At 42.7% G+C, this 144179-nt stretch overlaps 3 protein-coding genes and 1 long non-coding RNA gene across 11 annotated transcripts in view; 3 read left to right on the plus strand and 1 right to left on the minus strand.

Moving 5' to 3' along the window:
- The first annotated feature begins 5408 nt into the window (after positions 1-5408).
- On the plus strand, positions 5409-9289 carry LOC111250875 (uncharacterized). 3 transcript variants are annotated; one of them, XM_022806789.2, is made up of 5 exons: positions 5409-5817; positions 6262-6510; positions 7371-7561; positions 7685-7875; positions 8449-9289. In XM_022806789.2, the coding sequence occupies exons 3-5, from the start codon at positions 7401-7403 to the stop codon at positions 8679-8681; spliced, it is 585 nt and encodes a 194-aa protein (XP_022662524.1). In that variant the 5' UTR covers positions 5409-5817; positions 6262-6510; positions 7371-7400; the 3' UTR covers positions 8682-9289. The 3 variants fall into 3 exon arrangements, with proteins under 3 accessions (XP_022662524.1, XP_022662525.1, XP_022662523.1); XM_022806790.2 differs by lacking the exons at positions 5409-5817; positions 6262-6510 and adding an exon at positions 6517-6909 and having other exon boundaries at positions 8526-9289; XM_022806788.2 differs by lacking the exons at positions 5409-5817; positions 6262-6510 and adding an exon at positions 6518-6909.
- Positions 9290-14200: 4911 nt separating this feature from the next.
- LOC111250861 (uncharacterized) lies at positions 14201-116065 on the minus strand. Of its 5 annotated transcripts, none has more exons than XM_086990043.1 (7): positions 113422-113857; positions 65444-66178; positions 42259-42301; positions 35674-36721; positions 26754-26875; positions 17298-17513; positions 14201-17084 (listed from the first exon to the last, which is right to left on the minus strand). In XM_086990043.1, the coding sequence occupies exons 2-7, from the start codon at positions 65680-65682 to the stop codon at positions 16977-16979; spliced, it is 1776 nt and encodes a 591-aa protein (XP_086846169.1). In that variant the 5' UTR covers positions 65683-66178; positions 113422-113857; the 3' UTR covers positions 14201-16976. The 5 variants fall into 5 exon arrangements, with proteins under 5 accessions (XP_086846169.1, XP_022662498.1, XP_022662500.1 ...); XM_022806763.2 differs by having other exon boundaries at positions 65444-66390; XM_022806765.2 differs by lacking the exons at positions 65444-66178; positions 113422-113857 and adding an exon at positions 115280-116065.
- On the plus strand, positions 25262-26234 carry LOC111250876 (uncharacterized). The gene is made up of 3 exons (XM_022806791.2): positions 25262-25443; positions 25596-25671; positions 25968-26234. Exons 1-3 carry the CDS (start codon positions 25262-25264, stop codon positions 26232-26234), a joined length of 525 nt encoding a protein of 174 aa, XP_022662526.1.
- A 27703-nt stretch (positions 116066-143768) lies between the features above and the next one.
- Positions 143769-144179, plus strand: part of LOC147755521 (uncharacterized) — a 3331-nt gene continuing 2920 nt past the window's right edge. For both annotated transcript variants that reach the window (XR_015329128.1, XR_015329127.1), the window contains exon 1: positions 143769-144179. This exon is cut by the window's right edge and continues 1030 nt beyond it. This is a non-coding gene — a long non-coding RNA (uncharacterized LOC147755521).

Genomic DNA, 144179 nt, shown 5'->3' on the forward strand with positions numbered 1-144179 from the left:
CCTTGATGTGTAACAACACGGATGCGTCGAAACGTCGCGTTGTTTTTTACGTTCACAACCTCTGTGGTGATAGCAATAGATACCCGCTCTCGTTTCGACTACTTAGCTCCAACGTGTTCTTCTACTATAACGCATATTACTACCAGGATATGAACTGCTGTTGGAAGCAACACGTGAATCGAGGAATGCCGTGGTGCTCAACGCTTCTTCTACTGCTTGTTAAACGAGGTTATCTTTTGCGGTTGGCATCGAAACATTAGCTAATGGTGCCCCGACCTCTGTTAACAGGGCATATTTCAGGCTGGCTCACACGCCGTCCTATGACGGCCGACTGGCTTTTCAATGCCTAACGCATCCTCACCTGCGTAGCCAGTTAGGCCGGCACAGTGCACCGTCTTGCGCAGGTTGCGGGCGGCAGAACTTTGTCCGTGAGGTGAATAGCAAGGCAACAAAAGAATAAAAGAACAAGAGGCTGTTAAGAGAAAAGGAATAGCTCGAAACGGACACGCGTATCTAAGATAGTTCTATAATTCTTTCTTGATGCGTTAAAGTTTAATTAAGTTAAGATTAAACCAATTCTGGAAGTGGTAATATTTATGATCAAAGAGTGGGGAAACCGGTAATTTGGCTTGATTTCCATCTTGCAGTTAGTTTGTATTCACCAATAGGGGTAAGTCTGACACTATCGATAATTGCCCTTTCTCTTTATCAAAGTCGTTTAGAGGAAAACGCAAATCTGTATAGAAGCAAGAAATACTTGAAATAATGTCTTAATTTAAGAAAGGAAATAATTCATACAGCAAACAAAAGTAACGCATAACTCTTATCACCGAGGGCCGCACTTAAGCCGGCTATTCGCATTCCAGTACATTTACTACTCATTGTCATTTTTTTTACTACGCATTATTTTATACGCTTTTACAAAAACGATACATCAGGAGCAATGGATAGTTACTCTAAATAACCACTGTGTTTTGATCTATCGATGTACTGCGATCAGAATTGCCAACAGAAAGCACAACAGACCCCCCAGAGTTGGTTGAGCGATATAGCGAGGATATAGTTTTACGATCGTGGACCTGTGGAAAAAATGTTTGTACTTCTTAGCCTCCTTCTAGTTCCCTCTTTCGAGCTTGTTCCATTCCGGCATCGTTTATACTTTAAATACAATCTTTATCTTTTAGAGTTATCAGCCGGTGCTCTAACGCCTAAATGGTAAAGCAAAGGGTAACACGAAACGGAGGAGATCAGCCGAGCACGACAGCTAATCTTTTGGTATAGATCGTCAAATAAAGGGCGTTTAAAGCAATGCGAAAGGCCACAACAGTAGAACGACGTCGCGTTGTGTTATTTTTGTCGGCAGGTTGAAGGCCCAAGAAGAGAAATCCAAATATAGTATGTGTGCCTGTTTGCTACTTTAATTAGTCTACTACAGCATGTAGAATATAATCTAACGTAGGCAATTTAAGTCTATGGTCGCTCAATGCTTTTCGATTTATACCGTAGAGGCCAACGCTGTCTTTCAACGAGCCGTACGGACATTTCTGCGAGCTCGAACTGTTTGATTGATGCGTACCAATTCGTATTCTGTTTATCACGAAAATAATGGACTCAGAAAATGACAATACCTGCGACCTTGTCGATATCCACTCAAGCTCTGGTTTGCTACGAGTTATATTCTGCCAAATCTTAAATGCCGACAGCGGCAGTAGACAAAAAAGGCCAGTGGGAAACGGTTGCGAAATTCACAAATATACTGTCTAGAATCGATTTAATTAGCTATTTGGCCAGTGATTTCAATAGGTCCAAGATGAAATGTAACAACGGCCATTTGGTCGACGATGCTACAGTGGATAAAGCGTAGCTGTCTTAGAGTCTGCTAGGCCGACAAGGTCGCAATCGCTTGATATAATCCTAATGATCGAAAACTAAACTTGTGACAGAGTTGAAAATCAGCTGTACGCCGTTCCGTCTGACCGTTTAATGCTTAATATACGAAGACGAAAATCACTCTAATCTTCGCCGTGGTGACCTTACAGCCATGTCTGGTAGCCTAGCTTCGGTTCATTGCTGCGAATAGTTTTGCTTGTCTGTTTATGATGACAGAGTATTCTCGTTTACAAAACATGTCGCTATCTCGATTTGTCCCTTAGCAACGTATCTGAAAACTGCTCTCGAGTCAATAGCGGTTATATTACGTTCGCACAGGATTATTGATTGGTCTTATGCAAATCACCACTCTCACTTGAGAATATTACGTTTTTTTTTTTTATATGGAATCTGTTAAGAGTGAATCGAAACGTTAGGTTCGTGGAGCATTTTTCAAGCAACGACTTATAAGACACGTTCCTTAATCTCAACATACAACTTCACACGTGACAGGTTATTAAGAACGAGCCCAATTTGTGCACAAGTTATTGGTGCACAAATGCGCAAGTTTCTACCAAGATAGTACCGTTCCCTTCTCCTTTAAAACAACTAAAGTAACGTCCTGTAAATAAGCGCAAAAAAAGCTTTTCTAAAAATATGGACTCGGTATGAATAGACTAAAGGGACACTGAATCGCTGTAATAATAAAAAAAAAAAAAAAAAAAAAAAAATACAGTTTCATTGATGAGAAAAGGCCTCAAGATTTGGCGTTCGTCTGAGTTGGAAATAGGCAAATATTATATGATGCAGAGTTCGTACAGGCAAAAGATTTAAATATATTTACTTTCGATGCTGTTGTTTCCAGCGTCCAATTCGAAGGTGTATTCGTGTGCAGTACATAAAATTGATTGTTTCCATGTATGTGAGGGTTACATTCAAACTAGAGAATAGACTAGCATCAGTAAACATGAACTGGACGTCATTGGCATGATAATAAGGCCAACGGTGGACTCGTTAGTACTCTACTCGGAAAAATGTTCGTGACTCGTAGTATTCTGCAGGTGTAGCCTTTTCATATTTTTCATTAACGTAAACTAATATTACCGCGTCTTCAAACAGCGAAGGCCGGCCTGTTAGTAATTTTTCTTCTCATTCATATTTGTCAGTGCTTCATTCACTAAAAGAGCTATACAGCTTATCTATCCTGCAGTTGATCATCGGTCTTGAACAAAACACTAAACTATGAAACGATATCTATACGTAATCATATTTGTTTAGTAATCTGTTGCTTGCGGATCTAGATATTTCTCGCACTAGTCACTTTAATAAAACTGAGAGTTTTACTCGTATATTTATCTGCACGCATCGATGCCGCGATACCCGTTTTTTTCGCATGCAAAATAAGCTTCACAACATGCATAATATCTCCAATGTTTTCTAACTCTAAAAGCATAGAATCTAATACCGTCTTTTTTCCCACTCAAGCAAAACTTGGAAGTTGTTCTATTGAGCGACCGCAATCTGTAACTGACGGCTCGCTTGAATACAAAAAGCGGTCGACTGTCAGGAAATCGTTTCAGGTGTTGACTATGCGCCATCGTTGCGTTTGTACCCTAATATCAAATCAAGCGGCGCGATGTAGCGCAAGGTTAGATGAAGCTCCATAAATGCTCATTATATCCGTGATGCTGGTTAACTGTATAACAGGCATCTCTAGCTTAGAAGTACAGTTACGGACTTTGGATTACCCAATAAACGACAGGCAACTTTCGTAACGCCAATATTATGGAAGCTTGCGAAAAATAGAAGCTTTCAAATCGTTTGATACCGTACAAAATGGAGACGGTGTTTCAATCGAGATCTTTTTGTGACACGACTTGTAGTATTATTTGATATATTTCTGTTACATAAAACTCAGTATATAAGAGACATTTTTGGGAGATATATCAGAGGCTTTGCCTGAAAGATCTCATAGTAGGTGTTCCTATGGCCATTGTCGCCTTCGCTGTACCTGATGCATACAATTAGCGAAAGCATCATCGTTTCACTAATTCGCATTCAATCGTGCTATATTTAGGTCGTCTCTTAGATGAAGAGCTGCTTTACATATTGGCACTAAAAGGTTTAATCTTATTATTGACCTGTGAAGATAAGCTTACATCAAGTCGAACTTTGATAAACCAAGAAGCAGTATCCGAGCCAAAGCATTAGCCGTTGGTAGCATGTTCAGTAGATTTTACCGTGTTACAATTTTCAAATCAGTGTTTCAAAATCAGTGGTAACCAGCCGCATGGATTGGCCTCAAATTATATTTTATTCGTAAAAAAAAAATGCTTTACTATGACAATCGGTGACAATTACAATGTCGATGCGACAATATTAACGTACGCAACAGGTACTGTTAATTAACGCCGCATAGCTAAATACGTTAGCGTAGTTACTCTGACTGTAGTGACCCACAATACCCCAACCGAGGGTATAACCGAGGCTCGAAAAGCTCTGGAAGGCATTCCATTGTTTCGTACATTCACGCTCCACACCTCCCACGTCTTACTCTGAGCTCCCCCCGATCCGTTCCATTTGTACGCAAACATCGAATGCTGTCACTTTTATTCGCATTTCCCTTCTTATCCCTTAAATCCGCTTAGCTCAGATGACAACCGATAGTCTCCAGCCCTCAAATACCAAAGCTGTCTGTGATTGAGTGATTGGGGCTGGCTAGCCATTTTGTATCGGTTATGTTTGACACTACTGTCATTCATAAACTGGTGTTAATCATTGTAGAATTTTTCGATGGCAGGTGTGGCTCGGGCCTTTAATTTTGCCGATTCTAGTCACTGGAAGTATCTACTTAAAAAATCGTATAATTTAGCTATAAGATGATGTTCGTACCGTAATATTTTACTAGTATAGCTAAAGATAGCTTATGTTCATGCATTTTTTTTTTATTTTCCAGGTTGGAAATAGTCTATTAGCATCTGTGTTTCACATCAACGTACCGATTGTCTTTTCTGTAAAGGTGAAGATGCATTTAGACATAAGTTACTGTGGTGTAAGGGTAGATATCTATTTATTGCTAGCACTTTATCATATGATCGTAATGGACCCGATGCAAGAGTTTAAAGCGGTAAGGGCAGTGGTTTACGGTAGAATTATTAAGCTTGCTGGTTTCGTCGTCACAATTTTCATCGCCACAGACGTCTTTTAATTGTGTTGGTTTTTCTTCGTATAGATTAAACTTCCTTACTTTTTAACAATCAAATACATGCATCCTAGAGTGGCTTGTGGACTTCCTGTTTCAACTGGACAGCGTATGGTTCCGTGACGCTGATTGTGTCCATTCTGACGTTCCACTATTGCGTAAATTACAAAAAGAACGTGTTTGTCATATTTTTCGATAGATTTATTTGAAGAAAAAACGACGTTGAATGTCTTCACTGTGTTCGTTTTCAGTTGTAGCAAATAACCTGGCTTCAACACGATCTTGTATGCTTGCAGAAATCCGATACTTCGTAGTGGGCTTCGGGACCAACCCGTGGAGGCTTTGACAGACGAGAGGGGCAACTTCATGACGTTGTCACTCAGTTATTATACCAACTCGACGAACTATAGACAAACAAAGCTCTTGGACCGACTAGTCAGTTTATTATAAAGGATGACACAATATTGTCGCATTTCGACGAATAGCAATAAGCTTCGTGAGAAGCGTGTCTTAGCTAAATTCAGGTAACTCGTATCGCAAAGCGGTAGCCATTGAACCAATAACGTCAGCTATCTGAATTAGTAGTTATTTTCAGCAATCCGGGTGGTGGCATAGTGGGTAGCGTGTCTGTGCAACTAAGGAACACGTGACGATCTGAATTGGATGACAACCATGGGCACACATCAGCTTACGCTGCTAGCCAGCCAGCCAGCCAGCCATCCGATGAGACAGCTAGCTAACCGGATGTAAGACTCAAAACATTTTTTTCAATTACTCGTATCATTTGCATTGAAAATTAGCATAACGTAAACCAAAAATTAGACTTTGTATTATTTAGCATATTTCAATGAATGCAAAGAAAATAATCTCTATCTGCTATCTACGAAAAAGGAGATTGAACTTTCTATTCTAGAGGATAGCGTCCGAGATACGTTAATCAGTTAATATCTGCACGAAAATGTGACGAAAAATTCGTGACATTAATTAAACATTAATGAATCAGATCCGATATATATTAAAGGAAAGTAATCTATTTTCAAGTGAAAGCTATATCTAGGTTGCCTTAATAAAGGCGTAGTAAACGATTTAGGTGATAGTGCTACTCGTAGCTCTGCCTTGTTATCAGCACGACTGGATTGCGGATGCGTCTCTTATTATTAGTAAATCCTTTCATGATGGCCTGAATCTAGGGACTAGACAATCGGGAAAATCTTCTAGACGGGCTACAAGTAATATCTCGCACGAGGAATGATGTAGAAAGAACCAGAATTACCCGCCCAGCCTGTCTAGCATCGCCCTACTTTTTCGTTCCGAGAAATAATTCCCACACAGAGACACATGCTTATCGCGCGTGTCGAACATCGTTACCGTCGACTATCGTTTCGTCAAATGATCTGTACGAGATTTGCCGGTATCTGCAATCGTCTAGTTTGTCACAGGTACACGCTTGCGCAGCTGCTTTCTTTCTAGTCATCCATACTGTATCAGTTGTCAAATGTCACTAAGTTGCATATCCCGTAAGTACACGTTCTATCAGCGCAAGACGCTAAACATTGAACGTGAGCAGGGTAATGTTCCGGGCACTGCGCGCATAGTCCACCAGCAGACAATCAGCTGGCTCCCTCACTCACAGCCCTTTGCCGTAACCTGTTAGGATGTTCGGCTGTAGCCATGCGACAATCTTAAGCTGTCTTTTTTATATTAACTATGCTGTCTATACTAAAAAAAGAACATCCTAAGACAAACGGGAACTGAGATCAGTTACGGTGTAGTTGTTGAACGCGCGTGTGATTTCTCCCAGTGCCGCTCGTATATGCTAAGCGGTAGCGTTATAAAAAGTAAGTTTGTATAGCTCGCGAGTGTGTCTAAAGTTTCTACTTGATCACATTAACTCTTAGCGGTTCTCGTTGATTCTGTGAAATCGGACATTTTTTTTGTTGTCATTTAAGTACGTTTTTAGAGGATGTTGTCCTATAAATAAGAGCAGTAACTATTATAAACCTATAGAGGTTTTTTCAGATCTATTCGATGTTCCTCTTGCGCCAATTTGAATTAGATGATTAGTAAGTGGCATTTTATCATCCAGCGAATATGGACGTTGACCGTATCTATAGATATCGCATTTCCACTTATGTAGAATCTATGTTTGCTATAACTGTAGTTAATTGTATATCTTCTAATGTCGGAATCCTCTGAAGTGGAACTATGTTCGTTATCATTTCTATTGTTAGTTGATTTATTTAAGTAATTTTCACTACGACAGCGAACTAATCTTTAGAAAATCGTTTATTGCATATAGCATTGTTTCAGGCTTAACGTACAACTGACAATGTTGAAACTGAATCCAGTTCGTTTCTATAACCTCCTGAATATCAAACATCCGACCGCAACTCAGGTGTTAACTACAGCTGCTTTAATGGCGACGGGCGATGTTCTGTCGCAGAAGTTTGTCGAAAAGCGAGAGCATATTAATGTTCAGCGAACAGGAAGGTGAGTAATAAAAAGCGTTGCTTACCGTAGATCATTGATAATATATATATATATATAGTATAATAGTAACATAAACGGTGCTAAGTTATAGTTGTCACACTATTGGTTTATTTTTTTTTTCAGATTTTTCTTTGTCGGCTGCGTCTATGTAGGCCCGGTGCTGCGGACGTGGTATCCTCGTTTAGAACAGTTAATCTCTCATTCGGCAAAGATGCGGGCGCTCAAGATGGCCTCAATTGATCAATTGGTGTTTACCCCAGTCTTCTTGCCTGGTTTTCTTATCACGCTAAGCACATTTCAGGGGAAAAATATTGGTAGGTACCTACTCAATATAATAGATGCTTTTAGTTATTCTATGAAGTAAACACATTCTACGAATTTCGAAATCCATTGTTGGCAAACTCGTAACAAATTATATTATAAAACGATTGTTCTGTTTAGGGAAACGATAGCGACGCTGACCGTATGTATATTATACGGATATTATATGATAACGTATGTCGTCTTGCGAATGCACTGGAATAAGTGTTCATATCAGTGTTAATATACAATTTTGCATTTAGTAGAAGTTATAATACTTCACAAACATACTTCGCAAGTGGTGCTTTTTTAACAATCAAGTATAATCTTTTTCCCATCTTTATCATGTAAATTAAATTTACTCAATTGTTGATTTTACTTACAATTCTAATTATAAAATCTGGCCTTTGAGGACGTATTTTTCGTTAAACCGACGCCAACTTTACGCACACCTATACAACTTGTGATGTTTAGCAAATTGAATTTTTGGTCTCGAAACAAGCTCTTCTAGCAATTGTAGAAATAATATTTAGCCCAATGTAGTAATGAAAATTTCAAACGAAGCTAACAAGTGATGTTATCTTTAGATGGGATTTGTGAAACTGTAAGAACAGATACGGTACCCATCCTGCTAACTAATTGGATGATATGGCCCGCCGCACAGGTCATCAACTTCAACTTCGTTCCTCTTCAATTTCGGGTTCAATTCGCAAGCACTATAGCGCTATTTTGGAATATTTACCTCGCTTGGAAAGCCAACCAAGACCTTACGCCTATTTCGGGTGACTCGGCCGCGAAAGAACCTATTGAATCACAGTGATTTCTAGACATCAGATACTGTACGTTCTATAATTAGGTATTATTTAGTGAATGGGTACTTAAAACGGAAGTTCCGTTGCTACTTAGAACTATCTCGCTGTATTTTGTACGTAAGCGGACGAATGCCTGTGTTAATCGGAACGTGTAAAAGTTACGGCTTGTTCTTCTAACAGGAAAGATAGATGATCATTGTTATAAGTATCATGTGAAATATCTTCGTATGTAACTTTTAAGTATTAGCAGCAGCCTGTTACTATAGCCAATAGAAAAAAAAACACACAGAGAAGTCTGGTTGCCTGCCAAAAGCTGGTCATTTGCTACGCCATTTTCTCCTACCACTCACAGAATACGGTGTAAAAATGCAAGTCACAGTATTACCATAGATAGGGTAGAACTTCGTCTGTTGAACCCGAGAAATATTTTATGCAAGTGACGCTGTACAAAAGACATGTAAGACGCTAAATCCCTATCCGGACTTGTTTAGTGGTTCATAATTGTCCCTTCTCAGCCAACTGAATAAAAATGTGTATACCGAGCTAATTAAGCTGTTTCAATGTACTTTTCTGGCTAAATTAAATACAGCATTCTATCAAATTTGTAATAACATTATCTTCTCGTTTTTATTCAATGATGGAAGCGAATTAAAAATAACGAAATTTTAAACTGCGTTGAATATATATTAAGTAACTGCTAAAAAAATTCAGGAAGGCTAAAAAAGTTTAAGCTCTAATGAAAGCGAACACCGTATTCTTCTAAGCTGATTTTTTTTTCTTAATTTTACTGAAGCGTTCAAGCAAAGTGGTGCTTTATCATCCTGGCATAAATACTTACTACTTACTTACTTAGTGAAGATACGAAATATCTTCACTCACAAACATAAAATTTTATATTTTTGGCTATAGGCTAAACAGTCTGTGGTACAAATTGTCTAACCGATAACGTACTATAAACAGTCATGTAATTTGGACGAGTGGGTATTCGTACAATGATTCTCCATATCGTGACACTGTGAATTAGCCTCCTCTATCGCTTCGTGTATGAAATGGCTCTACATATTTATGATATGAGATTTAGGCACACCGAAATTCATGGCACCTGATGAGTTTTCGCGGCGATCGTCTACCATTCCTCAAGACCTCACTGTACAGGATTAGAACTTCTGTCAGAAATAGTCCCAATACCTCGCGGCTAAGATTTTTATCTTGTAAATTTATTAAATATTGTTTTATCGGAGGCACCTTTCTCGACAAAGGTCTGTTGCAGCGAATGAAAAATTTCAAGCTGCTGTAATATCACGAATGCTTTGTAGCATTCTCGAAAGAGACATCGAATCAGTTCCTCGCTGGCCTAGTTTGGCTTGATGCATACATTTCCTAGGTCCAAGTAGCCTCTCCACGTCATTCCAACGTAATGCGCTGGAACCTGTTTGCTCTCGTAATATAGATCCAAGTAGCCAAACTTCTTGGATGACTAGAAAGGGGCTACCTATTGGAGAAAATACTACGGTGATTAAAGGTGACGTTTCCTGCTGTTCAAGAGAGCCGAAAGAAGCATTTGGAAGCCCAGTCAGCTCACTTATCGTAATGGTGATAGTTTCAATCTGTCCGAATTAAGGGACAAAAATTGGCTTTTTAGGTTGAATTTTTCGCACTTTATTCATTTCACCTAAGTCTCTAGTTGCACAGGCTGAAACACGCTGAGAAGTCACCCGGGTGTGGGGAGTTACGAGATTAGAGAGTGAGCAACTTGTACCATGAGATTTCGTTTGCTTTTTTTCTACCTAGTGAACTACTTCGCGAACTTGAGTCAGGTGCGATTAAGAAGCAGATAACTCGCGGTCATTAAGCATTTACTACGCAACAATTTAAATTGATATTTTTTTGTCTCTTTGCCCATTTAGTAGACAACTTAGATATTTTCTTAAATTTTATAGCTAAGGCAATTTAAGAGCCCGTAAAGGGTGACGTTCCGGCGGTTGATGCTGGGGTCCAGGAAAGTTTGTCTTTTTCTAATTTTATCAAATATCGCATACAGAGTACTGCATTTCTACAGATTTCAGCTCAACTGCCGCCAGCATTATAGATATGCATACAGCAGCCTGCATGCAGCGTTAAGCGTAACTGTAATGATCACTTGACTACAACTGCCTTAGTCAGCGATTTGTCTATAATTCCAGTTTAAATTATTTGCTGGGCGTGAGTCAAACAAAATTGTTACCAGTATCATTCATATTGATCAGTTCTTCGGGGCTGTGGCCACTCCATCGGTCTTATTTTTTTCCTTGATCGTTAGTCCAACTTTTTCGTAGCCGACTGTCATTACTGACATCATAGTAAAATCACCAGCAATGTTGAATATGTCCACTATTTTATGTCGATCCAAGCCAGCCATCTGCTGAGCCATTCAATTCATAGATCTAGCTTAGAGTTCCAAGGCCTAATTTACTGCTCATGCAGCGACTTGCGACTCTTTTTATAATTAACTGTAGTCTGTTGCGTTTATATATCTTAGACGAAATTGGGAATTTCATAAAAGTTTTGAAGCATATATATATATATATATATATATATATATATATATATATATATATATATATATATGCAACGAAAAGTTAGCCTCTAAATTATATTTTCCAAAAATTGTTTTCAATAATACTAACGTAACATTTTACCAGCAACCGGTCGTGGTCTACTTTCGTGTCACTTAGGGTTCCAAGTCCAATTTCGTATCCTTTGCATAGATTTAGATTGAGGGATTGTCAGGTATATATATGTCGCAGATTTTAGCAAGGGTAAAATTGTTTGGAATAATGCATTTTCGTAGAACCACTTTGATTAACGGTTCAATTGCTATGAAATCGCTTTATGTGAATTACTTCATCCCTGTTATAAATACATTACTATATTATTCTATCACTAACAGCCATTAGAATAGGATAGATTGCAGAAGTATTTTTATATGTGTTGTGGTAGTACCGGAGTAAAACTTTTGCGAGTTTTCCACAGCTGACAATCGCAGGCAAGACGCATTGATTTACAAGATGACCACTGATATTGTAGTGTATCCCACTTTATATTAACTATAACTCGTAATAATAAAAATAATTTATCACTGCTTCTATTAATATGATATTAATAACTACCGTGCTATAAAAATCGAATGAACAAAATTTGGTACTAAGAAACGCCAAATTCAGAAATAGATTTTAGGTAGATTGCTTCTATCTTCTCTGGAACTACCTTGAGATAACGCTCTTCCATCCAGGCGTCTGTGAGGATGAATGCCTTAGTGGCTCGTCTTTCGAGCTCGTTTTCCCTCCTCGCGGAGATTAGAATAACCAGGTCGTGCGCAAGGGCAATATACTTAAGGCTCTCTGGGGGTTAGAGGTCTTCGAGACATCGTCGTATCTCAAGCTGCAGAGGCTTAGGCCTAGCACGAACTCTGAAGGACCTCGGCTGTTACCTCCACCCTTTCTTTCCCGGTGTCTAGTGTCATACCATCCAAGTACGACAAAATAATCCTCTGTAGACACGGCGGTATGGCCGTACTTTTCAGGGCTTTCATTTTTATTTCCCAATTCATTGATTTCAAGGCGTCCTTCGAAGCTAAATCATTTTACATGCCTTCAGGTTCAAAAAGCAGATATAACCCTGTTGTATCATCACGAGCTCCCTTTACAACTGCTTCTATTTACTGCTAGTCCTAAAAAGATACGTCCTGCGACAAGGTGCTTCCTGGGTATGTACTTTAAATAGCTGTGTTTAGGGTCTTACCTTGTCTGGTTAGTTAGCAGCTCTATTGCTATGCATTTTGAATTCAAAACATAAGCGTAAGCGTTTTTTACCTTTGACTATCGGTTAAACTTGAATTTTATTTAACCCTATATGTATTAGAAGCTGTACAAAATTCGCAAAGATGTCAAATTTTCCGGTCAATTCAGGCATATACTATATCATCTGCAACATGCTATGTGTAGACAACTGAAAATATACGCACTTTTAAAACTTAGCCTAACACACGGTATAAATAGTTTTCTGTTAATTTGGCCAATAAGGCCACAGCGCAATCTAATACGGTTCGATCTACCTGTGGCACACAGAAAAACAATTAACTTTATCAATGATTTCAAATTAAAGCAGTCTTTTAAAGTACAGATAGCTTTGAGGTTTGTGCACTGCCAGACGTCAGAGTATCGTACACTTCCTTAATATCACGAAAGAAAAAAACATGAATATATATGATGTATTTTATTTACTGTGTTAGTAAATTACTACTATAACTTTTTTTTTTTACTTCACACTTTTGATGTGATTACAATATTCATGTGTATGTGAAAGGTCTACCGCCCATGGAATAGCGGTGGCCTAGTGTTTGCTGCGGGTTCAAATCGGGGTTACGAAGTAATGAATCTATTTTATCAATGTATAGTAACCGTTATATTATTTTAGTTTATAATTTATATTATATATGTAAACATACTTTTAAGAAGACTAGCAGTGAAAAAATTAATCGTCGAAGCCCTATATTATAAATTAAAACAAGAAGACGCAGTGGCTTCTTCGTGACATACCTTATCCTTTCAATGAATAGTCTATTAAAAGTTATATTTGGAAGGAATAATTATACATGTTATATTATTCTAACGGTATCAGAATATCTCAGTACAGAGAGTTAGATAAATACTTCATGCCTGCTTACAAAACAACAATGAACTTACTTTTACTACTGTAAATGTATGTTTTAAAAACTCGACTGATACCAAGCGCTGCTTTCTTCTAATGCCTGAATGGAAATCGTGATTTCTTTACGTATGAATATATTTTGTTGCCAAAAAGATAATGGAAGATGCGTATCCATATGTAGTTAATGATCTACGCGAAGTAATTGTATACACCTATTGTCCTGCGTGTAGAGAAAATAGTTTGCTGAAAAAAAGATTTCTTTTATTAGCGCTCGTTTTTTTCAGAACAGCGTAATGTGTTAACTCCATGCGTTAACTACAAAGACGCTGAATACGTCATGAGTTGGTCTTAGCGAACAGTAGAACTAATGAAAAATTCTCGATAGAATTGGATATATAAACACTGTGTTTTACCTGCGCCCTGAATGCTTCAAGTTCATTTATAACGTATACGACGTGCTCACCTTTGCATTCAATAGTGTCCATCTAATTACATGGAATAAGACAATATACAAGACCGATAAGAAAGAGTAACTTTACTAAAACAGGCCTACGGATGGCATAATTGAACGCGCGCCGATCTAGCGCGGGTCTGAAATGTCATGAGAATTGCAGATTTGTAAGCAGTGCTAAAGTTAGTTGAAGTATTAGCATTTTATGAATTTTTTTATAAGCATTTTTCTAGCAGGTACAATTAGAATCGTGGTTTTAGGCTTAAAGAATATCCTGGAAATGCATAGTCTACTAGGGTTTACGTTATATGGTGGCTGATGACCCTCGAACATTTTACCTATTAGACACTCAGATCCATAATTCGTCTAGAAGAAAAACACGAAATGTCAATTTTTTGATATACTCATTATATTATCTCATACAATTATATGTTTCATAACTCACTTACTCATATTTATTCTATACAGGGACGTGGCGGCCCGCTTTTTACCAATCCCCATCCAAACACCATATCAATAATTCGATAGGCGGGGCCAATCACAATGACAATTCAGCTGTACCCACTCGTTCTTCGCGGTTTTCGAAACGCTGCTCGTTTTTTCCGCTGCTGTTTTTGGACACCATATTTCCAACTGTCCTTCGGTGAACGTATCCGGAATGTTAATTTGAGTTAAAATTATTCTTCAATAACTGGTGTTTGTTTAATTAAATTCATTACTGTTATATCATCATTATCATATTTATGCATATGTTTTGTTTGTATGATACACAGTGGGCTTGGCCTATGCTGATGGTGTGTTCAGTAATAGAGCACCTCGGGCCGCTCTGAGTCTGTTATACAGCGCTCTCGCTGGACGCTCGCGACACTAACAATGACGGCCATTTCGACCAAGGCGTACACGTTTAGTTTAACAGATATTTTCGGCCTTGTTTAATATACGGCTTCTTGCCATTTCTACACTCTAGCATACTGCAAACCATACACTTCAGTCGAGTTTTTTTTTATCGCACAGACAATCAGCTAATCGATTATAAAGATACCGCACATATATCATGCCTATCTATAGGCTATAAACTAAACTAGTTCGTTGAAAAATGCCTATTTCCACATTACGGTGCTTCATGACGTTCCAGGCATTAATTCACTGATTACAGCGGGGGGAACTGATAAGGCAATAGAGTAAATCTTTATTTCGATTATCTCTTCCCAAAGTTGTCGTTTGTTCGCGTTCGGCTTCAGCTTATCGTTTTTCTTGATTCTTCTTTTTATTATTACTGTAGTATGATGCTGTATATGCGGTTTACATACGAATAAAGATGCTGTATATATATATATATAAGCATAAGTTTTCATCGACAGCAGAATCTATAGTAGTATAAATGTATCTTCTGCATATGTGTCTCTCGCGTGAAATAAAACAGCGTAGAAAATCGATTTCTTCAATTTGTCTAGCTTGCCCCTGTTTTGGCAATAATACATTATTTATTAATAACTAATGCTTGGAATGATGTCCTGGGTGCGAGAACGATGCCTTAAAAACCAACAATAGAAATAATAATAATAGTGATATGAAAGTAATGATCGAAGTGATGCTGGAAATGTATTTGCCATTTCCCTTATAAACCTCAGCCACCTTCAAGCGTTCTTAATCAACTCTACCGTCTGGAAAGGTAGGGTGGAAAGAGCAGCGAAATTTAGGTGACGAGATAGATTTTTTTTGTACCGCTAAGAAGGTGAGAGAGTCCGAGATATAATTGGTTCCATCTTTGTGAACGGCCATGCACCACGTCAATTTGAATATAATTTGACGGGGAGATAAACAGTTATACTCTTTTTACAGATGTACTCTTAACAGTCGTTCGATTCTTTTTATCGTTGCTGAAAACACATGAACACACATATAAGTCTTACATCACACACCTTGCTCTTTTCCCCTTTTTGCCAGAGTTGTGGTGAGGAACAAGTGTATTTCATGACAATAATTAATGTGTGGCTTGGTATAATAAATTGGTTCTTTTTCATAACAGATCTTAAGGGTAATACTAATAATAATAATAATAATAATACGAATTTCAGTAAGATGGATGAATGATGATCCCATTGACGCTTATGTTCAATGTAACTCCACTCCCCTGATCCACAGGGTGGGCGAGATCGGAAACGTTTTCTTCGGACACGAGATTCTCGGAAGAGGAAAGGGCGTACTTCGCCCTGTTCTACCATATACACTTTTAATATCTTAATGTTCATCATATTTTTGTATTTTATTTGGTGCTAATTCATAATATACTTCTGTATCTTAATTTTTGCGTACTTTGTCCCATTCTTTTTTGTGTTTCCTGTCTTTCCTCTGATTTGTCCTAGTGACAATGCTGTCGTGACATTGACTACGTTGGCAGGCTGTTCGGTTAGTCTCTCCCTTAAAAAAGCGTACGGCCAAACAAACAATGAGTTGTTTGTCGCCGAATGACTAGCCCCAGCACGCAGCGGCTGGCATTTCCCAACACCGTCGCCCCATATACCCCTCAGACGAGCATAATTGCTTTGTCAATGATTTTTTCCTGCAAAATAAAATGTCTCTTGACAAGCGGCCAAAATGGTAATTGTTGTTTTGTACTAATATAATCTACATATCAGAAAAGTGTACTGATATGCCCCGGCCTGCAATTTTAAACCAGTAGGCTCATTCGTCCCTTGTTGAAGGCGTGCATACAAGGCTTTTTGTCGGTGTAGTGGCCACGCTGTGAGGCAAACAGATTTTAGGGGGACTTAGAAAGTTACGATGCCGTGTGGCCTTACACGCCGAACAAGTATTTTCTTAAATTGTGCCGGACAACTTCTCTCAGAAGAAGTTCTAAGGTACATATCGTTTTGTGTAATATTGTTCTGTTATAATTAATATCGTTTAAATCGATTACAATTTAGAGCGCTCACATTACGTTGCTCTGATTTCGTCTTGCATACGTTGGCCTCCCCTTTTTCTCTTCCATTGATACTCTATCACTCGTTGATTAATCCTAGTAATTCTGTTTTCTCGCTAAATAAATAAATTACAGATCATTATGCGCACTCGCTCATTGGCAGCAGGTCCTCATCATCAGACGAGGACACGGTGAATAAATATACATTATAAAACGGATGCTGTAGGTCTTCTATTTTCATCACGACTGGTCATGATAATTTGTCTTGATTCCCTGATCGGGGTGCGCTTTGTGCAGGATATCCAGCATTTGCTTATCGGTCAGGCCCGACATAGGCGGTTTCCATTGCTGAAACATTGAAAAATGCACTTATTATGTTAGCGAAGCAGCTTTTGAGTTTCAAGAATATGGAAAGTTCTGTAAAGTGCGACATATGTTGCTCATGCTTTCCCAATACAAGTTAATATATCTTGAGTATGATGGAATTATCCTACGGCAAGCCTATGACAAAGCACACGATGTCTCTAGTTTATTTTTGCTTCTGTCGTGTGATATACTTACCACGAATGCGAACTTCGTGCAGTGGCGATGATTTCTGATCGGACGTAGGTCATGTGTGCATTTGCTATACTTCAGCGGGCAGTATGATCTCGGGTTTCCGTCAAAATCGAAGGAAAGACGCCAGGGTTCGATCTTCCGTGACCGATACCTCAGCCGGTGGTCGGAACTTGGCTCCTCTATAAATTGGCACAAAGGAGGAACTTTTGGTCCGAGTCTCTGCAATAAATAGTGACAATATATTAGACATTCGTTCGGCTATTTCGTTCGGACACTACAAAGGAGGTCAAAACAGAGTACGGGCTTAGAATAGGCATAGATATCATTCTTAAAAAGAAAGTAATAGATATATCATCAGCTCAAAACATGCCATAGGCGCAAACATTTTATATCGTCACGTACTGATACTTTCTTCAGTCATACTTCACCTTAAAAGCACTTAAACACGAAAAAAGTTAGTATTGGGTCATCGAAGTAGTATTGATCTCTTTCTAGGCCCAAAATCTAGCGAAGATTTTTTATCTTTAGAGTAACTAAATATGCGCTACTTTGGCCGATAATCTTCTGCCATTGTTCTGATGACACCATAATCCGATCATTGTAGAACTTCTGTAGTTTCCAGGCGAAAAGGTTATGATAAGTGATTTTTGCATCCGTCTATTGAAACTAAATGAATACCGTTACGATAATTACGCAGAGACCGAAGCAGGTAGCAGTATGATAGTCGGACAGTGCAAGATCACGGCATTGATTGTGGATGCCATCCAGTTTTTACCTGACAGCCAACGGTGCATGTGGCCTGTCATTGTCATGGTGGAAGATGACGCTGTTTCCTATTTCCGGACGATTTTTTATTGATACGAAGTAATTGTATCAGGTGGCTATGCACAATTCCCTCCCAATCTCGTGAAAGATGTAGCACCATTTCCTTTGGCGTCAGTCTGGGCCTTGCCGTAGATTAACAATAACATTTTTTAATTTTGCACATGACCGTCGTATGTGATTTACTTTTTATCATCCACAATCAACTGCTTTGAGAAAGGACTCGATATCGATTCATTTCTGTCTATCAGATGGAGATACGATCCAGTAAATTGCTTCGCGCTAATTCTTGTGGTATCCAAATTTCCAGTTTTCTTTGTAGCCAGTTTTCTTCAAATGCTTGTTTAATGGTAGATGTTTAGCTTATTGAAAATATTACGGCTACTCAGATGTTGGCCTTATTTAACTATTGCAATCGTTTCTTTTGCAGCCGGCCCACAAGTACGAGAACCGTCTTTCACGACAAAATTTTCAAGAGAAAAACGCAAAAATCATCATTGAGCTATTTTTGTTTTTCACATTAACCTCACACAGCAGATTTTTTTTTTTTTTTTTTTTTTAGCACTTCTATGCTTTCATTTCTATATAATTGTTAAACGTAGCAAATTTTTGCAGCGAATTTATCTGTCAAGGCGCTCTATCGTAATCTCCAATATTGTAACGTCTACCACTGCCGTACTTATGACACTGTTCATACTACTTGAGATGGATTGAGTAACTCAAGCGGCTAGAAAAATCCTTAACAAAAATACTTATTCGAAAACCCAACATACAAGTCTATGTATGTATGTGGCTTCGTTTTAAGCATTGCAACTTAGGATACCAGCGGCTAAATGCATGTAAGGAATAGTACAGCAGCCTTTTTTTAAGTCTAGCTAAACTACATAATTGCCTCATGACCAGCTTCACGTATCTGACCTGGTCCAGACGTCAGCGTCAAGTAACAACCAGACTTATACGCAGATGTGTTGCTAACAATGCAGACCATACCGTAACTGAGACGAGAATACGTATTTGCAATAAACCACCACAGCGACAAACACAGTTCAGCCATGACTAGTCTATCTGCTGACGTCTTCTACCAGTACAAATGTTGTTACTGCGACAGTTAACTCTCTCGCTCTCTCTCGTTCTCATGAAGTACGTAGAAGGAAAATGAAGGCTATGTCACCACACATCGGTGCTTGTACCGGTGCGGTCGGTAGCTTGGTATCAGGGTGGTCCCGTCAATCGAAGTGACATCTCTCAGCCTCGGCAACTCACCGAAGGAACCTTGTTGTTGTTGTAGTCGTCGTCGTCATCAGTTCAGAGAAGTCATGAGATCTGTAGCTCTGCCGCTGGATCTTCTTCTGTCGGTTAGCAAACGTGGTGTTTTCAGCAACTTTACCGCTGTCATGATGTCGGCCGTGTTCGATAGCCACTCACTAATCACCCCGAAGATACCTCTTGGCTAGGCCACCTTACCGTATAGAGCACGCTTCAGATAGACAGACGTTAGATGAAAGCGTTGTGCTAAAAAGGTATGCTGACATGATGACCCTAACGAATGACTATTGTAACAACTAGTCAAAATGCCAAAATGGCCACCCATCCAGGTATCAGTAAAAAATGTGTACCACGTACGCTATTATGCTTCTGTAACGCGTTTCCCTGTTCCACACGGCCAATAGTTAACCAAATAAAATAAAAAAATAACCGCTCCAGCTCGTTCGAGAACCACAACATTCGCCAGCGTATGTATGTTAGCATTTAGTCTTCTAACCAGCATGGCAGTAACCTCGTCAGGATCAGCAGGCAGCAGGAGATCAATTGGAACTCCTTAAGCGCTCTCTGCCGCTGTCGCTATTAAGCGGGCTATTCTGAAGGGGGTATTCTCGTGAACGAGTGCTGCTGTCTGTATGCGCAAAGTATACATGTATAGCAGTCGCCGAGATGGAGTGTCGTGTTGTTTCAACAATAAAGGCGATCTTTTATGACACCCTAAAATTAAGCTAAAACTCGGCAGTCGGACGTTTGTTGCAGGTAAATACTAAATCTACATTCGAACATTTAAATTGTTGGTTGACAAGCATAACGTGGTCAAAAGATATTGATAAAGACCCCGGATATGCTAAACGTACACGGTCGAAACGATCTACTCTTTGCTACGATTGAGTATATTCTTTACCTACGAAGGCTGACGAGGTACTACTACTCCGTTGAGCCAATGACGGTTTAGACGTCCTCTTACATATATGCATGAACCCCTATTATATTCTGGGTTATAAACATGAACTATGCGGTTTGTACCTATTCGAATAATGTGTGTTTATGCCACGTGTGGGGTCCCGATAGGCAGATGACGGGCCAATCATCAGGTTGGCAATGAGATCCGCTTACAGCTTCGTATAGACCTGCAAAGGTCGTTCTTAATCTTTGTGGCAAGTACTGGGTCGCTTGTTACGAGCGTTAAGCCCGCATATCGCACATCCTTTCACGCTATCTTCCCATTTTTCACCGTCACGTTCGTTTTAAAATTTATGACCTATTCTTGAACAAATAGTCGCTAATTGTGACACGCAAGTAAGTTTGCATGCTGCCACAACGGGCCACCGGCTGGTCGCTGGCGGACCTCGTGTATCCAGACCATTGTCGACGGTCATGTATATATCGCGTGTCGATTATACATACATACATACATACATATATACGTACAAAAGCAAGCAAATGTCACAAAAGCCACGGCCAATTTAATGGCCATTTCTCCAGTTTGCCCGTCTTACGAGAGTAATGCTTGTGTAAATCTAGCCCGTCAATGGAGCTATACTCGAATTATGCTCTCGGCTGCTTTTTGCTTATCTTTTGCTACAAACAGAATGTTACCATACACAGGGATAAGAAAAACAATTAGCGAAGGTTTGCAGAGGAAATCGCTTTGTTAAATTCTGATAAGCAAAATCCAAATCGCGTTTTTTCTGTTTCTTCAGGTCGTCATCCCGTCCCGTTCTTGAGCCTGCTCACAGTAAACCCCGTCATATGCCCCGCGTAATATTTTCGCAGCGGTGGCATTTCGGGTCGATTCGAGTACGCTCCCGACCTTCAGCTTCGCCTCTATTTCAGTCAGGCGTAAGGCAGCGCTTCCATAGTGCAACGGCGACGTCTCTGAACGTTCGCTAATGCTACTGATTGAAAATTTCTAACTTACTCTTATTGAGCCAGTATGCCCTTCAACAGGGTACTCGCATGCGCAGACACAGCTCTTGTGTTTGAGTAACTAAATAAGTATTGCCCGAAGCGATGAAGCATTAAATGACTAGCTTTTAGCTAAAAGTTGAAAGCCCTCGCGTCACCTTCTGTCCACTGCTTCTCCTACAAGATTCTAACCACAAAGCAGCAGAAATGCCGGTAACATACCGTTCGTACTGCTGCCGCTGCTTTCAGCACAGCATTTGTCTGCCGATGCAAAGCTATGCGTAAACGGTAGCAGTGATCCAGCAAACTAGGCCAACGTTGCTGTCTTTTTATGTACGCCGGTATTAGCGCGGGTCTCCTTTACAAAGGCTTCTCCCTATAGATCGTCAGCGCCACCTTTTTTTCACCGCCGGCCGTAGTTTCGAGCTTCACTCTCGGTAATTACTCGACAGATTGAAGAACTCCTCGAAGCGCTCGGTTGCTTGTCCTCAAAACAGATTGCATATAATGTTCGACGATGTATCGATCGTGGAGACCGACACAAACCGTTCAGTCAGAAACTAAGCAAGCGTTGTTACTGATTTACTGCTTATTGGCCGCTGAGAATCACCAAACCTGGGCCATATCCTGTTCTGATACGTGTGTATTTTGGGTCTATTCGCAATCGGCAAGAATAATTTATTTGTTTAATTCAGTATTGTTCAATTACTCTGATACTGATGGGCGTTTAATGTTCCTTTGTCTTTGCGGACCAGTAGCCGGTAAATAAGACCTTTTGCTACTTTCTCAAAGACAGGTATTCCGCCGGCTTCAGCAGCAGTAACCGATAGGGGCTCCCGTTAAGACAACAACGGCTCCTGTATACAGAAAGATGGCGTTTTAGCGATGAAACTCAGAGTTGATACGCATTCGAGGCGTCCGCGTCTCGGCTTTATCACAACAGCGTATTCGATTAATATTCGTTTGGCGCGTCTTTAACGAATGAGCCACCGTTAGGGCTCGTCTTGACATTGATGACTGTTCGATAGATTATGCCAGTCGGCGATTTTTGCTGATTTGACTGCCTCTAGATAATTCGGTCAGCCATTTGGGTGGCTTAGGAGCAGGATCGAAGAAAGTCAACTTGAAAAATTTTGTTCGACATGATCCGACCAACCTTTGTTTTCTCGTACCCCTTCGCCTTTCTTTTTTCTAATTATCGGAAACTGTAGAAAATCGCACTTTCTTACAACTACCACTTATGTCGCCATTATCCACTTACGCTATTCCTTTTCCAACGCGAGCGAGGAATATTGCTCATTAACGGACATGCCTAAATCCAATCAGGCATAAAATGAGCAGTACGAGATCGAGACTCCTGCGTTGTTGCGAAGGTCAGTATTTACCAATATTCGTATCATATAAGCGAGCCAGTATTAAAGAAAGCTATCGTAATCAATCGAAGCGAACGGGCTTTTCTTTTCGTCTCACACTGCATTGTATATCCTAGAAGAATGGAAATAAAGCGATATCACTCTAAATAGTGCCTTTCGGAGCCTATCGGCTCACCCTGACCCGAGTGATGACTAAACGCACCTGTCCTTTAACGGCTCTAAGGAACGTTTACTTTTAGCTTGACTCCTCGATGAGGCCAGCTGGGTAGGCGTTATCGCAAGCTGAACATAGCTAGGAAAGGCTAGTGCAGCTGGAGGGTGAGTTCGTTGGTCAAAGCCTTGGGATAAGACTGAGCGGGCTGGCGTTCAGGCTCGTTCGAATGCTTTCGATTGAGGAGACTGCTTGCAGGAAGAGGAATATATACATAATATCAATGGCCTATACCAAGGCCGGTGAGTCGACAATGTCAGGAAACCTTGCACCCCAGCTCAAAATCCAGACAAAACAAACACGAATACTTAGTCACTGCAGTTATTGAATTTGTGGTTTGACTACCCATAATTGCTGCTAATAGACAAGAAAAAAGTCTTTTTAAAAACAAAACCATCTAGGCCGTAAACAGCGTACTCCAACGCTGAATAGGACTATAAAACTATGTATTTTGTATTGATGCATAACGTCTAAGCAAAAATAAATTGAGGAGGACCAAAAGCATTGCTTCGTCCACATCCAAGCTTCATTTTTATCCACTATGTCGTACGGCTCGTCTACCTTTTCAACTAATGAATGCGATTGTGTTTAGCGCCGCAAGACTATAAGGAAATTAACGAAGGCGCTGTCTTTGTCTCGCAGCTTTGGTGGGTTTAGGTTCTTCCGGCTCGTTACCGTACATATATATCTATATATGTGTATATGTGTATGCCATTCTGAGTAAATAGTGATTGCCGGAACACCCATCAACGCACACAACTAGTTACTTATACCTCTCCTCCCCGATTTAGCTCACATTTCATCTTGTCTGTTTAGGCAAATTGTCTCAGAAAGGTCTATGCATATGCGTATTTGTGTGTCTTTTCTGACCTCCTATATATGTCTCTGTGTGTCTGTGTGAGCCTGGTTGAGTAATTGAGCTGCACGCTTGTCATAAGATGCCCCAAGTTTAGTTGATATTCCTTTGAATTGCGATAGTGCTTGGGGCATCAACAGATCAACTGCCCCAAATGCGAGCGCTACGACCGATCGGCGTGTTCGCTAAGAGCCTCGTCACCTATCTGATAAAGACATAAATCTTTACGCAAGTAGAGCGCGAAGCGTGAAAGTCTATGAGCAAACTGTTCACTATTATTATTATTAGGGCTCCAACAGCGGCATCCACCTCGCTAATTTCTGCAGTTCGCCGCTGGTACTACGTCTTCGACTAGAGCATCCGAAACTCGTCAGCGCCTCGTCAGTGGGGCTCATCTTAGGTCGGACCTTTCAATCGACTAATACCTTATAGCCGTCCTTGGCCATTTGTTATCGTAGTTATTGTTATCCTTACTGTTGCTGTTTTTGCCGTCATCGTTAGCGCTTGCTCAAAGGGCATCTTAGAGTTTTACACCGTGAGATCTCCTGCATGAACCGAATCGGGCAAGCTGCTCGGAACGAGCAATACTACTAGTGACTGGGAGCAGCAGACATTCGAGCCGGCACAAGCACGAGACCTCACACAACGATACGTATAGCCATTCGAAAGACAGATACACAAAGGGGCTACGTAAACTACGAAGCAAATGGTCTACATACGCACGTCGAAGGGACCATTTTTCATAGAAGACCGACAAGCTGACTCACTATACTCCGTTCGTCGTTGTGTGTCTGAGTGATGACAAACAAAATAGGGTAGCATAAATGGGTCCACAGACAGTTAAACAAATGATAGTGGAACAACAAATTTAGTTGACTTCTGTTAAGGTTTTGCCTAGGGATCGATAAGGAAACAGGCTGGCGTCACAGTTCGTACTGTAATTTTGTTTACGGGGTTGATTGGTTGACGGTCGCCGTAGTGCCAAGGCTCTAATTGAGCACAAGCGGTGTGAATAAAGAAAGTTATATGTATTGGCTAGCAAAAGTCGTTGTGGCAGCATTAGTAATGGGGTAACGATGTTCTCGCATTTCCGTAACAATCGAAAAGCGCGATTTACGTAGGGATAGGACAAGACCACCTCTTCGAAACTAAAAAGGCTGAATGGCTTATATCAGTGTGCGAAGTGACAGATGCCTATTTGGCCTACTACTGCTAGTTGATTTAGGCAAAAAGTAAGCAAAAACAACGGCTGTTTCAACCATCAGGCGACTGTTCACTAATATAACCACACTGACAAGGTCATCAAGCCCATTCATATTGTCCTATTTCAACCATACAAAATTTGGGCAGGTTCGGCAGCAGGTTCGACAATAGGTGTCGAGAATGATGATCCGCTTTTGAAGTGGTTTATCCGTGATATTTGACGGTCAGACACTAGCTGGTCTCTAACAACGAAGCACCGCGCTCCATATTATGTGTCGTTATCTAGCGGCAAACCGTACTCATAGGTTTGCACAGTAACAAATTGTACAGCATGCACACTAAGGTAAACTACAATCTGTCGACCCCGGTCAACAACATTCATGAAAACGACTCGCCAGTGGGTTATAGTGCGAGTGACAGAAGTTGTCCAATTATTGATGAACTTTTGGCACGGGATCGTACCACTGCCTTTTCGAGTATTTCGGGAATTGCTATGGAAGACTTCTCCAACAGGTATATAGGTACATAAATTCTCATAAGAACGTCCTGTATTTCACCAGTGATCGAATGGAGACAGGATTAGAAAATGTACAAGACCCGTACTGACCACAACATCCACGTCGAATTTAAAGGTACGCCCTGTGCCCTGTGTGGTTTCATTAAAGGTACCTCTATACCGAAGACCTTGAGTATCTCGAAAGGATCCTATGGGAATCCACAAGACAGCCATATGAACGACGGGTAGGTGGGATGAAAAATTTATGAGCGTTAGCCTTGCTTTGCACCGTGCTCGTTGGTTAGCTTTATAAAACTTCCGATCAGTTCTACTATGTAAAGTCCGTAAGTTTGTATCGTTCGACTAAAACGACGCTTGGCATTAATTATTTTAGATTAGCGAATGCGATTACAAAGGACACTGAAAATCGCATGATCAGGTGCAATAGGACACATTCGTGTCAATATCAACAGCTGGGGGTTTTAGACTCCTGAGGAACATGAGTTGGCCGCTCATGATACACTTTTATCTCTGGCGACAGGGCGACACCAAGCGAGCAGACATCAATCCCTCTGCTGCGCGTCACGAACAACTTCGGGCATACCTTCATTTTCGTGTAAACCCGCCAAGAAAACACGTGATCCAGAAGCCTACAGAGTTCAATCGCCACTTCACTAATCGAACCAGACTTCGATTTGCCATTATCTTCATTGTTTTGTTCTACGTATGTTTTGCGGTTTCGTATGGCACATACGAACACTTTTTTGAGCGTGACCGTGCCAACATAAACGACTCACGAGGATATTAAATCGAAAGGCTCAAATAGTGGCGCATTATCCAATCTGACCAATCATGTTAGAACCAACAAGGTAGTGTGTTAAAGAATATGCCCGAACGCGAGCAAAACGCAAACGAAAGCAACATAATTTCACTCTACCTCACATATGTGCGTCTATATATGCGAAATGGCCTAAAAATGAATGAAAGTACGACTCGACGTGCAAAAACTAAGGCGATCAATAGAGGGTTAGGCGTTGGCCGGTTCAATTCAAGTGATTGAGCCTCGTGTTTTGCAATGCGACACGTAAGTGCCCTTCCAGGTTTCTTCTGGATAAAAAAAAATATGTTGAGGAAACGTGTTTTTGCCAGAAACAGACTCCGCTCTTGTACCATATGTACTTGTCTTTGTATAATTATACTAGGCAAAGCAAATCTTTATACTGTTCGCTATCGTTACTTTAACACATGTAGGATAAACATTTTTTTATTTTGTCGTACCCTGTTGAACTATATACGAGGCCAATAATAAAATAGTTGTGATACTTACCCTTGCAACAAGTGCTCCTTGACGGTTAAAGCACAATGCCCTTTTTGAGTGTAATCCCTGGAGTGACACAATAGTGAATTTTGATTCACTGTCCATAGCCAAGGCCCGTATATTCAGTTGATCTGGAATCAGGCCAAAATAGAGTAAAATACGGTAGAATACTAGCAAATAGCCCACGCTAATGAAGAACCACAACTATTACGTAACAATACAGTAACATCTAACGGCGAGCTACGTCGTCTTTCTCTATATATCTATAATATATATATGTATATATAGTCTGAAAGTGAATTTAAACAAAGTGGATATAGTATGTAACGGAGACAGCCCGCGTTCATTTCCTATAACTTTCGAAGCCTTTTCCCCAAACAAAACCAACCTATACGACTTATAAGACTATGCAATAATGGACGATGCAAATAATAACACTTTGGTATATTATTTCAATGGAACAGAGCAATGATTGGCGATAACTCAGAACCGACAGAACAACTTCCCAGTAGCAGGTGATAAAACCGTGTAATACGGTATTTGGTAACCAACTATATAGCATTTAATCCGACATCTATATGTCACTGTCGTCTCACGTATTTCTGTGACGTTTCATTCTGATGATCGCATTATTCGTATTGCACGACTGCTTCTGCATTTATCTTGTGTGCACGCACAACGTGTACAGTGAGTGTTCGCGGAGGAAAATGCCACCATTTCTGTGGTCCGAAAGGGACGTGCGGGGGTGCGGCGTTTACTCGATTGGTACATAAGCTGTCAATATCTAACTGGAGAGCGGTGCTAGATTTAGTGAAGCAACAGTGAGTACTCTTTGCCATAAAACTTATGGATATTGAATAATCCCGTTTAAACAACCGCAGTGCGATAAAATCAACCCCATTAAGTAACTAATGATTAGTTAATGAGAAGCCACCGGTCGGTGGCTGAGTTTAATAGAACGTATCTCCTAGTAAAGTATCTCGTAAACTAATAATATGCCGGCGAGACGGCAACAGAGTTTAGTGAATGAAAAGTAGGATTTCACTCGTCTGTGCTCCAACTAGAAGAACTGAAGTATATTTACTTTCTATCCCAGTAGGTAGGCGCACATCTAAGGCAATGATAAAGGTTTTTACTAAAAAAAGAAAAATATGCGCGATCATTTAGATAGGAACGCGTTTGCTTACTAACGTCAAGGGCATACATGAAGTGTATGTTCAAAACAGGAACATTTGCAACGAGCTTTTAGGGTCAGGCGTCCTTTTTGATAATGCGTGAAGACACTTTCAGACGTAAGATATGAAAACGCCAAATTTGCTGTTTTGTAAACTGTTGTGGATCGCGCTGAATAATAGGGGTGTGTAGCGGCAGTTCTACAAAGGTCTATCCCAGTTTGGAACTTGACCCCCTTGAGCCCCTTGACCACTGTCTGGAGGCAAGCGTACCTACAATGTCACTACCAGCAGCAGTAGCAATAAGCGCAGGAGTTTATTAGATGAAAGTTCTTCGCTTCGCAGTCTGTTTTTTTTGGATTGATTTGACCGATACTAAGGGCAGGATTAGACGACATCAATGGTTATTTGTCCCTTGAAAATTGTGCTACAGCATGATGATCCTGCTGCAACTCCCAGAACCATCGCCTCAAGGATGTAAACGGCACGTTTGTGTTAACAAAAAATCTATCCTCCTGGTTTACACAACGCGTCTTATACTACAATTGCTGTCTTTTTTCTTCAACGGCGTCGCTGGGGTCGATCAGGCGACAGCCTAAACCTAGTTGTGTCTACGATGTTTTCGCTGTTCATATGTAACCAATAGCATCCGCCATTCTTTTCTGCGCATTGTGTAAAGTAAATCCGTTGAGCAACTACTCTTCATCTTTGGTTGCCGATCCAAAAATGGCGAATGCAGTCACTACGGGACGATCCAGTGACTCACTGCCCATATTGTACCAATCGTCCAGGCGCACCAAAGACCACACCGACGCGGGTGCCGGCGCTTTTGTGTCATCAGTCAGACTTAGATACCGCAAATTCCCGCCTTCTTTACTGAACGTCCGGGCCTGAACGACCCATTTTGATCAGTAGTCTCAAACCAAACCAAAGAAGATAGTGAGCAAAGTCCAGTGGGTCAGTCAACGTCAAAAAAGAGCCTTGAAAATGAAATGCTACCTGAGATAATACTGTCTACCTGTCTGCGCGCGTGTAAAATCAACCGGCAACCTTAGAAGTTACATAAAAGCGTAGGTTAATAGCGTTCCGTCGATGAGCTCCGGCGCGAGAAAGCAGGCTTCGCAAGAATCTTTTCCGCTCCGGAGTAGGTAGGATACTAGAGAGGTAGGGAAGTATATGACCATGTCGTAAATGACTAAAGAAAAAAACGTCATTACTTGGACCAGTCGCATAGAAGCAAATAGCGACCAAAACATGTCGTATAGATCTTTGGTTTTTAAAACAGAAACAAAGATTTAATAATTTATAAGGATGAATACAATCTACTGCGTTTTTGTCTACGCTGGCGTATTACGCGACTCCGCAGTATAAGCTAGGTTTTTGCGTAGTCGAAACCTGTCAAGTTCCTCTGATCGACCGTCAATGCGGAACCTATTGGCTAAAACGGCTCTTTAGTACGTACTGCAACCCGAAAGCTGAGCTAGCGGTCCATTACCGCCAGTGCCAGCCCAGATCAACAACTCAGCACAGGCTCTCGAACAACGACGTACCTCACGTGCAAACACGTGTTATGCTCTGGCTTGTGCTTCAATATATGTACAATCGCGGTAAAACGTACGCGTATATAAGCAAGTCTGCGCGAATAAGTAGATGGTTGAAAAAACCCGCCTATGTTGTTCCTGCTGTTCCAGCAGTCTCCGAGGTCCCACATCAATGTAAATGTCAATAAACAAGAAAATAGACCTATTGTAAAGCCAAATACAAACTGTCGCACTAAATGTGACTCATTTGCTAAATGCTTCAGTTGTCTATATAGACAACCAGAGCGCAGCACTGAAAGCACAATCTGATACGTCAGTGCTGAAAAAGAGACAGGCCGGAGAGCTATTTTGTCATAAATAGTAATAGTATCAACATAAGCAATAGGAAAATCAAAACTGCTTTTATAAGATATACGTGCCAGTACCATATTTTATAGTACATCCATAAGCGGAACTCTCGGGCGAAGAAGATGAGGAGATAGAGGGTAAGGGATTTGTTGCGGCCTTATTTGCCTACTCTTCACAGGCGACAATGACACCGGCATCTATGCCCTAGATCGTCACCGGGACCGTCTCAGTAGCTTTTTAAGTGAGCCCCTACGCCATTGAATGAAGACTTCGTTATTTTTTTCTGTGCCCAGTAATGTGCTGTTGTGACCCACTAAGGTGCGTCGTTTGACTGTCCGCTGGTTCTGAGCTTCCTTACACTGTCTGTAATCCCCTAAGCCTCGGTCTGTTCCTAGTTCAGTTGGCCTGGATTGAGTACTGAGTCGATTCGAATACGTCTGCTATATGTCATCTATAGTTTGAACACAGAGGGCATCAAAAACCCATTCTATATACTACGAATTCGAGAAGAACGGGAAGCAAGGTAAACAGGAACAAATCTTTACCCCTTCTTTGCGCCTTTCATTCAATAGTCCAGATCTTGCTCCTCCCTGTGTCTGATGAAGCTTTCTACTTCCGTACTGTGTTTGTGGGTGAAAGAGCGAAACAGTTGTTTTTATAAACTAGCAAAAGCGGTCCTGGAGACTCGTTTGTGCTACCCACCGCTATCCGCGTGCTACCTCTATCGTGTTTGGTATATCTTACTTGCAGAAAGGTAGGGATTGACCAACTAAAGAAGTAAGAAGGGAACCCACTGACCGACTCGACCAACGAGACGGGACTGGACCCCACCGCGTCTACCATGTCCTATGTGTCCCTTTTTTTTTAGCGTATGGGTGTTACCCCTCATTATTTGACAGTCTGAAGACCTATACCGAAGAAGCCGAAGCTGTAGCTCAAAACACTAAGATGGGACAAAACAAATGCTAGGGCATGGAGACAGGAGGGAAGATAGAGAGACAGGGTAAAGCGCGACGGCGATGAAATGCCCCAGCCACCCACCCACCCACCAGAATCGGTTGCTGACCCTGTTCTCTACTAAGCATCGCGTCGTACCTTTATCATTTTACACGCTGTCTAGCTGCGAGCGAAGAGGAGCTATTGATTGTCACAGCGAGCAGCATACAGACATTTTTCGAACAGATACAGCCGGTAGCCCCGGGGTAAACTATTAGCTGTAATACGTAAGTTATACGAGAATAACTTTTTTCTGTTGCTATAGCTGATGGCTTAGATAATAGTGGTATAGTGAACAAGAGGCGATTCATTCATTGTTAATGATCTGCACAGATGAGATTGATACCGCTAGTTCTGAACTTCTTACATATATGATTATTTCCTTAGCAACTTATGATTGCAAGAAACATCACAAGGATAATCCCGCATGTTCCCAAAATTACAATGCTTTCTGCTTTTTGTCACATAATAACATTATCTTTAAATAAAAAGAGTTATAATTATAGGGTTTAGCACCAGCTGCTGAAAAGTTAATCGTTTCTTCAATCTTGGATTAACAACGCCAGCTTCATAGATCGGATCACACTTTGCTTCATTCCTGGCAAAACCAGCCGCGTCAGCTGCTTTATGATTGATGATATTGACAAGCGGTTCTTTCAGTACAGAGACGGACACAATATTAGACTCATTCGGATAGATAGTTGGTGGGATTGGGTTTCCACATGACACATACAGTCTATCTCGCACATTGGGCGTAATGGCAGTAATAGAAGACCGAAATGTGAAAAGCAGATTGGGCCAACCTTTTGGTCTGACCCGCATGAAATTCAGCTCGCCTTAAACGTCGCCCGCTTGAGTGCCAACAAAAGCGAAATAAGGCCTGGTCCTTCTACATCGAAAGACTTCGGCTAACACGCGTATCGCATAAAGTCGCTAAAGATCTATCCATTACAGCCGTATAAATTAATAGCGCAACCTGCGACTCTTCTCGTAGTCGATAGACATTCGCTTTGATAAACGAAAACTGTTTAGAAAGGTAGAAGGAAGGAGGAAAAGAGGGAAGGAAAAGTGCAGCCATTAGTGGCCAACAAACAAGGCAGATGACAGACGGCCGAATTTCACAATCTTCTGCTATGATTATCCTAAGATAAGACGTCATTATGAGTAATGCCGTCTCAAAATTGAATCGCAACGTTCCGAATGTCAATACCCGTTAAACATAACAGCATTTAGTGCGACTGATTGCTATTAGACTGACTTCCTATGGACCACGAAGTGACAAAGCGAAAACAAGGGCCTCTTGCACAGTTCTTATCCTGTTGCTTTCCAAGAAAAAATGTTGTTGGCAACTGATCAGTCTTCGTTGAACAAGTAAGTATCATTCAGCACCCCAGACATTCAAAGTCTTTGCTGACATGATTGACAGTCGTAAGCTGACGGCATAAAACGATGGTTACCCCAAATGGTGAATAATCACGGGATTGCATCGAGCTTATCATCGGGCTGTCAATAGGAGCTTGTTTTTGTTGAAAATGGCGTGTCGATGTTCATTATCTGGACCAAAAAACCTAACAAATTGTGTGATGTAGGCGCGCAGTCTTCACTTAATGTTAGGCCTAGCAGCGCTCTCCTTTAACTCACCGCTCGTTAATTGAATTAAGTTCTTCTACATTATTGGCTAGCCAGTCAGCAAATAGCTTGAGAACGTAAAGTAGTTAGTCGAAGATCGTTGTCTATCACTCGACCGATCGTCTGTAGAGACGTGTAAACGCTTCGTTCCCTGCATTCTAACGCTATAAACCTTGTGATCTATGCGTACTGATACGCCTTGGTTCTGTCTTTATTTGGCGTTTTTTCGCACTTGCAGAATTTTACACATCGTAGGTTAATAGCCGCCCCGTGAAATCGCCCGGTGTGATGCCGAATCTACAAACGGGCACTTTCACTATGTATCCTTCGTTCTCTTTTTTTGGGTTCGTCCCTCTAGATTCACGTCGAAAGCACCTGCGTGTCATCTGCGAAAAAGATCAACAGCGTTCGCCGACACCCCAGTTAACAGAACCTCGCCAGCCGCGAGTCAGCGTCCGCGCACTGCGCTCACCGCACTACCTTCTCTGCCTGTCAGAGTAGCTCCCTTTTTGCCGCTTCAGGTCGAGGTTTACGCGGCTGATTTACCGCTCACGATTGCGCCAGTCACCAGAAGTGCGAAAGCTTCCACGAATCCCGCGGAGACCCAGAACAAGTGATTGGCGATAACAAGTACGACCAGCAATGAGCATGGTGAGCGTACAGACATTGTTGCTCAACCAACGCTCACTTGTGGGAGTTCTTTAACTCGCTGAACTTACTAGAACGATGGCTCCGCGCCGACCTTCATCGGTCTTTCACTGATCTCCACCAACCTAGTCCATGCGGCATGCGACTCTAGCCCAACAGCAGCGGCGGCGGCGGCGGCTCCCGTAGAAAAGACATGCAGAGGTACTACTTTACATTTTCAAGCATTCGCCTATCTGTTTATCTACTTGTTCTCTAGCGGGCCTGTTGCCGCCCCAGACCTAGCGAAACAAGCCAGACCCGAATGTATCGTCGTGATTTGGTCGCCATCGTTCGTGGCTGGTGCTACGGTCGCGAATCATCATCGTAGTAGTCTTCTCCCTTATCAGTGACGACTGTCTCTCTTCCGTCTATTGCTGTTAAGGGCTACTAGCAGCACCGCGACTGCACAGGTTCCAATGAGGTTTCTCTTGAGGTGACAAGGAGACAGGGAATAACAATACTGCGCGATTATTGAGCAAGCGTCCGCCGAGTGAAAGCTTCGTCTTAGCGCCACGCTCCTCTTCCTTTTCGAATCGCGTTCTGTCCAGTTGCAGACAGGAATAACCGATATGGACGATTACTTTTCGAGGTGTCGCGATTCTGTTCTTTTTTGGCGCAGCAGCATCGCAACCATCGATTGCGACGGTGCCTCTTCCGTGCGTCCAATCTACGTGTTGTGTGCGAGTGGCTATTTCTGCTGGCGAATGGGGCAGCGTAGTTGGGTCTTTGTTTTTTTCTTTTTAAAGAAAAAATTTGCCGCCACCTTTGTCCGGCTTCGGGCTTCGGCGATGCCGGTCGTCGAGAACGGAGTCGGTCGAGCACCATTCCAACTCTCACCGGGTGCCGCTAACATCGCTTAACCTGAGCAGATGCTGTGATTCTGGTATAGCAAAATTCGTAGATCTACCCATCGAACTCTCATCGTGCGAGATTGAGTAATGTCGACACATATTGAGTATCGTCGACGGCTCGCTACCACTGACCATACCGTATGTTAGGCCTACAGCGTTAACATGAGCAATAGAAAAAGCAATACATTTGGCCAGAGGACGGCGACCGTGAGCCAAGAAGGTGCGGCCTTTCTTCTGACGGCGGCCGCTACTTCTTCGCCGACAATGACAACTGTAACAAGAAGGACTAGGCGCGTCACTTTGATGTCTTTATTCGACGGGCTCTCAGGGTTATTACAGGAAAAAAACAAGTTCCTATCAGGATATCTAACTTAGTATTTATTCGTCCTCGCGCACCACTTGTTAAGTGATATGTATGTACTCACTTAACAAAAATGTCTCGCTGTCGCGTAATATTGAACAACTGGTTTAACTCGGAGGCAACAAAGAGGGCCGCAGGGGTGAAAGAAAAGAAATAGATGCTGCACGGGATAGTCATGGAACTGCTAGATTCTTTTCCGTCGTGTGGAAGACGCTTCACGGAGTATTGCAGTAACGCATTTAGTGTACCCCCCAAGTGCGCCGGTTCTTTGAGGTGCGCGCACTTCATCTATTATCTACTCACTGCAACAACGATGTTTTATCATGAAATCGTTCTAATAGACTGTCTGATCTAAGCTGTACTTCCATTCAGAGACCTCTATATTGTGTAAATATGAAATCGATTTTGCGCTTGTTAGACAGTAATGTGATGACTTAGATATAGATAAAAAAAAAAAATAATAACAATAATAGCATTATCATGTAGAGAAAATATGTAACGTGTGTAAAAATCCATGTTATTTGGTCTCATTTTAAAACTAGAAAAAAAAAACAGACTTATGAACGACCAACTACTACGTAGACATAAAGCGAAAGACGGCACGGCGATGCTATTCCGTTCCAGTTTATTGCACCGATAAAAGTGCTTTGTCGATATCCCACAGGGCCCCACAAAAGTCAATACCATCGTGTTTTTATGTCACGTAAAAACACGTGACATCTTGACGAGCTACAACGATGGCGAAGGTCTACGACGAAAAGTGCTGTCTCATTCAGCGGTGTAGTGCATAAACATAATTAACTTAATAATGCCTTAATAATAACAATTAATAATAAACATAATAATGCCTTATTTGACTGTCTAAAGCCGTTCCTTTCGGCAGCTACTGATACAAATCCACAAGGCCAAAAGGAACCAAAGCAAAATATCCGTCAAGATCCGTCAAGTCATTAAGTAGGGTTTCAAAACAACAGAAGCAGGACTAGCTTGGTCACGGACGCAGTAAGTATTGGCCTAGGTAAACCTGTAGTGGTAAAGGTTTGTATCTAGAAGCAGATACTTACAGTAGTGTACAGAACCCGGCCGCAAGTTACGCCTGCCTCATTCACTTACACACTATTATTCCAATGGTCCTAGTACCTCCTACCGCTTTAAGTAATATGACAGCATGTATTATTATTACTACTATTATTGTTGATGGTTATCAATTTTATTATTATATGAAATCATGATTTTCCGCTATCCCACACCCTTATCTACTGATTTTCCTATTAATTGACATAAGAACAACTAACTAATCAACCAACGTAGCGGGTTGCTTTAGCGCTAATTATATAAACTTACCAAATTCGTTTTGGCATCCCTTAGACGGTGCAGTGACGTTACTATGCTTGCGTCCAATGCAAACGAGTCCCATGGAACACATATTCCTCAACCGTCCTCGCCGATTGTGACCCACGTTCGGTAGCGACCGAACTCGATGCTTCCGTTTGCATTTACGCTTCGTGTTGTGGTCGATCGCCGCCTGCGGCGACCGCCTTTGGCTTTTTGTAATTGGAACAAATTGTGCGTTTTTTACGTTTGGGCTGCTGCTCGTCCTTTCAGCAGCAACAACAGTCTCTGGTCTTCTATTCGTCACTTTCGGATCATTGAACGCTTCTTCCAGAACTCTTGATATGAAGAAAGTCGTTAGCGGATCCACAGTGGTAAATGCTACAGGCGTTGAAGTGTCGCTCCTTTCTGTAGTGACGATTGCTGCATTTCTGCTTAACGGCGCTATCCCTCTCGCCGTTAGGGTTGCGTTTGTTGTACTTGTTTTTCGGATTCGAGACGTACCGGTTTTTTTGGACTGCCTTCGTATCAACGTGAGTGCTGCTTCCGTTGTAGTTATTGTCGCCGCGACAAGACGCGTGCGATGCCAATTTCGGCGGCTGGAGAACGCCACAAGCGATGACGCTTTTGGGTGCTCTGATTGCTTAGTTACATCGACGTCAGTGTCAGATGTCAGACGTTGACGTCTCTTGGCGGAGACGTTGACTTTCGAGTCAGCACTGATTTCTGCGGCGATTTCGGTCTCGGCTCCAGCTCTGCCGACACCCACCCTTGTTCCACTCGCCACTCCGGGTAATAATTCAGCTTCAAGACGCTGTAAGTACCACATATCGTCGCCCTCGGTGGCGGCCATAGGGTTCTGACGCTGAGGACCGTCACTAGGAACTCGTAGTTTTTGTTTTTGATTATGCCCGTAGTCACCGGCAGCCGCGATGATCCGACGGTTGTGGCTTCGTGGTTCGGATACAACTTCCGACGGGTTTCTGAGCAGACGCCGGTATAAAGTTGACCCCGTTTCCGACTCTTCGCCGCCCTGTTTCAACAAGGCGCCGTAAATGGCCTGCAACCAATTAGGCAGAACATAACGAAATTAGCAACGCGAAAGAAGAGTAAAGCATTATTATTATTACTGTTTAATAATTATATAAATGGATTCTCAATAAGGATGTATAGTTCTTATTTCGTCTTTACTACGATTCATCTTAAGATTTCACCGGTACAATTCCCAATCAACAAGCAAAGGTCAGGAAAATGACCTTCATCATCAGGTTTTCAAATCGTTCTGCAAATCCACATTGCTATTTCACAGACGGCAAGCAGTTGTTGTATTGAGTGTCACCGTAGTTGAACTTAGTGCACAAAAAGCCCGCTCGTTGGCCAGCTTAAGTTGCGGTCTATAATGCTAAACTACGATGACGATACGCAGCGCGTTCGCAGGACAACGACGTCTGCAGCCAGCGATGCAACGGGTTCATTGATGACACAATGAATCTTCGGTTTCAGATCCCATCTTAGCTACTGTGATAGTGGCGGTATTATTCAGTAAGCAATGTATGACCATAAATCATTCTTGCATATTAGCTCTTTCAGCGCAGTCGGAGCACTTCGATGCGCGAGCCATTATAGCGCTGTCATACTCTAGACGTCTGTTGCGTAACCGCGAAGAAATGTGAGGCGATTTCGCCAACCGCCTGTATTCCGCCAAAGATCAGCGCTGGCTAGGAATGACAGGTGGTTACGGCACGTTACGTGAACAAGCAAGATTTTTTCACGTTCGAGCCCTACGCCCTATGCCTCTTCTGTATCATAGAGACGAAGACAGAAACTCGCTCGTTATATTGTTTCTATCTTCAAATACGCTGTGTTTGTTTTTTTTTTTTCGTAAGGTGACTTGACGGAAACGTTATTTCGAAGAGACGTCAATCCAGCTATACCGGCACACTATAACCCATGTCGATTTGCGCGTTCAGTCAACCACATAGCCAAAAAGATGTCGAAGTAATAGATAATCCAGTCAACATTAATAATCCAGGGCGATCGATTGCAGAACAGTTGGATCCAATTCTTGAGTATATTGGGCTGTCACCTGTCGAAGAAAAAGACCTGTGAAGGTGATAGACGACGCACGAACGAACCGAGAGCAGACACCGAGCACCATGTCCTAACAGGCTGATGAGCAATCGCCTGTATGGCTTATCTTGGCAAAAGCAAGGATGTCAGCGGCTTCACTGTAGGAAGGCATTGGAAAAATCAAGGAGGCGTACTGTCTGCGGGAAGTGTTGCACCAGCACGGGGTTGTCGTATAAGTGGGGCAACGAAATCTAAATGGACGGGCGGACGAACTAGGTGGCTGTAGTACGGTGGGTGAGATGGTTTGGGTGGCCGTGCGTATAGCACGTTTGTCAGGACAGCGAAGACTGGCCCCCGGCCATCAGTGCAGAAGAAGAAACCAAAGGAAATAGAGGCCAGACAAGGAATAGGTGTTAAAACCGACAGGCCAGCGTGTTTATGGCAATGTCCACGAGCCTGTATTTGGTAGTATGCGTACGATATAGTTTAGGGGGATCGGTGCAATACGAAATACTGGAGTGATCATGTGGTGAAGGTGGGACCGCATGAACAGCTCCAACGGACCGTCAGTAGCAAACAGTCCACTATAATCCATGAATCCGCCATGTTTACCTTCGCCCGTATAGCTGGTCCCTTGGCGAAACCTACTACCATACAACGAATACCAGAGCAGAAAAACGACATAGATACGGACCGAATTAAGGTCACGTTAAGGCCTCAAATCAGAACCAGTTCATGCGATGTGTAGAGGGTTTAAGGCAAAAACTGATTAAGTGTGTAAATCCGCTTAACAGGCAATATAGTAAACAACGCATCCCAATATGGACCACAACGAAGAAGCGCGGCTCTTACCCTATTTCTGTAAAGGCAGTTTAGAGGGAGAGAAAGCAAAGACTGATTCTTTAGGTTGCAAAGCAAAATTGATTAATCTAGATGGGGCCAAGAATTGCCTTGTGTTTATTTGTTTCGACCCTATATATATATATGATTATTCTTACACACATATATGTTAGCTGCGTAGCCGACCGAAGTTCTGCTTAACTTCGGGCTCTGAGGGCGGATGCTCGTGACGGAAATTGTGCATTGCTTGACACACCAAATATTACCTTTAGCTATATCAAATCAATAACTGAAGCAACGTGCTGTACCGTGCAAACTTGTAACTGAAATTGATGCTTAGTGGTTTGCGAAGTAGCATCTTCAGAAGTAGTACCTCTACATTAACATCGAGTAGAAACTTAAGTGAATGGCTTTAAAAGATACGTCTAAACACAGAATTAAAGCAGGAACCCGTTTGGTGAAGACCATTATTTGCATTCGAAGGATTTGAAAGGATCTCATACACGACAAAAGCCTATAAAGGGAATAATAGAACCGTGCGAATAAAACCATGCGCCAGGAAAGATTTAATAGAAGGAACAAGGCTTCTTTCACACGTGCTAAAGGTTGCAATAGCCATTTTGAAAGAATTTCACTGGAAGGTTTTTTTGCACCCACCACATTTTACAGATCTCGTGTAGTGTATTACCACTTCCCCCAAAATGCAGTATATCTGACAAAGAAGAGGGTCTAAAAAAGCCAGTTGGGCAAAATATTCACACCACAAGCCAGAAGAAGAAGAGGCGAGACGAAACGAACCATGTAAGAGATCAATGACGATTTTAGATAGTGACGGTTAACAGCGTAGTAGGGTCGAATTTTTTTTTTTCGGACGAAAAGACAGCCATTCTTTGCTGATTAGCCCAATCATGCATATATATACTATATACTTGGTCAACCAGGTATAACCGTGTATGTATTCCGAGAGAGCGCGTGAAGCTCTACGAAATGCATTTACTAGACTGGGGGGTGTGCATATGCCCACGCATGGATACATTTGTACACGAGTTAAACAGAAATAACCAATCTTGCAAGGTAGTAACTTGTGTAGACTGCAAGCGTATATAGGACACCTTGCTGATCAACGCCCACTGAATATGTCACAATGCTATTGTTTTAGAAGGCCATGCAGCCGAGGTGGCGACCTGAATGAGAAAGCTAACGGATAATTTTGCAAACGACGTCAGCTGTAGTGGATGAATGGACAGTCAAAAGTCGTTCCTCATTCTATTTTGTGGCAATACAGGATGCCGTTGAATATTACTAGCAGTAAGCCTATAATTGAGTAACCAGATTTAGCTAAGCTGGCCATCTAATTTGTGTCTTCTTTGCCTCCGACAACCCTCGGCGAACAAAGAAGACGGAGCGGGGCAAACTACGAAAAGAGCCTTCGCGAATGGCTCTACTGTTATCAGGGATAGTAGTTATCGCAATACAATCGTTGATAATCTTCATTTGGTCCAGAGTGGAGGAGAGACGAAAAACAACAACGACACAAAAATGATCTTACAAAAATCGTTGCGTAAAACAGATGCTTTTCCGTGAAGGTATTCGGTTCCTTAGCGTTGCACCGAAAGCTTAACGGACATTCTTGGAAGTTTATCAGTCTGCAATTAGTCTCGTCGTTATGGAGAAGAAGGCACGCCAGTAATAAAATAGGAAAGAGGGTCAATTAAGAATGTTTTGCATATCTGGCCTTACACATCGTTGCATATAATTTCAACAACAGCTCAACTCCGCGAACGAGACCCTTGGATATACAGGGACGAATGTCTGTCTATCTTTTTCTTGATCTCGTTTGAGTATATTGTAAATAGCGGAAGATTTCCATTACGGCGACCGTTCGAGGACGCACATCTGTCTAGCTTAATAACGGCGCGTATATATCGTGCGCTTAAGATGATGGGCAGAACAAAACTCGACCAGAGATTTGTTATTTTGTCAGTAGAAAAAAGATGACGTACTCTATTTAAACAACTAGAAAACAATCGCCCAAGTAATAACCGTTATTTACTTATACATACATGTATATCGGTTTACGTAACGGTTCGGCGGTTCAGCCCATATCGGAAATGGATGAAAGGTACCGGCGTGCATTGGTCCACTTCCTAATGAATGAACTGCTTTCGTTTCCTTGCCCGTTCTTACTGATTTCTGGGTGCGCTAAATAAGTAGTAGTCAGAAGCGTTTTGTCGCCGCTGTATCGTTGTTTGCTAGGCTGAGAGTTATTCTGAGTACGTACATGTCGTACGTTCTAGAAGCATGGTACATTCTGTTCCGGCCTGATCATCCATTTGCCGGAATCAAATGTGCCTACGCAAGCCGTGACCGATCACAGGTGTGGACCGCACAATTTACTGCTAATGGCAAAACCATAACAGGAAAACGAGTCAGTTATGTGAGAATACTGCAAGTCCGAAAAACCGGAAACCCGAATAAATGTCGGAACATACTACCTGCGGAAGCAACCTATACATTACGATCCTACTGAATTAAAAAATGGGCGGTTTGAGCATTGCCACGAGCCCAACAAAGAATCAAGTGTACACTATCTAGCACTGTATGATAATCACCACCTTACTAGCAGACGGATAGACAAGTTCGCCATTGCATCTGAATGCGGCGTGCTAAGGTCTATGATTATTCAAGGCTGGAGAGTCAAGTCATACTATAACAACAGATCCACCAGATTGGCTTGTGTAAATCGAAAATTAAGCCAGCGCCTACCTTCTTCGCAAAATTATTGTGAGCATTCCGTTCTGAAAGCATTCCCTACGGAGCTGTCCGCGGCCAAGTGAGCCAAGCGTTCAGTATACTTAAATTCAGTCGCTGCTCGACATCTTGAGAGCGTGATACACTGAAACAAGTGTTTAGATATCGTATTCATCTTGAAAATTGTGCACACTCTTTGTATATCGCTACGTCGATTGGAACGCGGAAATCCGAAAACTTCAAGGTAAAACAAAGCGCAGGTTCAGCAACGCTGCAACTTGAAATATTCAACTTGAAGGTCATTAGAAAATTCGCCCAGTTCCAACAGGACAGGAAATCAAATACAAAAAGAGTTATAGGAAGACGCTGACGTTGTTAATTAAGCTAGGCGTCCGCGTGCCGGCATGTCGTTGACTGACTGATGTGGCCTTCTCACTCGTTTGAGGATTTATCAATGTCCAGTACATAGACGCCGCGCTGCCTGGCCATTAATGGAGTGACATATTGCTTTCGATGACGAAGACGGCCTTAGCTAATCTTTGGACCCTCTATGGTGTCCAGCTCTATTTGATAGCAGTAGCCACTATGACACCTACTAGGCCATACCGAATAATGGTAGTTAAGCAAAACGCGTCGGGGTTCACTCACGTACAAACAAACAGCGGCATATAAAAAATTAAAAACTAGTGTGTGTATATTCGATAGATTGTAGCGGCCATTTCGCTGCGGTTGTCCTTCATGATGAAATGACTATACGGATGTAAGCTGGATCGAGATTTGAACATTAGTACGAATGTAAGAACTAAATGCTATTATGCGATCATGGTTTACTAGGTTAGGGGATCAATAGACGTTTAAGTTTAGCAAGTAACATACGCGAAACTGGTCGCATCTAGAGCAATGCACTCTACGGGTGAGAATAGTAAGGGTACTTACAGAACTACAACACGTTACCGCCAAAATCACCAGCGTTAATAACCTGTAAAAAAACAACAGAGAAATGTTGTCAATTAATTGACGGCTATAGTATAATAGTTAAATATTGACTGTAACAAAAAAAAAATCAATATACGAATAGAAAGCTATAGGACAGGTGATCAAGACGCCGTTGTGTGTACAGACATTCAAACTTTCTAGAATTAACCCTTCCGATAAAAACAGCAATAGATCGACACTGAGCCCCTTCAATGTAACTATATTCTTGCAATTTTTTTCTTCGAATGATAAAATTCTCTTTATCAACATAAAAATAATACATCTTAAATAAGTTGCCAACTATATACAGCGTAAATGATATATCTAACAGCAGTTCTACATTACACATAGTATCATGACTCGAAAGCGTAAGAAAGGCGTCGCTCCTGGCACATAATAACTGTTAGATAGAAAAAAAACCAGGGTTATTACTATCACAATCAGAGATCGTATAAGCACCATTGGCCAAGAAAGAACTTCGTATAATAATAATAGCTACTGATTCAAGCTCATCGAGTAATCGAAAATTGACGCCGAGTTAATCCGTTATCAGATAGCGTACAAATGATTTCACTGTTTGATAATAAAAGGCTAATTACGACTATGGTTGTTACTTTCGTTGCCAAATATGCCCTACCATTGCTGTTGCCAGATTGGTCACGGTTGTTGTCTGGCATGAACTTTGGTCGAGGGTAGCGTCTCACACATTCGTCTGTTTCCATTCTTTTACAAAACTAACTACCATGGTAAAACTAGTATAGCTTCGGGACAAAAATTAGACCCACTCAGTAGCTTTTCGGTAGCGACAGCGGTAGAGGACGCTCCCTGTCGTTACGACAGAGAGTTTGTTTTTGTATAATCCAACACTGATTAAATGTTACACACATTTAGCTTAAATTAACGCAATTATTTATACGTGCCATTGATTGTAAGCACATTATTCATCTCTTCCCAATCCGCACGGCGACAGGACGACAGGTATAGTATACGAATATTGCGTCGACTTTTCAATCCGTTGGCCTTTACGGCCAGCCTTTCCCAGCGTTCAAAAGGCTGTGCTTCGCTAAACGAAGAGGCAATAATCCTATAGCCCGTTACTGACGTAATCACTGCTGCGTATATCGTTGATTGCACGCCATCGACGTTGATTGTCCACTAAGGAGAGATATCTCAGCGAACAATTGAAAGTGCCAAGGTAAAAACACCGTTCAGTCGAAACAAGCAATGGTGAAAGCAGCGGCAGTTTAGCTACTAATGGAACTTTGTTTTGTCTTCCGATGCCACGGCCACAGTTCATTCAAATGTTTGGCTACGTCGCATCTACCCCCACGGACGCAGACATCCGTTCTTGCGGACTCAAACACAGATACTTTTTGCCGCCGAAAGATAGCCGCATTCAATTGTTTAACTGACAGTAGACGACTTGTACAATGATAAATTTCAGGAAGACACTCATCAGTCATGCGAAAACGTGTATGTATCCTACCGAAGTATGAGTAATGAATGTTAAACACACAACTAATAACTGGGGTAGGCTCTACGGAAAAATGCTGTTTCGGCGCGAATAGCATGAACGCGATAGCAACAAGGCCTGCGATATGCGGTCAGAAACACTCTCCCCGCGAGTACCTTCAGTAAATCATTAATTATTATCTATAAATTGTTATCTGGAGAATGCGCGTCGCTAGAACCTTATCGTCATGCATGCTTATTAGCAATGTCAGGGAGGCCTTAGCCTTAGAGAGGCAGGTAGGCAGGCCGAGACGACCTGCCGATATCGTAAATTGGAGACCGTGGAGAAAGCTTGCTAACGAAGCCGACACGTTCCAACGAGAACAGTGCGTAAACGCCTGTAAGCGGACTCCTATAAGGCACTACGTTAGCCAGCCATGATCTGACTAGCTTCATCAGAGCCTTCAGCCCCATCTGGTTTACCCATCATTATCAAATCAGCAAAACCATAATCATCATCGTGAACGAATAACGACTTTGTTCAGGCTAGCAGCATTCCACTGTTGCTGTCAGTAATATACGTTGAATGACTATCTTCCCCTTAGCTTGTCAAGGGATTCGGGTAACAGTAGCGGATTAGTAGCCATGCAGGGCTCGGGGCAATGTCTTCGTGATGATTGAGAAGCATAAACTGATTGATCGCTAACACCGACAGCATTTTTGACTTGATCTTGCATATGTCTAATTGCAACATGGTATCACAACAGGCCGCATCACCGTTACTTTACCTAGTTAGGTTTTGATCCTGAGCTGGTGGTAGCTGAATTGAACCGCCATTACGGGCAGTATCCGCGTCAACGCTGAGAAAATAACCAACTTAAAATCAGGAACATCCTTGCTCCTTAGGTATCGCTCAATTACTCACACGAACGTACGTCGTCTTGCTTAACTCTACTTCATCATCTACACAGATCACATGACGCTGTTCGCATGACATTATCATGGCACAGAGGCCCATTAAACCCCGTGTTGTCGTGTTTTCTAATCAGAGATGACTGATTTTCATGTACTTGATACATGAACCTAAAACACTAAAGCCATTACGGGTCACTGTTGAGCACTCGTCAGCGACAGGGCACACTAGAAACGGATCGGCACCCGTAACAAAAACTTCACCGGATCGCACCATATCGAAACCATTTCGTTTCAAGCTGCTATGCTTCGTGACCCATCGCCTGGTTGGGGACGCCAGCGAGCAAAGTGCAGGGTGGAAAAATATAATTTAAATGCAGTTACGGTTAATGGGGTCCTCATCAATTTTCGCTGGCCAGGGCGCCAACGCTACCGATCAGTAGTTGGACAGCATTGAGCGTATCACACTCAGTCTAATATCACGAACAATAAAAAAGAATGAGTATAGACTAATATATACTCTAAATATAGAGTACAGACTAGTCGAAATAGTAGAAAGGGTTTTGTCTTAGGACCAGCTTACTGCTCCTTGAACAGAATTGTCACTGATTTCGTTCGGCACTGATCACTGAGAGTTTTCAGACAGAAATGGTAACTGCTAATGATATAATGAAAAGAAAAAGGGTTCGAGAAAGGGCCCAAACGAGCATAACGCTTTGCGTTTTTCCGTAGTCTGCCTGATTAGACCACGCTACCAACTATTTAATACATAGTTAAATATATACCAATTTAAGGGGGCAACCTAATATCTAGTGTGATAAAGGTAGCCCTTCCGGATCTACTGTTTGCCATGTCTGACGTCTGCCTCCTGCGTGACACTGCAGTAAAAGAAAAAGTGTGACTGATGTGTACAACAATAACACCTGATAAAATCGAAGGTAGAGAAGAGCTATTATTACATAAATATTATTATTTGTTTTATAATAATTATTATTATTATGACTACTATAACTCCGATGATATTACTGCACAGAATCTCCTAGGGGATATCTTTGTAGCAGGCGATTTACCCACAATCATCGTTGGCCTGACTACGCACTAGAAATACGTGAACGTTTTCTGCACGTCTCACGCACAGTATGACATGCAGTAACAGGTTGGCAACACAGGTGTAGGATTGTACTTTGGCATGTTTAGGGTACACCATTCGGCAGGGTAACTCGTGGCCGGCATATCATGTCGGAGACACCCACTCAACAGCAGCAGAAGAGCAATTGTTGCGGCTATTGGTAAATCAAGGTGAGAGAAAAAGTGAAGATGCCAGGCATTTTGCGACCCAGACAGGAATCAACGATCAATTGCCACACGCTGCATATTGAAACGGCAAAGGGTCTGCTGTCAAGAAGCTAACTGAGCTCTTTCTTGCCGCTGTCGCGCGTCTGCTACTATTCTATTGATTAATGCTAGTATCACAACTTATACTATTATATAGTATTCTAGTAAAGCAATACGACAATACCTACAAACGTGCCTCGGCGATCGTTGGACTTGCAACCCTTACAGCTCTCTAAATAAAGACGCTTCTATTGTGACGGAGGTAACGAGTGTATCCTTAGTATTTGTGTGACGATTGAAAATGATCGATCGATTGACAATAATTCGTTTATGTTCCTATTGAGATTTGCGTTGTTATTGATACTAATGAAACAATCAGTCTTCAAATGCTGTGCAGGACTCGTAAGTCAGGATACCCCTGGTATGAGTAACTGCGTACAGCATAGCTAGTCATATGTCTCGATGAAATAACTAACTCACGAAACGAACTACGATCTACGAATGAATAGTAGCGGCTTTCGAAACAGTTAGCCCGCCTTGTTTAGTCGGCAATGAAAGGTGGCGACAATATTCACAAGGCTATAGAAACAGCAGTCTAGCAACGACAATATACACTAATCCGTTAGTTTACGAGATACTGCATAAATGCTAGCATTTTAAATCCACTGCTTACATCTAGGCCAGTCTCCACCTTCACTGGATAAAGACCTCGCCAACTAGATTCAGGACATATTTACGCTGTTGTTGACTGTCGACAGCGTATCTATCTTCCTCAATCTCTCACAATCAAAACAAAAACTATAATAACAATAACAAAACGCTTTTAAAATTAACTTGCACACATAGTAATTTCCTAAACCATGGCACGCAACATAAGCGTATTATCGTTATATGTTGTGCCAGTTTACATGGGTATGTGTGCATGTGTAACTGTCTATGGTAACGATGGTGGTTGGATTGACTGAAAAAAATCGATTGACCTCCCCCGATCCCCTTGCACAAAACGCAAACCGCTTTATAGTTAGTATCATCTAGGAATCAATCACGTCAGTAGGAAAGGAAAGGTTCCAATGCTCCTCTGAGACCGTGCCACAAGCCTCCTGTCTTTCGCCGCAACATGGGCGCGCAACACCCTGTTAGTCTAGTGCAGCTGCGTCTAGCGGTCGTGCTACCCTGCAGGTCTAGCGTCTTGTGGTCCTGCTAGCCTCAATGCTTACTCTTCGCTAACAGTGCTTATTAGGCCCAACATCACCTACAGACATACACTTAGCGACGGCACACGAGGACTTCGAGTCGGATGAGACAGAAAGGAAGGAGTAAGCAGAAGCGAAACAACCGAGGACAAATCTCAAAGCGTAATGGACATCAGGTCCTCGTCTTGTTATCCAGAACGCCAACTGCGTCGAACGGCATCAAAACAGATATCGGTGTGCTTCTTACCTGGGCAACATATAGTCCCTCGTCGCAACGTTTACAGTCGTTCAAGTTATATCACCAGTTGGGTAACGCCACCATAGAAAGAAAGCTCCTATCGGCTTGTCCTGTTATCCCTCAACCTTGTCGGAAAAGGGTCTATCTGTCCTACCTGTGGCTTTGTTCAGCCGTTTCACTAAGATGTCACACGGTCGCACACAAGCATACATGTACACACTGTAAATAGCAGGGTTCTTAACTCTCAGTGTTAGTCTCCTGGGTTTCGGCGCTACAGAGCCTTGGGTTTCCGTACCAGCCGAGCTCCACGGTTCTCACACACTGATACTACTACTACTGCCGCTGGTACTACTATTATGAATACTATGTTTTGATCTTCGTGCTTCGCTAGCACCGTTTCTATCGAACTCAAAACATCGACACTGATTCCCAAAGTTGGCTTCAAGCAGCGTTCGAACCGTCGTCATGGGCATCCGTTTTAGTCCTGGCGCTGCGACACATGGATTTCAATAAAGCAACTATGTAACTACTGCTATTATACCAGCCCCGACCTCTACCGATCCTACTATAGGAACGTCGTTTTCTTTTGTCAATTTCAATAACGGTGCGACGGCAGCTTGCATCTCGCCGGATGGCCAACCGTAAAATGTATTATGGCCAATTAACTTTCCGCTGATTCCCACGCGCGCGCTCCACCAAACTTGTCGGATGTTCGGTGTCGCTGCTCCGGCATTAGTCCACGATCACACCACCGCCACAACTGGCGTAAGCACCGACTCCGCCATCAACAACGACGGCAACAGGCGGCAATCAAGATCCGTTGGCGCTGGAGAGAGGGACGGCCGTAGCGTTATCCAGTACCCGCTAGCATAGCCTTGTTCGTGTGGTCAGCGAGAAAAGGCGACGACGTATAGGTAGTGCGAGGCTGGGGAGATTGCTTGGGGATCACAACGATGAATAGCATAACCAGCAGCAGCCGCAGGCGTCAGGCATTTAACGTTGTGCACCTAGCCACTGGTGCGTGTTTAAGGCGCAAAACGGGCCAGACGACGACGTTTACGCTATTGCCGACTAGCTTGTTTTCTGACAATTCGTATATGTAATGCAAGTAATGATACGATAGTGTATACGAAGTGGGTGGAGGTTCAATAAACTACTTGTCAGCAACAAAAAATCGCCAACGAATGCGCTCGACGCTCGGCAGGCAGCTTAGTCGCTGGCCGACCGTCAAAAGCGCGAAAGGGACGGTAAAACGTAGAGAGTACAGAAAGGCAGGAACCGTCATGGGGAGCAGCAGGAATGAGCCAGCATCTAAGGCCGTAGCATCGCTCATATTGTTACCGTTAATAGACAAAAAAATGAGTTACGTCAACGCACCTCTGAGCAATTGTTCGACTGTACAAGATGCGCAAATTACGTACGTTATTTTAGAAAATCAGACTAACAACAACAACAACCTCTGTGCCCTGCGCCTACTCGGCGGAGGCGCGGAGCGGCCATTGATTGACGCGAGTTGAAGCAGTTCGATAGGAGGGTGTAAATTCTTGGTTCGCTTATAAACCTCACCTCTAAGTAATCCATATCATCCAGCCCTCATGCAACTTATGAATGTGTACATTTGAAACGAGAAAGCCAAAAAACAAAGAAAATCTGACTTTCCACAAAGTCCCCCTTGAAAAACTAGGCTGCACAGCTACGACTGAGTCTGCAATCTCATGGTTATTCGTGTTTTTATAATTTTTCTTAGTTTGTTTGGTTTATTCAGTCCGTGTTGTTGCTATTGCTATTGACCTGGTTGTCGCTTTTCGGCTGGCTTCGGGTAAAGCTGTTAAATCTGCTGCTACTTCCGAAAGTAACTATGCGAATGTTATTGTTGAGAGCTATGTAAATAGACAGCCAAAGTCGAGTATCGAAAGCTAATCTTAATTGTTTTTAAGTACAGTGTTGACAAACAGGTGTTTGCCTCAAGATTAGAAATAGCGATCATTTGAAACGGAAGCATAATTTTGATATGAAATATGATAAAAACTAGCGTCAAGACAACCCCTCACTATTGAAACATCGTCATCATTTTTCGTACGGAACCCCACCGACAGTCACATTCGGCCAGCTATGAATAGATACGGATAGTAGCCTCGAGGCCACACCCATCTGATTAGTTACTATCTTATCAGTTATTAGGCATAGGTCGATAGACGGTTTATCAATGGGGACTCGGCCTTGCAACTTATGTCTGCAAACATTAGATAAGGAATATAGAAAAAAGTTAAAATTTGTCGAAGCAGGTATTAGTGCGTGGTGGATGAACAATCGTTTTGAAAAGCCGCTATAGACTGCTACAACAGGGTGGCGTGGAATCGATAAAGCACGCTACACCTACCACACGAAATTTCCTCCCTCTGCCTTGATGCCACTTAGCTAGCTAATCTAATCCACTTCAGCTAGGACAGCCTTTAGCTGACCAAAGTCAACAATCAGCTGGATGGTGGACGTACATGTTGAATTACAAATGTCATGCACCAGAGTTCTCGTCAAATCTCCAGGTACGATTGTAGAGGTAAGAAGGATTATGAGGCTGCAACACAACTTTGTTAATCATCCAAATTTGGCACGTACTTTAAACTATTTGGAAATAATTTTAGATTTCATTTTAAATAATCGAAAATTACTGCTAGAGGAAGGAACTTCAGACGAAGATGGCCTGACGCCAGGTTATGGTCGAGAGTGGCCAATTAACGGTAGCTTTAAATGCAATGTAAACCGCGCACCCTTTTTCCCTCAGTGGCTTGCCAATCCTTTCAGTTACCTTTATCTGTACTGAACGAAGTCACGTTCCAGATACTAATTTACGCCCTTCCTAGAGCAGTTTTAGGCACACTCAGCGTAGTCTACGAACCCTGTTCTCAATAGAAACGTACATACATAAGTACGGGTGCGGTCGTATATAACTTGACGCAACCTTCAAGTTTTGCGTACCATCCACAACCGTCAGTAACAACCTTTTGTTTGTTAGAATCGAACCAAGTTTAAACGTCCGAGAATTTGAGTAACCCCTTTTTTTTATTTTTCGTTCGATTCGTTATAAAATGGCAATCGATTGGCCGCCTTGCGACGTTTATTCAACGTGGATAAGGACTGTATGCTTCTAAACGGACTCAATGTAGATCGAACAGCCATAGCTAAACAGCCAGATCAAAATGGGCATCACCGCTATAGCTGGTTATTCTGCCCAGACACAATCTATCTCACAACATATTGGTCATCCCCGACCACGTCCAGTAGGTCCTGACCATGCACGTTGACCCGTTTTTCTTGAAGCATGAATCAGTTTGATCGTTTCTTGGACAGAAACAGACAAGGCTATGTAACTCTATGACTCTATTCGTTTGGCCCCACGCATAACGATCATATATTGCCAACTCTTCGGCGAAATCAAATCCCTAATCTTTAATCGATTCTTGAATTGGGTAAATCACATTGGGTGTAGTTCACCGCCCAGGTCGTGAGTATGCTTACTGTGGACTCTCTACGAAAATCCTCACCGTGTCTTATATTATTTCATGTTGTGCCTTGAAAACTATCCACCGAAATGTGTAATCCTTGAATATGGACTAAATGGAATGAAAAAGGTCACATTATTGGTCAAACTAAAAGTAACCGAAAAAGATTTAAAAAAAAAATGGGCAATGTGCAGCCAGTCAAAAAACTTTCCTATTGATTTCTCCGAATGTATATATATACACACATATATTGACTTCGGTTTGCCTGTGCGAAGGCAGCAGACTCTTTTTCCTCCGCTTCCCAAGAGGACTCGCCTGCTGTTACGACTGATTTTCTTTTCTATTCGTTTTCCCTCTTTAGATTAAACTCAGCCTCAGGGCTGATCAGAACTGTTCCCCCTCAACGCAGCCGCTGAATGAAGGCGACGACGGGGATAGAGAAAGTGGTTGATAGAGGAAAGTCAAGAAGTCATAATAATATTTTGCCCTCACTAGAAATGGTATTGAGCACTAACGGGCACACGGTGTTTATCAGGCTCACAGTAATCGCTGGCAAGCGACCCACAAAACGCAAGGCAGAGTTAAACCAGAGCGAGTACAACGTTCGCGGCGGAAATGGCAACCCCAGCGGCAGCAAGCGCAGTTCGAGCTCTAAATTGAATTCATTCTGACTGGGGCCTATAAATCCACACTGATTAAGATTGCCGAATTTGGCCTAAGCAGTACTGGTACCTGTGTTTGCAGCAGTACGTTTATAAGTTGTATGGGTCGTATAAGTGCGAATAGAGGGAAGGAGGAAGCAGTTTTAGAAGCGGTAATGGTTCGGACTGGCGAATTACCTCCGTTCAGTTTTGACAGAACCAGCTACTGTTGCTACCATCCAGTCAACAGCAGCAGCTCCGTAACGACCGTGCGTACCTGTCCTTCTGACATCGTTACCTACTCATGGGAAGGAAAAATTGAAGGAGACTATTACTGCTCTATGCTCTGTCCGTACGCGGACAAAACTTTTCAATGTAGACGAATACTCTGTAAGCGTTGTAGTTGACGGCGGTGTTAGAAATTCGTGATAAATTTTTCAATTTTCGGCTTTTTTCGCTCTCTCCGCGTGGCAAACACATCGCTCGGGCGCAGCTGCTCAAGCGTAGGCAGATCGTCCGTATGCTTCGGGCGGAATGAAACAGCTCGCTAGTACCGCGCTGTCGTATCTATACGAGAGTCAGTCACCATTATAGATCACGAACAACATCACCTAGCTGACAGCAAAAGCAAGCAGAGTTAATACTCTTGCCACAGCTAGGGCGTCCCTCTATGTAAATGAGCCTGCAGGGTGACCGCAAATTGAACAAAAGCGTTACTTTCCCTTTCAGCCGAGTTACTTCGCTGGCATTTATTTAGACTGCCGCCGTGCCCCCATGGCCACAGCTACCGCCTTCATCTTTGCTTTCTTCCGATTACTTGTAGCAAGATGCCTAACTCGCTACTTGTTTCATATAGCATGCGTGTCGTTGGCAGGACACGCAGGCAGTGGTCTGGTACAGTGCATCCATTAGCTATTCAAGAACGTCTTCTCTGTTGTCCTACTTCTTTTAATGACACCACTTCATTCACCTTTAAATAAATGACGTATGCGTATGTTACCTTCGAGTAATGGCGGCTATTCAAAAGGCGCACGATGGCAGGACATTTCGCTTTTTCTCTATAAAAGATCTGCGCTTCGTCCATCCGAAAAGTATTGATTGGTAACATCTTTGTGATTTCAGACTGCAATGCCTGCGTTCTTCAAAATAGTACGACTTCGGGGATCTTTAGCGGTTTGAGAATTAGTTAGTTCCATTAGCGTTACGGCACTAGCATTACTTATACTTATTGATATATAATTGATACTTATTGTGAACTCTTAAGTAACAACAGTCTTGACGTAAGAGTTCCGACAACTGAAAAGCCAAATCGTTCAATGGATATTGAATAAAGCTTCATTTCGTTTGGGATACACTTAGCTTTTCTAGATATGCCTATTAAATTGGTAAGTGTTTGTTTTTGTTAAGTGTTCCTTTTTCCTCTTTTTGTTGTTCGAAATACCGATCTCTAAAACCCATCGGGCCTGCCGGATACATTTACATATACAAGGTCGAAGTTCTACGATTCGCACAAAGCGATAAAGACAGGGCTCTCCCTGTATAGCAACGAGGAAGCTCTGCAACGCTGCAAAACATCGGATCACGAGCTAACTTAGAAGGCTAAATTAGAAATGTGAAGCAATATATAAAAACCAACATAACTTGTGCACTAACTTAGTAAATTTATACAGTCTTACTGGGGTGAGGTAGGAACACTAAATGGCACTTCGCTTTTACAGCAGCTCTCTCCCATAAGCGTGCAGGTGTGAACCAGGGAAGTGGGGCTTTAGTACGCCATCGTCGTCACGTTCAGTCCCCACTTTCGGCAAGGTGGAAGAACCCAAGTTGCGGATAGCTTGTATGTGGCTGTATCCGGTACGATGCTCAAAGTCAATGTAAGATTCATTTGTCGGCGGGCTAGAATAGGTTCGCTGTAACAAGCGAAGTAAAGTGAGCAACTCTAGGTACCATTGAAGTTCGGGTGCAACTAGCAAGCGCCAATACTGATAGAAGCAAGCCATAGTTGACCCAACAATAGCCCGAGTTAGAAAAGGAGTTTTACGAGCAATGTAGATAGACACTCCAGGAACGGGAAGCACGCCTATATGGCTACTACGGCACTCAAGACGACGACCGTTTCTTTTTTAATTGCAGGATACCTAATGGAGTATTTGTTGATTCATTGCATAGATGATCTTGCATTCATGTTGAAGCGGACGGCCCCTGGAAGCTGCGACCAACGGATGAATGGCCCACACAGAAAAGGCTAGTTCAGATCTATTGTAATGTTTTCTTTGCATATTGTGCATGGTTCCTGATATGTTCCTTATACGTTCTTACAATTGTCGCCCCTGAGTTGGTATATGTTTGCCTCGGATATCCGTAGGGATACCTTGCATCAATTAAGTTACAGGTAAGTACTGGTATCTATGATGGCCACGTTTAGTTTGGTATATCGAGCTGTCGTAATTTGCGTATATGTGAGAATCTATTCCTGAAAAGGTGACTTCACTATCTAGTCATACGTAGAATTGAATTTTGTCCATATAGAATATTTATAGATGTCCGCTTTTTTCCCAATGTTTCTAAAGACTAAGTAATTTCGGGAGTAAGTAAGGACTTTCGGGTACATAATCATCAGCACGAATCAAATCAGGCGCTCTTCCTGAATTGATTTTTTACAATCCTTTACGTGCACGTTCGGTCATTCGGTAATTTAAACAGTTGCTGCCATTGTATTATCATATATACGCATTGGTTGAGTTAGTAAGTGGCCTGATTTGGCCTAATTTTTAAGGATTTAAGATATTAGGAAGAACAGTAAGTATTGCAGGCTTAAACAGCATGACTAGACTGTAGAAGACGATGATGGTCAGTGAAGTTAATGTAGCCGTGCTTGTATGTTGTCAGAATATTTCCTCTCGTTAGAAAAAATACTGTGTACTAATTAAAGTAAGGCTCTATTGATCACGCAGTCGGCATCCGGCTGTAGACACGCTGCCGTCACGCTGGTCAAAGTGAGTAGTGGCAGAGGCAGAAAATGCGGTCGCCATAATTAGGGAGCGAAAGACGTTCGTCCCTTTTTGTTATACTGAATGAAAACTCCTGCGAGTCAAAGTTTTACGGCGCATTGTACTGAACCGGTATTTTGTTCATTCAAAGACAGTAATACATTATACATTTATGGTAGCCAGAGGGCGTGTTGGAAAGGACGAATGTTCGTCTTACCTTATCTCAAATATTTATACGCTTAAAGCAAGCACCAGAGGGCAATTCTCAACCTTGACAATGACCATTTTATTATTATTATTTATTATTGTAATGCTCACTTTATCTTTATGAAGTAATTTCTGCTGAATAGTTTACGATTTTCAAAGAAGTGCTGACTCGTTTATGTTTATCGCAGTTCTCTCTATACTTAATAATTATCACAGTTTTTTTTTGTCAATACCTCAATCTAACCTACCACTAAGGGATCGTTAAACTAGACGTCACGTATTCTAGGTAGCACAAAAACCTAGAAACCTGTTTTATCTTAAGATAATCCGATTATCTTGAGTGTGAGGGACCGATTCTTAAAAGATTTCCGGCTGTCGAGCTGCGATTGTGCGGCATATTATGCCCCAACAAAACAATGTAAGTGACTACCAAAAATAGCGAAAGTTTTAAAACTTAAAAGAGGTCAGTGGCGGTCTCGCCGGTTCTGCCAACAATAAAATTATTAAGCAGGGTTCAGTTTACCGCTGACTAGCATCATCAATCAATAGTATTGTACTAGTAAAAGTGTCACACGCAGACCACGAACGCAAGAGGCAAACAAATTGTCGATCGTCTGCTCGATTGGCCAATTTCAACTTCTTTCAACTTAGACAAGTCAGTTTCTGGCAATCTCATCGCAACACGTCAATGCGTTGCCATCTCCGATTTGTAGCGCTGCTACCATGTGAAACTCGTGGTATTTTGGTAAAAACGCGACAGAACTCTTTGTAGCGCCCAAACGACTCTGACGAACGCTAGCCTCGCTCGCGTCCGGCAGATAACATTAGCACAGTGTTAGTGGCAATAAATGATTAGTTTAGACTATTCGTTGGCCTTCGCTCGGCCTAAACTTCGATGTTGTTATCAGTGGCCGTCGGCTGCTCTGGCTATTCATATAGATACCGTCATTGTTAAATTAGCGTCTATTTTGAGAGGGGCGACCGTACGTGAAGAAGTAGGACAGATCGCGGCTATGTATATACATATGTAGGATACGTTTGGTCGTTATTACGGTTGATCTCTATACACATAAACGCAATGCTGCTACAGCGGTTGGGGGACACGCTGTCTATTAGAATGAGCTGAATGCTAAGATCTGAGCCAATATTTGAGCTCCATTCAATAATCATAATCAATATAATCATGAGAATAGCTAGCTATTCAGGATCGCGGCCTCTAAATGCGTTTGTATACGTATATAGCGCGTATTACATCTACGTTGGTAATGTTAATGGATACAAATTAGCTCGAACCGAATTCAACTTGGATGACTTGGGTCTGTTCGCAAGACCAGGAAGAAGCTCATTTTACCCATCCGGGCCGAGTTCGTTCTTTGTTAAACTTGCAGCTAGAATTGCCAAACGTCACTTGCGTATTCTCAGTGTCAACGGTGACAGGGATCGCTATACTGGCTTGCACATAACCGCTACGAGCGACTGCAATACAAACAACAGCAGTTGTCCAAACGAAGGGCATCGATAGAAAAATTTGCCCTTCAATCGAAGGTCGCGTGGGTACACATGTATATGTCTGTGTGTACGCGATCTGTATGGCCCTTGACTCTCCTCTCGCTGCTTATGGAACGATGACCGCAATATCGTCGCATGATCATGAGCACGGCTGCTCTGGTAGTGCTTGCGTCGTCCTCTCATCTTTACGTTACGAGGTATGGGGCACCTTTACGTCCATTCGGCTCATTCGGCCTCCGGCTCAACAACGAACATTATCGTGGCTAGAAATTTGAACGATGGGGCTCCATTGCAACGTTATGGCGTGCCCGTCACGACTCAGCCCGAAGAGGGGGCGGGAGTTGAGTATTGAGTTTAACCTGGGACCTTTCAGTGGTAACGACGCCTTAACTGTTGAGACCTGTAAAGCTCCCGAGGAACATGCGCCCAGAACAGGCTGCACGGTCATGTATGTTGCGATCGTTTGTTCGACCGCCGTACGCGCTAGCGACTCATGCACGAAGAGATAGTTCATAGGAAACCTATTTATTCGCGCATAACACGGAGAGTCGTTACGTCCTCATATAACACGCCAATCAGTGTACGGAGAAAATATAGAAACACATTATTATGCAGTAGGTTTTCTATGCGGACGCTGGCCCGGCACAAGCAAATGAGGATAACTTATGGCAAAGCAGGCTACTATGTTCTTTGTCCTCAAAGGCGACAAGACCTTACTCTAAGCGAAACGCAATAAATAGTAGCGTACGAACAAAGAGTTACTAAATCAATCGACTTTAATTTCAACTTATTTCAGCTTGCTGGGCTTAACAACTGTGGATTTCTTCTGACCCGATGGACAAACTAAAGCTTGCTACATAGGAGAGGCTTCGACGTTACCATTACACGATGCACACTATTACAAATTATAGTTATATGTGCATAGTTGTAAAATATGATCACCCTTAAAAAAAGGGTATATTGTGCGTTATATAACAACACAAAACCTATGTCTCAACAGTTTAGCAGAACTCTTGTTAAAAGTTTGCCTTACTTAACGTGCACTTCGTTCGATCGATTGCCATTACGGATATTAATCGATCGGACAGCTTATTTGATAATCAGGCTTTGGACTGATGGATGAATGGTTCGCGTAATGTCAGCCAGATATTTTGACTATTCACTCACGGAGGGCTGAACACACCTGTAAAGGTTGGATGAGCTTAACCAGAAACAATGCAAGAAGCTGATTCGGGAACTCGGGAGAGAAAGTTTCCTCTGAACGCCGGCTTGTACTTAGGCAAGCTTTTTATGCGACCTATATTTGCGAAAGAACCTTGCCAGTAAATGTATATTAACAGACCTTCTCACGGCCAGACCGAGTAATTATTATACCACTAGTGTAACAATTATCTGTTGAGCCAGGCCTGCAGGAGAGGTTGTGAGTCATTATATGAAGCAATCTATATCTAGACGTAACTTTTACCGAAATTTACACTTGACTCCCAATAACTGAACGTTATAACCGGCGATTACGAAAGATCGCCTTCATCGCTCAGCAACGGTACGAGATATAGGCGTATCTTACATTTAGTTAAGGCTATTTCCGTTTTTAAATGGCTTCAATAGCCATGAGCTCGACAAGTGAAGCTGTTTTGAAGTCCTTGATCGGGCAGATCAAATTGTACGAACCGGCAGACCCTTTTTTAGATGTTAGTAAACTAACATATAATAAATATGTATATGTTTGATGGCTAAGCGTCATAAATAGAATGCATTTATCGGACATATTTGTGCGCAGTTTTGAAATACATGGTCATTATCTGAAACATTATCGATGCATCGTTGCCTCGCCAACGAAACGACTACGTAATAGAATTATGCCGTCGCAAACCTATACAGGCTCTCATTTCGATGGCCGAACGCTGAACGACTAAGGCTTCAAAAGCACAACAAAGGTCGATCTTTCAGGTGGAAACGGTGAGCAGTTTAGTAGAAAGTGTTAAATACATTTTATCTGGTTTTCTCTAAAGGCCTGAATGGAGCCTCCAACGCGTAAGAACGTGTAAGGGCATTATCGATACGCACCCAAATAGTACTATAGTTCTAGAATTTAGACCATATGACCTCATGCTTCTCCGTTCCTTTATACTTTTTTCATTCGAGTGTCTAAACAGAAGGTCACATTTGATACTTGTACCTACTCAACTTTTCCTTTCGAAGTAAGTAATATAATTGCGATAAATATATAGAAATGTTGATCATTCAAGCTGATCCCCAGTGATTCCAAATGCGGGAAAAACAAGAACTATACTAAATTTAATGAAGCTTATTTTCTAATGATCAGTACACACTTACATAGCGTTCTCGTTCTCGATATGCTTATCCTACTTGTGAAATCATACAAGATCTATAGATGGCGTTAGTCATATTGTGTCACATTTTGTAGTGACCGAGATTTTAGGAGGAAACTTTGTTTTCTCCTACTGTTTATAATAATAACAACAGGCAATATTAGGCCTTTAGTATGGCCGACGATGATTTTTGCCGTTTACATAATGAAACAAAATGAGAACAGAAATACGGAGTAGATCGCGTAAATGGTATTATAAATTCGAGATAAATGATTTCCACCTGTTGGAAGGCATAACGAATAGTCCCCTTATTATTACAATGAATTTTTTGACGGGCAGGTTGCTGTTATTTGGCCAGCGCAAACATGTTTATGGTATTGATGAGGCCCTTAGCATGTAGCAACTACAGTTGTATGATGCAAAACTGCTGTCCATTCCAATACGCACACCATGTATGAAAAGCACGTATGTTTCTAGCGACAATGTCGACAAGCCGTGCGACAACGCTAAGCTGCCGGACGCGACAGGTGCGTCAAGTCACAAAAAAGACTACGCGACATTCCGATCGTTTTTACAGTAAAACTATCAACTTAATACGCCCTACCCTAAACGCTACCAGTCGGTGGTAATTGCGCGATAGCTAGTCAATGCAGCGGCATAGCACAATCGTTTGGCTACCGGGGATTTTTACCTTCATTGCCTACCAATCCACTGCTCAAGCAAATAGTAAACACTGTAACAGTTTGATCATTGATAACAAGTGGCGTTATGTGAAGCGCTTCGAGACACCCACTACAACACCCACCGGTTGTTCTTTGGTCAAGTAACAACCAAGGGCACAGCCGATGCTCCCACGTTCGCGACGACACAGCCTGCGTCACTAGCAAATAGCGGTAAATCAAGACAACATGAACCAACCCTGTGGTCTGCCAGTTACCCTGACCAACTAGAAACGAACTGTTACCCTTACGAACCAGGCAACACCAGAACGACAAAGATTAGCGTTAGTAGTCTTATTATTAGTAAGAATAAATCGGTTTCAAACGACACTCGTCTAAACGTTCCAAAGTCGATCGGTCAACGGCACAATGTTTTGCAAGAGAACGTCGTTGTGGACGCTTCCGTGATTGGGTGTAGTCGTGTGTTAAGATCTTCGTCAGATCGAATATATTTCCTAGGCCAGCTACTTCGTAGGAAACAACGAGCGGTACCGGCCGCTACTCAGTAATCTTCGCTACTGTTGATACCTGTACCCGGTTTCTCAACGAGCAGTATTAAAGTTAAACGAAATACACAAAAGACTACATTAAGTAATAAGCAGCCTGCGAGTAAAGTCAGAAGGAATAAAAGTTAGAAATTCGATTGTTAAAGTTACTGCTGCTCCCCAACATGCTAGCAATACGAGAACGCATCGGTTAAGTCTGGTTTGTGGTACTCTGTACGTAGTTTGTTGTGTACTTTGGTTCGCACCTAAATATCAGCGCCGAGTCGTAGCTTAACGCACCAGACCCATATACCGCTGAGAGCGGGGCAAAATAGGCATGTTTACTCGACAGCTTCACAAGGCCGTAAATGTCCTACACAAACGAACGCGAAAAACAGATGAAGGGCCTACTGTCGATTACAGTAACGAGAAGAGCAAAAACAAACGCTCGGCAAGAGATTAAACATACATGACAGTGAGCTACGTGTAGAAGCACACACCGAAGCACGGAACAACAAAAAATAATATGTAAAAGCGTCTTGTTCGGTAGAGAAGGACTGAGCTTGGAGCAGCCGACCTCTTGATACCTTTCCCACTATTGTATTATTGGAAAAGAAAAACGAGGCAGACAAAGAGAAAAACCATTCTCAAACGCAGCGTACATATACTCGTAGTTGTTATGTTATTCTAGTATGAAATTCTTGGCCTGTAGTAATCGAGTAGGTCGTATCGGGTGTGGCGGTCTGGGCATTGTTGACGCAGACGGCTACAGGCGCAGTTCATGTGTTAACGCTCATTATTAAGTGGTCAAGCTGGATCGAGCGGATATCGCAACTGAACGTGCTGGCCGACACGCAGCTAGTACTCAGAGCTGCTACCGTTTCTGATACCTGGCTAAAGGCGACTGGTGGCGATGACCGTCACTAAACAAACCACTTTATGGATCTACAGCGAGGAGAACATACAGAACGGGCACGAAGGACCTGGCGGATATGTATACGTCAGTCCGCTACAATGATACGATACCACAACACGTTACGCGGTGTGTTACGTAGCCGCCGACAGTTCGTGGCTCTAAACCAGCGCCTTATTATACGTTCAGCTTCTTGCTGAGTGTTGGTATACGCGCAATACGAAGTAACAACGACAACAGCAACAGTTCCAGGGTGCGTATAGTTCGCACCGAAGTTGAGTGCATGAGAAAGCTGTCTGCTACTTTATGCTGTTATTTTATCTTGTTCTTGCCGACACGTAACCAAACGTAAAACGGCATCGCAAATATTTGGCATTACGGCCAGCGACGAGACTAAGTTTAGAGACAGGAGATAGCGGATACGACAGCCAAAGTGAGTACATTATAAAACCTAGCAGGACAAACAGTCAAATTTGTTCTGCCTCCCAGTTTTGCCCCACAGCGTGCTGCCCCTTAACCTGCTGCTGCACAGTAGAGTCGTTACAGTTAGCTTTGCGTCAAAAGTCACACCCGTTCTCAGCGCAATCCTTCAAACAATCTATCTATTTGGATGGTACATAGCTCGAGTGGCGGACAGTTGTCTTCGTAACAAGCCAACACGATCGGATCTAAACCACTATAGCTGATTGAAAAATGATAGGAAAACTAAATATTGCTTTGCCCTGTTGTATACCGCAGTCTTAGTCAGCTATTGCCATATATAGTAGTAGCCGAAGCACTTCTAACCGGCGACTCAGAGGGTGACTGTTCCTGTTTACTACTTTTATTCGTCATTTATTCTGGACCGCTGCTGTGAGATCCGTATGATGACATCGCACGGTCCAAGAGTGAACCAATAATAGGTGAGAAATCGGGGTAAAGAAAGAAACTCTTGTATCTATCGATAAGCTCAAAAGTCGCTTCCTGGTAAGAAGCGGTAAGTGCTCAGAGGCGCTTCCATGTCCTGTTTCGTGCTTCCCGTGAAACGCAAATGGTCAGTTGCCTCAATGTCAAAATCAGGCTAAGTATCACTAAAAAGGCTAGTGCTCATGAAATGCGTTGATAAAAATGCATCTTGCATTCTTATTCTACATAATATTAGTAACACACAATAAAATCGTAATTACTAGAGGTACGGCAAGGAAAGCTACAATGGCTCGCTTTAAAAGTCCATGACTTCCAGAGAAGTTGGAGTAGCTTTTCCCTGCTACAAAATGCCCCGCTCCACCTAATTAATGAACAATGAAATCTACGAGTTCAATTTATTCTCGATAAACCTGTGCGACGTTTGTACTTTGCAATACGGTGACACGACAGGAACAGAACTGAGAAAATGCTATCATGCATATTCTATTGCCGTCTGTTGCCAAGCACATACTGCATAGCAGCCCAGTCACACGAAGCGAGCTGACTTGCTTGTCCTTTGGCCTGTTTTCCCCGTTGATGATGAAATGATAAGTCTTAGATGTTAGTCTTACAGGGGCCACTTAGGAACGCTTCACTAGTGGATAAGCGAGCTGCTTTTCCGCCGTTTTCCCCATCGTCGGGTTTTCCCGTAAAAAAAAACCATGGCAGAGACACCGTCCGCGATTCGGATTCTAAGCGGATCGTTCGATCTTGTCTAGAATCGAGCACAGCCAAGAAAGGCAAGTCTTTCTTCCCCTCGGTTATAACTAAGCTCTTTCGCGCCTCTCTGCTTGAATCTGCCTAGAGCTAAACACACATAGCCTTGGGGACTACGGCGACGGTGGTGGCGATGACGACAACAACAATAACGCAGGGAGCCTCAATACCTCTTGAGGAAAAGGGAAGACATAATCAGAATCACAATTGTCGACCATGGTCATTTCTTCTTTCGTCTTCCCCCCATCTCGGTTCTCCGCAAAAGTTGAAAGATCTTGCTAGTTTGACCCCAGGCGATATTTACTCCTCTGCTTCGAATGAATGTCCGCAGTTCATTCCAGGAGCTTGAGTAGAGGAGTTTTGAGAGTAGAGGCGACACCGGTCATCCGCTTCCTTTTAGCGGATACCTCGGACGACCTAGCGCGTTTTGTCCACTATGAAGTCACATAGTCCCTGTGTTCATCGGCTCTTTTGACTGTCAGTTTTTCTGTTTGCAAGACTCCCAGCGATGCTTAACGTCAGCATGGGCAAGCCGATAGGCTTTAAAAGCGCTACACCCGCCGCCATGATAGGAAAGAAACGGATACGGATGGTTTCGGAGTACGCTTTGCTGTGAACTAACACATGAAAGGAGATTTTCTGATAGTAAGAAATACTGATGCCTCTATTCAATAAGCACACAGACTTGCAAGCAGGGCTGAATTCTATTGCAGAGGAAGCAGTTCGCTTCCAGGCGGTAAACTGCGAAGTCGAGGCCGATTTGGGTATTACACACAATGAGAAACGCAGCAAGCCGAAGTACTTCGTGATGAGGCTTGTTTATTAAACGGTAGAGAAAAGCTGTTAATCCACAGGCCGAACGATTTACTGCGAAATAGATTAAGGTAGAACAATACTAAACGTGTGTGTGCGGAACAACTGCATTTCCTCATATCAACTGACGCGAAGTTACGTGACCAGGCCGCCTAATCGAGGCGAATTTTCGTCTGAGATTTGTTCTTCTCATAAGGCAATCTATCAGTTCACATACAAAAGCAGTTTAGCAAAGCTGAGAAAGACAGCCTGGCTAAGGTATTAGAGTTTAGTGCCTTATGTATACCTACGCTGATGAGCATTTGTTGACAACAATATATATCGACGGCTGCCAGCGAGTACTGCATTGCCTTCCTGCTATTATATGACTGGCTTATGAGCTAGACTTTAGTCCTTGTACCAGTTGCCTGTAGTTAAGGTCATGAATATGTCACTCGTTCGGCGTGCTCCATACGACGCTCGATCTGTCCACACGTCTGACTCTCGTCGGTTCTTCGCGCGAGCTCCATTCAGCGCTTTTCAAAAATTTCCAACACCCTGCTTCAACTAAAATGCTGACTTACCAGTATTATTCCATTTTATAGCGGTACAGAACACTTACACTGGGAACGCCGACTACTTACTCATATATATGTAGGTGCGATCAAGGCTTTACGCTACGTCAATCTAATCCAAACTTTACATTACCTTTGCCTCGCCTGTTCCAGGGGCGTCTGTCTTTTTCAACGCTTAAGGTCCAGCCCAAGAGATATAATGTCCTTAAATCCGTTAAAGACATTTACTACCGCAATGTCATTCTCTAGGTTTTTTTTTTCTATTTCTAAAGAACCTACTTCCACCGATCTGAAGCACATCCTTCGTTTGTTCCCCTTGCGCTACGAGTGTTTCGTCAATACTCGTCCTACCGCGAGAGCTCCCGCTCCCTCAACAATGCTGGAACAGAGCACGATACCGGAGGCTGATGCAACGCTCACAGCGCACTCCGGTGCATCCTTAGTACCCAATTTTCCCTGCGCTTAGCGGCATGTAATAGCATATATTGAATTAAGACTCAGCAGTATTGCTAAACGTGATGCTATAAAACCTACGAGCGACTAAATGATGTGTGTCGATTCGCGCATTTGGAAACGAAATGTAGATAAAGATGGTAAGCGGAAATTGGCAGAGACAGAAAAAAAAAAGAGATGGAAATTGAGATCAAAAACGAACAGAAGCAAGGGGCGGGGTCTTCGTAATGAAGTATTCACAATGTACACATTAGCAAACAAAGAGAAACTTCAAGGGCAGCAAAGCGTCGAGGCACGGTGATAGCCTCTGAAGCAGTCACAGTGACGGCAAAAACGGAAACAATGCGGCGCGTCGAGATAGTGCCTACATCAGCACAATTTTAGCTCAGCTGGTAGCTTGACGAGAGTTAGCCGACCACGATCGCAAAGGACCACAGTATAGAAAATAGTCGCACAAGTTGGCTAGACGAAGCGTTCTTCGAAAATCTATTGCAAAAGCTTTTGCTATATTCGGACAACCTCCAAGTGCTAGCTAGAACGAGGTTGACACACATCTTGACAACATATTGACGTCGAAAGGATTCGACAAAGGTTTCGTATTTGTTAAATTTACAATAATTGTTGACAATAAACTGCTCAAAACAAGGCCGGAGACCGGTTGTTGTAATATAATTTAGTCCCCAATGAAATTTCAACCTGCTAACTCATAGAACTATTAAAACTTATCTAAGTCTATTTAAAAATCAGAATTAAATGTAAACGACCGTTGAGTCCTTAAAAAGTGTAAGCATCCTTCTACAAACATATCGTAAGCGAAAGCAAAACAGAACCGTAACAGTCGCCAATTGTTATTGTTATAATTATAATTATAGATGAAAACACCATGCATATTCCGTTTTTAGCGACAGGTGTGCCAACAAGTCACCTAAGAGGCAACTTCCAGAACCCATAAGAAGATATAGTAGAAAAGCAGTGAAGATACATCCCAGTTATCGTATCAGAACCAGCATCGACAGAACTCGCAGAAAGGTATTGCAAGAGGCAGATTGATGCTGGATAGAGAGAAGTTTGAAAAGCAAGCCTCTCTCTTAAGCTGGAGGTGAAGATTATCTGACAGGCGGATGTCCGCTGCCAGTATGTTTCGAACTGAATCAAGGGCCGCGACCGCCTAGAGATTGTCCGACGTTGTTATTCGTTGTTGTTTGCTGATCTGTTCGATCATAATTTAATTCCTTACCAAAAAAGTAGGCTTCTCTTGCAGGACGTCCTCTGATGTACGAGCGCTGTTTGTTGTCGAGGCGATGGTGAAACCCGAAAAGACGTACGGTCTTCTAATTCGTCGTCGTTGGAACCACCTTGTTTCGTCTCTAGTCCTGGTTGGCTGCAGTGCTTCAGAGCGAGTGCGATCGTGACGACGGATTCTTCGAGGTGGTGATGGTGGTTTTCGCTGTGAATATCTTCCCAATGGCCCTCCATTTAGCCATTTCCGGCGCAAACTGTGAGCACTCCCGCAGCAAATGCAGCACAGCGGAGCGGGTTCGTCGGCATCCTATGCTGGCATAGAGATTAAGGCTGACCTACGTTTGAGGTAAAGGTAAAAACCACCTCGAGAGGGTAGACAGCGATGACCTTCTCCCTTGACCCTCTGTCTACTCCTTACTCAGAACCAAGAAAAACTGTGAGAATACAATGTATACGTATACATTGACAATGATTAAGCCGGACCGATGCAGGCTAATTTATGCGGATCCAGGATGACGAACGAAATGGTGATGATCTTTGCTCCATTAGAGACTCTTGCCGAGACTTGCGACATCGAGATACAACAGGAACATATGAGCTCAGATTAGGCCGAGACTTGAGAAGTTGAACAGGGTTCGCCGTGTAGACGCTTCGAGTTATTTCAACTTCAGGTCAAATGGTTTATTTGCTGGCCGTTAAGCGCCACCTGTTATTGTATACGCACTCGCAGCTACATACGCACGCATACACACATCGTAGAGATGGGAAGATTAGCACGCATCAGGTGACGAGATAATAATTAGGTAGTTGACAAAAAGGAAATAATATGAAAAAATCCCACCAAAAATCAGGCAATCCAATCACTCTAATCAACACCAATCACCAACACACGATGAAGAATGGCAGCCACTCAGAAAAGTGAGGCTGGCTCGATCGCCTTACCTGAAACCGTTGAGAAGAAACAGAAAAAAAATCAATAAAACAAAGCAAATAAACACTGCTATAAGTAATTCAATGACAAAACCGTTTCGATTTTTGTACAAACAAACATTTACTTACTCAAATACAACAATGGGATTTAACTGTCGTTATAGATATTGAAACCTCTTTTTTTTTCATTCTTGTTGACGAAAACAAGTTAACAACAAGCGCTTATCAAATCCGTTAGATATGGAGTAAATCGTTATAGAACGTTACCCATAATCCCTATGCATCGTAGCTACTGAAAAGTGATCTAGATTTAGCTAGACTCGACTCGTTTTTAATCAGTCAGCTACATCATTATAGGCGTGATGCAACTGCGACTAAGATAGGACAAAACAGAAGAATAAAAAACAAAAAATCACGATACATTATGTGTATTGGGCGCCCCACGAACATCAGCGTTAGGAGCACACATCTAGCGACTTTTGAAACGCCAACGCTATGCAGATGCTGTGCTGCTACTAGTATTGGCTGTTTGTATCACACCTGATGCTGCTGCCACCGCTCCTATAGCAAACTGATAATAATATTGTTCATAATATTACGTCATTAATTGGGTTTTGCTGTTGTTAGTCTGATTCGGGCGAAAGCCGCCGGCGACCCCGTCGGCTCGCTATCTGATCAAAGGAAAAGATGAAACTTTAAGAACTTAGAAGACGTTTGTAGACAAACGGCTGCCAGTTGATGGGTGCTAGGTTATGCGTCAGCGTCGACGTGCTTTTCGGTTCTACTTTATTCTCTGACAAGTTTTTGCTCGTCTAGCAGCCTTCAGTAGCGATATCAAAACTGCCGCAGCACTACTATTAATATTAGTATCGTGTTCAGCTGAGCTAGCGAACAGAAAATTAAAAAAAACGGAAAGCGAGCATCCATTGAAAGTGACCGAAGAACCGGTTGCCTACCCGCCGAAAGACTGCTTCTGTAAAAGCTAGAAGCAGCTTAATCGTCTACCCCTCGAATCCTGATTGCCCCTTCTCTATTCACCTATGATATGCCGAGTTCATATATGATAAAAATGAAACTTATCAAGAACTTGTTTAAGCTTGCATTCGATAGAAGTCTTACTATTTATCCTAAACACCTATAGAGTATCGTACGAATATATGAGCAATGTCCTATAAATTGGTTGCTACGGTTACCTTATAGCTTGCGGAAATGCTGTCGCGACAGACCCCTCTGAATTCAGAAGCCCACATATTCACCTCTGAGGACCCGTGGTACAGTAACATATTGTGTACACAACCGATGCTGGGTGCTGTGGTAAATAATGCTAATGCACAGAAGTAACGTACCGTAGATCGACAGGCATTGTCTGTCGCCAACAACTGCAGAAAAATTTACAGAACTATTCTAATTGAAACGCATCCAGCTGTTGTTGTGATAGTCGGACGCGTACGGAACGAAATGGGTTCTCCGGCGCCGGTTTCGCTCTAAACAGATCACAAGGAAGAGTAGATGTTATCGTCTAGTCCTGCAGTGACGAGCGGCGTGACTGTGGTCCGCCGTTCAAAATACACGGGAAGCTGTTGCATCGGAAGGTGGCTGCTTTGTTCGTCGCCATCTGATATCATGGGTCGTGATGGGTTTACCGTATTCTTTCCGTCCCCAGACGCGTGCCTATCACATTCGGTTGTACTCATATCGTGAAACCGCGGTTCGCCATATCGGCGAACGCAAATACTTTTGGCATATATCAGCAGCGACTAGCCCGACATCGTCTGCTGTTACAGCCACTCCTCCTGCAAAGAATCGGTCAGTTTCAAATTGATAGATCGATGACCAGATGGAAGAACTGATCTTCACCAGTAAATAAAATCGCAGACACGACTTTTACTGGCCCATAGCCGTCCATTTACCCAATGGCGCAAATAACTTGAGAGACGTGCAGCACAAAAAGAAGAGTTGTCGGCAGGTTTATGTGGGTGCGGAACGACAGCCAAAATACAAGGCTCAATGTGAAGACCGCGACAAAGAAGCCCAGTACTACGAGTGCGTTGATGATTACGATTCGCGTATTTGATAACTGGCTACTCTCCCTTTTGTTTTCATCTAACAGATGGCCACAACATCGAATAGCCCCCACTGCCGTAAGCCCCACATCTAAATGAAGAACACGTTGCAGCACCACAGACACACTCGACGGAACATGGGAACAAAATAAGGCTCCCGTATTTCAAGCAATATTGCTAGCGATTATATGCCGTGCAGCAACAGCAACGATACTACTCAAGACATCGTTGACATATCTAATATTTCTGTTAAGCGCAGTAAATCTAAATGGCGTTTCTCTAGTTTTGCCTATTCGCTTTGCTGAACAGTCCTCATTGAAATGGCTGCAGGGCACTGAGTCGCCAGATAGTCGACGAGGCCCTCGTAGCCTTCCTCCTCCCAAATGTGTGAAACTAAGGCGCATGTCAGGCCAAGCGCGCTTCAGCACGACCCAGGCTGATGGTTCCACCTCTGCATCGACAGGATGACTGTTCCGCATAGATCGTAACGCGTATGGATGTGTCTGCGCACGTCTGTGCCTATGCGTAAATGAACAACGCCATCACTGCCGTCTTGACGTAAGTGTTATATTTAGCACCCCAGAGGAGTTTCGCAGGTGTCTTTAATCGCACCGCATTAAGCAGCTTTACGCGTTAGTTCAGTTCAATCTCATTTCTCATTGATTCCATTCGAAGTGGACGCATACTCCTTGGCAGAGGGGTGGAGACAGATGGCGCAATTAAGCGCCACACGGAAACTGCTACTGTTTTTATTGCTACTAGTAATAACCGGCTTTTCTGATCGAACGGCGGAGCTAGTTTAGAGCCTAGAAGAGGCGAGCCATAGTGGCTGTGTACGGTCAGTCGGCCGCCTTATGCGTCGAACGATTTGCTTCGATTTATTTTCTTTGCGCTGCTGTTCAATGGCGTCAAATAGGATCCGACAGGACTGCTTCGGCCGTGTCCTCCACTGCGGATTGAGGATAAGAACGGCCAGCAGCAACAACACGCGTGCGGTTGTTGTATCGCCCATGTATGTTCCATGCACAATCATTCTGCTAGGATCACACACTGCACTAACGATTCGATTAAATACGAAATGAACCGTTTATGTATAAGCAGGCAAATTATCCTTCGGCACAGACGGCAGCAACAACTAGGTACTGCTAAATTAAGGCATGACAGAAAAGTTTGACCTGCGGATTATCGACTGATAGCAATCAGGACAATGTGCTTAGCGCCATGTGCCATACACATAAAATACAAAAGCCGAGTATACAACATGTATAACGTGCGCCTATGTATGTTCGTACGCACATATGTTTGCATAACCGTATCTATTTATCTATATGTACAGTGTGCTACAGTACTTGAATGCTGCTATCAGACGTATTGGATTCACACATTGGAAGCCATTTATCGAAGTAGACCGACGTAAGCGGCGCACTCCGAACCGAGAGATGGTCTATCTCGTTGAAACATCTGGTCGACACAGCCGAATGGCCAATATCAACTGTTGTTTGTTTGTAGTCTAACTTGTTTTGTGTACTTTTGAAACCCGTTTTCGCCGGCAGACAGCAGGCTCGATGGGTGCGCGACAGCTACATAAACGTTTGGCGAACCCTATCTGAATGGTATTGTCACTTAACTCTCGACTGAGTAAGCGGGTGCCTACAGTAACAAGCAGTCTGGTTAGCGTCTTTTAGCTCGTCTAACAGCTTTATTAGCGAAATATAGCGGTCGCTCGCGTAAGAACCGGCCGCTCACGCCGGCCACGCCGCAAGGAGTAAGTTGCCTCATTCCAAATCTATATCTCGATAGCACTACGAACTATAGTAAAAATGTAGCACCATCGACGGATGCTCACTCGGGTTGTTCCTTCATCGCCACAGACAAAGAACCTGATACAGCAGAGACGATTGTCGTCAACCGTCGGCCGGCTAGCTCCGCCCCCGACGAGCTGGGGCTGTCGTCCTTTGAACCATCCTTCTTAGCTGCATCGAGCGGTTCTCCTCTTTAGCGTTGCTAGGCGATACCTTGATGCTGTAGCCAGACACTCTTATCACCTGCCGGAGTGACGAGCCACCCGTGCCGATAATGGCCCCAACGGTACTTGATGGAACTCAGCATCAGCTATCCAAGATAACTTTGAATTCGCTAAAGACATAAGGAATATCTGATATACAATCATCTATGTATGCACGTATTTCATATTAAATCTGCAGTCCGAAGGCACTGAACTGCTATATGTCTGTCGAATATTAGTAGCTGAGTTTCAACTGGCATATATTATCATCTTAAAATGGCCTCTCCCACAGCTGTCCTGTAGAAAATAAGGAATAAGAACGGTAAGTTCAAGAAACCACTACGAGATCCTGCAGTATACGTCTCACTAAAGTATTGCAGTAACTAGCAAGCCACTTACAAATTCATTATAGTTGCTTAAAATCGATCAATAGGTTGGGATGTCAACGACTGATAAAGGTTTCTTCCCGCATTCTCTTATTTTATACACACAGTAGTGCTTTAGGTACATAAAAAGCCTACTCCGGTCAAGCTAGCACATATATTCCTGAACTCAACCTTATTCAATGACGTCATCTTTGCTTGCCATCGCTCGTTATTATACTACGTCGATCTTATTCCCAAGGGAAACTTGTCAAAACAAATAGAGCACAGAGCGGTATCCAGTCAGTTTTAGCTTACTCAGTACCCTACCTTCGGCCTAGTCCACCTAGTAAAGGTACATCAAAACAGGAAGCAATTCGCCGATCAGCTACTACAATGAAGGCCTACATAAGAAGTGCCAAGAGAAGAAGCAAATGGAATCCACTGAAATGTGAACAGGCGTCACTGTCTGACTCATAACAGTTTGCCATGGTCGAGGGCGATGTTTCACAATGTTGGGGTAACGCCAACACAGAGGGGCATAACCGTGTTAAGGCCTATCGACACGAATTGAGCCGCCGCTGCTGCTATTATTGCGGAGCCTTACAAGGGCTGCTTCGGATATTCAAATTTGTTGACCGCAAATCCACCGCAGACAGACAGCCAGCCACCGCTACGAATGGACGTTAAGAATTGGACAAGGCCAGCGAGTAGCTACTAAAATTGGCCACTTGGAGTGAAAATGGCGCAAGTAAGATGTTTCAAAGCAACAATAACAAAGATGCCTGAGACCGTAACACGGCCATCTACTTCCGAAGGCGGCTAAGCTAGCCGGGCATCCTTATTTCATTTCTTCATGCTGGGACATGGTTGTACTAGCGAAGTGGGATGGGTTGTACCGCGATGGAAGACCAGCGCGAGACAATTCGGCTAAGCTGGTAAGCCATCATTACAGGTTGCGTAGAAGCCACAATACAATGGAGGGCGAATTTTGAGGCAATAGCTTAGCGTGAACATCTCAATAACTAAGGAAAGGCGTTTAACTGGGTACGAGCAACACGCAATGTCTGAGATAGGACAGCTCTCTAATCAGTTGAACCAGCGAGTACGCGCGTAAGTGCACCCAAGATGTTATCGATGTACCGTACCGGCGGTCGAGGTACCCTCCCAACTTCTGGTCCGTCTTTTCCTTAAATTAATTTCTTTACTGTAGAATTTCTTTATCGTTTTCTCTCACTTCACTACTTCGTCTACGTAAGATAGACTACATGCGCGGAGACGCGCGTGACTTGAGCCCTTTTCAGATGCTAGCTCCTTGAGTATTCAGCCCTAAATTCCAGGGACGATTTTTTTTCTTTACCACCATGCACGCTAATGGCTATGAAGATACTGACGTAGCCTTTAATCACGTGACTAGACCTTATCTAAAACACGGATTGTAAGCGCGCAGAGAAGCCTTCTCGATGCTACCATGGGCACTGAGAATTCACTGGAATCACTACACTGTTCCTGGTCACCGCCAACCATCTGATCTATTTCTGTAGCTTTAGAATATGCGTCATCTATTAGCATACGGCAATATAGAACGGATTCTAGCCTATGTGGCCTTCTCAGGGTGTTATCGGATATCGGCCAAGCGCGGCTCCACGCACGAAGCTTGCTGCTTTTGCTGCACGCGTACACGTGCTTTCACACGCCTCAAGTCGGATGAACTGCTAGGTAAATATTTGTTTCTATTTAATTAGAAAGTGCGCTTTGCTCTTCACGTTTTTCTAGCCTTGCGGTGGCCGGGGAATCAAAGATATTGCCCTATGGGATTTATTGAGGGCCATTAATGCGTCATCATCTCAGGGATCTACTGGGGGGACAGAGAGGGTTACATGTGACCGAGAAACCTGCCAACACTGCTGAGAAAGTGGCCTGAACATGTATTTTGTCTCTGGTCATCTCCTTTTGAAGATATCCTTTTTCTTCTCCGTATAAATTACGCTTGGTTTAGTGGAATAGACAGCTCATGAATTTCCTGCTCATTGCGCCCTCTCGAGCGATCTCGAGCTCAGAATAAACAATTTGATCCGAAAACCAGCAAGTTATTGATAAAAGTCATGGCCACGTTGTGATCACTGGGCTAATTCATATTTTTGTTGACCAAAAACAACGAACACTCAAAATGACGACCTAGCAGAAATGGGCGAGGTCTCTGTCACAGGAACGGAAGACCTTGCACATGAAAAACGTAGGTCACAGATTTTGAAGACACTGATACTGCAATATCATAGGTACTATATGCATGCTCAGATCTATCGATTATTTAGGTGTCAGATTAGCAAATCTTCGTTGAGCTTATATTTTGTTTATGTCTCGTTACCATATTAGCTAGCAAATTTTGAGATCTGCTTCAGAAAATAACCCGGCTATAGGCACTGTCTGCCCACGTTGCTACAAAAAGAAAAGGCTTAACTCCCGCTACCACTACAGCTTTCCGCATACGTACATATTGGACATAGGGCATATTTTATTCAATTACATTAAATTGATTCAGTCGCTGCGTTCTCATATAATGGCCTCACCAATAGGACCTCTAGTACGACAGGAGCAGCTTTACTAGCCGTCCACTCTCTGGCAAAATCATGCTTGAACAGTGGTTGCGTGGGGTTTCGTCTGTAGATATCAACCCAAACTAAAAGGAATGGAATATTAACGAGTAACTCAAATGTACAAACCGATTGCTCAAGCAAAACTGGGTTACTAGAAGAGCTGGCTTAGAAACAGAAGCACGAGGAAAAGCCTTACTGCTAGTGGTACAATGCTCCTGCTGGTTCTCCACCAATACGATATACATAGTAACCGGGGCTGCTATTTCAGGGACGATTCGGCCAAGGACACTTAGGCTATTTTCAACCACTCGTAAAACGAGCACTTTCCATCGTTAGAGCTGGCAGCAACAGAAACAGATGGGTTCTTCTTCTTAAGGGTTTTCTTGTCTCATTTCCTGCTACGGTCCAAGACACCTTCGTCATCATCGTTTTACTCGATTGCGCAATTTGTCATGGTGTCTGTGCTATAATCCACAGTTACTTAGCTGGCCAAGGTTTACCATGAGCGTAGGGATAGGCCGGAACCCAGAGTATGAGTAGATAGTAGACGACGTACGCTCTTAGAGGCACTACCGTGTTTCCGATTAGAATTGCATATGAAGTAAATGTCGCATCGCCATAGAAATGTCTTATTCTGGTATTCATTTTAGCAGGAGTCTAATGCTGAAGTCGGCAAAACACATAGTTTGCATTTGTTCCCCATCGATATCCCCATCTATTTTGATGCAATGAAAATCAACGAATACTTCACGTGGTCAGTTACATAGCCATACCGTTGACAGTAGCCATCTACATCTGCTGTTACTACTGCGGAAGCTCTGACTACGAATGTGCCATGCATCCGCTTTAAACTCTAGAGGTTTTCACTCTAAGCAAAATTTTTCCTTTCGTTCGTCATCATTAAAACTCTTCCTTTTGTTTTGTGTCTTATTTTCAAAATTTCCAAAACCGTCATTTGACTCAGAGGTAACAATACTACCAAGTCGCAATAAGAACCGAACATATCGCTCCCGGCGCCGACTATTTGTAGACACATCAGCAACACGGCGACTGTCAACGCTGGGGCTGTTGTATTCGGCTAATGCCGAGGATTTCGAGGCCGTGACACGGGTCACAAGCTGGACGATATAGAGGACTAAAAAAGCAAAAAGGCCAGAGCAGGCAGACATCACAACGAATCAGCAGAAACTGGCCGATGGTCATTTCGATCGGATCACCTCCTATTTAGGTAGCAACGGAGCGTAAAGCTTCACCATCATCGTGTGAGGTCGTCAATATCCAATCGTGGATTGGTTTGAGCATAACACAATACTACAACACAACATACTGATGCGAAGCATTGGCTTGGATTTGTTCTGCGTCGTTACAGCCGGTGCCCTCTTTCGACTTATCGATTGATAAGTCAAATCATCCAGGTAGAGTGGGTAACTCGCTAGAGAGATATCTTAATTTGACCTACTCATGGATATATGAAAGTTAGATCAAGTACGCCAAGCAAATCCAGCCAAATTGACGCGCTCAAGAAAAGGCTCACGAAGCAGCCTGTGCGCTGCCTAACATCCCACCGTTGAACGGCGATTCGCGATGTCCAGCAGGCTTGGCCTTCTCATTCGCTTACAGTTGGACGCGTAATGTTCCACTGACGCGTCGCCACGCGCGATTCTACTCAAACACAAGAGCGAAGTGGCAGCTAGGAAGTAAGACGATACACTGGAATACTGGATCAGAGCACCTCGAATGATCTCATGACCGATCGATAGTGAAGGGTTTGACTTTGAGCTTAGATTTAGACGAGAGTCGCGGCGAGCGCGGCAGGGGTTACGACCAGGGGGTAGCGTTCCGAGCATTGTGGACACGGATCAGCATCTGCGGCAAACGCCAACTAGAAATTGCATTAACAGAATTTTGCATCAGGCATGAGATCGCGTTTCTAAGCCAGTTGCACTATTGATCTCTTTTCTCCCAAGTTTACCTCCATCGTAGTTATATAGCAGATTGTTGCAATGAGGTTATGACGCGAATGTCCACTACCGCCTCACCTTGATTCGTCACCATCGTTGATTCGATCGTTTAAGAGGCAATCAACTGTGAAATCCTTTTGTCAGCCCATACCACAGAGGACGCTGAACAAGAAGCAGTACGAGACCGTGGAGGTTTAGGACATCGTCGTCAATCGCTGGAAAGGTAATGTTTCCCTATCAGTCGTTTAGTGGATGATACGATCTTCTGAGACCACCCAAAATCGCCCACACTGAATTTACCTAGTCATATTCTGATTTTGTAACAGGACCTCACATCGAGCCTGGGCGGTAACGACAAACCCTTTCGTTCAATGGCCCTCCGATAATAGATATATCTAGGTAGATTCCATTCGCTGCACTGGCCTTTGTCGTAGCGCATATATATATCGCTGTCTACGAGTTCTTATGGCCATTTATAATAAACTTCTACCCGTAAGGCGCAGCTGCATAGATTTCAATTCGTAGCTGGTTGTCATGTTAAGATCTGGTTTATTCAAGTCTGGTTAGTATCTGTGCTACTGAGCAAATACCACCTAAACACTGTTAGGCATTATATTAAATGTAATGTATGCATATGTAGGTTGCGAAATTCGTTTTCGTGTCTCTTTTTTTTTCTCATTTCCACGAAAACGACATCCCACAGAGTCTTGGAACTGCTCTCTACCTGTCAGGCCGAGAGATACATACAAAGCATACACTGACTGATAGATAAAAGCATGTTAATGTCGGTATCAGTCCTTCTTTTGCTTCTGCCGAAATGAGCGCTCTTCAAACCCAGTTGTGGTTTGTGCGATAAACACATTTATGTAATTCGGTCAGCATTGTAGAGAGGTAGAGTAAATGCACACGAGCGATCTAGGGCATTATGTATTGTCCGGCAAAGAAGACGTTGTTGACTTTAGCTGGGGGCATTGACTGATACAAGGCGCACACCACTAAAGGTAGGCTATTGGTCTAATCGAAAGAAGGACCAACATCGGACAAAAGACCTGAGCGCCAGTTACATGAGTTAACGATAACATCACCATCATCAATCGCCTTCCCATAACTCTCTCTCTCCCCCTTTTATGCCTAAAACTACTTTTCTGGAGGTAAGATATGTGTTTTATGTTCAACTACCCGTGCAAGGTCACGGTTAGCGCTACACTGGCGTAGTATTATTCGCAGGAAAGCGTGTCTGTGTTTTCGTGACCGGCGCAACGAATTAATTGTGGTCGAACTTTGCTCCGACACAACAAAACCGGCAATAAACGCTTGTTTACCGTAGGCCTACCAGGGACATTCCGCCCTCGAACCGAAAGGCGAAACGCAGCAAATGAACAGCGAACAGGGACTTGTGCGAGTCATGTGGACTACAAGAAGCAGGGGTAATACATAGCAGTGTAAGGCGTCGCTGCGAAATGACAATTTCATGCCTCGTAAAACGGTCTCCAGTGTTATGTGAGCCAGCAACAGTGCGATGCTATCATGTTTAGGAAGCTAGATCAAGCACTGTGTTAACTACTTTTGCAGGACGTGGCGGCGGCGGCGGCTTTGAAGGTTACTGAATCGATTATTCCTTCATTGAGAGGGGTCGATCTGAACATGAGCACCTCAATGGCTTCGAGCGCATGATACGCTATAACGCAATACGTACTGAATTGGGCACATACATTTGCTCCATATAGTGGAGTTGGCGCAAGGCTGGAGTAATTGCCTGAAACGTCTATTATACTTTTCATTTGCCCTTTCCATGGTGACATTTGCTGTTACATTTTTCGAGTGCCGCATGTTACAATAGTAAGCTGGGTTACACGGCTAGGTAAGCACGGTTGAGTACGGCCAAACCAGTTCTATAGCTTTAATTAGACGAAACTAAATAAACAAGGAGAAAATGTTAACTGATGCAGGGGCGCATAATAGTCAATGAAAATATTGCCCACATGTGTGGGCGGAACTACCCTGGCGCAGGTGGTAACCCGGTTATCTTACCAGCTCTAAATCAAACTGATTTCATCGGCTTTTTGAGCGAGGTATGTGACAAATGCCAACAGATAAGGAGAAAACTAACAATAGTCTTAGGAATTTTCTTTGCTAGTTATCTGTCCGATGCATTGTAGCGGTTCTTGCAGCTGTAAGTAGTCATGGACCCGTAGACGGCCATGATCGCCCGCCTTGTGGGTCCACCGTAAGCGACCGCAAGTTCAGCGGCTTACAGGGACAGAGCCTAGGAAAAGCACCAGCAGCAATAAACATAATAGCAAAAAGATACGTAATAGGCCGGATTAGGGAGCTACAAGCAGCTATGCTAACCAACAGCGAAGTTTTCTCGGTACGAAGTGCCTATTTCGTATCAAGAATATTTAGGCTGCCAGCCGTAATTAAGTAGCAAAGCAGATAGACACGAAATCCTTTAATGGAGCAATACTAGGTCTCTCTTAGGGCCAAGTACGTCGTCAGATATAACCTGTTCGATACAGAGAAAAGGGCTAATAAGACTTAGAAAATGTTCCCATCCCGATCCACTTGTAGCTTATATGTACATATATGTATATATATATATATATATATATATATATATATATATATATTTGAATTAAATGCTCGTAATATCGAAATTTCACTAGGAAGAGGGTGTAGTTTACCGCAGCTGATCCGAGTTTGGGCCCAAATGAAACGCTGCCACTGCTGCTGATGATATATACAGCCACCTTTTTCATTTGATCTCTTTTTAGGTTGACAAGTAAGTATCTCTTTCCAAATAATAATACTCATTGAAATCTTTATTTTGATCGCCAAGTAAGTTAGCCAGTTTAATAGGCGATTAGTCGTGGTTTGCTGCACTCACGGCACGTAGCCTTCCCCTTCATATCCCATCCGCCATAATTCTATTCACACGACCAAAATAAGTGAGTGAATACGTCAAAGTTCACGATAGACCTTTTGGAACAATTGACCAGATAAACATAACAGGCTGTTTGTTTGTCATGTAAACCGTGCGTCCGGTCGGTTGTTGTGTGACGGACGAACTCGGCGTAAATTTAAATGGACCCACCTTCAAGTGTTTACGTGTCTTATGCCTCTTCCTTCCGTCTCGGAACCTCTTCCTCTGCCTCTGGTGGGAATTATTTGCGATAGTAAATCAATGCGATGTATCGCATCCATTTTTATATATGGTGGCCCCCCGTGCCAGCTTGGAGAAAGGTGTTAACACGAATCAGTTTAATGCCGTAATCGCAGCAGATATGCATTCGATCACGTTATTATATCGGCTATCTGAAACGGATACGGTGGTTAGGAAACACTAGTAATTTAGATACGCCGCTAGGTGTAGTGCGACTCTGGATGATATCCGTACTTCCCTCGTAAGAGAAACATATGGATCTGATAAAGCAGGTTCAAGCTAGCAGACGCATGCAGGCAGGCGACGTCTTGATGCACAACCTTCCAAGTCTAAAAGCAAAGATCGAAAAACTGTGCCCCACATCCTCAAACAAACTCATATGGGATCCGATGTATTCTCCCACATTAAGGGACGTAGGCGCAAGGGCTAAGAAATGATCGGTTCAAAATAATTCTTCCCCTTTTCTTCCAGGAACAAATATGCTCCCGCGAACAAGTACGGATTGAACTTTTTTTGTGTGTGGATAAGTTGTAATGCGTTGATATAGTCGTGTTCCAAGACCAAATTATTGAAACTGTCTTTAGCAGCTTCTACGGGGAGGCAGAGTCGATTACTCTGAGATGCTAAAGAACTAATGCTAGAAGTATACAGTTATAATGGCAAAAAATGGAAGAAAAGAGACCATACAAAAACGTTAAGCTCTAATAAATCATGATAAAATTTAGCCGAATAGGATAAGACGTGAAACAAAGGAAAGACATTCCGAAATTTGAGGAATGTCAAAGCTTAAGGCCAATGACTGTTAATATTTTGAATTACCTTACACTTTAGCATGTGTTAATTTGTCTCGTGGAACATTGCATGACCGGCCCTTTTTCAAAGTGCCACGACAAATACAGACAAAGTGATCTCTAATGTATTTTTAAATAAAAAATCGTCTAACATCTCATCGTAGGAGATCATGGCCGTAATTCATCGTCCAAGAACGACTAAATGTAATATGTCGTCAGGCAACTGCTCGCAGCGGGAGGCTCATCTGTCACCTCGACCTACAAAAGCCGGCTCCCTCTTGGGCTTGCAACCATGTTAAGTGTATCGCTTTTACTTATCTTTCTCTACAGTCAGCGGCCGCTAGCGCGTTCTATACGGCATTCTTTCTCTATATTTCAGCGACTAATTTCGTTTTGATAACTTTCATCAAGTTTCCTCTTGCGCCGCGCTAGGCGCACAGAAATGGTCACTCCTTTCAGCTTTACGACATCGAAAAGCTCACCATCATCGCCTTGAAGCCATGGCTCACCTATGACTAGCGGTCACTCCCGTCGTCACTAGCACCACATACCGCCCATTTGATTAATCCGTTATGCCTACAATAGGCGCGAGTCGAAAATTCTACAAAGTCTTACAAAGGCTGCTCCGACAAATACATTCAGTACAATGGAACAACGCTAACGACGAGGACACGCTTGGGATTAGCGGACGCAGTTGGGATCAATATGGATAGCGATGTGTCAATTACCCTGATTCGAACGAGCCTTTCATCAGCATGACATTTGTCCATTATCTCGCCTTGTTGAAGTTGTGTCTGCCGTTGCATGTAGAGCCTGAGCCCAGTAAAAGGTTATATGGACGCGAACGGTGCTATCCGCTTTTGCTACAAGGCCGCCACACTCCATTTAGCTGAACGTTGACAAGTTCGCTTGACCTATTCCGGCTTTTTTCTATGCTACTACTTCCGTTACAATGACTACTAATAGTTCTATAGTAGAGCTCCTTTGTATAGGTTGGATAGGTCGCGATGCTAATCAACCATCTCAGCGGGAAAGACGGCCTTTGAGCGGACATCATTGTCACGTAGCTTACATGCAGATACATCTACGTGCAGGCCACCCAGACAAAGCTGAAATAAATGTACTTACACGAGCGGATTTCACAAAATACTGCTCGAACGACACTAGATTAGCGGCGGTCGTTATACTGCTGCCAGTCAGTACGAATCAGCCAGTATTAAATTTACGATCCTCGTAGCTCTTTGCCGGGTCTGCGGATCACAGCAGAGCTTGACCAACCTGGAGGAGCTTCTACTCCAGTGTCGTATCCGTTTATCTCTCGCTAATTCTACCCGTCTTTTACACGATATCTACAATGTAAAGGACGGCACTACGGATCGCATTAACAGCATTTGTGTGCACAAAGCGCGTCAGGCGCTTTGTTTTCCCGAAGCAGAAAATGAGAAAAACAAGGGCAAACAGACGGACAAGCGGATACAAGAATTATGACTGAACAATACGTCACTTGTCCATAGACATTGACGCTATGATTCGCTACTCTAGAATTATTGCTGAAAACGCAGGAAAACAGTTGTGACAGGCTGACCGGGTAAACAAGTATATTTAAAAAAAACATTCGGGTTTTTAGCTTAGAAGACAATAGGACGTTTAGAAATCTCAGTATAAAAAAAGGATCTAATGGTTCTGCTAAATTTCCTAACTAGAGTTATTTGTTCGCTAATACTCTTCTACAGAGTTACAGCTCGGCGCACAACTTATAACAAATCCGGTGACGCTCTGTTTGGCCCATGGTATGGCCGTAAGAGGGCACGCATTAACCTAAACTTAACTTTGTAGGTTTCTCGATAGCTTCAATCTAATCCGCCTGGTTTACCTTCAGTTGATTGAGATCCCAAAGCAAACAACACAAAGCCCACGTTATCTCATCGTCATCCCTTTACATGTCTGTATAAATAGCATTAATTCTATGCATAAAAATGATCGATGGTACAGATTCGTGTTGTTAAACACGTTGGCGTCAGCATTATTATTGACGACGAACTCGACACGCGACGTTGAACTGAGCGTGACCTTCTCCTACATCACCAATTGTATGATTCTATCGAACCGTAAACTCCAACCAACGATCGGTTACGGCTTCTGTCCGAAGCTGCCGCAAACGCGGCTTCTCGATGCGTCGCAGCGATATCGACCAAGCGAGATACGCTTTCACCATCAAAATAGACGGCAGATACACATACTCACATATCTTGCTAGGTACTCTTGTAGTAGTATATATAAGTTAGTTTACTAATGCGGTAAGAGGAAGCCGAACGAAAAACGATGCGCCAAGTATGGCGATGCGTGAGCCAGGACTTCGAGCCGGCAGCAGATTTACAGCTTAAAGAGCAGAATTTATAATTTGTCTAGATATTTGCCGTTTGAGACGAAGTTTAGTTTATACTGAGTGGCTCCGTCTCTGTTTGTTGGTCTGTTGCGCAGTCGTCCATCGATCGGGCTGCATCGACGATCGGTACTTGCTGTACCTGTGCGTTCTAGGTTACATCAGGATTTATCTGCTAGGAAGTGTTATCCTCCAATAAGCATCTTCTGTGGTGTGTCCTTCCGTATGTGTCTGTATGGATATACGATGGACTCGTTCACTGTTTGATGGATTGTATATTCGTCATCGCGTTTCGGGCCTATTCTAGTTTTTTTTTTTTTTTTTTTTTTTTTTTTTTCTATCTTTATCTCTCTGTTGCTGTCTTTAGTTCTCTTTGGGAGAAACGCTTACACAAACATGAACCTATGCATCCGCTCAGTATTGAAATGAGATCTTGTTATGCACGAATATACGAGTAACAATATCGTGGTGGCGTAAACCTTAACAATAGAAAGGCCATTCCAAATAACTGGCAAAAATAAAACTGTGCGATCAACGTATGGTGACCGCTACGCTCTGATGAAACGAAGCCACTATCTACGCCTAGGTCCTGGCGCACCGTAATTGGATACGTCTGTGTGAGCTCCTTGCTATGTCGTACTTTGGCCTGCACTATGTCGTGCCTCATAGAGGACTTTGCTGAAAGCTTGGTTTAATCCAATGCAAACGCCACTCGAAGATTCGCGTTTTCTCGGTAAACTCCTAGCTTCGTGAATACCTGCGGATAGTTTTATTCTATCAACAACTGCACCAAGGTAATGTCTGAATGCTCGATTGTGATCGATCGTCTCCGAAAAGTTTTCTTTTCTACCACCATTCTAGATGAAATTTTCATCTTTAGATTATTTCATCATTAGAGATTTTCAAGTTTCGTTGCGCAAGGATTATCAACCAGATTCAACAGAGACAGAGCCAATAATGTGACAGTCGGCGATCCGCCTATGGCGCGAAGTACGGAAAGGATTTTCTATACTAAAACGGTATTTGCAACACCGCGTCTGCCTATGTGCAGGCGACCAAATAAAAAAAATTTAATGAAGATGTGTTACGTACATATCCATATTGGACACCTTTGCGCGTAAACATACGCATACAAACGGTACGCACCAAACACGTTTGATCGAAGCAATCGGTCACATCAACGTACACCTGAGTCAATTATCGGTACGTATCATTGTGCTGTATATGAGATGATTTCATGCAAAAAAAACATGATTTTTTTAGAGTTTGAGCTATAATGTCATTTGACTTTTCTTTTTCTGCGCCCCCTGACGACATGCCCCGAAAACATGAACGCTCTAGAATTTCGTTAGAAAGACACACGATCAACTTTCGAGCTCTTCGTACAAAAAAGCTTCAAGTGCACCTCAGTATATCCTGCCACCGCAAGAGCTACAAAGGCATAACATCCCCAACTCAAGTTCAGCATGCACTTTAAGACCTTTAATGGATAGCTTAATGATTTATTTGTTAAATAAATGAGAAAGAGTCGATTTGCTTTTAGTTTTTAGCTAAGCTAGACCAAGTCCGCACAAGAGGCACACGCCCAATATTTACCATTCACCTATAAGCACCGATTTCATCAGTACTTAATCCACACGATCAATTAGTTACATTTGTTACCTAATTTCGCTTTGGCCACTGCACATAGAGCGACACTCGTTGATCGAAGAAAAAAAAGGGAAATGTCAGTGATTCTTGTGCAGTAACGATAGGGGGGTACAATAACGATAATTGCATCATTGAAATCCTTTCGTGCTGTCTACACGGGAAACAATCGGTCGAAGCTTATCCTTCGGCCCATCGAACTTGCAGAGAATATTAGCAACGAATATGTTAGCTCGGCTAACCCTGACCATGTTCTCGATGGTACCATTAACGTTGTTCTAAGACCCCTGACGACGCACCAGTTGCTGAAACAACGGAGATTTGGCGGCGACCTCCGCCGTAAGTGCCCTGGTTACTACCGTAGCGGTGACATCTCGTCGGCTGTAATATACAGCGTTTCCTCCGTCTCAGATCAACAAGTGAAGAAGTCACCAGAAGGAACGGGCAGCGTAAACAGGCCTAGCAGTGCACACACGGAAAAGAAAAGTCAATCACCCACAATTCGCTCAAACGTGAAACGAGTCAACGTAATAGGCCCTGTTGGCTACCCGTGTTACACTGCCGTTCACCAACGCATTGCACGAAAGCTGGTTCTTAGGAGCGACAAGTTATGCCTTGAAACAATGGCTAACCTATACGACTGCCACTGAGCCATCCTTCTGTCGAGTTCTTGTCAGCGACAGCGTCGAGATCATCGCTGGCGATCATCGCGGCCACGGTCACGGCTAACTTCCATAGCGCTGCTGACGCCGATAGGAACCTAGCTGTTTTACGGAACAGGCTACAAGATCACCGAAGAGCGCTGTAAAGAGTGCAATTGTCGCTGCCGATGTCATTGCTTCGACTACAACACACGCCCTGGCCGGCTCTTGCCTGCAGTTATCTGTATTGCCGACGCTAATGCTACGGTGGCTATTTGAGCGATAAGTTAAACTTACGTAGCGATAAGGCTAGGAGACGACGACAGTGAGTGAAACAAAACACTGTATGCCTATATAGCATAATCGTATATACTGTGAACTGCATCTGCGCATTACTCATAGTCTGGTCTGTAAATGTTGACTGGCAGTAATAATAATGATAACTACTGTGATAATAATTATTATAAGTAAAAAATGCATAGAATAGTGATGAATATACGAGAAAATTTAATGACTCCTGACGAGAGTTCTTTTCTATGACGTTAAGAACTCAGACCTTTATCGGGTTTAGTTATGAGGTGACTTGACGCAAGTCGACGGGATTGTTTAACGCTTTTGATCCTCACCTGATACCTCTTGGGGCTGCGCTATAATCTTCAAACACTCTCATATGAATGAATCATACCCTAAGCTTCTAACACCTTGAACAGCAGTAAGCTTTCTAGCACTCCATCTCCAAATCAGCTCAGCTTGCTCACTACTAAACTTACCGTATACTGTCTTCGTTGCAGGCATTTGTCGCGCAGCTGACAAATTTCTGACCTATTTCGCGCACCGTATTTCTTAAATGAGTAAACGAATACCTGGAGGTGGGGGGTGGGGGGGAGAACGGGATCTTTCAGAGATTGTTTTCGTTTGGCCGATCCCGACCGGCTAATGAATGAGAAAATATCAATAAAAATTTACACAAGCACAGTACGTTTTCTCTCAACTTCGTCTTCTCTATATCGAGTGATCGACAAATAGCTCACAGAGTCATCTCTCAATGCTGTGGGCTTAAGATCGAAAACTAATAATTTTAGTCCGCCGCGTCCTTTTTCTTCTTCTTTGCACTACACGATGTGTACAAAGATGTCAATAGGCTGAATAGAACTACCGAGGAAAGAAGGAACGGGCCGATGTTGCCCTGCCAACCCAGTCATAATTTCTATCTAGCCTATTTTCTTCTGAATAAACCTTGTGATCAAGGATATTCGAATCTGCCACCAACCGAAAAGGGAGCATTCCAATTTATCTGAAAGCGGGCAATCACAACTACATTTAAGAAGGGTTAGTGTCCTTCTTTTTTCTCGATTTTTCCTGTTTATTAAAGGAGAGAAAAAGGTTAATTTTCTGTGCATGTTGGTTCTTCATTGTTTAAGAAGCGAAGAGGTTCGTATGTCTGACACCTTACCAGCCACGGACCATATCAAAACTCGATGAGAACCTTGTTGTTCAACAGCCGCTTGAGGGCATCCATTCTGATACTAAGGTGATAGCTTCACCGTCATCGGTTAAGCCTATGACCCTAGGTGCCAAGAATAAAAAGACGAGGGTCGGACGGACGGCGTCTTCTATTGTCTAACGTACGTTCGTCATCGCATGGCGACTGCTACTATATATTATAATCTAACAACTATAAACAACTATAAAACTCTAATGTGCTGCTATATTGTCATATGTTGTAACGCTCGGCCGCATAGTCGTAACTAAGGTGGAGACGTATTCCCGGAAGATGCCGCCAAAGGGATGCTTTTCTTTTCTCTTTGGCATATATACTAGCACACTCTTCCGTGGACGACGCAGTGATCATACATATCCACTGAACAATACTGCGTACCACTGCGCAAAGGTAATCGCAGATATAGGTACACCTGAGACAAACTGGAGACATAGAATCTCCATATTTTTCATTGGCAGAATGATATGAATGACTTGTTGAATATTGAGTTGACATAGTTCAGTCAATTTAGTCCAACCTGATAAGCCAGGTATATAATAGTACTTATCATTTAGGTATGTGGGCAGCGTGTAGAAAAAATCAAAGCTTAATAGGTACTATACTTATCAATATTACCCTGTTTAGTTCTTTAGGCCAACCTGACATCAGAAAAACGGATGCCTCGTTTTTACCTCTCGACGCACACTCTCACACCCCCAATCCTTACCGCTCTACCCGTGTCTCTTCCTGCTCAATGATGAGAAGATGGTTACTTTCACGTTCTACTTATATGAGCTAAGAGGGAAGTGAATGAGCCAGGTGTCATTGAAAGGAGGGCACACAAAAGGGATCTGATAAGCGGCGCAAGGTAGTTCGCAACGCAAGACGCGATCCAGTCGCCAGCGGCAATAGAAATGCTACTAGTTCTTCAACGACCGTGGCAGCGGTTCCGGAGACAGTGGCGATGCCGACGACGTTCGTGCGGACGTTTTCATTTCCCGAAATCATTAACCCACCGACGGAGCTGGCTTTAGCAGTGACTGATACTAGTGGTAATACTATGGCTGTTCTTCCCGCTTCTCACTCGTCGTTGCGTTTGTGCTTCGAGTCGTTTATCGATTCGAGTCCTTTGCGTACCCACGTTAAGGCTATTGCTGCTGCAAACTATTCGCGGACTGCGAATCGCGAGTGATTCAGTCAGATTCGACAGAGACCGTCTCGGATCTCGACCGCCGATAAGATCTCGGGGGTTGTCGTCAATAGGGGGTTTGGTTCAGGGGACTGGGGTTGCTGAGCTAGACAGGAACATCTTCTCCGAATCACAGACCAAAGGAGGGCACTGGTAATTGTAGCGATTCAACTGGAGCGTCATCTCCGTTAGATTGGCCTGGAACGCCGTAACCTTAAACAACTGGTGAAGCAAGACAACTAACATCGGCTGTAAGCTGAGCAAGGATAGACTATTCGACCCTAACCCGAACTGAAATAGGCAAAAAACGAACCTCCTACCCCCTTAGTATCCGGAGACTATAAAATCAGAGGTGATAACGACGACATCAGGTGCCAATGTGCCTTCTACTGTCTTATGTCGCTCAGTTCTTTGGCTACCGCAGACATTCGCCAAAACAGCTAGGCCTGTGACCGTAATCTATTAATGCTGGCATTGAAAGGACAACGCCGCATCGAATAGGTCGGCTCTAACATACACCGATGAAGACTCACTGATGCCAGTCGTGGCCGCCGTCCAGGTCCCCATGAGACCGCAGGAATGTCTTTGCAGGTTCACACCTTGAGCTATTGTTCTCACCATTCGCAGGGGGCTTGGCTCATCAGAAGAAGATAACGGCGGCCCTGTAGTAGTTGCCTACGTAGAAGCCAGGACGAAAACAAGCAAAAGGATGGCCACTGGGCGAACAGCACACACAGCGTTCGTTAGTTGCAGCTGCTGCTGCTAAAGGTGTAGGCGTCTTTGATGCTTAATTGAAACCACCCATTCAGTAAGTCGGTCGATTAAAATGGCGCAAACCGAAGGCGACGAAGGCCGCGTCATCGACCTTCAATCGCGAAGAAATCAATAAACTGTTCTTATTCCTAATAACATACCACGTCTTCCTTTGCAGCGGTGAGAATAATTATTCATCATGTTGATAGTGTAAAAAGAGGGAGAGAAGCATCAAACAACATTAACATCAACGGGACCGACATTAATCGGTCTTCACTATTCGTTAGGCGTTCTCTAACCTAAACGTCTTCTTGATACGGGGCGATAAGCTAAATGGACATTGCGCGTGTGAACAGGTCTGAGAATAGCTACACTCACGCAGATAGGGTCAATAATAAACCACTGAGAAGGTCTGATCGCTTATCTACAAGATCACACCTTCGATCGCATACGTCTGACCCCTAGTGGAATTTAAATTGTTCTAATAACATCAACAGAAACAAGGTATAATATGCAAGGCGTATGCATTAAGCAGACGAAGAATTTTTGACATCTCTGAAGCTTATTTGAAAATTTCCGTTTTGTTAATCAAGCAAGCGTCTTATAGAAGGCGATACTACTTTGATGCGGAGAAGATTTGCTGTAGTATAAAAATCTGGAAATTGCAAAGCTATCAGATTCTCTGATAACCAAAACACGATGCATACGCATGTAACATCTCAGATAGGAAGTAGGGCACGAGGCCCCGTAGGCCAGACGGTGCGAAGAAACCGATCTACGGGCAATCAGGTGTCTCGCCTTAAGCACAGGTATCTCAAAAACGTCTCCCATATACGACGCAACAACGCGAATTCATCAATCTACTAACCCTCATTGCCACTCGCATAAGAAGAAAGCTGCTCTTTGAGCACGAATCCGTGGAATCTATATTACATTTGTTTCAATGATTCTACCTGAACGGATAGCGTAGTACTATTATTATTTTCTATTATTCTATAATTGAACGAATACGCTTAAGAGTGCCTATAGATATTCTGCTGTTCCTATTAAGGCTTGATATCTGCAATTCTCCGTACCATCTGGAAAAGCTGCTCGCATCGATAAACAATGAATGCAACCAAAGTGAATGGTAGGTTTGCTTAAAGCTTTATATCTAAGTCAGCCAATAGCAGATTCGTCCATCTATTATGCATGACGTGGTGACCTAACATTACCGTGTGACCTTCTGCACGGAATTCGTCTGCTTACTAAAACATTCCTGCTTAATAACCTGATATGGAGTCCGTCGGCATTAAATTCGAGAACTCAAAACGCAAAACAAATTTGTGCTGAAGCCCATTGCAAAGCCGTTGTGTTTGTATCGGCGTCATATCATTGAAACAAACACGATTAAGCAAGGCCACTTTCTACACGCCAATCTGCCAACTTCACCCCTATTTGCTCCACTTGTGTATTAAGGAGAACAGAGTTGAGCAAAATTGAGAAAAGGAGAGAAAGTTGAGAAAAATAAAATAAGAAAAAAAATTATGGGATCGCACAGGACGCAGTAGATTTGTCAACAACGAAAATCGAGCTCCAATGGACCAAGAGTCCCGCGCCCATTTCTTGATAAAGAGCAGTATATCATAATACTGATATAAGCCGATATGAGCCTGCCGGCTTACACCATCTTCCATGAACAGACGGACAAGCACATTGCCCCTTGAGGCAGCGGAGGCCGTCGTGTTCACAGTTGTAAAAAAGTCTTGCCTACTCATCTAGTTTAGGCAGTTCCTCAACAAAGCAAACTAATACCAATCAGGCGAGGTCCTGCCTACTTTATACGTATGTTTGCCTTATCCTTCATAGACACGAGGGAACAGATATGATGAATATCACAGTTACGTCGACGCGCCACCCAGCAATTGTTTGATATCATTGCTTTCCTACACCCTCAGTGTCCTGGGCAGTAGACAGTAACAATTCAATGGAGCTAACGGCTCACACTGCCATAATAGTTATGATGGTCACGGTAAGTCGTTATGTAAATTCATGACACACGACCGAAAAATGGTTCCTCGAACAAGTAGCTACTAATTATAAAAGTAGTGCTGCTAGAATATATATTATTATCGAATTAATGACAAGAACATCAATGGTAACAGCAACGAAATTTGTAGTCAACATAATAACTACCTTCCTTTGATTTTTATGCTATTTTGTTACCTGTACGTTGTGATGTAAACTGACAATCTATTGGGTCTGCTGCTATTTCCTCACTTTTTCCAGCCAGACCTAACTGTTTTAGGGCTGTTTGTTCATTACGGCCACTTTTGGGTGGCAGATCGTTGCTACGTACGAAGCAGGTGTTTGCTGGTTGAATCACGTGATACCGCCACGGGGCAAAAAGTGACTGAAACCTGAAACTTTAGAGATCAACAGACACCACCCGTTTGTGTCTCACGGAAGGACGAAGACGAGAGGGACAAAATTCAGGACAGGGGTGCGACTGTAACAGACGGAGGTATATAGTAACCCGGTTGTTTTTTTTTTTAATTTATTGCCACGAGGACTGAGTGGTAAAATCTAGGTCGCCAGAAAGTAAATCGAAGGCAATCAATGCCAGCGAAACCGGCTAGCCGTAATAGGCTGTCGACTCGAAGCGTGGTCCAAAACAACAACACACAGACCCAAAAGACGGCTACCAATATGACCGGCATGCCCCAAACGTCACTGACTTCTAAAACATATTAGATGTTGTGGACCCAATTTATTCGATTGGTTCTGCTGTCTGGAAGATAAAAACAGTCGGTTACAAAATACAGAAAGGAAAATAAATGCTAGTCCGCCAGTCATAAATGTAATAAATGGATGTCAATAGCGAACGTTCTTATGGATTTCATTTTAGCTAATTAAGGGGCTGTTTTATTTAGTAAATAGAATAATGATCAGTTTTTCCTTAAGCAATTTACGCTGCGCGCATTTAAAGTAACGACTGCACGCTGCAATCTGAAAATTTTAGTTGCCTGATAATTACGAAATTTAATCGTCTCATATTCCTCATACCTCATAATTCATACCTAAAATCCGAGTAAACGATCGCTTGAAAGTTAAAGCTGCAACGCATATTGCAATAAAAAGGGCACCACTTCACTTATTACGTTGCCTTTAACGCGTCATCACTTGGCCAAATTTTATACTCAAACCTCTGATCATAAAGTACTCATTCTGAATAAAGCTTATGTAAATACCGATAGATCACGTTTCGCTTAGTACTCGCTTGGAGAATTAAGACTTCGAAAATCCGCTATCTTCTGATGAACAAGTAAGTCCATCGATACGAAACTATCACTTTTCGACCATCCCGTTCATTTTGGCCACGCATCCTTTCAAAGCAACGGGCTGCACCAGTGGCTACGTTACCTCGACGTTAGCTAGCGATCTTCACTCCATTCCGCCAACACTGCATCATCAGGAAGCTATTAAGAGCAGCACGTTCAAGCCAGATCAATACTTCGATAACGCACGATATTGGCTGCCAGCCACACATTTGAAAGACATTTACTCACACGTTCACAAGTAGAGCTTTGCAGTGATGGTTTCCTGCATGTACATCACCCCCATTTGCTCTCAGATACAGCCGAGGGTAAACCCCTGGTTTTCCGCTGCTCTTCCTTAAGCACTGGCTAGCGGTCAACGAATAAAGCAGCTCGTAGCGGCTTGACTACGTACATCGTAAACAAGCATAGAAAAACACGCTCCATAAACTTATGTGGCGGCAAGGCACGTGGCGAACGATGCCGTACTATCGTCCGTCTGTCTTACCACTTGCTCGAATACTACTACAATAGCTTACTGAGAAGACTTATCATCCCAGCTTCACTCGACACAATATCGTTATACTGTGTTAACCAATGAAGGATGAAAACGACAATCCGTCCGAAATACGGGTGAGATGACAGCCGAAAAGAAATACCAGAATAGCAGATGCTATCCTAGCTTGATGGTTAAAGTAACTATGGCATCGATTCATTTCAACATAACAATATCGCTGAGGGAACATACAGCATCTGATTTATACGTTACACAGTCCATATTTAACATCTATTTGATTTATACTACGGCGAGCAACATACTGTAATATGTCAATCATCAACAGTGGCTAACCACAACTATAAAAAAGCTACTCCTAAACGTCGGTTAGGTGTCGTCTAAGTTGGTGCCATTTAGCCAGTATCAGTAACAGTGGTACTAACACTATAACGCATTCGACGACGTTTCAATATGCTCTAATTCTATTTTTCGTAGTCTATGTATTCGACAAAACTTTCTATCTGTTATCCGAGGTCGTAGTTTTTCCATGTCGCGTGTTAGGGGGCCGTTCTACGGCACCGCCTTTCACTGGCATCCGCCCCTTGCCCACGTACAGCCCGCTCGGGAATACAATGTCATACTTAAGGACCAAAATTGCAACAAGAATCTTACTCGCGTTCTGGCCACCAAGAGCAGCTTCAGAATATGCAATTGCAGAACCTGTTTAGTGGGGGCTTTGAGATAGACTCAAGCAACAATGTGAACAGCATTTGCGGTAGTTGAAATGGTCGGAAGAATCGACTAGGGAATCACAAACGAACCAGCCGCAAGAAACAACACCAATCGTAACGTAGAGTAAAAACCCGACGGCAGAGAACGCCGTTGCATTCTAGCGCCAATAACCATGCGCGGCAAACTATTTGAAGATCACGCCAAAAGCTCACCAAGGAAACCCCACGGGTGCATATATCTCTAGCAAGACTGGGTGAGGCGAGGCTTGTTTCGAGTGGATTTTTCTCTTGCTTAGTTTCATTGATCTGCTACGATCCCCGTCGATTCAACACGCACCCCTGCCACCATTAACTATCGCCTAAGTCTCAGCTCCCTACAATTACTATACCTACGGCGAGTACAACTATCCGGCTTTTCAACTACCGAAAGCAAGGGTGAACCGGCCATAGAACTACGTCTAGGACAATATAGCTGCTAGATCAGCCGCAGATGGCCTTCCTGTCTCCCTCAGAACGACAGATGCACGACGACCATCTGCCAGGACAAACACTCATGGAGACAGCGAAAAATGACTTACTAATTCCGGCATTAACTACAAACATGATTTGGCCAACACTCTGCTTGGCACCGCTGTAGCTCTTAATGCTACCGCTGATCTAAGTACAATGCAGGAATAGCTGGTTCGGCTGGCAGACCTGCCCGACCAGGACACATGCGTTGGCGCGCTGTCTATATCTTTGTCAAGCAAACAACGAGTCAAGTACGACTCGAAACAGCAGCGAATGTTTACTGACACAGCAGCAGATAGAGCGCTAAATGACCGCATCTTTTCTTTGTCCTTCGCATCCTATCTTCTGCCCATCACTTCGTTGCTTTTTTTTGAAGTTCTCAATACCGCTAATCATATCGCCATATATTAGGCTGAATTTTCAGGCCGGTACTGTTGCTGATACTATATTATGGGGGTTTTATATCACTTTGCTTATCGGGACGATAAATACGTATATATTTGGTACTATATCATTAGCGGGCAGGCAGGCAGAGAGAGCTTACAATTTGGCCTGAACTAGCCGCTGGCAAAAATTGAAATAGACTTTGTGACCACAGACGAACTGGCCACTTCTCAGATTATTGAAAGCAAACGGATGGACGGAAAAACCGTCAGCAATAAAATAAAGTAAGGCCCTTTTTTTTACATTCCTTTGAAATTTGTGAGAGAAGTGGTATTAGCAGCAAAAGCAGAGCTGCTGCTAACAGCCAGAGATAAGGACGCTCCTTCCCGTGGTGCTTGTCTCCTATAAGAAATGAAAATAATACACATAGAGCATCAGAGAATGTGGTTTTACTAAAATTGGTTTGCTATCTAAGTTTCCACCCTGATATGTTGGCTTTTACGCCCGACAACGACACAACTGGGTATGCTGTCACTGAGGCCGTAGGCCAATTTATGGCTGAGACCGTCCTCGTTGATACAGCCAATAGTTGCTCGTTCTTCAAGCCGACACTAGAGATTTTAATGACAGCAAGGTCGATAAGTGAGTGGCCGAATAAATGTTTACTGCTAACTTTCTAGTACTATTACGATAACTTCGTTGAACACCGCCATTAGCATCAACAACAATAACAAGAGCAGCGGCCATAACTTCCGCTATATACCATGTCGGCTTCGAGTAAGCACTGCTCAGATTTTAAGTAGTAGCGGGAGTAAAAGTAAGCTCTGGTAACAAACATGTAGATAGCAATAGCAGCAGTACTAACAGCAGCTGCGAAGAATAGGGCGTAGTCGGCAGCTGGTTATACGTTAAGCAGCTCGGCGCCGGCGAGTGAAGGCGTTCGACGACGGCAGCGTTACTATTGGTCATCATCGTCGTCATCGTCAACACCGTAAGAACGAGCCGAAGTAACTGTCTTATCACAGCGACAACAGCAAAACTAGGTTTGAGCCGTAGCGCGCCACTCGTTTAAAGTTTACACTCTAGTCGAGTCTGCCTCCCTTTTCTTTCTCTCTCTCTCTCTCGCTCTGTGTCTCCCTAAATCTCTCTTTCGCGCCCTTTGTTTGCCTAACTTAAATAGGCTACATAGACTAGTCGACAAGCCAGCCAAACGGTCATCATTTAAAGAAATATCCATCGAAACTAGTTGAAGTCTCTACTTGCTCTTACTGTTGGGTCAGGATGTACAGTTTCTAACTGCTGTAAAAACTCGGGTAGTAAACATGAACGACGCGGCAGAAAAACGACAATGAATTAAGTTTGCGCGCGCAGAAGTTCAAATGGAATCAAGATGTCACGAACCAGGGTCATTCCTGCAGTTCGAGACGTGATGAACATGAAACGGCACGAAAAATGTATAGTTAAGCAACGATAGATGAGTGAGTATAGCCTGAAAGCAAGCTTGTTGACCGTCTTTTATCATCGACCCCACCAGCATTGGGTCTAATTAACCATCGAATTAAAAGCATTAAATGATCGAGATTAATCACACTTTGAGGTTTTTTTTTCTGAAAAACGTAAAATAAAAATCAGAGCATCCAAACAAAATAAAACCGTATTACATTTCTGAATTGTTCATTTGCTTGCACTTCAATAGAGGGTTGCCCCTGAAAAACGCAAGAATGTAGTTCTAATTGTTTTTAAGTAGGTCACAAATACAAGTCGCAGAGGTGTAAAGGTCACTCGAAAATTCTCTCGGCACTTAGGAAAAATAGGACTCAGCAGACGAGATACGAACGTCCTTAACGGAGTGGCCTTTGATGTCCCTAATCCAAAAATCTTAGACTCTTAACAATGACCATGTAACTACATAGTATTCCGACATGCTTACAGATACCTTGAATTTTCATCTCATATACACCTGGTTATCGTGTATAAGTGACACCATAGTCCCAATAGCTTATTCTACATTTCTCGATAGCTCTGCATAGTTGGTGACCATCGAGCTACCCATTTTTGCTATTTCGTTTACTGCATTACCGGTGAGTCATCATTATTATTATTATATAACACGATTATAGTTGTTGTCGATCACTCGGACAGCTGTAGTCAGACGTCACACGTAACAATGACGCCGGCAAAGAGAGCTTTTGCACCAAAAATAACATTACGTTGATACATTAAAAAATTGTCATGCAACAGGTACAGATGCTGATCCGCAACACAGAAACTGCCTAAGGCGCTGCGTAAATAAACGGTATCAGTAGTGTTATTTCTATTAACCTTCTAGCTACAAGCGGAACTTTGCATGTGGCAAAAATACCCGCCGCTGTTCCGTAAACAGCATCCACCAAAAGGAGCACTTGATAGTCTACTGCACCTTATTTGTTAGACAATACGATGGAACAGTAGAATTCGGTTGAGGCAAACGAAGCAACAACGAAGAGGGTTGAACACTGTTGTCAAGTGCTCGTGTCCAAGCGCGGATTTGCCTTCCAATATCATTACACTTGACAGTGGTAAGCGTGGCCATGATAGACGTGGGTGAAGTTCTGCATTGTTACATTAGTAACGTCACAACAAAGTGATCATACGGAAATCAAGGTTTGGCAAACGGCATTCGATCCCGAGTTCACAGCTGGCTAGAAAAATTGAATCGTCAATGTTGGGAACGGTATGGAGATCTCTCTCTCTCTCTCTCTCTCACCTTCTACCTCGAAATTGAAAAGGGAATAAAATCTTCTATACTTATGTAAGAAATAGCCGTACATAGGAACATCTTAAACATTCGATTTTTCTCCATGCTACTAATCGATCCCTTCAGAAAAAAAAGAGGCTATTAAGAAACTCTCAAGTAACACCATTGAGGCACAAAGGAACGTCCAGAGGAATTCAACGGTTATCATTACCGAACCGGCTCAACAAATAAAAAAAGGGCAAATACTAAAGACGATTTTGACTTCGTCTAAAATCGACTAAATGCAGAAATTCTTATAACAAATAATATAAGAATGAGTCCAATGGAGAATTAGTAAATTATAAAAAAAAAATTAGTAAAGCATAGAGGACATAGTCGTGTTAGTTGGAGGACATAGAGGACTCTATATGTATATATATAGGAAAAAATTCGTTAAAAATGGGCCTGTAGAAATAGTGTATTGTAGGTTAACAGGATTATTGTTATTACAAACTGTCAACGTTAGGCTGGTATGTATTAGAAGTATGAATTCATATTGGTGTACCATATTCTATATAAATTCACACGATCGACTCTGATTCAATTAAACAGACTTAACACAACAATTGACTTCGTTCGTTTTGTTTTATATATTTTACCATATTTAATCAATTCAGAGTATAAAGAAAAATATCATATCTAAACGTATGGGCACTGTTCACATATACATATAAATGAGGCTAATGTTCAGCCAATACTTTTATACCAGACGCTACGTTCAGCCAACACGCGTGCCTCATCTAACTGTCTGCCTAATTTACATAATGACAAGGCGTTTTTCAAGATGCTTCCCACACACACAAACAGCCGATATAATCTTTGACCTTTGTACTTTAAACGCTGGCGAAATCGGAAGGCTATGATCAATTGACGTTCGTTACCTACTGCATGTTATTAAGATCAATTTCTTTTTCCTCAAGAAATCGACTAGTTATTAATAATGTTTCAGTCGTTTCTCCCTCAGGATCATACAGAACTGGCCCGTCACAATGTAAGAAACTTTTGGCAATTTATCATTAATCTTCGATGCAAAAGTTCGTGCATTTCGATTATTGCGTTCTTGGCTACGGCGGTTCACAAACGTAGCAGTTTCTACGTCGTCGCCAAAGTAAGCGTTCGACAAGAACTCTGCGTCAAGACGCTCATAAAAAGCCACACACGCAGTAAGTACACAGAGAATGCAGCTGTGGGAAAAAAGGCTCGAAAAAGCATTAGAACAAGCCGCGGAAGCCTGAAATTCGCCATTGTCGGCGCTCCCGCCATAATCGCAGCCTATATTTTCTCAGCTTTGATTTGTCCCACAGAATCAATCTCTGCCGTCACCGGGAAAAAACGAGAAGGGCTGACTAATGTGTGCACGTGCTGCCGGCGGCAGGGGGAACGAGAAAAGGACCAAAAGCTAAAACCTGACTAATATGGTAAGCAGCGACTTGCCAACTCAATGAGCAGGACCGAACGTGTCGTACTGAGTCTGCTTGTTGCAGTTTGACAAAGTCGGCGAGTGTTTGCAATCAGACAAGACTATTGGAATAAACTTCTTGACAGGAAGGAAATTAACGCGTTTTGGATTATCAATAAGTCGTCTGAAGGCAAAGAAACTGCTGTCTAAAGGAGAAGAAGGAAGATGTGGTGGCATAGCTTCAATACAACAGCGTGCTCATTACATTACCTACTCACTACTAATGTATAGACCAGTTAGATCGCCAAAGAGGCTAAAGTCAATAGCGGCGGCCGTCTAAAAATGGATAAAATCGCGAAACGGCGCTCTGTCCCCGTTTGGACGTCATTCGTTTACCAAAAGTGAGCCCTTTTACCCGGCCTAGCTCAAGGCGCGCGTAATTAGTATGCCAGAGCCTCTTATTGCTGCTACTTCGTTGTTGCCCTCTTTACTCAGGCCACGTGTCTTGCATTAGCTGTCGACGCGACCGACCTTTAATACATCTGAAGGTACAACCGCACTAATTACTGCCAAGCACGCGATTAATTATAACATACTTAAATAATTTAATGACAGACTAGAGCAACTATGTGTCAAATATGTACTTGTGCGATGATATGAATTACTGCTCTGTTCGGAAAATGACGGCTCGCTCGATAGGGCCCTGTAGGTCGCTTTAATGGCGACTTACCTTTTCGAGTCAGACATGCGACCCGGGCTGCAAATAAACTGTTGTTACAATGTATATTAACTAGATATACGTGCGATAATGTAGGTTTTACTCGGTGGTAATCCAAACAGATTTCAACTTCTGATGGGAATTGGGTCGTACGGTTGTCATTTCCTTCAGAGATGAGCTGTTAAACGAGCAAGATCTGCCAGCTTATCGAATACATACATTTGTGTATTTTTATACACATACATATTTCCAGCAGCAATATTGACAGAATAAACATAGAGGACTGGCGCGACTTGAAGGTTCCGAGCTCTTTCGTTTCAAAGGCCATTTGCAAACCGAATAAATGCGCCGATCTCTCCCTTGGATCAATGAGACACGTGTATTCCAGGAGCTACTACGTTAGTTCGATACATCACCCCGCCTCTTTGAACGTCTGACGGGCTTAGTATCTGGATTAATCCTATCAATCGCTCTTCTACTATAGTACGTCATCTTCTTATCGCCTGTTCCTATTTCAGTAATACTGTTTGGCTGGCGAGAATCATCGGTATCTATGCAACTCTTGTTAAAGTGAATAAGATCAAACGTAATAGTTCAGCTAGGGAGAAATTGATGTGGAATATCGCACGACAGTGGACGTATTAGCTTAACGTCGGAGATATATCTATCATAGACTGTAGATTTACTGGGGCAACGGATCGAAAAAGCGTAAATAGCATAGGTTGCAAACTACATAATAGGTTAGGGTGGAAGGACGCCGAATGACTTCGATGCTTAACATCACGTAACAAATTGATCGCATTGTTTTTCTTAAAGTAACGCATGAAGCGGATATGATATTCTTGTGTACAACGATACATGTTTGTACGGCGAGCCTAGCTACTTCGTGTGTTCCACCACTGCCGGCTCCCTGATTATCCTAATTGATCATCTTCAACACAGCTCCCCCGAAAATTCAAAAGAGTAGTCCTTTTTAGTGGAGACACCGCCTGTTCTCTCTCGCTACGAAATGTTTGACATCGAACACCTTTGCTGAGCATCTACCGTAGATAACCGTTAAGGGAAGCACTTGTAACAAGTACCAGTTATTGCCTTTTCAAACCCAAACGAGCAGCCAATCTGCGGAACACTTTTTTACCCGAAAAATAATCGAAACGTCGCCACGGCTTGTGATAAACATAAGATATATATCACCCCTGAGCCTTGAGGCATTGCGTTCGATATCCAGTAGCCGTCGGCAACGGCGGTGCAGGCGATGCTTAATTATCGGTGTATAGCGGAAGCGGAGATGGCCAGCACCTGCTGCAGCAGTACAAATTGGGAATTGCATTAAAAAGCAAATGAAGGCTAACAGAGCGTGTCGTTGATGTTGTTGTTGTTGTTGTTGTTGTTGATGATGATGATGATGATGATGGAGAACCATCTAAGAGGCGTTAAGACGTCCGCCACCGGCGTCACCTCCTTTAGCCGCCCACAAACTGGACGCTGCAATATACTGAGTTCACAGGCAATACGCCACTGGCCTGGTAAAAGGTACGTTATGCTAGTAAGCCAAAAAGCGGGGGTCGATGGCGCGAAATTTAGACGACAGAGAGAAGATCTGATTTACGCCGGTCAGATCAGTCTCAGACGTGGGCAGCTCCACCGTCGCTATTTAACGGGCAAGATCAAGCTAACATTACCAGCAACGTCGTAACCAGCAATATTAATAGCCATGAAAGGATACCGGTAGTGGACGACGCTCATGATTCTAGTAATTACTGTCAATGATGATAATGTTAGTCTGCAAAGACGACAACTAGCAGAAGAACCGGCTGGGGAAACCTCTTCACGTGGTGAGCGCGACACTGAGCTGGGTCATGCAACAGGGTACGCCTACGTTACGAGGAGGACATCGCCGTAAGACAATTGCCCCGAGCAGAACAACCGTAATGATAGCAATTGCAGTATAGCAACCAAAAGTAACCGCGTTGATGCAAACGTTGGCCAAGGAGATTTTCTTTTGTAATCGCTTTTACACTGCGGCTGACGGCGACAAGCATAAAAAACAGGTCCGTGCTCCTAATTTATCCTTGGGTCATTCCCGGATGGTAGACAATGCCCAAAAAGCTCCAGTACATTCTCAGTCAGGAGTGACACACAGATAGCTTTTACTTCGGGAAAAATTTAGATATAATAACAATAATTATAATAATACTGCATGTTTACGGGGGCGAGCTTTAGTTCCGAATTTGGTGTGGAAGCTGGACCGTATTAAGCAGGACACAGCTTTGCCGGTCTCATAATTGTAACAGCCGTCGTGAAAAGTGCCTGTCAAATGTAGCGAGCCCAAATAGACGTCCCTGCGTGGCCCCCTATTCAAAATTCAGCAATATAGGAAACAATGGCTAGGATGGGTGAGCATCGTTACGTTTAAGCGCGATGAAAACATAATAATAGAATACGGTCTAAAGGAAATATCCCGCAGTAGATATAAATGCCACACGGGTACCTTTTCTAGAAAAGATATTACCAATAGTCTTCAGGAAAATCAATGTGTAACAAGACGTAGCAGCAGAAGCTCCACAAAATTGAATAAAAAATGGATCACAACGACAGCAACGACAAAACGAAAAACGTCAGAGTAGTACCATAATCAACGGGAGCTAAGTCGACAAAACGCTACCGTGGTCTTCTTCGAACAGTTCTCCGAGCATGCACGAGACTTACACACTTCAAGTTTAAGTTTAGATACAAAGCCGATGCGCACTTTGAGCGTGCACTAGAAAGAAAAAAGCCAACAAAATCAATACTGCACAGAGTCAAAGAAATAGATAATTACTCCGTTTTGGGTTCCGACCCACCATCGCGCAAGAAAGGCATTGAATTTCAGATGGGTCAGTGAATGAGCGAACGAGTTTGCATACGGTCATCGGCAGCGTTAATGACACTGGTGGTAACGGCAAGGGCGACATCGGTTGCCATAGCTGGTTGTGACTTCAACAATTAGCACGGTCAGTGTCAACGTTGGTCGCGGCTGTGGTTGCTAACTAAGAAAGCTAAGAAACTAAGAAATAATAACCTACATTTACTCACACTTTATCTATCTACATATCCATTCCGTGATTCACGAGCAAGCAGTCGTGTATCATTGGACATGAGCTTTCCCGTCTCTGATACGTGTTAACAACAATAACAGCCACACCGTCGACAGGAGCATGACGAAGCGTTAAGCAAAAATAAATCTGGGAACTCGCACATGAAAGAAACGCACGACGCCATAGACGTGACTGTGCCTCACAGGTGGAAAGTTTGTATCCATTGGTCGGTCCGTATGTGCGAGTGCGTCAGGATTAGTCGTAGACTGACTACATTCAATCAGCAACATACCTTGGTTCATCCCGGTCAGCTGATCGTGGCGGCGACTTCAATCTAATCTTAGCCATCCAACGGACCTTCTGCCCCTACAGCTGCTGCGATATACTTAGGATAATAGCAATTGGTTACTGACGCACTTGTAGATAGATTTTGTTACAGCCGGTAATTGGTATCATTTCGTCAGTAGGGAAGCCCTTAGCGGGTCCTGCCACGCCATCGATACATCATCGACGTCAACAATATTACCGCCATTCGTAATTATATCTGTGTATATATTTTTTGCACCGTTTTTTTTTTTTTTTTTCGTTGTTACGCTATCATTGTCATCACATCTCCTGATACACGGCGGTAGATCTAGAGAGAAAAGGCTGAAAGATACAGGACAAGATGGATCGGAGAATAAAAAAATTATGGCGCCAATAAAATGAAAAGCGTCTCGTACATTGGCAAAGATCAGAAGAAAGCGGATACAATTCGGTTATGTTAAATTGACAAAAATGACACCGGCATCAGTTTCGACGCAGGCAAAAATATGAAATCAATACCGATAGTTGTAAAGGCTGGCAAAATAAGTAGACCACCAAGGTGTTGATACTGAAAAAATTGCCAGCGTAAAGCATTCAAAAATAATGAGGAAAAAGCCCAATTCCTAACAGAATTAGTCGAACGAATCTTATCTATAGGACGAAGATCCGAGAATTGGTTGCCCGCCACTGCCTTACTGATATCGAATGAAACATGCTAAATCAGACGCGTATTATAGGAACGCAAGGCTCCCGTATCGATAAGGACTTGACAAAATCAGCAACAAGTCAGTGTCCTCAAGGTTGTTCTTCCGGCAAACTAAATTCGTTCGTGACAGCGTGGATCGGAGGGGAGGTTTTCTCTTCGAATAGAAAAAGATCGACAAATATAGAAGAACAGGAAAATAGGCAAAGATTCCTTCTGATTTCCTCTAGTAATTTGCGGAGACTCGGTCCGGTTGATGAGAGTGACCGTCGTCGTGTGCTGGGATACTGAACAATTTTTGGGTTTTGACTGAGGCCAGGGTCTCACTACGTGGACCCGTGTTAGCATGTGAAGTGCAGGATCATATCTCTGTTTAGAGATTTGCCTGCAACGCTGTGAACTGCTAGGACATGAACAGGCCGCAAATCTTAGTTGTTACTATTAATTTTGGTAACAAGAAAACCGGCCGAACTAACTTTTGTACAGGTCGCTGATCACACAAAAAAACTAATTCGAAGTCGGCCTAAATAATCCTGCAATTCCGCGTGTGTATAAACTAGGGCACTGACCAGTTATCTGCCGCCAGGCCATTACAGTCTTAGCGGTCGACTAATATAACATGGCCTAATTCACTAATAGCGCCCGTGTTACTCGTGAATCGAGCCTTGTCGCGATACCAACGCCCCTATTCGTAACGAACGCTGTAATTCTTTTGTTTTTCAATAGTGGTAATCACTTCTAGTAGGTTGCATTATCATCCTGTTCTCTTAGAGAGTAGTTTTCTATGGACAATACCGCATTTCTAGAAATTTTCTATTACGCAGCACCCCCTAATTGCCTTCTATCGCGCGATGAGCGCACGGTGCCGTGAATTGTAACCGTGTTAATCTAACGGGTGCCGACTGGCCTTTTGTATAGAACCTCAGCTTGCATTGATTATTCTTCATCAGCCGTCCGTACATCATGAATGTGGCCTTCCCAACAACGTGGGCTACATTCGTTGAATGTCCGCATCCAATACAATGAATACGCATTTTCCTTTATGCAAAAATTATTCAGCAATTTGATGATTGTACGCAAATCTTATGGGTCGAACGTCACAATACCGTTTACCTCGGTCGCGTTTCGTCCAGAGGTCACCGCCCACGAAACGAGAATCAGTAGACAGATCAGGCGCTTTAAGCCCAAACTATCATAATTGACCATTGCGGACGTCTCCGCGGTAGTACGATCAGATGGGGGCATTGATTTTATGACTGTTCATCGCTTCGAGATCGCAGTCAAGTCACTTGCTCTTAGGGGGACCGTGCTGCTGGTGACGGTGATGGCGATTATGATAATGGAAGCAACCATTAGCTCTATGTGCGGTCACTGTTTAGCTGTGAAACTCTGTTTTTGGGCACTCCACAACAGTTAATCTTCATGTCCTTAACATATTGTGCGTGTATTGATGGTGTCGAAATCATCGTAGTTTTAATCGTACAAACTAATCTATTTGCTCTACTTGTGTTCGTGGCTTGTTTCTGTTCAGCGGGCACGGTTGAATGCCCCCGAACCTAACGCAGTTTTTTTTATCGTTTTTCAGCTACCGAAAGCAATGGCAGGGGCCGACCTACAGAAGGCCTCGTCGTATTTTTTTTATCATTAGCTTTAGCAATACGCAAATTTTCTTGCAAACACGCAAGACATATCAACACGTTTATGATAGCCGAGCGTCCCTACGGGTTTGTTTATAGGTTTCGTCATTATGAACTCGCTAGCAAAGTGGCAAAAAAATCTCGTGTGGCCTATTATCTATTCGAGGGGAAATCTTCAACAGGCAACTATACATCGCCTGTTCAACCAAAGAGAACCAGACCCGATCTTCGCCGTCGAACATGGCCACATTCCAACTGCAGAGCGAATATGTCGCTACGTTAATAAACGACGTCGGTATAAACGGTATGAGGTGACCACGTAAGTGGTAAAGTGAACAAACGAGCTACTTCCTTTCGTTGCATAGCAACACCAGCACTAGCTAAACTTCACTAAAAAGGCAATTATTTCTGGCTATATAATATTTACCCTAGCCACAGTAGAATACACCGGAATCAGCAAGTCAAGGGGGATCGTAGTCGATAAAAAAAAAAAAAGAAAAAAAAAAGCTTTTTTTTCTGAACTGTAGTGTGCCTGTTTAATCCGCTCTCAACATTTATTTGTTCTAACCTCACTTGCACTTGTCTCGTCTTACCGTCTCGTTGTCACTGACGTAGAGTTTTAGCGCCATTTGGCCATGTGCGTTGAAATTACGTGCATGGTGCGGCTACAACTAGCCCAGCGATCGGCAGCGGATGCGACCAGTAATAGGCGTACCGCAATGAGATCGGGGATGAGCAGGAGCAGAAGAAAAGAAGGGATCCGAAAAAAAGTAAAAGGCTAGCGAAATTGAACGCAAAAAGGCCTATGGCCGACAAAGGCAACTGCCGCAGGAAGAGGCGTGCGCACGCGAGCGACACCTACAAGAGCCGAAGCATCTGAGCGGCAACAACAATAGCCGCAGTAGCGAGTCAGTAGCAGCTGCCATATCGACGCCGTCAGAAAAATCGGCAAGACAACAACCGCCCGCCGAAGGAAAGCCTAACTGAAAGTGAATGAAGACAGGACACAGCCGAAGCTGTGATGATTTTGAGGAAGACTAACGACAGCACCCAACGCCTGCTACCCCAGACGCGACACGCTGTACTATAACTATTGCTAGAAACCCTCGCATGATTCCTTGGCTCCTGCTGCCGTGGCTCGTCACAAGCAGACTGACTATTGGGATAATTGGCGGAAGAAACAAGGATCAATGGATCAGCATCAGAATGTCGCATCAGCTTCGGCCAGCCGTCGGTGTCGTACAGAACCAGCGTGCACTTCTCACTGGTTTCGTCCTGCCGCAGTTATCATCATGATGATTATGCTCAAAGTAAGAGCAGAGAACGCGTGCAGACAACGACAACAATAACAAAAAAGGCGAACTTACAATCATTGTACTGTCGCGGTAGGAAACGGTCAAAATCCGATCAAGTGATACGGACGCAATTCGACTTCGTTGAAACTTTTGACACGATAGCATCGCCGTTGGAAGAAATGCTACCCTCTGTAAAAACGGACGATATTTCGATCGTAAATATAACGATGAGGTCGAGATATGGTAACCTCAGCGGCAGTGGTCATCATGAAAAATATATATTACTGTAGCTAGAACTCTATACACAATAACGGAAACAAGCTTCCACCGACGTTAAAACCCACTCACGGTAGCAACATGCTACTTATTATCAGATATATGTATTTTGTGGTGGTACTGTGTGTCTGGGAGTAGGGTTTGACATAAGCTTGTAATACGCCTATCCTGTAATATTTAGGGAACGAGTGAAGTCCAACCGAGAAATTCGTGTCGACTCAATGCCCAAACCAAAACGTTATGGACTGCATTTTTCTTTGACTTGAAACACGAAATGCAGCCAACGTATAGACCGAACGGCCACTTTTAGCCAGCGGGCGAGAGCAATCTAGTTTATAGTAGCAGAGGATTCGAATGGCGCCGTAACAATTGTCAAACGTTTCTTTTGATTATTGCTAGCGTTCTTCGCTTAGACGTTTTGTGCTTATTTTTTTGCAGCTGGCATCGCACGGCAAAACACTGAGTTATAATATGAGCGTGTGTGGCCGTTGTATCTATTATGTTACGTTGATCGTTCCTAGTGTACTTGCGTTTTGATAATATTCATTGTCTCATGAGAGCTCAACATCAGGCCAATGCTCAATTGGTATATAGAGCTCATACGGCTATTTCTTCTCCCCCAGAGAAGTAAGGAAAGAAGCTGGTCTTCACTCAATTCCGTATCTTTCAGCTTTTCTCCGAAGGTGTTCTTTAACTTCAACGTCAATCTAGCCAACTGTCGCCAACAGGGCAGTAACATACAGGACCCAGACAGTATTTAACAGAAAAGCAGGAGGAAGACTCTAACCCGACCCTTTGACTATTACGAGTAAACTATAATAGCTGAAATCATAATTGTCTAATAGTGTATGTGGTTAGTCGTAACAGACGCCGTCGGAACTAAATCTTCGACGCAGTGCAAAATGAATTAGACAGCGCACAAAAAGCACGTAAGTCGCGCCCACTAGCGGCAGTAGCCGGCAACTGCGACCCACGCCGCCATTAGCGCCCCGGCGCGGAGTAATGCTAACCACACAAACGCACGACAGCGCCCCAATCGGCGTGTCCATTACGCAAATTAGAGGTACAGCGACTGCCATTCGTATAATTATGTATATAACTAACTACGTTCGCCAACCATGACAGATCTACGAGAATCTGGCAAACGAGCTAGAACAGTAGAATCTGTTAGTGACTATATCGACGCAATTGTGTCTCCACCCCTCTACCTGCTTCACTAGATTCAGCCTGGGTTTAGTGCACCCTGCTGACAAAGCAGTGGCCTTAAGACTAAAATAGTGCACAATGTACGCTCTACTATTTAAAGGAGATAGGTGATGTGTACAATAGTAAGACGCCGGACAGCAAAAATCATCCACAAATCTCCAATAAACGCGACATGTGGGACAACAAAGTAAATAGATATGGACACATATAATTCTGCTCATCGCTGACCATCCACTCTTGCTTTTTTGCGCTTTTTACAAGTCTGCGTGATACTCTGACGACTCTGAAACGGATTAATTTGCTCGTTCTAATTAAATCGCCGGTAGAATATGTAAACGTAATTGTAGTTGTCTTCGTAAAAAAAAAAAACCCTTTATTATTTTAGCTTATAAAAAAGAGTCTCATTCAGACCTCCGTATTAGGCAATAATTCCCAGTAGTTCTCGGACACCACTTGCTTGCCCTTGCTGCTGCTGCTGTTGCTACTGCCAGAGTTTCCACCACGCTGGCACACTTCACATGGTTCTACATAAAACGACCAGAGTTAAAAACAACTGTCCAGGAATCTACGGAGTGAGTAATTAAAGGACCATGTCCTCACCGATAAACGTAGTCATTTTTTTAATCTACAAAAGGCTGTCACTCGTCGTTCCATTATCACCGCTGTCTGTGAGTTACTTCCAGACAACCCATCCACTAATAGTGGGTCCTCGTGCGTTTTGTTAGCTGGCGGGCCCTTGCTGTCCCGCGACTTTTATATTTGGACAAAAACAATTTAGGCTACAAATTTTTCCGTCCAACTCAGCGACAGAATCTCTACATCTAACATTAACATAAACTTCAATTTTTCTTCTACTGCCGGCAACTTTTACCATAAAAAGGCTAGCAATACACAAATGTACCCTGTCGCCAAGGCATCATCATCTCTCAGTCCCAGTAAGTGGTACTGATTAGTACCCCGGCAGAGGCGAGTGCCGCTACTCGAAATGTAAGTTAGTATTAACGTTATCGGCCATTCACGCTTTTCAAGTGTCGAGGTCGTTTTACATAGAGCATCAAATGGTAAAACTATCTGCTGGCAGTCCCGATGACCTGTTGGTAACGTTCCCTTACGTTGGAATCGATACTACTATACCGTACTCAACATAGTAACAAGAAATTGCCTTTATCTAATTATTATAAGTGTTGCTTTCCCATATTGATATATTATTTGCCATAGCAAGTTTGCAAAAGTGTACGTAAAATGCAGTTGTGTATGCATACACCGCATCGCTGGATGCAACTTCCATTGTAAGTTTGCTCCTTCTCGAGCGTTGGCTAGCTGCCAACCACCTAAAGCGACTGGGATACTCCCTATTGAAACTAATCGGCCGATGACAAATCGAAAACATCCTACTTTCCTTCAAAGACACCAGAAACCCAATTCTTGCTTGGCCGCACAACTCGATTTCCGAATGGGCAAATCCAGCAGGGGCAAAAGCGAATTGCCATCATTTAAGTTAACGTTCAATTCATCATCCACGCAGACCACGAACACAACATGCGTTGCAGGCACTTATGTCTCCATTACTATTCTATTGATGCTGTAGCAAAACTACTACGCTATCGACACACCGGATACCTCTGTGGTTCACTTTTCCACGCCATCAATAAGGTGCGATAGAGAAAACAAACACAGGTTCGTTAAATCAAATAATGGCGTAAGTTTCTACGACCAGTCATTGCTGCCATTAAGATTGTCCTAATCAAGCAGAAGTTTTCGCAAGTCTGCGATCCTTCATTTATCATTTTCCTCCCTTTGCATCCCCACAGTCACGCCCTCTAGTGCTCACCGCACAGATGTATCTTACGCCTAGTCAAAAGCTACCGGTTTCACCGTCTCAGAAAACACATGACTCCGTAAAGATTGCCGGTAGCAGACGGTCGGAATAGCGGACGTTCGGCGAATCGACAGGGCGCAACGCTTGGTGACAGTGCAGCTTTCAATAGCAGATGATCAGTACGGCCTATGAGGAAGGGGTGAAGGAGAGCTTTCGCTAACCAAACCATACGAGTAACAGGGAAAAACAACCGTTAAGCATTTCAATGATTTGCTTGCATTTACGCGCAGAGGCCGCGTTAAGCGGAATAAACATTGGCTAGACGAAAACGTATGGCGATGTGTTTGGCAATAAGACAATCATAGTAATTACAAAAAGCTTACTTGTACAATACAGTCATAGCAGTATATCTGTGTATATATAGGAATAGCGTTGTAGCGTCGTAAGCCTTTCCCTTAGAAACACGGTGCGTAAATAGAATTTTGTCGCAAAGCGCTTTGTGGCGATCGCTCACCCCCGAACACGTCCGTCGGATCCTCTCGTTGTAAGAAGGTCCGAACAATGCTGATGCTACAGCCAAGCGTAGGTTACGTTGCCAAATGTTAGAATCGCCATAACGAGCAAGTATAGAAAGAGCGCAAGCATAAACTATTGTAAACAAGTCAGAGAAGTCGAATGTTTTCGAAACAGTAGGTAAACCTATATAGGAATACGGTGCTATGTATATATTATCGAAAACAACGCCTCAAATAATAAGTCCAAAGCAGCAAAGTCCAATACATTGATCATACCAAGCACTAAGTAAATGTTATCTTCCCCCAAGTTTCTTACATCGTTTTCTGCCGTTTTTGCATGAAACGCCACAGCTAAACAGCAAACATGTGATTCGCGTAGATACAGATGGTAAATCCGCATTTCAATAATAGTGCCGTATTACTTATCAATCTAAAAATAACCAGAATTACGGTACGCTAAAGTCACAATGATGACGCCCAGATTGGCCTCTGGCGCCAAATTCAAGCTGGCCTTGGACAGTCATCAAATAGACTCCCGTCGAAAACAACGAGACGAAACGAACCGAAAGTAGACATTGTTATAAGACAGAAAGGTAATACAGGCCAGATAATGCATATATCGAAGAGATGATGTTAGTAATAATAAGTTAAAGAAAATACAGTAGATATTATAGAATGGTGTTGGTTCAAAGTGATCAACAATCGTCAGAGACTCATGTGTCAACGAGACATTTGCGAATGAGCAAATTTGCATTGCGCCGTATAGTCCTACCAAGGCCTCGCATACGTGAGCGACAACCCACAACAGGGCGTCACGGTTATACAACAAATGGCCACTTAAAAACTCTCGCTTTTTTTCTATCAGTCATTCATGTTGACATTCTGCCATCTTCAACAGCCATTAGCGGGCAGTAAGTGTGTACTGTGGATAGCTGTTTGACTGTAATGAAAAGCATAAGGGCACCAAGCAAACACAGAAAAAATATTATGCTACAAGGAATGGTAGTCATAAGCAAATCATGAACATCAGCATACGTATCAGTACCCATCGATTATGTTCGTAAGGTTTGTTCGTGCCGTGAAAAAAGTTATATAAAAGACTGTCGAATGAGTCGCTAAAAAAAAAAATAGAAAATATCTAATTATTTTTACGGGCCTAGTACTCTGCGATAGAAGCCCTAATCTTTTTCCGACAAACACTTCCAGCTGGCATTAACCACAATTGTATGAACGTAAATTCCCATTAAGCCCTCTCAACTGCTTCCTATTACTGCTGCTGCTGCTGCTGCTGCTAGCTCTGCAAATTCACTCAGAGCCAACAAATTTAACGCCGATGTTTTTTGACCGCCCTGCTGCTGGCACCCCCTTTATTTGCTCCAATCCTTCCTTTGTTTTTCTTACTTTGCATGGTACGTCCAGCGAGAGACTTTTTCTCCCTTGCTGTCGCTATCTGCTTCTTCTCCTCCCTCCGTTTCCCGTTGCCCAACTGCCCCGCGCTCTCTTTTTTCCTCCATCCTTATCTATTCCGAGCTCTTATGTCTCTAAATAGGGACACGTTTTGCAACTGCCCCTTCTTCTTTCTACCTAAACTACTGCATATTCGGCGTCCTAACGGCGTCTCCTGCCTACAAATATCGACTGCTCAATTCGGTTCAGCCTGTCACAAAGCCGCGGGTCTTGGATATGTGACGGCACGCTGTGATTACGCTGTAGCGTTAGGTGACTGTCTGTTTCTCGCAGCCCTAGTAGCCTTCGGTCTACGGTGGGCCACCGAGGAGAGAAGATTCGCATCGCGTGCCACGTTAAGGCAGAGAACGCCACTCAAAGCAGAGCAACCTAGTGCTCAGGAACTGCTGGTCATGTAAGCGACTGCGGCAGCAGCAGCGTCACGACCCACAATAGCCATGGAAAATAGGTAGTAACTCATTAATTCGCATGTGCCTGTCGCTCAGCCAGAGCTGGCTAGATGAGCGCCACCTTGTCTCGGTCATCCTCGAGTGATAAGTTTCAGAGGAATCTTCTCTGTCGATAGTCAAACAACCCTTACGGCCGTTTACCACCACAGTTCAACAAGTCTGGCTGATTAGCCGTCGTCTGAAATTGCTTCTGACACAATACGATGGGGTTAGCAAACTGTTGGTTATAATAAACGTGCGTAGCACGCATGGACTGCGAAATAATGACCAAGGAAATGATAAACCTTTGGATGTTGCGATAAATGCAGCTAAGCAAGACCATTGCTTAGATTCAATGGAACGGAGGGATACGTTGAAGAATAAGCGTTTTGTCGGCGACGAAACTGACTTGCTTAATTAGCAAGGATGATGCTTATATATATATATATATATATATATATATATATATATATATATATATAATTTACTTATTGTTCATCTTTTATTAGCCTTCGGCTGGTTTTTCTGTTGGTGGGAAATGTTTGCCGAAGAAGATATGCGGGAAAAAAGTTTCTAAGTAATCATCTCAGGTAAAGCATATCAAAATATGGGAAGCCGATATATTCGGCTTGAAGATGATATACCGGTGAAGGACACGCCGGCTTCGTAGTTTGCATTGCAGATTTTGGCCTGCCAGCCCGCGCCATCAATTTATGATTAGTAAAAAATAGAAAGAAAATTAAAAGAAATATACTCTTCGTCCTCATTTAGTTGTTTCGTTTCGCGGCTTGAGGCTCAGCTCGACCCTGTGATACATACAGTCCTCAGGGAAGCTTATTCCCTGATCATTAGTTTGCGATCCGTTCTGGTCAGCAGCAACGGTCAAACTGTAACCTCGTCGCCGCTACCCTCCGCCGACTCCCTTGTTCTCCCTAACGCTAAAAAGGGATATTTTTTGCGGCAACAAACTAGTGCAAAGTAGTGCAAAGAATGACTCTCCCTGGAACGCCGACTTACAAGCGAACAAGCAAGCTTTTCTCTGCAGACACGCAATGATAATGCAGCAACAACAAAAGGACTATTCGACCGTTGCCGTTGTTGAATCTGTTAGTCCTACACAGCTCACTACTATTACGGTGCGCCCACAACAAAACGGCCGCTTATACATATGTAGGTACACGACTTGTTAAAGAAAACAAATTGAAGTTCCGCAAGACTTCTGATCTTCAATCCGTGCACTGCCAGCCGCCGTACACCTCACTGAGCGGGCAGGTTCCCGGCGGTAGACACCGTAGCCTGTACTGTATCTGAGCAGCAGTAGAACACGAGGTAAGGTCTGAAGTTTGTGGAGTCTGACGAGAAGCTGTACAAGGGAACACCGGATCGAAGCGGCAATTGAAGTACCTCGGCGGCTTCGGATGCTTAAGAGCATCTTCGGAGAAAAGCGACCGCGGGCGAACAGGCGTGCAGATCGTCGACGTTGCCGGCATCGAGCACGATATTACGAAGAACAGAACGAAGTCGAGTGGACGTAGAGTACTCCTAGATAGTAATAATAGTGGTCGAAGTCGCGGTGGTTTCGAAATAGTGGTGGTGAAATAGCATTTTGTCGCCTTCAGTTGTAACGTGGGAAGGATACGAAAGCTATCGAAATTTCTAGTCAGTATCGGATAGTGCCGCAAGTGGCCTGCAATCGACCTGCTCTGACAAACTCTTTCAGATCGAGCGTTGTCGCTTCGCTGTTGCATAATGAATAATTAATGGCGCTCTCCTATCTAGCAGTTCGGTAATATCCATAATAATTCAAGTTTAGAAAGTCGTCCTTACATTTTGGATTACTAGATTGAACAAAGACAGTAACCAAAGGTGACACAACAGAATCAGCTAAAAGAGGATATCTGATTATATTAAATATGATATAACACTATGATATAACAATAAGTTACAGCCGATATGTGACGAACTATCACAGCAAACGATTACAGTGGCCATAATATCTAAGTAAACTGATTCGAATAAGCCGTCTGCTTCATCAATTTCCAAGCCCATTTTTAAGTTAATAGGAATTATAAGCCTGCTACTAAGATATGAATCTCTCGATATTAACACAATTATTATTGATCGAAATTAAAGCTCCTAATATATAATGTTATATATATACACTCGTCGTCTAGAAGATCTGCTTCGTTAGCTCAACGGCCAAACACTTCGGCTCCAAAAAGTCGGATCAAGCGGTCAGCCATATCCCATGTGTTCTTGCTTCTTCCTCTTCATTGTTTTTCTCTCCCCTACAAGTCGCGCCCTTGTGCAAAGCACCGATCAGTTAGTTACGCATGAAGGGAATTGTCTCGGGAGTTTCTTAGAGGGCGGTCTGCCAATTTATACTGAAAAAGCGTTGTCTGATTACATCGGATCACACACTTAGAAAGGTTTAAACTCTTTCCATAGGATTAGCACAGGATAGTGTTGTTGTTGAGTTGTTACCGTTGTTGCACTCGACTCAGTTCAGACGAACTAATACATGAACGGTGAATCCATAGAACGTCTGATCTGCTCCGATACGACCCAAGGGACTAACCTGCACACTCCTCGATTCGAAGAAGTTGCAATGGGAGTACAGCATCTTGCCAGTGCTGCTAACACCGATAGTCACGGCCGCAGCAAGCACGGTGGTGCGCACATCCGTGATACTCTTCCGAGAGTGTGAATTTGCATAGGTATCAAAGAAGGCTAATCTCGTACATAAAGGGTACAGACAGACCTCCCCTATATAGACATATGCTTCAGCCACCAGACGAAAAGTTCATATATGTATATCTATATGTATGTATAGCAAGAGGTGTAGACCAAGCGTGAAAAAGTGTGGAGGTGACTTCGGGCTAAAGTTTCCTTCCAGAGCCTCAATACGTTAGATCGTCAATGCTTTCTTCGTGTTGTTTGTTTGCGCTCTGCTATGCGTTGTGCCTCACCTCATCGGTCGATGCTGTGGCCTCATATCTCAAGGAAATTTTGTTCATGAGAGAAACTGTCTGGCTGACTGGCAAGCCGAGAAAATTGATAGACTAATAGCCTCTACTCGTACATTTGCGGTTTACGGCAAAGTCACAACACAGCACGAGCATTATCACCTCAATAAACCATTACTACCAAGTTCATCACCGACGGTCACTTTCAGGAAAGCATCATTGGTATTCAGCAAAGATTCATTTTGACCTGTTTTGGCGACCGGCCGATTATTTGGCCAACATAATCGGTCAGCCGATCCCGGCCGGAACCTAACACAATAGTTCGTCGCATCTATGATACAATCATTTGCTATAAATTCGATCTGACAACAAATTGTTGCCATAACATTGCAAGTGTGTGCCCAACTCTTAAACGCTCTCCACTTCATAACATGGCGCAGACTGTGAATAGAACGGGAGAAGACTTGGGCATATCGCAGCACGTGCAGGCGCGAAAACGTGCGGCATATGCAAACATCGTCCATTTAATTACGTTACAGGTAGAACGAAGTCAAGTATTTTATTCGATTTGCGTCAGAAATGTGTACGTTATCCCCCCTACCCCTACCCCCCGTCTAAAGTTTAGGTGTCATCACTTGGTCTACATGTTACTAATAGTTTCATGTGAGATGTAGCATTGATATGCGGTGGTGCAAGTAACATTCAAAGCTGCTTTTACTTCTGTCGCTCCTTCGCTCGTCCATTGCGTACACATTATCAACGCGCTATAAAAAGCAATCGAAAAGGATAAATCCATGATTCTACGACGACCTCTTACATATCGATGTCTTCGCGCGTTTTCCCAGTCAGCAACAAACTCTCCCGAGTTATAGAACTGTTTTTACAACTATTTCCATTCCTCGCGACCCCCGTGAGCTAGACTTGTCTCACTAAGTATACAATTGACGTATCATATAATGACTAAGCATCATCTATGTCAAGTTAGTCGTAGCTTCTATTGGCCATACATTCATAAACAGGGTGAAATTCTGAGAGAGCTTCTAGAACCAACAAACTTTCGTGTAGTATAAACTCCCTTTCCTGGTAAACGGGCGCATGAAACCCGAACGAGTGTCGATGGACGTAAGGTTGTTGACTTGTATTTAAATAATTACTGCAATTAAAGAAGTCACTTGCCAGCCTTGCAGCCGTATTAACAGTTGTTCGACTGTCGCACTCCAGATACGTCTTCACACACAAAACGATCGTCTTGGACTATCTGACAATGTCCTGGTTCTCAAATGCCTAACTATTATCCAACACTCGACCGAGAAGATAATAACTTGAAAATAAAGACGTACCCTCACATAAACTGAAGCTAAGAAAAATCAATTAGGCCAGGTTTAGATGTCATTATTGAAATCTCTCTATGGGCAAAACAACATGCAGTCGGCAATCACTGACCTGCTTCTATCGGCAATCAGAACCCTACGGCCGTTGAGCCCGTGTCCGATCGAAAGCAGTCTTTGCAAGTGAACTCATGTGTGCAACTAAAAATGGCGTACCCTTAAAAAGTACACGTTCTTCGCTTATGGAAATGTTGGGCTTTCGGACACGCGAAAAACTTCTTTTCATTTACAGTTAGTCTGGACTCCGGAAATCAGCTTAGACGCATGTCTACAACGCTCGCCGAGTACTGAAACACTTGTCCGCGCTACATCCGCCTTCGTTGGCTGACGTCGTTTCTGTTCTCTACTTTACGCACGTAAAAACCAACCATTCGAACCATCTAGCGGACTGTAAATAGGTCGACAGCTTTTATTGCCTTGATTAAATGGGTACGTGCATCATACCGACGCAGTGTCTATACGTGATCCCTTACCTGAATACTGGCATGTGGTTGGTCAATGAAGGGGCCGCATCGAATTGCCAGCGCGTCGTGCTTCACGCGAGCCACGCCACCACCAAACTACTAGCAGGAAAATATCGTGCCGATTAGTAAACAAATAAAGTGCACGATAAATGGAGCTCACGAAATGTATTACAATCCAGTCGAGTCCGAACGACGAGGCTCTCGAATTCAAATTATCCTCCAAACGGATCGCGTTCATAAAACAGAATAGAGGATCTTATCAGTTATTGCTCGACGAAAGGCATCGTCATCGGTGACTCGCTATCGTTCGCCCGTCGGCCACTCCAGGCGCGCTTCAATTCAGTCGTCTATGAGCGCTCCCGATGCCAGTATCCGAGTCCGCGCACAGTCACTGAAGTATACGTTCACTAGCACCGCAGAGGAACTTGTACAAGTTTAATCTTGTAGCTTGCAGTATTTGCACGGGCAGTAATGAGCAATAGTTGTCGCTGCTTCTTTATGCTTACCAACCTGACAGAAATAGGTTCACTACCGGGTCGGCCATAGAACATTGAAGACAAATTGTACAAGAATACATAACGCAGTCACGCCGGCCCCAAAGAGTGAGGTTGTCAATCGCGTTTATGTTTGTCATTCGATTTAACTTCCGCGACAGTAGAATCGATCCTTGTCATTGGCACATGCTGTCGCTATATTGCAGTAATTCTCAGCAGAGACATTCGTAGGATGTCTTCTCTGTCCGCTGCTCTCGTCAACTTATTCGTTTTCGCCAACAGACGCCTCTGCTCGACCACCAATCCAGGTTAACGAGCACACTTCAACTGAGCTCCAAGCTCTGCTTCGAGTGTTGAAGCTCGCGCCGAGCGAGGGCCAATTCGGGAGAGGGTACTGCTTTTAGCCGGCGCGAGCGCCAATCACGCTTCACCTTTGATAGGGCTTTATTTGGACTTGTGGCGCCAAGAAACTCGTCGGTCGTCGTTGTTCGTCCCGTCTGGTTATCGCGGCTCCCTTCTGCCGTATCTGCTGCTGCTTCTGCTGCTGCTGGCTGGCACCAAGCACCTAAAATCTGAGGCCGTCTAGGATACAAAACAGACGTGTATAACAGGGGTCGTATGTGGTGGCACTGTATCGTCTAGTGTGTCTACATGGTGGATTTGGCCATTCGTTGCCTTGCCAGCTGAAGTAGTAACAGGAAAGAGCCATAGACGACTCGACCTATGCGGGCGCGACAAGGATCACGGTCGTAGCCGCAGTGGATGCGATATACGTGCCGTCGTTCCTACGTAATACGCTGCATGGGACAGACGGGAAGAAACTGACAGCAAAGGACAGACTGCGAAATGAAAGAGTTGCAAGACGACGGCGTACACGAACGTAGTGTAGTAAACGTAGTACGGAGATGACTCATGTAAGCACGTTTGTGTACTCACACCCGTGGGGGAAATGGACGCCCGTGCTAAGTACAGGCGTGCCGTATACAATGGGGTGAAACAGAAAATCGTAGAGCAACAAATTGACAACGAACTAAAGAATGTATGGGCTAGACTCGTAGAACAGGGTAGAAACGTATGCAATATACGAAAAATACATTGATAACCTCTAGATAGAAATAATTTAGGGTTAACGGCAATTGTCGAAATTGATACCGTTATTTGCATAGGTAACAATAGGGTAGTTGGCATTCGGGAAATATAGCTGCCGGTCAAACTCGTTTTGATTATCCCACCAATTGTTCATAATTAATAATTATACATTGTTAATAATTGATAATTATACATAGGTTTGTAAATGTGCTTTTCAGCAAAATCAATATGTTTCTCCTATCACACGTACAGCAGCATTTCGCCGTAGGCGTATTACAGAATGCCTAATCATCTCTCTTTGACCATGACGAATCTGGGTCTAGCTAGAAGCTTTATCCGCGACCAGATCCGCGCAGACTGTCAGGAGTGATTGTTGTTCGATGGGCAATGGCGTACACCTCTTTGTTTCCGAGTCCATCGATGACGGTCTCCTATAACAGATATTGTCGGATAAGGATCAACCTACCGACCTTTGCCAGTAATTGCTAAATTGTCCAAAAACCTTCGAAAGTTGTCGTTTGAGATACATTTACACTGCATGGTCATGTACTGTTTGTAAAGTGCGGCTAATAATAATACTAACTTACCTGTATTTGCTTTGACGTGAAAGAAACAATATCTTATAACTCAATAAAATAAGTTAATTTAATTTAGCGACTATGATGCGTACGGCAATGCGATTCAGGCAATTTTACTGAACCAACCGAATTTATAAAGTTGGCTTAGTGGTTCGTTAACGTCAAGTTAACTTCTCCAACAATTCTATAGCCTTTATATTCGGTAAATATGTACTGTTTTAGATCAAACTCAAGTTTAGCGTCTATTTGACATTCGCACTTTGTTCTGTAAATACGAACGTGGACGGCATATAGCGTTCGCCTCCCTCACTGTGACCTGGGTGTCTGTTTTGTAAATACTTCCGCCAATAGTCGACCAAGCTTAATCGTTGCCATCTGTTAATGACTAAAAATCATCATCTAGTTTGGGATAGGCGAACATTATGTGAGTCTCTTCCGATTTGGTTTTGCCGCCGTCACAGATTCAACATGAGCACGCGGCCTAAACTGGCCTATCTATCAGTCTGGTGCTGTAAATAATTTGTGTTTGCATACGTGTGCGTCTTGCGGGACTCACGTGCTTCGAACGTAGAACACCTTCCTATAATTAATTCTTGTCAATATCTTTCTCAGCCACAGCTGGACGAAGAAACCGCTTCAAATCTGTGCAGAAATGTGTGCGATTATGGTAAACGTATGCTGGCCCAAGCAGGTTATAACTTTTAGAGCGCCATATGCATAACGGGCAGAAAGCGGCAACAGATTTGTTACGGCATACGTTACATGTACTTTATTATATATTGAAACATTACATATATTTTCCTTACAGGTAAGTACTTACTTAGGTAAGCTTACAGGGTCTCGTTCGAGTCCGTGGTCGAGCTCAATGTAAAGGGCTGACGCTGTGGTTTCCGATGACGGTATCCGATACCGACACAACGTAACAACACACAAATGAACTTATGGTTTCCTTTCCAAATGAACTTATGGTCTTATGGTTTTCTTCCTTGAGCATCATAATAGTGACGATTATTGGGGCACTTGTTTCAATCGTAAAGGATAGATTTATTTAGTTTAACTAATTCCATCAATAATATAGTGTCCTATAGGACTTTTCGTACGGAAACTTTGAACCCTTCTGTCTAATCGCAATATAGCCACGAGCGTTCACCTGGGACGCGCGTTGTTAGAAAGATGCGTGACGCATAATTTTCCGGCAATCCGTCTCTAATAGCAGATCTGCCCTACATCTGGAATTTATTTACCAATGTCAAGAGCATATCCATGCCAATATTTGGCCGTAGGATCCCAGAAACCATCGCTGAAAATCATTGTCGCTCCCACTCCACAATTTTGTCAGTACTAACTTTAAAAAAGCAAAAAAAAAAAAAAAAGATTTGCAAACATCTCGTACAAAAACGACTTTTTCTAAATTCATCTGATTAAAGTGATTACAAACGTTTATGGTAGCGCTTGTTACTTCAAATGCTACTCATATAGAAACTTTACCTCAGAAATTATGGCATCAAATTGAATTATTAGGCAGGATCATATAACGAATATACATATATATATATATTTGCCATTATTAAAAATGTCTTAAGACGGATGATCTTGCCAGACTAGACTTAGTAGGTAGTTAGACAACACAATATTCGAGTTAATGGTAGTCAGCGTTAATAACAAGTGAGTAACTTATTTACTCATGGTCCCGTAACCGTAAAATTAGGCTCTATGTTATGGTTATGTATCGCCTTTGTAGTACCGTTAAGGCCGTTTTCGCACTACGGGGTCAGAATGAAATAGAAACTATTATTTACACTTTAAGCGGTTAGACACGATGGCGTATAGTGAGGTTTCACGGTGCGCACGAGGTTTATGTGTAGATCCGCACAAATTTTAATTACGGTCTTGTTACTTCCCACTAACTTTTACTGCTTCATCCATTAGGGTAGGAAAACTTTTAGCTGAAAGGGCGGACGAGGGTGTGCAATGGTCTGTACTGCTTGTCGCTGCATAACATTTATGCAATACATGCGAAAAGTGTCAGACAAACAAAGGTCTAATAATCTGTGTAATGGACCTGAGGAACCTTCAAAATCCATACGATCTTGTTGCCTACTTATTTCTTTACATTTATGGCTAAGCTGTGCCAATGCAAACAGCGGAGGCGCATTTATAAAAGTCGTCTTTCGCAGCGGGTGTAGTTCCATACAGTTCGATCAGTTCTACATTAGCCAGTGTTTTGACCTAACTGCTTCCTCAGTCTGTCTGACCTTTGGTAAGGGGACCTCAACAAGGTAGCCTTTGTAGCGCTGCTCAAATGGACTTATTTTAACCCATCGCCATTGGACTTCGATTACAGAAGGGATCTTTGTATTACCTACCACGATTCCTACTGTTCAAACGTACGCGCCTGCTAAAACGGTGCCTCAACAGACTTTTGACTCGTTTAACGACAAGTTACAAATATTCATTATTTGCGAAACGTCTCATCTACTTGTACACGTCTGACATTATTTCCTGACTTGTCGTCGTCGTCGTTGTTGGCAGTACTCCTCTCCTCGATGTTATCTGTACTTCGTGCGAAGACCTAAATTCTGTTCAGTGATCTTCCTGTCTTCAAAGCGATTTGGTTTAAGAAGAAGTTACGGGAAAAAGTTTTATTTTCGCACCCCCTCCCGTGCTAACAAACTGATCTACATAGTTGGGTGGACATCGTGACGCAGTCGTAAAACACGAATCAGCCGTTACTATCAAAAGCGAAAAAAAAAACACAGAAAAACTCAGCTGTTGTAGCAAATCGCTAGCAGTGCCTTAACTTATGGTTCGGGAATCAGCAGTGCTTCAAAGGATCTAGCCGTTCTCGAGCTGGATGAACGGCTCGTTATTATCGTCTAATAATTTGGCCAACCGTTTTAGGATTTATGAAAGGTGGCAGGTAACAGAGATCTGTATGTTTTTGTTGGAGAAAATGGACCAATCCATTTTTTATAAGAAGGAAACGTCGATTTAAAACTTGATTATCACTAATTAACTTTTCGAAATGCACACGGTTCAGAAATTCAATGCAATTCGGATTGTTTCTTCGACCATACCTGAAAAGACTAAAGGAACCGTATGAGACGGTTAAATATTGTTTTACATTTCATCGAACCTTTGTTAGGCAACCGAAAGAATAGAAAATTTTTCCACAGTCTTGGCTGTCTTAAAGTTACATTTTCACAGACAAACTGGGACCTAGTTACCCTAAAGTAAACGTTACGTTGTAATAGACTGGAAGAACTGGGTGGCCAATTCAATTGGAAATGTGTATATCTGTTAGGTTAAACAAAAACACCTTTTTGTGTGGTTGTTTTTCAAGGACATTTTAACGACTCAGTTGCGGATAATCACGATCACATATTAACGTTCGCCATGATTAATTATATGAAACAAATCAATACGATATCGATCCGACGAGCCACGATAGCTATGTAGGTTTCGGTCCAATCAGGCACGGCGCTACCCTCCTCTCAACTGAAATGCAGCTCGTGTGTGTACTTGAACCCGGCCCCTATTCAAAAGCCGGCTTCAGACTGCACAATAGTACTTGACGTAAAATTATAATCATATCTCCTTTGATTTAGTCCAGTGGCTGATCTTCTTGCACGTAATCGTTAGCGGCCCTTATAGCCCCATGTCAACGCCATATAAACTCACTGTGTGGGGCAACATGGCACATAGCTGTCTTCAACTGACACCTTCCCGAAAACGAGTCTATTGTAGTAAGCCCACCCCTGCCACGTGATAACTGAGAAGTATTAAACTAACCTCCCACTTCCTCGTCACCGGTCGTGTGCAACGATGATAAGCTCTTCAGCAATGCTCTGATCATAGTAGCTTTAATAAAATTTCTATGTTTATTACGCAGTGATTTCCATTTGTCTCTATAAAATCAAACATCAATGAAATATAGCATTTACTTACTATATACTGTACAAATGTACCTGTTCGAGCGCGTGTGTTCGATTATAATTCTCGAATCAAAGATACTATGACGAATTAATAGGTGGAGATATGGTTTATCCTCCATCAGAGACCTTCGAGCGGGCGTTATTGGTTGTAAGATTAGTGACTCCTGCATTATCTCGATAACCGTCACCCCTAACAGTTTTGTGTTTATAAGCGTACATGTCTATCATAATGTCGATTAGATTAGGAACTTACCACGGAACTTTCACTCAGGAAACCAACATTGCATGGTTTTAAAGTAAGCTTCACTTAATGCGGAGGAAGTAATGCGTACGTCTACTAGATTCTCACAGTTAGGAAAATACGTTTACATGTGAAACTGTGCCATGTACAAATCTATCAAAAAGAAATATCACTAGGAGCATCTGTACAAACCATGACCCAAGAAGATCCGTTTTTTTGGCTCCACTTTGCCCGACCCATTTCCAAGCAGTAGATCGCATTCAACGTAATTAATGCGCTTGTTATAAGCTACGCCTGTGCGTGTACGGTTTACTTTTGCTCACTCTGTTTCTCTTAGTGTACGCCATAACAACAAAGGCATTCAATGCTTCATCATTTAATTGATCTTGAATACAAGTGGGTTCGATTGAAGCATCGATACGGTGACAGTATACAGGCATCTGGCAAATATTCTTCTGATATACACAATAATATTATATGCCACTTTTCTATGTTACCGTATTTTCAACAGGTATACGGGTGTCTGCGTCACCAAGGGCTTTCTTTCCAGACCCGTTTCCGTGCAACAGCAGCGAAAGTACTTTATATTCTATTCGTAACCCATACAACGGTACTCTACAGGTCTATGCGTCTTCACAAATCTACGTTAGCGTCTTCTGCTGCTTAAGGCGATATCGATTGTATCTATATGTTTTTTCATATATATTTTTGTTTCTCTCCACAGGTCAAACTGCAGAGACGAGCCGGAAGACACAGCGAACAGCAAGAGGCATCATTATTGCCTGTCATACTCAATAGCTTCGTCGGTAGATGTACACATCTGAAAGTGATTGATTCGTGCGACAGAAAAGACAACTTGTAGATGGCAGTTTGGCGTAGTAAGCCAGCCGACGTAAGCGTTACGGCAACAGATCGGCTCGCGCCGATACTGAGTGATACGGACAAGTCTGAAAATATGTAAACAACAAAAGACCCCACAATAGCCCTTATGTTACCAACGGTCTTTGCTTAGAGCGCCTCTTGTATAGTGTACACCGATGCTTTCTCCTGAAGCAACTGGCCATCGAGTTACTAAAGATGGATGCAGAAGCCTGGTGGGCACCGATAATGAGCAAGTATAACCGAATCTACTACTCCGTATCATATAGTTCCGTTTAAATATTGTCCACATCCTTTGGTAGCGGTCTGTCCGCGTATCCTCAACAATGATTAGGCACAGCATTGTTGTACCAGTAGTTTAAGTAGTGTTTTTTTGTTACGTTACCAATATGTTCGTTCGATAGCGTTGTTGTACAGAGGCGCAGCGTCACTCTCTTCGGGTATGGGTGCTACCATGGTAGCAGCAGTAGCCACGTTCATGGAGCACAGATGAGTATGTTTAACGTGAAAATGGTGCGTTAGAAAATTTGACTAGTTTTCTTTGTTGACCTACGTGCGGCAAGCGGATTCTGTCGGGCTGTACATATGTCTCACTGTGACGATATATGCGGCCATCAGCAGAAACTATGCAGAGGCCTTGTTAGACGTAATCGCTAACAATAGTCGTTGTCGTTGGTGCGACCGTTAAGTAAGGCCACCTTAATCCTTAGCCGAAAATTTAGGCTAAATGCGAATAGGAAATGACGACGAGAATATGCCAGCCAGATTGACAGGGTACTGGCGGCCACAGCGAATTACGTTAGGATTAATAATTGTCTCATTGCATGTTGCCAACTCTCATCGAATTACTAGTATCTACCATTCTTCTTATTACAGGGTGTTTGAAAAAATCTGTCCGACCCAGCTTTTTCTACAGCAGTACTATGTAGTCATTCTATAATGAACCATAGTATTCTTCTTGCCTCGTCATCTACAGCGCGAGCGTGAGTTGTTTTAATGAGCACGGCTGATGTGATACTGTCTCTGTCTACAGCATTGACTTCGTGGAGAAGACTGATTCTTATCGGCCATGCTGAATGTACCGAATATCCAATTAATAAGTCTCTCATGAAGTCTTCTCATGGGACTCACGGGCTTTGCTGTTAAATTCGTCGGCTAGTTCTAGCCATGACATTGGGATAAGACATCAATTGGTAAATGAGTCACTTCACATACCTGATGAATTTTCTGATTCAACAATTGAATTTCTACATAGAGGGCTAACTTCGAAGTGCGTGTGAATTCCGCTAACATGTTTTGTGCATTTGGTTTTGGCAAAATCATCTAAAAAACAAGGCGACGATGTCGGGCTGTTCCGTTGATTGTCTTCAGAACATGTAATTGTGCCCTTTTTGCGCAGGAGTCGATAAATTCACAGAGACGTATAGTTACGCGTATGGCCTTAAGTGGGATGTATTGGTGTTATGCTCCTAAGCAAGAATATCTAACTTATTACTAAACGGTAAAATCAATAGACGAACTCTACAAAGTTAAGCCTGTAAAAATATTGTGCTCTAATTTGAATTTTTAAATAGTGAAACATCGAATTCTACCTGGCTCGTAGTAATTCGCTGTTCTACAGCCTGCAGCGCATCATGACGGCAGATATTTTAAATAGATGTACAGACTTTTTTAGGATACCTAATAACGCAAGGCGAGTACAAAGTGTGTACCGCAAGAGTTTGTACGAGGCCCAAAACTATACGGTCTAAGCAATAGTTGCACAGTATGAGACGAATACGTTACCGGTGAGCTCCGGTCTGCATAATGCGATCGCTCTTAAGCTTTTCAAAAAAGAATCAAAAAGCCGAATGCGCGCAGCCCATGGTTTCCGTGGCGATATTTTGAGAGACTCCAGATCAGAAATTTCTGAGGCACTCCAAGTAATCAAGGATCAACCATGAAAGATATACGTATTTGTGGCAAAGCTTTTGATCTGACCAATAAAAAGAGAGCATTCTGTGTTGATTTATGCTTACGCGTTTTTGTCGGGACCCAAAATGTTCCTCATACTATACGCAAGTTGAATGGTCAAGCGGCTACGTAAAGTTAGCTCCAAAGTCGTAGGGGTAAAGCGAAGCAAGGATATATGCTTCCAAGAACGCAAGGCTGTGCTAAGTTAAGAGAGGCGTTGCTTATAGTTTATGTTGTTACTTGAAGTGGGAAGCGAGTTCTTTGAAGGCCACCAAGCCGTAAGTCTTCAAACGCTTCTACAGGCCGACATCCTGTTCATCCTTTACTGGAAGCCTGCTGCGTCGCACATGTTCCATGATAGCTATCCGCATTTCAGTGCATTTTTCGGGATAGAGCTAAAAGTATAAAATGCTCATCGGTTTCACCTTATCAAGCCATTAGCACTACAGGACACTAAACGAGTCTGTATTGATAGTCAGCTATTCGTTTTCTGTCAGCGAGCAACGTCGACACAGGCTTCTAGAGGCGCACCGCCGCAGCCACTATCTTATCAGGATGTACATATCAGGACTAGTTTACATTGCATCAATTGCCACAGGATATTGTCAAGGGTGTATCCATTTGTTTAGAATACCCTGCGCTAAATTCAGCTTGCTTCTGTACTACCATGCAAACGTACACTCCTATTTTGCGTCTCATTACTGAATAGGGAATACCGAGAAAAAGAGATAGGAATTGCAATACCCCATCGAGACAAACAAATAAATTATAGTTCTCAGAGCTTTCACTTTTAAAAGCCGACACTCTGATGGATATAAAAAGTGCAGTATTGAAATACGTTGGATTTACCGATCGATGCCGTTGAAAGGTACTGTTGCGTGTTAGGAATCGGCTATCGCCTAACTGCTTTCAGTATACTGCCAATGAGGTTCTGTTCGTGTGCTTAACGTATCACTTCACGTGTACGTATTTAGGAAATACTTCAACCGTCACTAGCAACAAAGTAAGTGGACATTACAATCTGGCATGGTCCGTAATGCTTTTTCTAAATTAAGAAGAGAAAATGTCGTTTTGTCGAAAACATAACAGATAGTAAAATATACAGGTTTACAAATAGCGAGAAATAGCCAATCAAACCCCAAACATAAATGCTCAAGTGGCTATTCCAATAGAAAAAAAACAGCTTCTTCAGTCTGTGTTCAACATTTTCATAGAGCTCTAATTATTTACAACCTCAGTAGCGAGTGTTTCGAAAATGTTTTGCAGTCGTTAGGACTCAGAGATATGCGATGAATCACGAGTTTAAAGGAACTACACATGCCATTGAGACCAATGACCGCTTTGCCATAAATACTTCGTATTGAATGAGAATAGTAGGACGAGATTAGGGTGCCATTATGGAAAGGCGCATTTTTCATACCTATTCTATCGGTATAGGCGTTTGCGTGACAATGCTATTGTTATCTTTTATCTAAAAAATTCTTCAATATTTTTAATACTTTGACTAAATGTCCTTCTAGTAATTATTCCGGCTTTGATGTTGATCTTCGAGTCATTCCTTAATTGCATTGCCCTTCATTAACACAGGTTGTGTGGTAGCAGTCGTTGTCGTAACTTGAATGAACGTTCCCTGGTTTTTCTCCTTTGCTCCCTTCCCTCCACCATACACATATGATTTGTTTGCATTTGATATTGCGTACGTAGATATCTATTGACAGCGGAATAAAGCACAAGTTCCATGCTTTTTCGTTACTTCCAACCACATTCGAAAGGGCACAATTAGCTCAATAAGAATTGCAATATATATATATATATATATATAGAAGAATGCTTAATGTGCTCTGTTCGTTAGAGTTAAGTAAACATTCGGCCTGCAATTTCGTTTTTACTGAAGTGAAAATTAGACGTGTTAAAATCATGATACGGGGTCCGGTAGACGCGTTTCCGGCCACAGTAGGACAATTTGAACCTTGCTACCTGTTAGCCTATGGCAATGATTATAACTCGTATATTGGTGTTCTGCTAAAGTTGGGCTCATCCGACTGCGAAAAAGCCTAATTATCCGGTAGCAAAAATAATTTACAAGTTATACATAGTCACATCGCGACTGTGTCCGACTCCACAGCTGAATGTGTCAATGATAGCGGGGTACAATCCAGTGACGATTATTTATAAGCATCGGTTTTCCACCTTCGATAGTAATTTCGGAAGTTGCGCAAATTACTTGTAAACTTTTCTAACAACGGGTGCCATATAATTGATTTTCGCCTTTCTATCCCCTACCGTAATCTATTCAACAGGCGTTTCGCTAACCCTACAGCCCCTACAGCCCCCGTTTCAATAGACATGTTATCTTCATGTTGGCACCACCTCGTAGCTCGGTGCAAGTCACTGCAGTAATTAAGCTCAAACGGCTTACAATTATCAATCGCGGTTAACGGGCTTTACAACAATGACCGGTCACCCAATGCCCCTGCTCCTACCACCAACTCCGCTTGTACCTGCCAGGTCAGTAGCCCTTTACCAGTGCTGTTGTGTCATTCCGGTTGGATCTGATTCGTCAAGTAGTATTACTCGCACCTCCCTATTTCGCCTCGAATTAAATCCATGCCAGCCATAGTTCTAGCAATGGCGATCTCGATATAAAGAGGCAGACAGCAACCTGTTCCGATTGACGGATAGTCTCTTCTGCTACATACACTCAAAGAATGCCTTTCCTTTTTTTTTGGACCTGAAGCCTATGTTCCGCGCAAACACTGCATAGCAGCCGTTGTATCATACTACCTAATCACCTATTCTTCTAGTGCTTCATTACTTTCTTAGACGGGGTCGAAATAATGCGAATGGCCTCTATCGGATTCCCCGCCATCCCTGATAATGCGGCAACAAAAAAAGACACTGCGTGTTCATAGCTGGTCTATCGCGTAGTTGTAAAATGGCTGACATCGTCAATGGCGGAAGCCGCAATTTTCATACACGTCAACGATGGAGAATTGCAGCCCACTGTAGAGGGAGAGCAAGGATTGTAAAAAAATAGTCAAACATCATTCACGATAAGGTTTTTCCCATCGGTGTCCTACAGGGATCAAAATGACGAGAAACTTGCTATTACCGAATGTGATGGAAGAAAGCGGCTCAGGTTTGCACACTAGGAAGTAAACATGAGGTTAAACAAACAGGACGCGGTATAATTCAACTTGAAAAATTATAGAGGTATTGCATAGTATAGTCACTGCACCAAAAAGGAGGCAATCCGGAGCAGGAAAACGTGCGGATATGCATATGAAATTATGTAGTTTTATTACTTTTCACAAGTAATGTTTGTAACAGAGCTAGAATAGCTGCTTACAGATTGGTCAGAAGCTGACTAAACCAGCAAAACTTACCAAATTTAAAAATGTTCAGAAAGAAGCTGACGTAGAAGGATGCTTGTCCGATAAATATGCGACTCCTATATGAACGTAGAATAAAAGCTACTAGCATGCATAAATCTCCTAAACAGTTTGAAGAACGACTGTCTATACAGAGGACGTCAATCTGGTATCGTGATGCCATAGAAATGATGATAACAATAGATGTACCTCAGTGTGAAATACCGTTCTTTAATTATATGATTAAACTTTCGTGATCGAGTTATGAATAACGGCTAATTTATTGATGATTCCTAAGCACTTTTTAAGGAATCGTTCTCGCCTCTTCTACAGCGAGCGCGTTCCGACTGAGTTCTAGGCGTACGCGTCGAATCAGCACAGGTGGCGCGTTTACACGTAAAAAAAAAACGTTTTTCACGGTGTTGAAAAACCGTTTCCGTTTTCTGGGTAGTTTCTGAGTAACACATAAAATGAGATATGGTCTACTACATACATTTATTGAGCAGTAATTATCGGTTGCTGAGGTTGATATTGCATTATCGCGATAGGTACACCTATTAACACCAAATAATATGATGACATATCAATGGTTCTATAGGAACGGAAGATATGACATTTCCTCTAGCTTACCATCAAACAGCGTTAGATACAAACGGAACGCGGTCTTTGACGCAGTGCAAAAAAAAGAAAAGCAATCCTGCTGGGTTTGTTCTGTTTTTCTGGGCTTTTGTTGCTGTATATCGGATAGGCTAGTTGCCCAGTTCGAAACCAAACCGATTCGGTCTGCTGCTTCTGTCGACGTTTTTTTGGTTTTCATGGTAAGGCGTCTCCTTCACCGATCGAACCCCAAAGCTGGAAAGATTTGACTTTCTGTTAGGGAACGGCGAGCGTGCACATGCACATATGTATTGACCTAAACTGGCGCTCTTTGAGTGAAATCAATTCTGTATGGCGAACTCTACCGCGAACACATCTGAAGCCCCTTTGGTCTGAATAGAGGAGAACGGACATGTACATGTGTTCCATATCGATGTAGTATAGCCTCAATAATGCAGAAGTACCCGTTATATAATGGGAACTATATTACCTGTATTGGGCATTCTTTATGAAATATTCGGCAATTTATTCTGAAGTTGTTTTTTTCGCCTAGATTAACATAGGGCTTATGATTTACACACAATGTTTTCCTCTCTGGGGTTGTTACTACGGGTCTGTTTAGGAACTGTTAACCATTATCCCAGTTTTTGTCTAAAACCCGTGCCATAACATGCAGTTTTCAACTGATAATGCCTCGTCGAGAAGAAACTTATCCATTCATATCAAGCATGATCAACTTTAAAAAATCTAGGATCATTTTTGCGAAAAATGGCTTCTTTCAATGCTTGTGGCAGACTGAAGCATACATCTTCTATTGACGCTTTTACGTAGCGCGTTGACAAATTTAGCTGGGATCTGAAGTAGTATGCGCTTCAATCAAGTCCTTTAAATAAACAGATAGTTACTAGAATCTGCTACAACAGAAAGATGTCAGAATTGTTTATGATAACCTTGTGAAATATTGAAACAACAAATCAGATACGCTTTCTTTCTACTCCTGGCTAACAGTTTTCAGACGGTAAAAGTCAATCTGTTATTAACCTATATACTTCAATATATTTTGCCTTCAACTGTTACTTCGCAAAAAGGATGGACAATTTCTTAAAGAGCCAGTATTGCTCTGCGCTTCGAAAGGCCAACGTACGATAGTGTTATGCTTCCCTTCCATCATACGACGAGTACCATTATCACATTTCACGGTACGCTTTTACACCTTTTTTACAATTGAATCATATTGTTGTAACGGCGCGTGAATTATTACCCACAATAGATGCAAGCGTGTGTCCCGTAAGCGTGAAACAAGCCATAGAACGCTGTGACTACTTTTCTTTAGTTTAGTATATACACTAGCCAATGCAAAGTCAAGAGTCATCCGAGATATAAGCAAAGTATTTGATCAGTGGGCTATTTTAACAACTCACTTAATATCATATAGCCTTAATGAGTTCTTTCAACTCTCGCTATTTACAAGAGGAACGCGACCACCATTGGCTATTCGATAATTTACAGGAAGCAGACGACTTGAAGTTCTTTCCCAAATGTTCCAACAGAGACTCGCTTTCAATATAATTGGTCAAAGAACTTTTGCGCCCGATCGAGTCAGCAAATTCTATTCAGACTAAGATTTATTTAGAACAACTAGTTGAGTTCCTGTCATAGAAACGGCGGCGCATCAGCGGATCTCAGCGGAGTTAGCGCTTATGGGTGGCTTCAACCATTGCTTTCAACAGCATTTTTCCATGCAGACGAAAACTCTGACACCGACGATAGATACGATAGTCTCACTTACCATTAAGGTACATACATATCTGCACTCATACCCGTAGAATCATTCACTCACGACTACTCAACTATGGCACGTCTCCATTTACCGAATCCACCTCTGAATTTTTTCCTGTCGCTAAAGAGGACAAGGTATTTTACAGGTTATTGACATTTGGTGAACTTTTGTAAGATTTGCTTTTTAGACACAAACGTTCAATCCGTCTTAGGCAGTCGGTTAGCATAAGCATCAAATTGTGTTTGACCCAAGAGTGTTTCGGCAAACGCGCACAATCGAGCCATATTAAATTAATTGCTATCGAACAGCATTGCGATCTATCGTTCCTGTGCCTGTGAATTCTAGGCCGATTCACGGAAGCGATTCATAGGCGCCCCCCTCCCCCCCCCTCCCCCTCTGATCTGGCGCAAATGGTTTAGTAAACATTTCGGCTGGGGACCGTATTCCGTGAATTAAGGTTCGTGGTTGAATCTGTCGATGCTATGAATTTTTGTGGTAAGCAGTACAGGTTGACAGCTTAGATGGCAATAATTTGCACAGGAGGCGGGTGCCTCAAATGAGGGCATAGCGCACAAATCAGTAAGCTTAACCTGTCAGGAACAGTGGCAAGGTAGACTGGCAGGCGAATCGATCACGTCGAAGCCGTGATGACGGTCACGAGCAATTCATCTTGGTGTCCGGAATAAACGTATTGAGACGGTAGTGCCCGACTGTGGTGATAGCCTTCTAAAATCATGTCATCGTTCGTTTCTTTTCAATCAAAAGTATTATCTAACTAGAAATAGGGATTTGAGTGATATCTAGATGGAATATTATAAAAAGCTTGCGGTAACGTAACAACAACAATTATTAATATTCGTACCGTGCTTCGTATTTCGTCTATTTGGAAAATCTTTGCGTTTCTCAGTGACCCGATGACGCCATGAAGAACCGGATAAATCTACATTGTTGTTAGCTTCTCCTAACAGTTCAGGACCGCTTTTACGTACGTCAAGAAGACCTTGACAAGCGACGGGCCCAGCAGCATGTTGTATTTGGTATGACAGTATGTGATATAATGTAATCTAATTGGTCCATATGGCCCGTCTAGTTGCGGAGCCTACTGCGGAAAGCAGCGAAAGCGACACGTTTAGATTTTACATTACACGGCAGAATTACAATCACTAAATGGCTCTCTTGTCTTTCCGTCCTGCTATGTGGCGAGGTGATATTCTTCAATGAGGACGCGCTAAAAGGAACGACGAGATATTATTGTGAAGTGTTGGAAGTAAGTGAATCTTATCTTGGCATCTTTTGCTGTCGGCCACTGCGGCGGGCGCTGTTCGACGTCGCTGATACCGAAACCGCATTGGCGAACTGTCATTACTGCCACTGTTGCTACTGGAACCGCAAAAGTAACAGCTATCGAAGCAGACGCCGCTACCGACAGGCCGATAACCATAATGACGTTGTTGTTGTTGTTGTTGTTGTCACATCTGTTCTTGTCAGGTATTGAGGTGAACACAGATACTGTTTGGATACAATGAAGCGACAAGAGTGATGCGACTCGCTTCTCGTATGTGTACTCCGCGTTGAACCGAAAAGCTGGACACAGCACAACTACGAAAAATGGAAAAATCAACAGAACCGCTGTGGTTGACAATTGTTTTTGGTGCATATCTTTTTGGCTGAGAACTTTAAATGCCCGGCTTAAATTGTATAATAGGTACTCTGGCCCCAGCTCACAGTATAGGTTGGATTACGCTTCAATCAAAATATAAATGGCCTTTTAGCACCGAACACTAAAATCAATGAACATATGGAAGTTCAAAAGCTGGAGGTGTTTGCACGAATATTTAAAGCCCTGATAGATTACCACCTGCCCGCCCATGTGGCCGTGGAGGAATACTTGCAGAAATGGCTTGAGAACCGCCTAAGCAGAAGGGTGGCAGATATAAATATGTGCCAAAATCTCGATCCGAAATAGGAATGGTACTCGATTTGAATAGCTATTGGCAGTTTCCCACGATATACCGGCACACATTTTTCAGCGCGTACGGCCTCCATAAACTGATGGGGTTAGCTATTTGACTTGGACATTTGGGCGCATTGGTTCTGTTTCCCAGTGGAGGGGTTCGCTGAAAAAGCTGAAAAGAGCTTCGCCGCAAAAAAACACTACGTTGACCCATCTATTGTATTTGTATTCAAAGAGTTGTGTCCTTAAGTTAGGCACGTCTAATACGTTGCAAATGTGATGCTTAAATTGTTCAAAAGAGCAATGAATTCTTTGGTATCGGACGCTTGGCGTTACAGTAAGACGGGGATTCATGCCCGATTGAAGCCGACCTCCCAGGCGAGATAAATATCGTAAATTTCAGAATTCATTAAAATAACTAGATAACTAACTCAAATTCGTGGCTGCACGACCAGAAGATAGACTTACGTGATGCATCACGAGTTCGTTAAGCAGCAGTAGCAACAATTTGCGAAACTTACTCGGTACTTGTGCATAGCTATTCAGGGTGAACAGGAATAGGAATATATCTCGCGTAAAACGCTATGGCTGTATGGATTTCTGCTTGAGCTTTAACTGATCTTCGCTATCTCTCTATTGTTGTAGTCACCGTTACATTTACGGCAATATTCAAGCAGGTTTGTCATTTTTCGACTTTTATTTACTACAACGCTACGAGTCGTAAGCGAGATAGTTCTAAAATGTTGAATATTTTCTTTTATGAAACATATTGAATACATGGCATTGAAAAGCCATGAGCGTGAAGAAGGTGGTGATTTTCTCCTCATTTTACTTTGAACACGTGCATATATCTACTGCGACCTACAATCAAGAAAAGCTATTTTGATCACCGAAGCCCCCCAGGCCCCTCTGCCACAAAGGACAACATACGCTGAACCTTGAGCAGGCGTATCCATGTCGTTCGAACAAAATCAACATGTTCTTATACGGATGCTGATCATATCTATTACGGCGCACGGTACCTAATTATGTTTATGCGAGCTAGTTTATCCAAACCATTCTTAGAGGCACCTCTGGCTGCAAACACAGGCACAAAGACACCGGTCCTTTTCACCCCTATATCGATAAAATTCATTTTCTGTCTATGCTTTTGTGTACAACTGACTAGATAAGAACTAATGATCGTTTATGAAATCATATGAGGATCACTAAAAAAAAAACGTCAGTATCTCGTGTCACTGTTGACCGTTCTTGTTTCTTCGCCAAGGATATTTTTTCCTAAATTAGTTTGCCAATTTATCCCTTCTCTGTAGCAAAGAACACGTCCTTAAATGTATGTTCGGAATGTATTGTGAACTCACGGTAAGCGTTCCTCCCCGACCTCGCTTGAGCTATGCTTTCGGGAAGAGAATGGAATGATCGGTGAAGACCGATGCCAGTTTTTTCTTTTGCCATTTGGCACGCGTATATTGCTTACGGTGATATAGGAACAAAATCCTATATCCTATCCGGAAATTTTTAAATAAACTATATAAAGCTTAAATTGCGCTTAAGCAGGTATGATATTCTTTAGAAGGGCGTTGATTTTCTATAGAAATTTCTCGTTAGCCTCTGGAATATTTTGCACAGTAGAAATAGCCGCGAGCCTTGAAAAACTTTACAGTAATTACTATTTTATAAAAAAAAAATGCTTTGAAATGGCTGGCAACTGAACGGCAAGACAGTTGCTAAGGGTCCTCTCAGCGTAGCTATGATATAATAAATACGTTGAAAAAACGGCTTACTGGTTTATGTTAACAGCGGTTTGTAGTACTGAACATGTTCCAGCTCAGTCGCGGAAACAAATCCGCAAGAAACTTAAAGAGCCGTTGTATCACGGTAGTAACAAAAATCAAAATTCACTAGAGAGAGTCAAATGATATTAAACATTAACGATCAGTTCACCATAACGTACATTTTTATATACATTTCGAGAATAACTTTAAATATTTCACAGAAGCTTAAAAATGTTTTTAGTGCTGTTTATGTTAAGACGGCAGATGAAATTTATTCGTGTCGTTGTTCCACTACCCATCGGGATCGTCGAAAGTCCCAGTCGCAGCCAGCGCTTTGTTCTACCCCTCAGTTTCCTCTTCTTGGAAATGTCGCTACGATTCAACTGCTGCACCGGTAGATGACGCCTCTCAAACGAGTTCCGTCACTCCAGTGAACAATTTTGGCAAGTTACCCATTTCATTATCAAGAGTCTTTTGTTTAAGTTGCGCAACTATGGTTCGTCCCTTCTTCTGATTCCCCGTCTTTTACGCCCTGAACAAATCCCTACAATCGATACCCACGATCACCATGATAACAGCAATTATTGCCATTGATATTTTTATACAGTCCAAGTACTAATCCCAATGACCCCTCCGCCCGAGCCATGGTTCCTCTGACCTGCTGATTCGACGCATCAGCCATGCCACTCAGAGTGCTGACGGAAGTCGGATCCTGGTTGATGGCCAATCCTGTATGTAGTTATTAACTATATACGTATTTATGCAATATAGGGGCAGGAGTGTACATCAAAAGCTGCTCGCTGTATCGAGTACCATGCCGCGGGTTCTGTTAGTCAGTGATTACTTATGTCTCAATGATGATGCAGACGGCAGCGTACAACATCGCAGCCACCCGATCCAATAAAACATACATGATGCTGGCAGCTCGATTGATTGGCTTGCCGCAACTTCTAGGCCTCTCAAGACGAAGATCAGGACCAGAAACTGTGAAATGTGTACTAAATTTGTTTATTTCGAGCCCTTACATCAGAACAGGTCTAAACTAGCATGAAATTTTCAATATTGCTTGCTTCAATTCTTGTATCTTATGTTGATATTATAGCAACGTTTTTAAACATTTATTAGGTGAAATGAACGTAGCGATTGCCGATTTAGAAGTAAAGACATCATATATATATATATATACCCATGATATATACCTATGATAAATATTGGCTTAAAAGCGTGAGTTCTTTAAGTAAGTTAATCATTTCTCGAAGTTCTCAAAGATTACTTATAAACACAAACTGCAGCTTCACATTAGCTCCATGTTATTAATAATGTTAATAATTTATTTAATTCTTATACTAGGTGTTGATAAAGCATTAGAAGATATAAAATATTCATTCGAAAATATCGAAGCTCGACGAAACAGCTTCATTGACAACGTCACAGTGAATACTTTATCCGTAAATACTGCGCATGAAAACGCGTTCAACCGTAAACGGTAACGAAGTGTTGTTAGACGATCCTGGCAGGACCTTGCAATGGCCTAATTAGAAATAGATCGATCTCGAGCACTAAACTAACGGTTTCAATATCGATACTCGGGGATATATGCGTTGGCCTTCAGCAAAATGTAGTCGTCTCTCTAGTATCGATATAGTTTCTAGTTGAACTCTCAGTTCGGGATGTCTTCCAGATAGCGTTGTTATACGACGGTCGGCCCAAATTCATCCAGCGACATTTAATAGACTTTCTATAATGGTCGGTACAAATAGTACATTTGCTAGCCAGGCCGATCATCGAAGCTAATTGCTTAAATTACTTTTTCACAGAAAAAAAAAAAAGTTTACACATTAAGTTTCTAGATAATTGCTAAGCTCCAAGTTTTTGGTTTTAGGTTGAAAGCAAGCGCGTTAATATACTTTGACTTGTAGACAAAGTCCACAAGGGGCGCACAGCGTTCCATATTGTCGTCCAAATTTACTCCTATTTGATGTAGCCTAGAATCCATATTCTGTTTTAGATTTTAGACTTACCGGTGTAAGCGTGCAAGTAATTCTATTACTTTGGTAAATAAGGGTAAGGTAATTGTCGCTTTATTTGGATTTGGGCGGATGTGGGTTTCATGAAACAACGACGAAGCTTTTACTTACATCGGACAACAAATCCAAGCTAAAAGAACATTGAGTCCTTCCATTTATCGGGGCGCGTATAACACGACTGGCGGTAATTTCCCGGTATTTCGCGATGACTACGATAGATCGAAATACCGTCATGTAACTTCTATCAATATAATGATAATGGACGGCTGAAAAACAACTAATGATTTAGATCTTCTGTAAGCGCGCTGCCCTCGTGATCATTCAAAAAACTGAAAATTCGTATTGCGCGAGAAGCACCGTCAGTGACTAGTGACAATGACGAACGCCGTTGGTCGACAGTTCTTAGATAGTATCAATTGATGATTATAAATACAGTAGAGTTAGTTATACTACTATTTACGCATACTGGGTTACGTTTGAATTTCAGTTGCATTGAGCCCATGCTTGCTGTTGCTGTTGTTTTCCGATTGACTGACGGCCTGCTAATAAACCATGGCCACCCCGGGAAGCATGAAAGCGTCTCCGAAGAGTCTCCTGTTAAATGTTTTGTATAACATGCACAATCGTATATACAATACCATAAACTTCTCTCAGGAAGATGTGTTTGACGTTGTATCAATACAACGCCTCTGATGGAGTAAACATCCCCGCCTCCCCATCCAGAGTTTTAGGATACCTGTTCAAGTATAGCGGCTATTGTGTAACGGTCTGGTTGGCGCTAGGTGAAGCGAAAACTGGCTGAAGCCGGAGGAAGAAGAAGAAGAAAAAGGTTTCTCAATCTTTCCGATTTCGTGGACGAACGAATCCGTTGCGGAAGGAACTGTGTTAGAAGAATCGCAGCCGTATCTCTTGCGGTCAGGTTTTGTACGTATACGGTGAATACTGTTGCTCATCTTGTGTCAGATTCTATTATCCGGATGCTACCACCTTTCGAGTAGTGCCTATCTATAAGTATAGCAAAGAACTGGATTAAACTATGGTAGTTGTACAACTCTGCGCATATCCGTCGGTGTTTTTTGAACCTTATAGATAGATAAACCGTAGTGCGCCGGCTAAAGCTGACCTGGTAAAGACTGTGGCAGACAAGCATCCATTGTTTGGAAAGATGACGAGAAAGGCTTATACTTCGAACGTCTGTCTGTTGTATACGAGAAATAGATTTTTCCCTCTTCCTAAAATTTCCTTAACGTTTGACTGAAGTGCGAACCAGATCGGCTCCAGGGGACTAAGCCACTATAGAAAACTTCAATTTCATCGCACGCTTGAGTTTTTTTAGGCGACAACAATTTTTTAGGCGACAATGACAAAAATGGCAAGGCTTAACCGAGATAGTACTACGGAATTTTACAGTATATTATTTGCTTGCCTCCCTCACATTGCTTTCAAAGAAATATTACCGCTGGTGATCCAGTTCGTTATAACCAAAGTTCTAAGCAAGTTGGCCACCCGGTTAACCATATATGCCTATGCATCTAACAGTCGTTATATAATGTTATAAACAAATGGCAACTTTTTGCCGTCCAGAAAAAAAGTTAGCCTTTCTTTCTTTCTTTCTTTCTTTATTTATTGCAATTAAGTTATTAAATAACAATATAGTTTCACATTTTAGAACCTGATGACTATACGTCAGTGGGCACCGCTTTATCCTGGAACGTTAGCGCGAGCGATACCTTAATACGGAAAAGGAGAAAATGTAAGATTTTTTTCAAAAGCAAAATATAGAAAGGGCTTCAAGACGCTGTTAATAGGTGCATATGCTACATTTACTGCTACCGAAAGTTATACGTACTTTCACTCTGAGATACCGGGCTCGTCACATAACTAGCCATAGGTACTCACGTTCAGCTAGCCACACACATACTAGAACAAACAAGATTCTATTCATGGTGGTCGTGTTTACTCCAAACGGTCGATCTTTTCTTATATCGTTTTGGAGTACTTGTTATTTAAGTAAGGTTCTCTACCAGCATACATATAAGATCTACCTTCAAGCAGGCTGGACAGGAGATTTAATAGAAATACATTTTAGTGCGGTCAGGTCTATTGTCCTGCTGAAGTATTGGCCATAAAATGGAGGTTTTCTACTAAGAGCGTGTAAATATATTGTAAATGAATTCGCGTTTTTGTAGCCTGTCGTCGGAAATCGCAAACTGGTACCGTCTCTACGTGCCTACCTCCGCAAGGTTAACCTGTATGAGCTAAACAAGTTTGTTTAAAAAGGATGTGGATGAGTGGTTGATTCATCTTTTCTGGAAGATTTATCATTTTCCGAAATTTCAAGTACAGATATACGCATAGATAGGAAGATAATGAAGAATGCAACCGCGTCATTTTACACAGATTGTACTGCACGACCAAATGATATACAATCACCGCTGCATCGAATTCTACCGCGTCGATAATAGTCATTCAATGACACATTAAACACTTTTGATAAGCATTCAGCATGGGATACAATGCCGCTTTCACAGTGGGCTAATCATACCCCCGTGCCGTTCCGGACAACAGTCGCGATCTTCTCCAAGAAAACCTCGACTTATCTAAGTGGCCAGCTCAATCAGGCCCGAAATGCAACAACTGGTAATCAATTTCCAACCTTTGTCCATCTTGATAAAGAGGGGCATGACATCTGATGATTCGGATCCGCGGGTCCGGTCCCGGGTCTACCGCTATTTTTCGGCTCGTATGTGGAACTTTTATCTATTTCAGTACATCAGACCCATTGAGTTCACACTAATACGCAAGCTAATTTCATTGAAATTGACTAAACCGGATTGTGCAGACGTTGTGTATATGCTCGCTGTGCCGCGGTTTTCCGTCACTCAAGACAGAACTTTTATACGGTTTTTAATAGATCGAAGTACTCTAACACAAACTAGCATGAGCAAACGCTTTTCTATGGAAGTTTAAGTCCAAAGTGATCGCAGCGGAAGTGGGAATTCGACGTATAGAAAGATGAACATGTTGGAGGAACATGTTTAAAAAGTGAATTTGTGTGGAATTTTTAACAAACAAATCCTAAGTCAGTCGTCAATTTGTCCTGGACTGGGACTATCCAAGGGCTGAAAATTCTTTACTAAGGCCCCTCTCCAAGGCTCAATATAGCGTAATGCATTTCAACCGTTAGATATAAACTGCTGATGTATAGATTGTCCCTAGTAGTACTGCTGACAACGAACGCAACTGCACAATACAAGGGGACAGAAATTTAATTAACGGTAGCCTGTCTCTACATCGATTTTTTACAGAAATGGCTGACAAGGGGTCGTCGCGTCTACAGTTGAAACACGCGTCGTCAAAGCAAACCAATATAGTACCCTAAAACACTAATTAATACTTAGAGTACCTATTGTTTCATATGTCGATTGTATTTAATTGCAATGGTTAACCGGGCAAGGGTATTGGATAGGATGAACTGCTATTGCTGTTTGACAGCTTTACAAAGAAAAGAACTTACGAAAGTCTCGCCGTGCGATGGAAATGGGCTTGGTGCAGAAAGGGCTGTAGTTTTTAGGCCGTTCCTAGAGAATCTGCACCAAACACTCGGTAAATACTTGCAAATGTGCCTTAGGAATCATTCGAGTTGTAATTTTGTTATACCGCACATTGTCTTTCAATACATTGCGGCGTCCGTAATAAAACTGAATCTTGATCCGACAGACGTTGCAACTGATCTGCTAAAGGATTTATAAGCATCGCGTTGACTCTGACAGGGATGAACTGCAATCTAATCTTTTTCAACGTAAATTTCGTTGATAATAGATCGGAGAACCTACGCCACTTGACTCTGTTAAGGAAAGTGTCATGGCGCAGAGAATTTCATGAAACTTTTCTCCGGTAGAAAAGCCACTGTTCAGATAACACCATCTTTGATGATACTCAAGGAATCAATAACTAACGATTGGATGTTAAAATAAGAGATAATATTATAATTGATAACTATGTTAGATATCATCAAAGAGCGCTAAGATTTTTGTTTGAGGTCAAGCGCTCTGCGTCTTCAGCTCTCTACGCGCGCACTCGTATTGTACCTTAGGTTTTATCGCTTTTGAACCACTCGTAGCGCAATGTAACAATGCGTGGATATACTCGCTTGTCGCAGCAAAATTTAACGCGTGTCGTTCTAATTATCGTTCATTTGGAATATATGTCTTTTAAATGCAACTCGTATCCCCAGAAATCTTATTATATATTTTTTGATAGTTAGCATTTCGATAATTATGTGCTCCCATGCACAAAGGAGTCCAGTCAACTCAAGTGCAAGGTAGGTTATATTTTTTCCTATTTGAATATCGGTGCTTCATGACTAAAGCTGAAGCACTGCTATGATTGTGCGCCTCTTATTTAACAGTTCGATGACCAAGATGGTTGATATTCTCCAAACAGAATTGCTCTGCAGGTTCTAGGTGGTACCGTTTCAGCTGGGGTTTCATGAATGGAATCATTTGCAGGGTGCGTTAGGTTAGCGTTTCCTCCGAAGTCTCCAGCGCCATGGCAGGATTAAGTGGCCATGGCGCTTTTGATACGCCATCATACTAACCCTAGTATATTAATACTATGTTACGACAGTAGGTCTATACCGGAGGTCCAGGTTCACTCCCCGATACATATCGCGGAAATCCATAATAATTCGTGGAACTGTTTTGATTATACATTAACTGCTTGTAATTGCAGTAGTTACATAGAAGTCGATGAGAGGTTGTGGAGAACAAAAAAAAAAAAACGTTACTCTGAAAGCCGCTAACAGAGCATAATCAGCGAGTAGAAAAATCGAATACACTAGCATAGCGATACCCATAGTTGTGTGCTGCACCGACCGGAAATTGACATGAAACAACACGACCCAGTAGGCCGAATCTGCTCCAGTGTTGTCCTTAACGAACGTAACAGAGTTTCAGAAAAGAGTCTGATTTCTTCATATGCAGTAATTCAGATGATCAAGATGGTACAAGTACAAATGACAATCGTGAATGATAGCATTTACTGACAAGAGAGGTTGATTAGATGCGCGCATGAGTCTGTCTTCGGGATTAGACCTACCGTTTTTTCTGAGGTTTACCTTGGATGCTGTTGCCTTAACTAATTTCTCTCAGAGCATGCAACGAAGTACGACTAGGCCCGATTTCAACTTTCGATCCTCTTAACCTGAATGTCTTTAAGGTTAGCGGCCGAAATATGAGCACTCTCCTCACCACGGGAACATCCGACCCATTGCTGTTACCCACTTATTCAGGCTAATACTCTTCACGAGGTTATACGATAGTTGTCACTGTGGACGGCCGCTTAAATATCGGAGCTTGTCAAATTAAGGTCACTCCTTGAGCCAATCTTTACTGAATGTGCCGCAGTAATCATTTTGAGTTAACTATTTGTAGGTTGATTATGAAAAAATAGATTACAATTAAACTAACTTTTCAGAAAAAAAAAACAGTAAACGTATTCAAAGGTAAATTCTAAAGGTATTCAAAAATAAAGTCCACTTATAATAATCGATATCCTCGAGCAGGTATTCCGGCATCATAAAATTATAGGGATGACATTACATAAACGAGCACATCTTTCGAACTAGGCCAATAGCTAATTCAGAAGTTGACTCAGACGTAGTGCATGTAGCCACCGTGTTTCGACCATATGAAGCCAGCGGAACGGCACATTAAAGGAACACACCCTCACCGGTGAGGACTAACACAGCAAAACCCCGGTTTTTCAGAAGTATGCCCTTCTACCAGTAAGGGCGTTTAAGTAAAACCAAAGTGTTCGAACATCTGGAGCAAATCACCATCGCTAATAGTTCAGCTTGATCGCTATTAGTTAACTGTTAGTAAAGGGATAAAGAGTGCGTTGATGATGATCGGCCCAGTACATACAGAGCGATATATAGCAAAAAAAACGTTTGTCGGCCGGGAGATATTCAGCCATGGTTAATCGAGAGTCGCTCACCGAAGCCAAAAATAAATAACAGGTTGGTTTTCTATTAAACAGCGCGGAGTCCAACGCTAACACACAGCCCCGTTCTTCGCAGAGCTTTCACTCTCATATTAGGAAAAGGGCGGCCTTTTAGTAGATAAAAAGGCAAAAATAACTCTTGGCAAATGGAACCGCACTTAAATTGCTGAGAACAAAAAAGTACTTTTGCTTGGTAATACGAAAACCTGCAGACCTGATAATTGTGTATTGAGTATTAACATACGATTTGGACCGCTCAGTGATGAGTGAAGCGGGAAACGACATAGACGTATTTTCGATGACAGTGAGATGAAACCAGAGGGTAACGTTATGTGGCATTATTGCCAATAGACGATGTTCATTCAGTGTATTAGGTGGGGCATGAGTGAGTGAGTGAGTGAGTGAGTGTGTGTGTGTTGGGGGGGGCACCAGAAACAAATTTTAACTGAATTTGTCTAGGATATGCATGATTTTTCGATATAAAGTTAAAAAGAAGCTTCGTTTTAAGACTTTTTTTTCTCGAACGCTCACACACGATGCAAGGTTAAGAAGGGTATTCGATGCAGCAAGCATTTTTAAACCACCCTTGCCACCTTAAGGCGAACGTGGCCATACGTTATACGAGACCCACGTATTTTCTTCTATACACTGTGGCATCATTAAGACGATATAGAAGCAACGGGTGGGTCTGTCGTTAGTATAGATCAGTTTCATTCGTTTACCACTGGCGAGAGTCCGCTATATTCTAAAAGCCTACGTATCTACTAACTAAATATTATCGAAAGAACGAACGAGTATTTGTTTAGTCCTCAATTCCTAACGTCTAATGTATCAATATACATAACTCTGAACTGTCGAGCCTTGCATCATTGCAGTAGATCGCAGACTCAGTCGTCAACTATATAATATGTTACAACAAAATGCATTCATTTGCTAATCATTTTGTCATGCTCGCGCATTCAGGTATAATCTAAATTAAACCAGATATTACTCCTAGGAAATTTCTTCCCCTGAAATTAGTTTCAAGAGGAATTTTTCTATTTCGTATTTCCTCTTGTCTAACACCCCCCCCCCCCCCCCCCTAAAGCGGCGGTATCAATAAGCAGTGCAGCCTTCAATCGCTTTACCATCTCCATTGGTTCCAAGTCTCCCGAACGGGGGCTCGCATGAGACAGGACGTCTATACTATCGTTGCCATTGTTGTTGAGAGTTGGTGCCGACGTCCTCACAAACGTCAGAACTCAAATGAATCAAGGAAGAAAGTGTGCCACCAAACGAAAAGTGTCAGAAATGTAGCGGGGAACCCGTTGGAAAATAGACGTCTCCTTCTGACTTCTGCAGCAGCAGGCGCCGCCGCCACCGCCGCCGCCGCCGCCGCCGCCGCCGTATCACCAACAACGACAGAAATCTATACAGTGTTCTAACAGCGGCATGCCAATGTCGCTGTTTAAAAAAACCCCGCCTTTCGGTGGGGTCCTTTTACACTCTATCGATTACAGTCAACCGGCTACCCATCCTCACGATGATGTTATATAAATAACATTTCCTCGTTCATACAGTTCATGTACTATTCGTCATTAGCGGAACCATAATGAACACACAAAACTAGAATAAGACATCAATCCAACGCAACTGAGAATTATCGCCCCATAGGGCCCTACTGTTACTGCAACTGTAAAATAAAATCAAACTGATCTCTCTTTTAATCAATATGTCGCCAATAAGAGCAACCGCGTAAGCGACAAGAAAATAAAATAAAAATAAGAAACATCTTTGTTTTGTTATTCCCACTGCATCTTTTTTTTTTCTATTTCGCATAACGTGTCAGTAATCATCGTCGTGGGTGTCACCAGTCGTCGAACGTCCTCGTCGTCGTCATCATCATCAGCTGATCTTGTTGAAAATGCGGCAGCAAGAGACGACAGAGGACAAATACGGGACGCTGCCGGCCCCAGCCACACCACAGGCACCTGGCCGTCTTCTTGCTCGCTTGTAACCTCTGGCAAATTCCTTCAGCAGCATCAGGAACAACAGCCATGTTGTTAGCTTTTGGTACCGGTAGTGATTGTGGAACGTTAGTTGCAACAAATTATCATACGCACATAAGCGATCCTAGTTAGTCAATCTTCGGTGTTGATATGTGCGCAGGAACGCACAGATAAGAGATGAACACCCGTTCGGATCTTTTCAGAGGACCTATCGTAGCGCGGGATGAACAGCAAATCTTAGT

This window comes from Varroa destructor, unplaced genomic scaffold, assembly GCF_002443255.2.
Source record: "Varroa destructor unplaced genomic scaffold, Vdes_3.0 BEIS01000005.1, whole genome shotgun sequence".
Taxonomy (NCBI): domain Eukaryota; kingdom Metazoa; phylum Arthropoda; class Arachnida; order Mesostigmata; family Varroidae; genus Varroa; species Varroa destructor.

Bases quoted from the DNA above. Each gene is read 5' to 3' on its own strand.
- LOC111250861 (XM_086990043.1), bottom strand. From the start codon at position 65,682: ATGGAGGGCCATTGGGAAGATATTCACAGCGAAAACCACCATCACCAC. The intron at 36,722-42,258 runs GTAAGTACCCTT...AATTGGTTGCAG, and splicing joins CGGTAACGTGTTGTAGTTCT to GCCATTTACGGCGCCTTGTT. The intron at 26,876-35,673 runs GTAAGTTTATAT...GCCTGATTCCAG, and splicing joins GGGATGCCAAAACGAATTTG to ATCAACTGAATATACGGGCC.
- LOC111250876 (XM_022806791.2), top strand. From the start codon at position 25,262: ATGCACACTAAGGTAAACTACAATCTGTCGACCCCGGTCAACAACATT. The intron at 25,444-25,595 runs GTATATAGGTAC...GTTTCATTAAAG, and splicing joins ATGGAAGACTTCTCCAACAG to GTACCTCTATACCGAAGACC. The intron at 25,672-25,967 runs GTAGGTGGGATG...CTCTGGCGACAG, and splicing joins GACAGCCATATGAACGACGG to GGCGACACCAAGCGAGCAGA.
- LOC111250875 (XM_022806789.2), top strand. From the start codon at position 7,401: ATGTTGAAACTGAATCCAGTTCGTTTCTATAACCTCCTGAATATCAAA. The intron at 7,562-7,684 runs GTGAGTAATAAA...TTTTTTTTTCAG, and splicing joins AATGTTCAGCGAACAGGAAG to ATTTTTCTTTGTCGGCTGCG. The intron at 7,876-8,448 runs GTAGGTACCTAC...TGTTATCTTTAG, and splicing joins ATTTCAGGGGAAAAATATTG to ATGGGATTTGTGAAACTGTA.